General features: G+C 38.5%; 9 protein-coding genes across 24 annotated transcripts in view; 5 read left to right on the top strand and 4 right to left on the bottom strand.

Moving 5' to 3' along the window:
- znf280d (zinc finger protein 280D) overlaps positions 1-15,342 on the top strand; it is a 21,891-nt gene extending 6,549 nt beyond the window's left edge. The window contains exons 4-20 of one of the 2 annotated variants that reach the window (XM_047820239.1): positions 511-616; positions 823-1,074; positions 1,192-1,266; positions 1,355-1,437; positions 1,545-1,771; positions 7,278-7,435; positions 7,644-7,744; positions 7,828-7,974; positions 9,594-9,728; positions 10,861-11,063; positions 11,164-11,304; positions 11,415-11,477; positions 11,932-12,047; positions 12,139-12,160; positions 13,972-13,996; positions 14,094-14,137; positions 14,215-15,342. In XM_047820239.1, coding sequence (XP_047676195.1) covers positions 511-616; positions 823-1,074; positions 1,192-1,266; positions 1,355-1,437; positions 1,545-1,771; positions 7,278-7,435; positions 7,644-7,744; positions 7,828-7,974; positions 9,594-9,728; positions 10,861-11,063; positions 11,164-11,304; positions 11,415-11,477; positions 11,932-12,047; positions 12,139-12,160; positions 13,972-13,996; positions 14,094-14,137; positions 14,215-14,701 — 2,385 coding nt within the window. In that variant the 3' untranslated portion in view covers positions 14,702-15,342. Of the gene's footprint in view, positions 1-510; positions 617-822; positions 1,075-1,191; positions 1,267-1,354; positions 1,438-1,544; positions 1,772-7,277; positions 7,436-7,643; positions 7,745-7,827; positions 7,975-9,593; positions 9,729-10,860; positions 11,064-11,163; positions 11,305-11,414; positions 11,478-11,928; positions 12,048-12,138; positions 12,161-13,971; positions 13,997-14,093; positions 14,138-14,214 lie in introns of both variants that reach the window. The other variant, XM_027137113.2, reaches the window with a different exon arrangement.
- Positions 15,343-17,046: 1,704 nt separating this feature from the next.
- mtfmt (mitochondrial methionyl-tRNA formyltransferase) lies at positions 17,047-21,473 on the top strand. Its single transcript, XM_027136936.2, is given in 10 exon segments — positions 17,047-17,328; positions 17,331-17,581; positions 18,225-18,425; positions 18,924-19,046; positions 19,198-19,300; positions 19,903-19,978; positions 20,070-20,161; positions 20,268-20,346; positions 20,733-20,809; positions 20,962-21,473. Coding segments are annotated over 10 exon segments (1,236 nt in total). The 5' UTR covers positions 17,047-17,283; the 3' UTR covers positions 21,151-21,473.
- Positions 21,474-22,628: 1,155 nt separating this feature from the next.
- ppip5k1a (diphosphoinositol pentakisphosphate kinase 1a) lies at positions 22,629-56,504 on the top strand. Of its 11 annotated transcripts, XM_047815594.1 has the most exons (33): positions 22,633-22,893; positions 24,114-24,173; positions 25,413-25,863; positions 26,404-26,599; positions 26,870-26,960; positions 27,590-27,675; positions 31,143-31,297; positions 32,058-32,159; positions 32,582-32,743; positions 32,847-32,968; positions 34,035-34,136; positions 34,296-34,382; positions 34,486-34,561; positions 34,711-34,820; positions 37,518-37,603; positions 37,690-37,818; positions 40,222-40,343; positions 40,420-40,602; positions 41,153-41,294; positions 41,724-41,947; positions 42,080-42,207; positions 42,342-42,456; positions 42,546-42,653; positions 44,429-44,542; positions 44,714-44,854; positions 45,311-45,404; positions 46,178-46,303; positions 47,882-47,944; positions 50,845-51,024; positions 52,775-52,912; positions 52,994-53,107; positions 53,788-54,338; positions 54,870-56,504. In XM_047815594.1, exons 3-33 carry the CDS (start codon positions 25,714-25,716, stop codon positions 54,954-54,956), a joined length of 4,284 nt encoding a protein of 1,427 aa, XP_047671550.1. In that variant the 5' UTR covers positions 22,633-22,893; positions 24,114-24,173; positions 25,413-25,713; the 3' UTR covers positions 54,957-56,504. The 11 variants fall into 11 exon arrangements, with proteins under 11 accessions (XP_047671555.1, XP_047671551.1, XP_047671553.1 ...); XM_047815595.1 differs by lacking the exon at positions 24,114-24,173 and having other exon boundaries at positions 22,632-22,893; positions 37,693-37,818; XM_047815593.1 differs by lacking the exon at positions 24,114-24,173.
- A 2,337-nt stretch (positions 56,505-58,841) lies between these two features.
- map1aa (microtubule-associated protein 1Aa) lies at positions 58,842-85,185 on the bottom strand. 2 transcript variants are annotated; one of them, XM_027137110.2, is made up of 7 exons: positions 84,987-85,185; positions 83,381-83,482; positions 69,294-69,376; positions 69,070-69,210; positions 62,080-68,914; positions 61,683-61,915; positions 58,842-61,388 (listed from the first exon to the last, which is right to left on the bottom strand). In XM_027137110.2, exons 1-7 carry the CDS (start codon positions 85,174-85,176, stop codon positions 61,233-61,235), a joined length of 7,740 nt encoding a protein of 2,579 aa, XP_026992911.2. In that variant the 5' UTR covers positions 85,177-85,185; the 3' UTR covers positions 58,842-61,232. The 2 variants fall into 2 exon arrangements, with proteins under 2 accessions (XP_026992911.2, XP_047674463.1); XM_047818507.1 differs by lacking the exons at positions 83,381-83,482; positions 84,987-85,185 and adding an exon at positions 74,494-74,514.
- A 3,334-nt stretch (positions 85,186-88,519) lies between these two features.
- Positions 88,520-107,853, top strand: tp53bp1 (tumor protein p53 binding protein, 1). 4 transcript variants are annotated; one of them, XM_027137010.2, is made up of 29 exons: positions 88,520-88,670; positions 91,913-92,118; positions 92,198-92,279; positions 92,374-92,455; positions 92,555-92,616; positions 92,768-92,914; positions 93,003-93,057; positions 93,146-93,306; positions 93,794-93,923; positions 94,041-94,135; positions 94,224-94,417; positions 94,586-95,804; positions 96,798-96,914; positions 97,070-97,270; positions 97,457-97,523; positions 97,850-97,939; positions 100,086-100,365; positions 100,450-100,509; positions 100,750-100,899; positions 101,002-101,222; positions 101,790-101,921; positions 102,537-102,904; positions 103,025-103,216; positions 103,357-103,530; positions 104,654-104,842; positions 104,926-105,020; positions 105,110-105,306; positions 106,245-106,381; positions 107,556-107,853. In XM_027137010.2, the coding sequence occupies exons 2-29, from the start codon at positions 91,939-91,941 to the stop codon at positions 107,738-107,740; spliced, it is 5,262 nt and encodes a 1,753-aa protein (XP_026992811.2). In that variant the 5' UTR covers positions 88,520-88,670; positions 91,913-91,938; the 3' UTR covers positions 107,741-107,853. The 4 variants fall into 4 exon arrangements, with proteins under 4 accessions (XP_026992811.2, XP_047667135.1, XP_047667123.1 ...); XM_047811179.1 differs by lacking the exon at positions 88,520-88,670 and adding an exon at positions 89,153-89,250; XM_047811167.1 differs by lacking the exon at positions 88,520-88,670 and adding an exon at positions 91,231-91,387.
- A 50-nt stretch (positions 107,854-107,903) lies between these two features.
- tubgcp4 (tubulin, gamma complex associated protein 4) lies at positions 107,904-115,986 on the bottom strand. The gene is made up of 18 exons (XM_027137011.2): positions 115,851-115,986; positions 114,317-114,445; positions 113,881-114,003; positions 113,714-113,767; positions 113,573-113,629; positions 113,212-113,291; positions 112,787-112,988; positions 112,083-112,248; positions 111,877-112,001; positions 111,715-111,765; positions 111,337-111,442; positions 110,974-111,081; positions 110,156-110,300; positions 109,768-109,945; positions 109,553-109,687; positions 109,259-109,375; positions 108,184-108,323; positions 107,904-108,104 (listed from the first exon to the last, which is right to left on the bottom strand). The coding sequence occupies exons 1-18, from the start codon at positions 115,926-115,928 to the stop codon at positions 108,092-108,094; spliced, it is 2,007 nt and encodes a 668-aa protein (XP_026992812.1). The 5' UTR covers positions 115,929-115,986; the 3' UTR covers positions 107,904-108,091.
- Positions 115,987-116,012: 26 nt separating this feature from the next.
- Positions 116,013-118,875, top strand: LOC113636734 (CDKN2A interacting protein). Its single transcript, XM_027137012.2, has 4 exons — positions 116,013-116,151; positions 116,570-116,816; positions 116,908-117,029; positions 117,400-118,875. Exons 2-4 carry the CDS (start codon positions 116,572-116,574, stop codon positions 117,963-117,965), a joined length of 933 nt encoding a protein of 310 aa, XP_026992813.1. The 5' UTR covers positions 116,013-116,151; positions 116,570-116,571; the 3' UTR covers positions 117,966-118,875.
- A 3,273-nt stretch (positions 118,876-122,148) lies between these two features.
- LOC113636697 (cocaine- and amphetamine-regulated transcript protein) lies at positions 122,149-123,619 on the bottom strand. Its single transcript, XM_027136944.2, has 3 exons — positions 123,365-123,619; positions 123,165-123,248; positions 122,149-122,412 (listed from the first exon to the last, which is right to left on the bottom strand). The coding sequence occupies exons 1-3, from the start codon at positions 123,527-123,529 to the stop codon at positions 122,305-122,307; spliced, it is 357 nt and encodes a 118-aa protein (XP_026992745.1). The 5' UTR covers positions 123,530-123,619; the 3' UTR covers positions 122,149-122,304.
- Positions 123,620-135,900: 12,281 nt separating this feature from the next.
- cartl (cocaine- and amphetamine-regulated transcript-like) lies at positions 135,901-140,491 on the bottom strand. The gene is made up of 3 exons (XM_027136921.2): positions 137,912-140,491; positions 137,502-137,576; positions 135,901-136,831 (listed from the first exon to the last, which is right to left on the bottom strand). The coding sequence occupies exons 1-3, from the start codon at positions 138,041-138,043 to the stop codon at positions 136,724-136,726; spliced, it is 315 nt and encodes a 104-aa protein (XP_026992722.1). The 5' UTR covers positions 138,044-140,491; the 3' UTR covers positions 135,901-136,723.
- Between the last annotated feature and the right edge of the window lie 2,621 nt (positions 140,492-143,112).

The raw sequence follows: 143,112 nt of genomic DNA, 5'->3' as shown, positions 1-143,112 counted from the left end.
AATAGACTTGGACTTGACCACTATTTGGGTTTGGACACAGATGTTATATGTAACTTGAGTCATACGCTGTTAAAACGACTGCTTAGATGATATGTAAAAATGGATGATATGTGCAAAGAAACATGTCACATTTTTCATTTTTTTCTCATTAATCTCCATAGATCTTGTTTTGTATAAAGCAATATCAAATATACAGTTTTTTTTGTATTACTGAGAACGCTTTGTCATTTCATTTCGGGGTTGTATTTGGGCTAAGCATTGTTTTTTGAGTTGTACCAGGGGTCAGAGGAATTTAAAACAACCACCAGAACCTTATATTAAAGCCTCCTAAATCCACAGCACTGACATACAGTATCATGTTCGTATTAGTATAATTGCTTCTTTTGTTTAAAATCTGAACGAACGGAGCGCCGCAGTGATTTGACACGGACTGAACCGTACGGCTTTCTGTTCAAGCTCAGTGCTGAGTTTTGTTGGATGTGTTGTCTGAGTGTTTTGTATTCTTTTCAGGGTTATATAGTGGCGTCACCACAAAACCTCAACAATAATAACTCGTCGTTCTTCACATCCATTGGCTCTCCGTATCCTCAAGGAACATCGTTCACTGTTGTGGCAGGTATGCGTCATTTCTGATCTCTGCTTCAACGTAACTGAAACCGTGTCTGTTATATTTCTTTATTTAAAATGCACCTAGGATATGAAAGACTTGCTTTTTTGTTTTTGATTAAATTTGATTATTAGTTCCATTAGAAAATCTTGTATTCAGTTTTATTCAACTCACAGTGTTTTCTTCCTCGTTCTGATCCTTGTAAAAAAACACAGCCGGTCAACCGACGGTGCAGCCGACTTCCGCACCTCCTAAACCAGTGCCAGGTGTCATCCACCGGCCCCAAGTGCAGTTAATCCACAACAACGTGGTGACGCTGTCTAACGTCCAGGGCCCTGCTGACATCTCCACCCAGTCTCACTCCAACACCAGTCCACACTCTATCCAGCAAAGCCTTCAAAGCAAATCCAGCTCTCTGATCTCTTCCAAACACATCCAACCCACCCTACAAGCTGTGAACAACCGGGGTGTGTGAATTTGCATGAAAGATTATTTATGACATGATATGATTTATGTTAATGGTGCTAATCTAATCTAATCTAATCGTCTGTCTCTCCCCTCTCCTACTTTATCTTGGACCATAGATAACGGGAAAATGAAACGTAGCACCCTGCCCGAGTTGAACAACGGCACGTCTAAAAGAACTAAAATCGACATGGGTTTGTTTTCATTCGCTGTATTTTTTGACACATTTACTTTGTTTTCCACTAATTATTTTATTCAGCAAGAGAATTTTGTTTGCAACAGAGAACGAGAGCCCCTTGCCTAGGAAGTGTCCTAAATGTCATGTTCACTTTAACTTGATGGACCCATTAAAATCTCACATGCAGGTGAGTTTATCGGTCTCATTATGAACGTGTTTTTTTTTTTTTTTTCAATCCTGGTAAAGGGAGACTTTGGCATTCCTACTTGATATTCCTCTTATTTCATGTTTCAGATCTGCTGCCCAGAATTAATGGACACGATCCTCCCGTCAACCTCAAAGATGGACCGAGCCGCAATGCCGATGCGTCTGTGTGATGCAGAGCGAGGGAAGTTGATCATGCTGGTGTCAGAGTTTTACTACGGAAATTGCGAAGGCGATCAGTCTGCTGCACGCGAGCAGAAGTCCAACACGACATTCAAGTGCAACAGCTGTTTGAAAATCCTCAAGAACAATATTAGGTACGGCTTTCCACACCGAGCGGTGGCGTTCACAGGAATTTTGTGTAAATTTCACGTAAATGTTACGAATGGTCTATGGTAGAAAATGAGGTGCCAGTTGATCTGACACATTTTGAGTAAAACATGCTGCCAATAGTAGTTAGAGTTTTGCAGCGATGTAATCTAATTCTCTAAAATATGACACTACTGGGTCATGTAAAATCAGTCTGAGTGACATTAGTGTCATTATGTAGCGCATTAACCAGTGAAGTAAAGGAGAGCTGGTTATTATGTGAAATCGTAAGCTTTACATCACGCATAAAGAAGTAATAAACGTCTAAAGTCGAGCTGAAATGCGCATGAGAGATGTCAGGTTCTCAGATCATTGGTTGGGATTTTTATGGGCATAATGTAGGAAGATGGAGAGCATTACAGAGGGGAAAAAAATGCTTAAAGCTTTTAAAGCTGGTCTTGGAACTGGTTATTGGTTCAATATTATACTCATTTAATCATACTTGTATTTGTGGGGAAAAAAAACTTTGGATATTAAACGATATCATATGATTACATGAAATGATGTATTTCATGATTAATGATGGCACTCAAAAGCAAAGCAAACCGTGCTTAGTAAAAATATCAAAAGAGACCTATTGCATGCTCCTACAATATGTAGAAGTAGCATGCGTGTGGTTGACTTGAGCAGCGCACTCGGTCGATAAAATGAGCACAAGGTGAGATTGTGCACACAAACAGATTCCTATAGATGTAGCAGTGCAGCAAAGATTCAGAGCATTGACACGTTGCACACTGCAGTGTTACATTGTGAGTGCAAGATAGATTCTGCCCCTTTAATGCTCTAAATCTCTGTTAGAGATACTGTTTAAAACGGTTTTACCAGAGGACAAAACATGGAATTTGCGAGTGTTTCGGTTATGTCTAAGTTCAGCTGTGAAGTGTTTGCATGTCACAATCCTCAGTTGTGATGAAAAACTCAGACACTCATTGAGTATTTCTTTTTTCCCTAGACTACTAGAGACAGCATACTCATAGAAAAGTACCAACAAACCCCTAAACAATTAGTATTCTTTATACAAATATTTATATTTTCAAAGTAAATGGTGAAATCACACCAATCTCCGTGATGCACCAAGTGCTTGTTTATAAATATATATAGTAAAGTAACGTATGCCAATATTATCCTAGATTTTGTGTATTATGATGCTACAATTAGCCTGAAAAATGGAGGCAGGTAGTAAAGGAAGGGAATGACTGAGAGGAAGAGAGGGACTACTGCCTCCATCACAGCTCTGCCCCCTGTAGATGGATGAGATGTTATCAGCCTTCATGCTCCCCTCCTGGGTCCAGAGATGAATAATGGCCGCTAGTTTGGCTGGTGTAAGAAGTGTTGGTGTGATTAAATAACTTCACTCTGCCACGGCATGAGAAAAGCCTCGCTAAGCTCCTTTTAATGGGGAGACACGTTTGCAGTGTACCCCAAGTTCCAGCAGTCAGGGTCATGGTTCGCCCGCGAAAAGAAAAAAAACCCTATTAGGGGAGCTGAGGTAGCAGAACACGACGTCTGAAAAATAGGCCGGTGTACATCAGGGCAAGATGGCAAGCCGAGAGAGAGGGGGCTATAGGCAGCGTGAAGAGCAGCTCATCATTAAATGAAACAAAAAAGCCTGCTGTAATTGCCGGTATTATAATGGCTATTATGCATGCTTAGAAAGTGAGGCGTGAGGAGAATGAGTGCTAATTTATCTTTAGGAAAACCTTTGGGAGTCCAAATAGTGCTTTGATGCACATACAGGCCACATGCTGTTAAAAAGTCCCTTTTTAAACTAGCGACTTTGTAATTTGGTTTGTTATATTTAACAGTGCGTGGCCTTTATTCCCAAATGGCTGTGACGGCCAGTTGGCTCCTGCTGTTCGCTCTATTTGTGGTGCTTTTGTTCTGGTGGACAGATTTGATTTATAGAAGATTAAAGTAGGTGTCTGTTTTAATATGTTTAAACGATCTGTAGTGGTATATCGTCGTGTATCGCGTAAATAGGGCATGTTGCTTTTGAACATTTTGAAGTTCGGTAATTCTCAAGCCGCAGCGTGTCTATTTTAAGCAGCTCTTTTTTGCGGAGGAAAACAAAGCTTATGTTTTGAAAGAGTAGCCGCTTTGTAGTGGTTTACCTGTGTGAACTACGCTCATCTGCATAACACTGATTTCCGCTTGAATCAAAGCCTCTCCTGTGTAGGTTTGCACGCTGTAGTCAGCGGCATCCCCTCACTTCAGTTTCCCACACAGCAGCTCGCTCACGTTTAACTCTAATGTTGACATGAATGTCACACAGCACACGTCTCCCTGATACAGTCTCTGTGATGGGGTTTTTCCTCCATCTTCTTCCCTCATTTCTTACTCTTTTCCATCTCTTTCTGGTTTGATGTCTTGTTTTACTTTTGTTTCTTTTTCTCCTTTCTCTCTGTGTGTTGTGTATTTGCTTTTCTATTTGTTTCATCCTTTAGACATTTTTTGACTGTCTCTGTTTTTAGACTGTTTATTCTTTCATTTCCTGTCTTTTTATCTTTTTGTTTTTTCCTGTCTTCCTCTCTGTCTTTTTACTTGCAGATGCAGTTCATTTGAATAATTCTCTCTATCTGTCTGTCTGTTTATTTATACACACACACACACACACACACACATTCATCTATCTATCTATCTATCTATCTATCTATCTATCTATCTATCTATCTATCTATCTATCTATCTATCTATCTATCTATCTATCTATCTATCTATCTATATATGAGAGAGAGAGAGAGAGAGAGAGAGAGAGTAGAATTTGTGGAAAGGTTTATTTATCAGAATCAGGAAGAGCTTTATTGCCAGGCATGTTTTCACATGCGGGGAATTTGTTTCAGTGACAGAAGCTCCACAGTGTAACAGAAAGGCATATACAGTGTAGACGAAATTGTATGTACACATTTACAGGTGTGAATTGTGCAGTTTAAATATACATATCCAATATAGGCAATAAATTGTATGTACAATTTGCAAGTGTGAGAAATGTGCAATTGAAGTATACAATATATACAATTTGTATGTACACGTGCAGTTTTGAATGTGCAACTGAAGTAAACAGTAAACAGTATAGACAATATGGAAAGGTGTGCAAGTATGAAATGTGCAAATTGAGGTATACATGGTACAAATGTGCAAGTGTGGAACATGCAATTAGGTGTTGTGTGTTCCATGGTGTTAATTGTTCATCAGATGGATTGCTTGAGGGAAGAAACTGTTCCTATGTCTGGTCATTCTGGTGCTCGGGGTTCTGTAGCGTCGACCAGATGGCAACAGTTCAAAGAGGGAGTGAGCTGGATGTGAGGGGTCCAGAGTGATTGACTTTGCCCTTTTGCTCACCCTGGAGAAATACAGGTCTTGGAGAGTGGGGAGAGTTGTGCCAATGATTCGCTCAGCAGTCCGGACTACCCTCTGTATTCTCCTGAGGTCGGATTGGGTAGCTGAGCTGAACCAAACAATCACTGAGGTGCAGAGGATGCATTCAATGATTGCAGTGTAGAACTGTTTCAGCAGAGATCCTGTGGCAGGTTGAACTTCCTCAGCTGATGAAGGAAGTACAACCTCTGCTGAGCCTTTTTCACAACGGAGTCAATGTGAATGTCCCACTTCAGGTCCTGGGAGATTGTGGTTCCCAGGAATCTGAATGACTCCATTGCTGTCACAATACTGTCCATGATGGTGAGTGGGGGGAGAGCAGGGGGGTTTCTCCTGAAGTCCACCATCATCTCCACTGTCTTGAGCGTGTTCAGCTCCAGGTTAAGGCTGCACCAGACAGCCATCCGTTCAGCTTCCAATCTGTAGGCAGACTCGTCACCGTCCTGGATGAGGCCGATCAGTGTGGTGTCGTCTGCAAACTGCAGGAGCTTGACAGAGGGGTCATTAGAGGTTTTATTTATTTTTATTTCAGTAATTGAACTCAAATAATGAAACTCGTGTATTATGTAAATTCAGTACACGCAGACTGAAGTACTTTAAGTCTTTTGTACTTTTAATTGTGATTATTTTTGTCTCACATTTAACAAAAATCCACCAATTCACTATCTCAAAAATTAGAATATGGTGACATGACAATCAGCTAATCAACTCAAAACACCTGCAAAGGTTTCCTGAGCCATCAAAATGGTCTCTCAATTTGGTTCACTAGACTACACATCATGGGGAAGACTGCTGATCTGACAGTTGTCCAGAAGACAATCGTTGACGCCCTTCTCAAGGTGGGTAAGCCACAAACATGTATTGCTGAAGAAGCTGTTCAGAGTGCTGAATCCAAGCATGTTCACAGAAAGTTGAGTGGAAGGAAAAAGTGTGGAAGAAAAAGATGCACAACTAACCGAGAGAATGGAAGCATTGAGAAGCTTGTCAAGCAAAATCCATTCAAGAATTTGGGTAAACTTCACAAGGAATGGACTGAGACTGGGGTCAAGGCATCAAGAGCTACCACACACAGACATGTCGAGGAATTTGACTACAATTGTTGTATTCCTCTTTTTAAGCCACTCCTGAACCCCAGACAACATCAGAGGTGTCTTAGCTGGGATAAGGAGAAGAACTGGACTGTTGCCCAGTGGTCCAAAGTTCTCTTTTCAGAGAAAGTTTTGTATTTCATTTGGAAACCAAGGTCCTAGGAAAGGTGGAGAAGCTCATAGCCCAAGCTGCTTGAAGTCTGGTGTTAAGTTTCCACAGTCTGTGATGATTTGGGGGTGGAATGTCATCTGTTGGTCCAGAAAACTCACCAGACCTGAACCCCACAGAGAATCTATGGGGTATTGTCAAGAGGGAAAGGAGAAACAAGAGACCAAAAAATGCAGATGAACTGAAGGCCACTGTCCAAGAAACCTGGGCTTCCATCCCACCTCAGCAGTGCCACAGACTGATCACCTCCATGCCATGCCGAACCGAGGCAGTAATTAAAGCAAAAGGAGCCCCAACATGTGTTAAGCTCATATACAGTAAATGAACATACTTTCCAGAAAGCAAACAATTTACAAAAAAAGATTTTTTTTATTGGTCTTATGAAGTATTTTAATTCTTTGAGAGAGTGAATTGGTGTGTTTTTGTTAAATGTGAGCCAAAATCATCACAATTAAAAGAACCAAAGAATTCAACTACTTCATTCTGAGTGTACTGAATTTATATAATACATGAGTTTCACTATTTGAATTGAATTACTGAAATAACCAAAACTTTTCCATGACATTCTAATTTATTTAGATGCACCTATATTTGAGACAATGTCTATTGTAAAAAGCACTATACAAATAAACTTGAATTGAATTGTATGTGTATGTATACATATAGTTTTAATTAGTTATTCTCATATCTATTATTTCACTATTTTTCCTTTTCTTATTTCACTATAAAGTGTCCTTGTACTGTTTGTGTCCTTTGTAGCCACACAAGATTTTGTTGTATTGTATTCCATATAATATAGTATCTTATTTCTGTCTCTTTCAGGTTCATGAATCATATGAAGCATCATCTGGAGCTGGAGAAACAGAACAGTGAGAGTTGGGAGAGTCACACAACATGTCAGCACTGCTACCGGCAGTATTCCACCCCGTTCCAGCTGCAGTGCCACATAGAGAGCGCTCACAGCCCCTACGAGTCCACCAGTACGTCAGCACAAACCACCAGCACCATCTCATGTATCCACAACTATAATCTATAACTAGCTATAACACTCAAACCCACTAATATACTCCAGGAGACAGGATTAAGCAGCCAGATTTATTTTCAATACAAACCCTGCAATTAACTCTTAATTAATTCTTTTATTCTTGTGTGTTTTTTTATTTATTTATTTATTTTATTCCATTTTAGCTAATTGTAAGATTTGTGAACTGGCCTTTGAGACGGAACAAGTGCTGTTGGAACACATGAAGGACAATCACAAGCCAGGAGAGATGCCGTACAGCTGTCAGGTACAACGGATCTCTCCGCATCGCCATCGTTCAACGTTTCTCGTCACGTCCTGTTTATCTCACCGCTGCATTTCTGCTCACAGGTCTGCAACTACCGATCGTCATTCTTCTCTGACGTCGAGAACCATTTCCGCACCGTCCATGAAAACACTAAAGACCTTCTCTGTCCTTTCTGCCTTAAAGTCCTGCGCAGTGCCCACATGTATATGCAGCATTACATGAAACACCAGGTGTGGAAGCTGTGGGTTTGGGTTTATGACACTGTTTGGGGTTTAACCATGGAGGGAAGCATCCTCTTAATAATGCTGTTATGTTAGCAACTCATTTTTTAACAGGATTTTTGCAAACCAGGTTTAATGTGTGTCAATCATCGATTTAAGCAGGTGAAGGACGAATAGTCACTTACCAAAGAGCAAATAAGATAATCCTAAATGGTATATTTTATTTCTTAATGTGACACTTTCCTAGTGGAAATTCTTACGCTAAACCAGAGCTGCATCTCAAATGTATAAGTATAAGGCGTTAAAAGCATGTAATGTGACTCTGCTTGCTTTAGCAGAATACGGTGAATGTTGAAAAGTAAATCTTTTTTAAAACGTATTGGAATTTTCAGCATGAACACACTACCTACACTATTTATACTACAAGATGCCATAGAATAGTGCATGAGTACTTGATTTAGGACACAGATTTACTAAAGTTAATGATTATAATAACCTTCAGATTTGGAATAATTCTGTATCAGTTAAAACCTTGGGCTATGGGATTTTTGTGTGGAATCAGATAAAAAATGCAGTTGGTGAATATGCTGTTCAGATTATTTACAATTAACGTTTGTGGGAATGACAACCGGTGCAAATTAGGGGTGATGGTGTCTAACGGAGGTCTAACCGAGATTAGAGGTGGTGAGATACGATAAACTAAAACCATGAAGACGTGAGCGTTCATCGTGCTAATAAGGTCAACGTGAATAAACATTTTTTCACAGGCTATGTTTAAATTCTGTTTTACTCTTAAAACACCGAGCCATAATATTATAGGAAAGTTCAAATGGTAAAACTTTCCGATCGCTTCGTGACACTAAGACATAATAGTGCGTACGCTTATTTAGACCAATTCAACCAATCGAATGGTGTCGTATTGAAAAAACCTTTGAACAAAACAGGCATTCGCATGTTTAATTCCTGCCAAGACATGCTTTTTTTTTGCTCACGTGAATGACGCAAATCCTCCAGAAATCTTGCTACTTAATCAGCTTACAAATTGGTCTGCTAAGTTTGCATGTGATTTTTATATATATATATATATACACACACACACACACACACACACACACAAATCTTTCATGAATCTGGGCTTTGGAGGTGTTTAATTTTGTAGGTCAGACTCCGCTGTAAGAGAGTTCTGGTCTTCGAGAGGTGAAAGCCCTCGTTTCTCATTTCTGGGTTTGGGGGCTTGAGGCTACACACGTCTGAAGTCAGCAAAATGTGGAACTCGCTTGTGAGTGGCCCTGTTGGTACAATCTCAGAGCTTGGATTGATTTGCTTGTCTGTCGAACAACTTGGTGCAATACATAACCGTCTGACAGTGGAGACTACTTTCCTATACAAGACTTTAAAGGGATTTTTCCCCCCAGCAACAGGAACCGAGACTAACTGAGTAACATTTTAAATGAGAGGGGAAAAAACACCCAAAACAATCAACAGTTATATGATGTGGTGTCAGAGACGGAGTGAAGATGTTAAAGTAACCCGTTATATAGAGCAGGACATTTACTCTGACTGTAATTGTTACTAAGCTGTGAGTGAAACTGTGCATGTGATCACAATTTGTAATCTTTACTTCACAGAAAAAAGGAATTCAACGCTGCGGAAAGTGCAGACTGAATTTTCTCACCTACAAGGAGAAAGTGGAACACAAAGCGCTTCATCATCGGACTTATAAAAAACCAAAAAGCCTTGAAGGACTTCCTCCAGGAACGAAGGTTTGGATGAAGTACAAGTTATTAATAGTAGTAATTGCATTATCGGTTTCTGCGGTGGCGTTTGATATCACACAAGTCTGCTATATGTATCTATATATATATATATATATATATATATATATATTCACATGAATCAGACCGTGATATTTATTGTGCTCTGCATTCTGACCTCTCTGATATTCCTAGTACGTTTTGTATTGGTGATTTGGATTCAGCGCTCTGAAATGGCACAGTCGAATTGTGGCTTGTATCATACAGCAATAAACTCACCGGTCAATTTAATAGGTGTATATCTGCTTGTTTACGCAGTTATCCATTCAGCCAATCACGTGGCAGCAGCTTAGTGCATAAAATCATACAGATACAGCTCGAGAGCATCGATTAATATTCACATCAAACATCAGAATGAATTAAAATTAGGATCTCTCCGACTGATGGTGCCCGATTGTCTGGTTTGAGTATTTCAGACTGGAATATGATATTTTTTCTTTCTTTTACTGTCCGGTTTGGTTAAATCAGTGCCCATGATAGCCTCAGATCTATGATGCCGGCTGAGAGCCGTGGATCCCGGGGTTGTACTCTGCTTTTGTAGCTCATCCACTTCGAGGTTTGATGCTTTGTTCATGCTGAGATGATCTTCTGCTCACCACAGTTGTACCGAGTTACTATAGCCTTCCAGGCAGCTTGAACACGTCTGACATCTCGTCAGCCACCTTGATCTGTGATACTCGGTATCGGATAAGTTCATCTCCGGCCGTCTGTGCGTGTTTTAATTGAAGGCATGTGTCATCCCCCGGTCCCTGCAAGCTTAAGCATAATGCTGAGAATAAAAAGAAAATTACCCGGACATTTCTTCATAGCAGGTGTAAAATGGAATGGACATGTTTTGCTGATTTATTTGTTGTAACAGATGGTTCTTTTTTATAGAACTGTTTTTTTTTTTTTTAAATGTGTCACAGGATTTTATTGGCACAGGGTTTTGCTTTGGCTTGCACTACCCTACATGATTTGGCCCACTTTTTAGTTACGTGGTTCTGACTTTAACATATGAATTATTGTTGCTGGGGTGTTTTTTATTTTTTTATTTTATTTTATTCCTTTCACTGCACTATTGTTTTTTTTTTTCCCCCAGGTGACAATTCGAGCTTCATTCAGTGGAGGATCTACGATGTGTCCCTCCACTCCTGGCAAGTCGTACGTCAACCTCATCCCCACGAGCCTAGAGACGGTGAAACCGACTGCTCACAAGTCCAACTCCAACATGGGAAAGATGAAGACAACCCAGAGCAATAAGAACCGCACCTCCTTACACAACACTGAGCTCAGAGGCTTAAAGTGAGTCCTTAACTTACACGCTCGCAAAGCTAACCTCTTTTTGTGTGTTCTATGTTATGTGAGGATTCTACATAAAGGATTCTACATTCTTTACCCACAGACTTGTCCCTGGAGTACACAAATGCATCGAGTGTCAGAATGAAGTTACAGAACCATACAGCCATTACCCTGTTTCACTGAAATGTTTTGTATGCAAGTATCGGACGAGCTGTCAGAAAGCTTTCAGACGACATCGGCTGAGGTAAAGACGGGCGTGTTTAAATTTGAGCCCAAAGTATGTCAAGATACAGTATATGTTGTAGGTGTGTCTCTATCCAGCGCCATTACACTTGTGTGTCTTATCTCATTAAGGTTTCACATCAGCTCCTCAAAACTACGATTAAACAAGGTGAATAGGCCTCTGCCAGGCGTACGGTAAGTTTTCAGTCCTGAATGAACTTTCACTAGTTCACAGGAATTTATTTGATATGAAGAAAAGCAATCGATGAATCTCTGAACAAAGCTACGAATATAACTTGAGCTTGAATGGATAGTTTGCAGAAGTAGCCCAAGATCCTCTTTAACTTCAATGGACATTACAGGAAGAGATTCTGTGCAGTTATTGTTGTATTTAGTAAATATTAATAGTGCAGGTGCCAGTACGTGGAAGTCGGGGGCCTAATAGTTAGAGTTTGACTTCTAACCCTAAGGTTGTGGGTTCGAGTCTCAGGCCGGCAATATGGGTCAATATGGGTCACCGTACTTAGCCGTCTGTCACGTCACGTACTTTTAGAACCAGTGTGTAGTCACTTTGCAGATATTCAGAGTTGATATTATGTATTACGTATTAAAAAAGTGTCTGATCTCATAACGATCTGATTTGCAGTAGTCTGACTCTGGTGTGTTTGAACTGTGAGTTCCTGGCCGACGCGTCTGACGCCAACCGCATGTGCGAGCACCTAATCAGCAGACCTAACCACAGCTGCCAGGTCATTTTAGAGACAGGTAAAATATAATCTCTCACACAAGACATCTCTGCTTTGTTTTCCCTGCTTGAATACTCAGACTTAGCATGATTCTCTTCTACACTTTGCAGATGCAGATTCGACAGCGGAGAGGTGAGCAGTTTGATTAGCGTGGCACTAATTCCACATTACAGTGTTTTACGCTATAGCAGAACGTAACCTGGAGCACAGAAGTGATTAGTGAGCATAAAGGGAAAGGTTCTGGCTTATTGGTTGGAGGATCAGGTTCAAGTCCAAGCGCTGCCACTGTTTGGCCCTTAACCCTGTCTGCTCCAGGGGCTCTGTATCACGGCTGACCTCGTGCTCTGACTCCATCCTCCAAAGTTAGGATATGTGAAGAAAGAATTTCACTGTGCTGTAATGTATAAAGACAAAAAGCATAAAACCAAACAGGGTCCGATCGTAAAGGGTTTTCAGTTTTGTTGGAGTTTTTTAATTCAAATATATCGCATTTTTATATTAATGAGCCTATAATTTCATATAGAAAAAAAGACAACAACAAAAGTTTTGCACGACATAAATCACGCTAGGTACGGTTTGATTAAACTTATCAGGAGACTGATGTTTAACAGTAAATTAAGCTAAAACTCAAAAGTCTGACTATTCTCTCTATATGCACAATACTTGGGTAGTCGTGCAGTTTGAAACCAACCTAATGCACACCTTTAGAGATACAGCAACAAAACAAGTGAAATTCTGATCTTACTCCATAACATCTATTTCTCATCTACTTTTTACTGCATGTTTACTTTAAATAATGATAAGACAATATAGTATCCTATAAATGCCATGTCTTTGGAACCTTTTCCTGCATCAGGCAGCCAGAACAATAATCTTCAGACACTGAAATACATATCGTATAATGTGTGTGTGTGTGTGTGTGTGTGTGTGTGTGTGTGTGTGTGTGTGTGTGTGTGTGTGTGTGTGTGCGCGCGTGCAGTATTCCTGCAGTGACAGTATTTGTGTCAGGGCTAGAAGAATGTGGACAGTGTGTCATTAAGCAGGGTTACTGCTCAGGGGAAGAAACTGTCTCTATATCTTGAGGATCTTATTTTGATTTCTATTTATCGTAATTTGGTCACTCGCTATTGTTGCTCAGGATTGTTAAGCATTACCTCTGAGGATTGTCTCTGCCATATCTTCGCTCTCAGCGGAACGCCATGATGTATTGGGAGACAGTGACACCAGACGTCTGGTGCTTTTGTTAAACGTAGAGGGCAGAGTTGTAAGGAGAAAAGGATAAAAATAGAGCGAGCGATTCACCTCCACTGATTTAGATAAATTGCCCTTTGTGATGAAATACGTGTGCAATTTCCAACTCTCCGACCCTCGAATTCTATGTAAATATCATTCTTTGTGGAAAAGCCATCACTTATTTTGTTAGTCTAATTTGGTCGCACGTTAAATGGTGTGCAGGAGACACGGTGTAAATGAGGAGCGAGCTCTGGCCTTAATTAGCGCAAAAAGGAAAACAACGTAACTAATGTGCAGCAGAGAGAAAGGTCCTTAAGAGTCAAAGTGAAGTATTGCAGGATCGAGGTGTAAGAAAATGCTCACCACTTTTTTTTTTGTTATCCCACAAGAACTGACACTCCCCAAGAGAGTCTTTCACTAATCCACCAGAGAGCTATTGTTCTGTACTTCAGACTTAAAATAGATGTTCGTCCTCGGTTTACTTTATCCAGTTAATCTCTTTGCATTGCTTTTTCCTTAACTGTTGATGTACTGTAATGCTGGATAATTAATGCGGTGGTCACTCAATTACTTTAGTCTTGGCTTTCTCAGGTAATTAGCATAAGATCGATATAAGCAGCTCTAACGGTGCTTATATCTTGTGTATCGGTTTTATTGTCTTAAATCGAGTTCCATTATATAACGAGCATGATTCTTGTCTCTTTACCTAGGTTGACTCTTTCTGACACTGATAAGGTGAGTGAAGATGTTACTTCCTGCTTGAAATACTTTTCCTTTGCCTTCTCATGTGTGCATCACATGTACCATTTTGTTCCCTAATGTTTCCTAACAGGTCGAGGACCAAAGTCCGAAAGCAGAAGCGAGCAGTTCTGACAGGTAATGAGGTTTCTTTATATTACCATTCATATGTACAGTATAATCATCCATATGAATTCCATCCCTCTCATCTTCAGTTCCAAGGTTTCCTCTTCACAAGTATCCACCGTGAAACCAGGGCTGAACGAAACGGAATCTCTGAGCATTGCTAATGTGTGGAGCGAAGTATGTGTCACTGAGCCAATTAGAAATGAAGTTACGCCAACGCAGACCGTCCACCAAGACGCAGAAGAGAAGGCGGGACCTGAAAGTGTGGAGCCTACAGCCGAGAGTGACTCGGTGAGGACAGAACCTCAGGATTCTGATGCTCCCAACAACCCTTGCAGCCCAATCGAAAACGGAGGCGGTGTAACAGCAGATGACTTCCTGAATAAAGGTGATAAGGTGGCGTCTATAAGTGTGCACTCCCTGCTAGAGCCTCTCACTCCATCCAAGGTCCTCGAAGGCGATGAAGCTGAGAACGTGCCAGAACCGACGAAAGGCATTTCACCTACCTGTAAAAGAGACTTGGAGGAGAAGGAGGAGGAGGAGGAGGAAGAGACCTCAGGCCTGATAAGCACCTAGACAACTTTAGCTTCAGGGTAGCATAGGACAAGAACACATCCATTTTTACTTTTACATCTTTTTTAATCTAGATATAAAACTTACTTAACGGTTGTTACTTAATGTAAGACTTTTAACGATTATGGAGTGTTCATCTCTTGGAACTGACAAGAAAAAATGCTGTTTGTGACGAAACTTGAATTGAGATTGATTGTGTTACTGTGCTCCAGTACAAAGTATTGCCTTTTATAAAGAACCATTGTCCATTTCAGAAACAAACTGAGAGACTGTGAAGTGAACTCTTACCATAATCAGCATTGCTTTTTTCCCCCCACCTAATTTAATACCAGGAACTGGCACACAAGGAACCTTGAATTATCTTGGACTTTAGGTGAGACTGTGTCTCAGTGCACTGAATGATATCACAGTGTACCCAGCTGATAAAAACAGCCTTCTCCACATACACACACAAAAAAAGCTTTAATGTTTTAATGTAAGATATTCTTTTATATACTTTTTTTATTTGGAAAAGGAGGTTCTATCATTCAGTTACACTGTTCTAGTCACGCTGGACAAAAGCACAATGGGTTTTAGAGGTAAGGCTCCATCAAATGTCCTCGCTCTAATTAAAACGAATAAAGCTGAACTTCTCTTTTATTACACACCTTGTGTTACTGTGCTGCTTGATGACTCGTGGGTTTCTTCTCACCATTTCATTAATAAGACAGTTTCAGAGTCAAGCTACACGCGATCCAGACGTGTGCACGTGGGACGTCAAACAAATCTTTTATTTGAACAAAAAGACACTTGATGGCTGAGCACTTTAAAATAACACGTTTCAGTCAGGGTTCAGGTGGAGGATTTTTTGTAAAATTATTTCTATATTTGCCTTAATTATCGCTATTGCCAGTGTTACACCTCTTTGTAGCCTTAAAGTAAAGGTATGTAAGTTTCTGCACAGGACCGTATTGTTTTTAATGTATCTTGTGATACATTCAATTATAATATTTACAAATTTAGCAAACCATTTAAACATTAAAATCTTCACCACTTAAGCCCATAAGCACAAAACTGATTTCACTATACACGCAAAATTGTCGATGTGTTAAAATGTGCTAACATCGAGAGTTTGCGTTCCTTCTCCAGAACATCATGCATCTTTGGATATGTTATTACAGCCAGTGAAAAGTGGGTCTCCGTTTGCTTTCTTTCTGTATACATAGTAAGATCGTTGTGGACGTCATGTTTCTTTAGTGTAAATCCAGCATAGAGAGTTCGGGGACAGAAGATGGAACTCATCTAATTAAATTAAAATAAAATTTAATTGAACTAGTTCTACATCTTCGGTACATTGGTTGTTATAAATAAATAAATTCATCAGGAAAACAAATCTCAGTGTTTTCACTGGCCTAAAACCTTTTATTTATGTTATTTAGCTATTTTCCCTTACATTTTCTACTGTCATTCATCTTGACCTTGATCTAAATCCACATGATTTAATGAAAACACCGGTGAGAACAGCGTGAACCGGATCGTGTGCGGTGTGTAATAAAGTACGGTATCTTTGTGTTACGTGTTTTCCCCCATATGCTTAATATAATACTCTGGTATTTCAGGTTCCATCTAAGAAGAATTGTTGAAGGATTATTTTTCATCTCCTTCTGATTTCTGTTACAGTATCTCCCTTTAGAATGTTGAAGTAAAGGGCGCCATCTGGTGGTCGTCTTTAAAAACGCAAACTATTAAGCAGCATCAGTGAAGCAGAAGTTTTATATTTACATTTATGGCATTTAGCAGACACCCTTTTCCAGAGTAACTTACAACTGAGCAACTGAGGGTTAAGGGCCTTACTCAGGGCCTTACTGATAAATATATATATTAAAAAAAGTATGAATGTATAGTCTTGCAAAAGTAAAGGTGTTTCTAAAACAAAATGCATTCAGGATATACATATATAATTATATCTCTGTTGCAGACATGAAAAGGCAAGAATTAATGTATGTAATAGTCATAGTATATATTAACTTTCAAACAAAAAAGATTTTAAAAAAATGTTTATGATGTTTTCATATTTAATAATTGCGTCTAATTTAATTTATTTTAAATGAATAATGTTGTTTTTTGCCCTATGGGGTGCCAATACTTTAAGACGTTGGAATGCTTGAGAGCCACCATTTACATAAACAGTAACACCGGTGACTCATTTTCATTAAAGATGTATCTTATATTATAGATGTATTATATAACGTCAACAAAAAAATAGTAATATTCTAATAATAAAAACATATAAGCGTATTTTTTATTTAACTCGTGCAGTACCATCATGCTCCACTGGGGGCGCAAGGGAAATATCTGTTTGAACCTCTGCAGCCTAGCCGTTCACCAGGAAGTGACGTTCAACAAAGATGGCGGCGCACACACGCTAGCTAAGATATGAAAACTTAGTATGTTGATGTCATATAACTTTTGATTCTGATGTACACCGCGGTTATATGGATACAGAAAGGGTTGGGAAATGTAGACGGAAATATTACAACTTAAAAAATGTTTAAACCGGTTTGTTTGTTAACGTTAATAAGTAAAACATAGCATTTAGCTGTTAAATGCTAATAGGTCATCACCAGCTGCAGGCTGTTTATAATTATAACCTTTAAGGATGTGGAATCAAAAGGGTTTGACAGTGATCCACAATGCTACTAAATTGGTGCACGGATTTTGTCGGAGATGCTGTAAAGAAAAGTTTGTATCAGGTGTTGATGAAAGTCACAGATATCACAGGAGATCTTTTTTCATATCCTGTAACATACAAAGCTGCTGTGTGTCTAATCCACCGTGGAGAGTGTTGTTCTTCGGAAGTGATGATTTCGCTGTAGAGTCTCTGAAACGGCTTCATGCATCTCGGTAAGAAAGTCTAAAATATCTTAAATATAAAACCTGCTTCCTTTTTGTCTTTACTGTTTTTCTGCACACTTTTTTGCACTGTCACTTTAACTCTGGACTGTCTCTCTAACGCTTGACTGTCTCTCTAACGCTTGACTGTCTCTCTAACGCTGGACTGTCTCTCTAACGCTTGACTGTCTCTCTAACGCTGGACTGTCTCTCTAACTCTGGACTGTCTCTCTAACGCTGGACTGTCTCTCTAACGCTGGACTGTCTCTCTAACGCTGGACTGTCTCTCTAACGCTGGACTGTCTCTCTAACGCTGGACTGTCTCTCTAACGCTGGACTGTCTCGCAAACGCTTGTCTCTCTAACTCTGGACCGTCTCTCCAACTCTGGACCGTCTCTCCAACTCTGGACCGTCTCTCCAACTCTGGACCGTCTCTCCAACTCTGGACCGTCTCTCCAACTCTGGACCGTCTCTCCAACTCTGGACCGTCTCTCCAACTCATGACTGTCTAACTCTGGACCGTCACTTTAACTCTGGACAGTCACTTTAACTCTGGACCGTCGTACTTTGTATATATGTGTATGTAACAAATAAAATTTGATTTGATTTGTCTTTAATGGGTTTGCATTGTGACTTGTGTCTGTGTATGTTTCAGAGGAGATGGAGCTGATTCTGTGGTGGACTCGCTTGAGGTTGTCACTTTGTCCAATAATGTCCCTGTGAGGAAGTTTGCAGAGCAGCAGAAGCTCAGGGTTCATGAGTGGCCCGAGGTGCAAGCCAGAGGGCGGTTTGATGTTGGAGTGGTGGTGTCGTTTGGCTGCCTGCTTCAGGAGAGCCTCATCAACACATTTCCTTAGTACGGCAATTTATCCTGCTGTGGTTAAAGAAAAAAACATCTTTTATCTACTGTGATAGCTTAGTGGTTAAGGCGTTGGACTACTGATCAGAAGGTCATGAGTTTGAATCCCAGGTCCACCAAGCTGCCACTGCTGGGGCTTTGAGCAAGGCCCTTAACCCTCAATTGCTCAGTTTTATAAATTGAAATAAATTGTAAGGCACTCTGGATTAGTGTGTCTGCTAAATGACAGAAATGTAAATGTAGTGTATCTGTAAAGTGTATTTACATTAGTATTATTGCAGGTTCTCATTTTCCTGAACTGAACAGAAAACACAGTTACCTTCAAATCAATTATAATAGAACGGCAAGCATAGTATTATTGCAAAAGCGCATTCAAGTGGTGTATAGTAAGAAAAACTATATACATTTTTAACATTTTAAATCTAAACATATTATATAATGCATCTCTAATTATTTTTCTCTCTGTGGTGTTCACCACTTCTTGTTTTATTTCAGTGGGATCCTCAACGTGCACCCTAGCCTCCTGCCTCGGTGGCGTGGACCTGCACCTGTTTTTCACACAATATTGCATGGAGACAAAGTCACTGGAGTCACCATCATGCAGATTAGGCCGAGGAGGTTCGTGTTTACTCCCTGCGTAAAAAACATTGAAGATGAATGAGAACCATAAGACGCTTCAGATTTCCTGGCTCCAGGCTTCATGATAAATAAAGTACCTTCTCTGTGATGCTTATCCTTAATTAATTAATTCATTACGGCTTTGTTGCAGGTTTGACGTTGGTCCCATACTCAGTCAGAAGCTTTATGAGGTCCCTGAAAATAGCACGGCCGATGAGCTTGGAGGCTCGCTAGCTGTTCTGGGAGCCCAGCTGGTAAATACTGAATTGCTGATATGACATGAGCCTAATTCAAATCGTTATTACTTTTACAGGTCACACACTGCTTTCTTTAAAAAAAAGATCTAGGGACTGAGATGCTCACAGCAAAGCTATTTTTAAATTTTGCCTTATTGTTTGCATTGTTGTTTAGCAGGATACATCCAAGTTTCATTTGAATTTCACAAAAACTTTCACAATTTTTTGAAAATAAATTCAAATATATAAAGATCATCTGAGTGGCAGGAAACAGGTATTTGCCTTTAGAGTCTCTTACTCCTGTCAGTCAGAGCAATGCCAATCAATCGTGGGTGTATGTGAGCTCATTCATATAGAAGAGGGCTGATGGCGTTTCCTCCAAATGATGTTCACTTAATTTGCTTGACTTTCTTAAATAAGTGAGCTATGCTTGTCTGTTGTCACAGTTGCTTAAATGTTGAATCATGTCAAGCATTTCTAGTGTGTGCAAGTGAGTGTGCGAGTGAGAGCGTGCGCTCCTGTGCGTACGAGTGTGTGTGTGTGTGCGAGTGGTAAGGGGAACACCTTAATGTAATATTAGGCAAATGTAAACATTTTGTCTAATGTTTATCTGTTAACAGTTAATAGACACACTAAGAAACCTACCAGAACGAATAGCAGATGGGACAGAGCAGGCCAGAGAGGGGGCAACATTTGGTAAGAGGATGGAGCTTCATAATCACAGCACTTATATTTTGTCTTATAACCTCTTATTTAAGAAGAGAACTGATGTGTGTTTTATTTTCAGCTCCTAAAATCAACTCTTCTTTGAGTTGGCTCGTGTGGGAAGATCAGACGTGTGACGAGATCGATCGACTCTATCGCGCTATAGGATCTCGGGTAAGGTTCAGGGAGCGATTTTTAAGCAGCTGTTAGAAACTCTACCATGTTATTTATCATAATAATTGAGGGTCAGTTCTGAATCACTTCATTTCTACGTGCTCAGGTTCATTTGAGAACAATCTGGATGGGCCGTGCCATCAAACTTCTCGACTTTGTTGGAAAATGCAACGTGCCGTTAGCAGGTAAATTGTGTTGAGGTTTGACCAAATCCTGGGTTTTAAAGACCGACATTTTTCCAAAATAAAATATTTATTTGCAAATGAAATGCAGCTACACCAATTTAAGCTTAAAATCTAAATCTCATCTAACGTATTCCCAGTAGCATATTACGTCTGTGTCTATTACTGCATGCCAGTCAGCTCCAGAATTATTGGCTCTAATGCTAAAGATGGGGAAAAAAGTGGATTTTCTGTTTATCTTAATCTCACCCAGAATATTCAGTGTGTAACATTTAATTGAAGGTGAAGTATTTAAACAAACAAACAAAAAAAAGCTTTTGTGAAACAGCATCTAGAATACAAGGAATTCTCTGTAATAAACAATTATTTTTTTTCCCTTCTTTTTCCAGAAATTTCAAATTTCTCTGCAATCCCCGGGTCCATTTATTATCAAAAGGAATCCAACACATTGTCGGTCTGCTGCAAGGTAAAGTACATTTGCATGTTTATCTGCATGGACAGTCTAAATATATATATTTGTCATTATTTAATCGTTTATACTTTTATACATCTGCAGGCCTACTGTACATTTGAATAGTGTAAGGATTCAAGCTTAATGTTTTTATGTTCACCTTTCAGGATGGATGGGTTGGATTCAAAACTGTAATGCTAAAGAAAAGATTATCAGCAGCAGATTTCTTTAATGGCTATCTTCACCAGAGTGTTTTCAAGAAATCACAGTCCCAGAACGGCTGCCATTTTCAGAGCTACAGAGAGAAAAACCAACAGAATTCTACATCATTACTCCGGAATAAAACATGTCGTTAATGCCTATCTGTGAACGCACAAGAGACGTTATTTAACATATTACAGTGTTAATAATAATAGTGGAAAAATTGTCTGTTTTAAGACAGTGACCGAGTTCTAAGACATGACTGTGACACTGTATTATTGTAAAAATGTGGTGTGTGTGTGTATATACTGATGAATGTGTTTATTTTAATGAAAAACCTGGCTTTGAACTGACTTGTGTGATTGTAGCTCAAACAGTTTGAGGAAGAATCTTGTTAAAGCTGGCCCAAGGAAAAAAGGAAACGTAAATAAAAAAACATCAACTTTACTGAAAAATAAACTTGCATTATACATTTTAAGCCGTCTTTGGCATTGCTATTCAAGATGATGGGATAAAAATCATAAAATAAAAAATAAAAGGGTGGGTTTGGGTGGGGAATATGACCATGTATGGCTAAAGGATTGTGGACACCTGACCATCATACCCAGATGTGGTTCTTGGCCAAAGTGTTAAAAATTTGAAGCATTCAATTGTATAAGATGTTTATATGCTGTATCATTACAATTTTCTTTCACTGGAGCTAAGAGTCCTAAACCTGTTCCAGCATGACAGTGTACCGGTACATAATGCAAGCTACATGGACATGACTGAGTGTGGAAGAACTTAGTTAACCTGCAAAAAACCCTCATCAGCCGGACAGGACAACACAAATGTCATCCAGATACAGATACATGTAAAGAGATGTTTGCATCAAACCTCAACCTAAGAATATGGAAAAAATGATTGTTTCCGAGGATAATAAAAAAAACGACTTGCTGTTTTTGTTTTGTTTTTTCTTTTTTCCTTTTAATATGTTTGTGTGTGTGTGTGTGTGTAGTAAGGACGCGCCCTCTAGTGGCGAAACAAAATAGAAATAAAAAATGTACTGGGTTTACAGACACACTTAAACCCACATTAAAGGTATTTCTAGCTGTACATGTGTGGTAGTGCAAGTTCTATCTTAATTTTATGTTACGTATTGTTTTTCAGAAACTATAATCAACCTGCACAGAAATATCTATTGAGTTTGTTCTAACACACAAAGCCGTCTCCGTCTCTCTCTCTCTCTCTCTCTCTCTCTCTCTCTCTCTCTCTCTCTCTCTCGATAAACGGACATTAACTAAATTCCAGGGGTTTCGTTACCACGACGTAAAGTGGGTGTGTTTCCGGAGGGCTTTGAAAAACACCCTCTTTCAAAAAAACCCCCAGCATATTACGAAGGACAAAAGAGTCATACAGGAAGATTTATTTTAGAAATCAAATAAACAACCAAAAACTACGGTTATGGTTATGGTTAGATTTACAAATAGGCCACGCCTACCCAATGACGCAATATCTGTTACACTGTTCTGAAATCCCTGAAAATAAGTGCCGGACACACACACACAATACCCGGATGAGACGCCAGGCTTTTATTTGTCCAGACAATTTGTGGTGCTTTGTGGGAAATGTAGTTTACTGATCGGACTACAAACAAACAAACAACGACATATTTCAAGTTCCACAAAAACACTTGGAATACTTAAGTACATCCTAAACACCTAAAATGATCATCTTTGATCCAGTTCAGCAAACAAATCAGGCTTCGATTTAACGGAATAGTTCAGTAATGACGCAACGTCCAGGTCGCGTTCCTATTGGCTGAAACGTTTGTTTATTTTTACCCCGTTGACTAGTTTGGTTTCACTCACAACCTGTCAAACCTCTAAGACGGACCAGTGAGAGGATAAAAACGCTCTGTAAGTAACAAGCGGTCCTCTTTTTAAACAAATAACGTTCCTGACGTTCTACTCCACACCAATATGGAGCTCCTTTAACCTTGAATATGTGTTTTGTACAAAGAAAGCTAACAGAATTAGCCGTTAGCTTCATAAGTAACGTTCTGTCAATAAACAAACCTCACCGTCGGTTTTACAGAAGTTTAGTCTTAGACTGAATCCTCAGTGTTTAATTTAGCTCGTTTACACGATTAGCTTAGTCGCTATAATGTTATAAGCTTTAAACGTGGTCTAACGTTCACATTGAGTTTATACGTGTATATATTTGCATTTGCAAGTGATAATGAGTGAGTGGAAGCAAAAAAAAAAGCTACACGAGGGAATAAAGTGAATAAAGCACCTGTGGATTAATAATAATATTCATCCTGTGTGTTATTATGGAGTCATGAAGAAACACTCCTCATGGGTGCAGTGATACAAGGGCTCTAAACTTTCTCACTAAATAATTCAACACCTGTAGCCTGTTTATTGGTGTTGCTTTAAATGTTAATGAAATGTTCACCTGAATGTTTATGCAGATATGTTCGCCTGGATGTTTATGCAGATATGTTCGCCTGGATGTTTATGCAGATATGTTCGCCTGGATGTTTATGAAAATATGTTCATCTGAATGTTTATGCATATATATTCACCTGGATGTTTATGCAAATACATTCACCTGGATGTTTATGCAAATATATTATTCTGAATGTTTATGCAAATACATTCACCTGGATTTTTATGCAAATATATTATTCTGAATGTTTATGCAAATATGTTTACCTGAATGTTTATGGAATACCTGGATGTTTATGCAAATATGTTCACCTGAATGTTTATGCAAATATATTTACCTGGATGTTTATGCAAATTCAAAATAAGTCCAAATTAATTTGTTGTTTTGTTTAATGGTGTCAATTAGCCTTTATTATTATTATTATTATTATTATTATTATTATTATTATTATTATATGAAGCAATTAATTCAAATAATATATGTTAGATATGTTACATTAATGCTGAGGTTGATTTGTGTTAACCGATGAGGTGTAAACTTAAAACCTGACCAAATGTAGGCTCATTTATTCCAAGATTATTCAGCGTGCTGGGTTTTACAGATCTTTCTTCATGACCACAAGTAACAGGAAAGGTCAGATGTTAATATATTAATATTGAACTTTTGTTTTCCAACATAAAAACAGTGTGTGCATCCAAAAGTAATGCAGGCAAACTGGAGGTCCAATTACACACCTTAAGTGAAGGTACATTACATCCTCTTTGTCCTCTAGGGGATGAAGTGGAGCTCTCTCTTTCTCCTTCTACCTCTCTCCCTCACTCCCTCTCTCTCTCTCTCTCTCTCTCTCTCTCTCTCTCTCTCTCTCTCTCTCTCTGTCCTGAGAGAGGATTTCCAGTCCATACTCTGTGTGAGTGAAGGCTAATCTTGTTATGTATGGTATCAGCTTTACCTAAATTAAAACATGTACCAAATTCCCTAACATATTTACAAGGATATTATTAGAGGTAACCATATCATGTATATGTTATGCAGCCTTTTTAGGACCAAGATAGATTTAATGCACTTAAAGCACACCATTTAGTGTCTTAAATCACATTCTTTCTTGTACATTATATATTGCAAATGGAGAGCATTGAATCCACTGTTGTTGTTTTTTCAGCACAATATATCTATTTTTTCCAGCTTTATAGAAACACAATTATTCTAATGTAATTAATTTAGTTATAATTATAATTACACATTATATTTATAGTTATAATACACACACATATCTGTAGCCAATAAACCATAGCTAAGCTTATTGATCTTTTTAAGTCTCTTTTGACTTGGATGTTGAAATGTGTGGTGTCTTTTTTTTTTTTTTTTTTTTTTTTTTTTTTTTTTTTTGTCACCTGATGTAATTTGTTTGCTTATAGAGATTAATGAGGAACACCAATTTGTTATTTGGCCCTGATGAATAATGACAATGAATAAATGAAGGGTGTACTTTCTTTACCTATGACTCTATGCTTACAGGACTCTTTATACTAATGACAATAAAACCTGGGTTTAGAAATATTTACTAAAAGTAAAAACGAAACTTATCGCATGCTCTATCCCTATCGCAACATCTTTTGAATTTGCCTCAGGTTCTTTTGGGAAATTAAAATCTTTTATATCATATTATTAAATCCTATTATTATTTGCATTAATGAAAAACAATTCAAATGTTTCAAAGCAGAAGATATCTCAAACTGTTCTAAAGTATGAAATGTTGCTGTGGCATAGACTAAAGCTGTAGTGTGGGTTTTATGTTGCCTCAGCAAACGCTACACATTCTAGTGTTTGCTGATGCAACAGTGATAAGAGTGACAGAAATATAATTATGGTGGATAATTAAAATGACTCCTTTTACAAACCGCTGAACCAACCCCTGTCAGGCATAAGTGTGTACTGTTATTATATGAGCTTCCTCATAATCTCTGACGCTGTTTCTTGTTCACAGGCACTAAATTATTGCTGTGTTCTGGGAGCACTGGTATGGTTCATCGTGTTGTTTGTTTGAGGAAAATCCAAAAATATTTGAAAGAAATTTGAAAGATCCAGTACAAATCCTTTAGTTTGCCGGACTCATCATCTTCACCTGCATCTAGAAGTGCACATTTCTCAAACAAACTCCAGGTCATCCAGGTTGGCTAGAGTCTTGCCCGTGGCGCGAGACCCCACCACGCCCCGGTGGTGGCCCACGCTGAGTGTTGGCCTGCAATGGCGCGGCGGGACACCGATAGTTGCCGCCGTGGACTGTGATGTCAAAGCCCAGCAGCCCGGGCGAGAGCCAACGTGGCGCTCCCAAATTCTTCGTGGGCTGCGACGAGGATGAGAGCGAGGGCTTGGACAGCTACGGCAGCATGAGGACTGACATGGAGCTGTACGAAGACGACCTGGAGGCAGACTCGGTGAGGATCGCTTGTTCGCAGTATCTTTGCACTTTATTTAGAAATAAATGCTACAGTGTATAGCAATGCATAACCTCATGAGGTCTCGTTAAACGTATATAATAAGAATAATGTGAGTCTGTGAAGCACACAGATAACAAGCTTCATTCGTACAGAGTCTCCAACTCAACAGAGGGCTTTGTATTTTTTGTAACGTATCAAACAGCAAGTTTTTATTTTTTATAAAGAGAGGCTGGTCAAGTGTTTAATAACTTTATTTTGAGAGATAACAGGAACTCACTTTTGTGCAATTAAACACATTGTGCAATTAAACACAATCACACCTGATTTTCTATAACAGCATTTTTTTCAAGGGCTTCTATTTAACTTCGCATGTTAAGACCTAGGCTTTAAATGACTAAGTCTAAAAGTTAGCAGTGTCAGCATCTCTGTCAGTACAGGAATGATGTAATGTGGTAATAATTGGTCGTGGTTGTAGTCATGCTGAGCTTTTGTGTGCTCCACCCCTTTCACCGTTTGTCACTGATTTGCTCTTTCCAGCCTCCAGAGCGTCAGATTGTGGTGGGGATCTGCTGCATGATGAAGAAATCCAAGTCTAAGCCCATGACACAGATACTAGAGCGTTTGTGCAAGTTTGAGTACATCACTGTGGTCATCTTTCCTGAGGACGTCATACTCAACGAGCCGGTGGAGAAATGGCCCCTCTGCGACTGCCTCATCTCCTTTCACTCAAAAGGTGACTGTTCTTGTCTGAAGTAGTGCCAGCGTGACCTTCCTAAACCTTTTTTTATTTCATCTTTAAGATATCGCGCTGTTATTCGTTCAGTGCTGTTCTTCATATAGCCTCATGACTCACTTTATAAATGTAAATATGTAGAAAGATGCAGTTTTAACCCTTTTTGTAAAAGCCATGATTGCCAAAAATCGGTCTCATGCACAATTTATCTTTTTTCCCCTATTTGCTTTTATTTATTTACCAAAGTTGTTTTTTTCTATACATCAAAAGGTTTCCCCTTGGATAAGGCTGTGTGTTACGCCAAACTTCGTAATCCTCTGCTGATCAATGACCTTAATATGCAGTACTACATACAGGACAGGTATGACTGAACCACCTCCCTCCCTATAAGTAGTATGTTCACTTACTATAGAAAGAAATTCATACCTTTTGAAAAAAAAAAAAAAGCAAAAAAAAAAAGCAGGGTACACTATGGCCCTGAATCAGTCAAGTGCTAGTCTGTGATTACAAGCCAAACTGCCCATACTATCTGTCCATCTATCCATCTGTCTGTCTGTATGTCTGTCTGTCTGTCTGTCAGTCTGTCTCCTTCTCCCCTGTCAGTCCCTGTCATTGGCTGACTTTACGTGTTCAGAGGAAGTACGTATTAGCTGTCATATAATCTGGAGAGCTGGTTGGCAGCTGGGAAATGACAAAAGACCAAATTGTTAAGATGCTGGTGGTCAGAACTGTATTGAGCATATGTGAACCCTAATCCATGGTGAAATGATGGTGTTGATACTGTAGCTAGCCAACTGCTTATACCTGCCCTTACATTACTCAGAATAAACATGCCTGCATCCTGTATAGATGTTTTTGTGGTCCATAAAATCTGCTTTTCCTGTACATGACCAAGGCCTTATTAACCCACTTCGAATCTCCTAGTCTGTTTATACTGCTGTAATGAAGACTGAAAGTGTGGCAGCTGTCTTATGTAACGTCTGATCATAGGAGAGAGGTGTATCGCATCCTACAGGAAGAGGGAATTGACCTACCACGCTACGCTGTTCTGAACAGAGACCCGGACAAACCTGATGGTACGTCAACGCCTTTCTGTGTTTCTGGAATTGATTAAAATATGTTATTAAACATTCATGACAGCGGAAGGGCTAATAAATAACAAAACGTCTTGGCAGAGGAACATCCTGTTCTCTGTCTCAGTTATTTTAGTTCTTGTTCTATAAATAGCTACTAATGTAGAGCAGTCAGACCCAGGACACATAAATTACTTTGTGTAATAATGTGGCTGTCAGGCATCCATTAACCCCACAGGTGTGTTTCCCAACTATTGGAAATACTAAATATTGTAAAACCATGTATGCTGTTCCACATTTAGGTCTGCGTCATTGATACGCAGTGAAATCACATCCATAAATGCTATATAACTAATATGAATTGCCCACAGTCCAGATAGTAATATGCAACATAGTCAGAATAAACGGATGATCAAGTACGTAGTATTACCATGCTGTGGTGAGGTGGGTTTTGTTACACAGGCTTCAATTTAGCAGAAGGCTACACAATAATTGATGGTTTGCATTATTATTATTATTATTATTATTATTATTATTATTATTATTATTATTATCATTATTATTATTCTTATAATTACTATTATTTTATCTGGTGGTAAAAAGTAAAGCTTTTCTCTAGCTACTTTAGGCAGATGATTAGTTTGAACGATGCCAGTCTTTATTGCAGCTGCCGTTTTACTGACATATTTAAATCAATGATTGTAATATGTATATTTATAGGAATGCATAGTAAATGTATAGGAATTATAGTAAACAGGACAACAGAAAGGTCTGGACGCACAATTACAGTAATCTGTGATGCTTTATCTATAGATATAAGAAATCTAGATGCCACATGTTTAACTAGATTTGCTAAACCTGTGCAGATTTGCGTAAAATCCCTGGACCTCACACCTACCAGAACCCCTACAGCTCCATTGTTCTCCTGCCTTTGTTGTGCAAATGCCCCCATCACCTGTGAGGCCTGGCTCATTTGCATTTGTTCACTCAGAGTAGCTCAGATCCAAGGCAGGCCAAACCTATGTCTGTGACGGAAACTTTCACGGCCTATCTATACAAAATAGTCTTTTTAATAGTTTAATTTATATAAAAAAAATTTGTGCTAAGGTTTGTCATTGCCATAGTACATATCATATTTATACAACCCTTGTGCAGACCTGGGGTCTATTTGACTCATCTGGAAAGTTTAATATGTCATAACTTGGGTTTCCTTCCACATATTTGCCTGAAATTTACCAGGATTCTTCCAAATTATGAACTTTGCAAGTAAAATTAATCTTGTTGTCCTCCCGGGTCAATTTGACCCGGCCATATTTAGTGGGGCAATAGGCCACACTTTTGCCCTTTTTAGCGCAATGAACATACATACAGACACAAAAATGCACACATAAAATGTCCACTAACACACGCACCCAAAACACACGCACCCAAAACACACACTCACTCACACACACACACACACACACACACACACACACACACACACACACACACACACACACACACACACACACAAATTGGGCATTGCATCTCATTAGGCCTCCAGAAAAAAAAAGCTACACATTTGTAAATATTTCACACTTTTGAAATGCCTTTGCCAAGCAGAGGGCAAAATATGATCTACCGAAACACACACACACACACACACACACACACACAGATGTTGTGTTTTCATATTCAAATCATATTTGTTTTCTCTCTTTTATTCATGAATTTAGTTGCTTCAGTCAGCTTTGACCTGGGGATGTTTGACATACGCCAGCCAGTGGTTATCCAAAATAATATTTAATAATTTTTGCTTATTTTACTTAAAATCATGGCATACTATCATGAGGGTTATTGTTTATAAATTAAATATAATAAAAAGCATAAGAGGTGTAAAGTAAGTTTTATTCACAATAAATTATGTCAATTTGACCTGGAAAAAACAGGTTTTATTATTTACTGACATTATAAATGGTCAGAATGGTTTCAAAACAATCTCCTGGCTTTCAAAGAGACAATGCCAAGAAATAGATTCATTTCAATTATGCAACACCTTCTAACAGACAAACTTGCTGCGGTCTTCGACATCTGGACATGCTTCAACAAGAACTGTGCTGAGAGGTTCACTCCAGGAAAACACATGACCATAGATGAACAGCTGTTCCCTACCATGGTTTGTTGTCCATTCACACAGTATATCGCAACCAAGCCAGATAAACTTGGGATCAAGTTCTCGATGGCCAATTTGGAGACCAAATATGTCTGCAGTGCATCTCCTTACTTGGGAAAGTACCCCGGTCGCCCAGGGTCCAGCTTGCGCAGTGAAGCACAAGCGATTTGCTACTGCACTGGGCATTCCAATGTCCTCCTCTACCCACACAGTGCCGTCTTTTGTCGTCTGGCTCAGACAGGGCTTCCCAGTACCACGGTGCATCTTCTGTGGAGGCATGTTAGGTTCTTGTTCCGTCTCAAAATTCACTTTTGGTGTTATAATTCACTGATGGCCAATGAAAATGAAATTACATCATTTTATTCTGTATGTGTAAGAACATGTCAAAAGCCATGGACCATAACTTCACTCAGCTTATGACATTTGTCTACAAACATACATTCGAGACTGAAGTGTTAGCAACTTTTCATTCTTTCCCAAGTAAGGGATGTCTCATACACACTCCTCTTCATGTCTCATACACACTCTTACTGTTCCAAACACACTCCTCATGTCTCATACACACTCCTCTGCTAGGCAAAGGCATATCAAAAGTGTATCAAAAGGCATAATGAAATGCAATGCCCAATTTGTGTGTGTGTGTGTGTCTGTGGTGTGTGGGTGTGTGTTTTGGGTGCGTGTGTTAGTGGACATTTTATGTGTGCATTTTTGTGTCTGTATGTATGTTCATTGTGCTGAAAAGGGCAAAAGTGTGACCTATTGCCCCACTAAATGTGGCCGGGTCAAGGACTTGCAATTTTACTTGCAAAGTTCATAATTTGGAAGAATCCTGGTAAATTTCAGGCAAATATGTGGAAGGAAACCCAAGTTATGATATTAAACTTTCCAGATGAGTCAAATAGACCCCAGGTCTGCACAAGGGTTGTATAAATATGATATGTACTATGGCAATGACAAACCTTAGCACAAATTTTTTTTATATAAATTAAACTATTAAAAAGACTATTTTGTATAGATAGGCCGTGAAAGTTTCCGTCACAGACATAAGTTTGGCCTGCCTTGGATCTGAGCTACTCTGAGTGAACAAATGCAAATGAGCCAGGCCTCACAGGTGATGGGGGCATTTGCACAACAAAAGCAGGGTTGAAGAACTGTGAAAATCTCAACAGGGGGGAATCACACCTCGAGACCTGCACCAGAAAATAAAAAATCCAGTAAATCTAATGTTAACAAAATGCCTGAATAATCGAATAGGTTTCAATCCCTGACTAAAAAAGTTGTGCAGAACATGAACGCAGTGTTTCTTTTCTTTTAGAGTGTAACCTGGTTGAAGGGGAGGACCACGTGGAGGTGAACGGTGAGATCTTCCCCAAACCCTTTGTAGAGAAGCCAGTCTCAGCAGAAGATCACAATGTGTATATCTACTATCCGACCTCAGCTGGTGGAGGCAGCCAGCGCCTCTTCAGGAAGGTTTGTTTTTGTACCAATCCCCAGTCCACTCCCAAATGTTTAACTCCATAGAGTTAGAGTAATAGGCACCAGGAGAATATCGCTTATTCAGAAACGGAGCCGTCTTTACTTTGTCTGAAGCTATGAAATCCAGAAGAACAGGCTGATAGGTGGATGTTCCAGACCCGCTCCTTCACCGCCACCTATTATGTCACATGTTGTTCCTTTTGAAATGTTTTATCAAATAGAATCGCCCTAATATTATTGAAAGTTGATCAAGTGTATTACCAAGTCTAATTCTTTTTACATCGTAATGCACATTACATTTTATTGCTAGTTATTGGTAAGCCCAGCTGAGAGCGATATATCCTCCATAGTTTTTTTTTCTCCTCAAATCTTTGATATTAAGCACTACGCTCTTTGTGCTATGAACAAAGCAAATGTGAACATTTGCTTTGATTCACTTTAATGAAATATACTTTAATGAAGGATGTACCATAGATTAGATTGTTTGCCTCACACCTCCTAGTAGGGTCAGCAGTACAGAAAATTGTTGGATGGATGCTTTAATGTCATAATATTAAGAAACTTAGCCTTCATGAGAATCAGTAGTTCGGAGCTCTGTAATGCAAAACTAGTAGATTTCAGCAAAGAAGAAAAGCCCAGTGGTCATTTCACCAGTCATCTGAAGTAAAGCTATTAGAAATAATAATTTTCTACATTCTACAATCTACATTTAAAGAGGAAAAGTTGTGGAATATGATTAGGATTCCTTCTGCAGATCGGGAGCCGGAGCAGTGTCTATTCCCCTGAGAGCAGCGTCAGAAAGACCGGCTCCTACATCTATGAAGAATTCATGCCTACAGATGGAACGGATGTGAAGGTAATGTTCAACAAATTCATTGAAAACTATTTTAATTCATAAATAAGACAAAAGCAAAAAACAGGGATTCCTTTTAACTATTAAAAAACCTCCACTTCCTTATTTTATGAGGGCATTCACCTATTTACATATTCAACTCGGTATAATATTTTATTGTTAATTAGAGCCACAGAGTTTAGTGTTCTTGAAATTTTCACTTCAATTTTGTTAAAATAGTACAACTACAGGAACTAAATAAATAAAATAATTTTGATTATGATGGATAGGGATTACTATTATTATTACAAATTATTAAAAAAATTGCTGAAGCCTTTTCTATACTTCACCTGCATGTGGGAGTCCCAGGACCTTTAAACTTTGGAGCATTTGATAATATACTTTTGGTAAGATTATTTATAAATGTGTGTGTTTGCATCTCTCAGGTGTATACAGTAGGGCCTGATTATGCTCATGCTGAGGCTCGCAAGTCTCCTGCCCTGGATGGCAAAGTTGAACGAGACAGTGAAGGAAAAGAAGTACGCTATCCTGTTATGCTCACTGCTATGGAAAAACTGGTGGCTCGCAAAGTGTGTCTGGCTTTCAAGGTCAGACACTTTACTTTTTCTTTACTCATTCTAAAGTCCTCTGTGCTCTGGTTGCAGAATATAAACACGGAATAAAAATCGTATCTGATTAAAATTTCTGCAGCAAACAGTGTGTGGGTTTGACCTGCTCCGGGCCAACGGACACTCGTACGTGTGTGACGTCAACGGCTTCAGCTTTGTGAAGAATTCTATGAAATATTATGACGATTGTGCCAAGATACTTGGGTGAGCCTGTGTTTTCTCATTCGTGTTGATATTTCAGTTGTGATTATACACAGGACTCACAGTATAATGTGATAAGGAAATATGTATTAGTTGCAACCTCACATCTCCAGGATTCCTAGTTTGATCCTGAGCATCGTTTGCTGCATGTTCTTTCTGTGTACTTATAAGTTTTCTCTTGTTATCTGGAGAAAAACATGTTAGGAGATCAAACTGAGTGTGTAATTGAGTATTTGATGATCTGGCATCTCATCCTGTGTGTGTTCCAGTATTTCTGGAATAAGCACAGTATCCATATTGGCCCTGACCAGCATGAAGCTGTTACTAAAGATGCATTAAGGAACATACCATTACATTTTATTTTATATTTTGTAAAACTATAAGAGCACACACAATATTTTCCAGCTGCTTGTAAATTATTTGCACTGCAATATGTTCAAAGGCCTACATCCTAGAGGCCAGGCATGATAAATAAAAATAACTAAAGAGCTATGTTCTTAGAAATACTGCTTCATAATAAATGATCACTTAGACAATAAAATGTAATTTAATACGCTGTCACCACATTCTGGTTTAATATCTATATAATATATATTAAATCTGTACTTCATTCATTCTTGTACAGTTAATACGTTGGAGGAAATTGGAAAACCTGGTGGAAACTCACACAGACACTGAGAGAACATAGAGCTGTGAGGTGGCAACACTGCCCACACTGCCAACTTGGTGCCACCTGCCAGTTTAGGAGAGCTTCGTTTTTTTTCTCAGTGGATAACATCACTAAACTGCAATATTATATTTCAACAAACATAGAGCTCGTACAGAAATCAGCATGTGTTCCATGTAACTATCAAATTTCATAATGGTGACCTGCACTGAAATTCAAGTCCGCAGCAGTTAGCCTACTATCCTGAACCAGCCATGTGAAAAATACTTTTACTTAAAGTGAATTTAAGCTTCGTTATTCACTTCCTAGCTGAAAAGCTTCCAACCCCATGGTATGCATGATATGTTTCCCACTAGTGTAAGAGAGGTTAGTGAGAGTTTTTGTTGTGTTCTTTGTCCATAGGAACATTGTGATGAGGGAGCTGGCTCCCCAGTTCCATATTCCCTGGTCAATTCCCACTGAGGCAGAGGACATTCCCATAGTCCCTACCACATCCGGCACCATGTGAGTCCATCATGTTGATTTTTGCTCAGAATTCATTTCCTTTTTCAATGTTTTTTCTTCATTGAATAAACCCTTTCCAGATGCCTACTCTTATAATTTGTGGATTATACACATGGAAATGGTTTGGTATAATGATTGAAGCATCTCTGATTTACGTAGGATGGAGCTGCGTTGCGTGATCGCGGTGATCCGCCATGGAGACCGAACACCAAAACAGAAGATGAAAATGGAAGTCAGAAATCCCATGTGAGAACCCATGAGTCACTGTTAGTGAAACCCTGTAAGATCCATAGAGACACACATGCTGAGGGATTTGTCCTTGTGCTTGTTTGTTTGTTTTTTCCCCCAGGTTTTTTGAGCTGTTTGAAAAGTATGGTGGTTACAAAACCGGCAAGCTAAAGCTTAAGAAACCCAAACAGCTGCAGGTATCAGGCAGCATTTACTTAATTAAAACACTCACTGGTGTATATATTTTCACATATAAACGATATACCGTATAGAGACTAGAAAAGACATCTGTTTCTTTTTTTTTTTTTTAAATCCTGCTGTTCTTAGTTACTGTTTTCCCCTTCAGGAAGTGCTGGACATCAGCAGGCTGTTGCTATCAGATCTGGGGCAGCACAGTGACTGTGAGATCGAGGAGAAGAAGTCAAAACTGGAGCAGCTTAAGACTGTTCTGGAAATGTGAGTGAGAAACTGTTTAGAATTGGGCCACTTAAATAGAAACATTCAGTCTCGCTGAAGAATACCTTCCAATACCTCGCTGAAGTGTTTTTATAAAATCTTTTACCTTATGCCACTAGAGAGCAAGTAAATGGCAGTTGTATAAATATTTACATACAGTGAGGCATGTAATATGAGGTAGATTCATACTAGTATTCATAATATTTTGGAACAATTTTTGAATTTTTTACATTTATGTTCAATTTTATTTAAAAAAAAAAAACCTTTTGCCTGTTTTATATACTTGAGCCAGAGTGATGATTTAGGTGTAGTTGTGAAAGCCACACCACAGTCCGTCAGAGAGGGTCGGATATAGCAGCTGTTGACGCAGCACAAATAAATCTTCTTACTAACAGGAGGAACTTAGCCTGGATGTTTTTTATGATATAGTCAGTCTGCAACTTGTTCAAGGCCTTAATGTAAGTTTCAGGGAGTTCAAACATTTAATTGAATTCTTACATGGTTAAAATCTATGAATTAATGAATAAAAATGTCCTATTTAGAAAACATCACAAAATTGTAAGCTATAATATAATAGTGAAGTTGTTTCAATTATAAAATAACTGACAGATCTTTTGCTAGTTGGCATCGACTACTGAAATGATTGTTATTTTTAAGTCAAGTCAAGAAACTCTTATTGTCAGTTCAACACTATATAGCTGTTGCAGTACACAGTGAAATAAGACAATGTTTTTTTCCAGGATCATGATGCTACATATAACAAAGACAGAGCTAAGGACTTAGTAAATAGTCCTAGATACATAAAGTGCATCTGTGCAACCTGGTGCAAACAGTGCAGGACAAGACAGACAAGACAGTGCAGGACAAAAGACAGTGCAAGCAAACAATACAAGACATTACACAAAAGATAATACACAAAAACAGCACCGACCAGTGTAAATACTGTATGTTCAAACAATATTACATGTGCAGAAATACTGGAATGAACACATTAGTATTATAGCAGCAGTCACATGAGGTAATGTAAAGTACTGTGCAAAACAGCAATCGACTGAAATGTGAGACAGCATGTGCAAAGAGCAAAAACAGTGCGCAAAACAGCATGTAAACAGTTTGATATGATGGTGCTGTAGACATGGATGTAAAATTGGAAAAAGTGTTGATTGTGCGTGTGTGTGTGTGTGTGTATGTGTGTGTGTGTGTGTATATTGTGCTTGGTATAGTTAGGTTTAGTTATTGAGGAGTCTGATATCTTGTGGAAAGAAACTGTTACACAGTCTGGTCGTGAGGGCCCGAATGCTTCTGTACTCTTTTTCCAGATGGCTCTAGGGTGAAGAGTGTGTGTGAGGGGTGTGTGGGGTCAATCACAATGCTGTTGGCCTTGCGGATGCAGTGTGTAGTGTAAATGTCCATGATAGCAGGTAGAGAGACTCCAATGATCTTCTCAGCTGTCCTCACTATCTGCTGCAGGGTCTTGTGATCCGAGACGGTGCAGTTCCCAAACCAGACAGTGATGCAGCTGCTCAGAATGCTCTCAATGGTCCCTCTGTAAAACATTTGGGGGAATTGGGGAGGGAGATCAGCTTTTCTCAGCCTTCGTAAAATTAGAGACGCTGCTGGGCTTTCCTGGTGATGGAGCTGGTGTTGAGGTGAAGTTCTCCGCTAGATGAACACCAAGAAATTTAGTACTCTTGACGATCTCTACAGGTGATGTGTCGATGTTCAGCGGAGAGTGGTCACTCTGTGCTCTCCGGAAGTAAACAACCAGCTCTTTGGTTTTATCAACATTCAGGGAAAGGTTGTTGGCTCTATACCAGGCAGTTAGCTGTTGCACCTTCTCTCTATATGCTGACTCGTCGTTCTTGCTGATGAAACCCACCACGGTCGTGTCATCGGCGAACTGGCTGATATGGTTCGATCTGTGCATTGCTGCACAGTCGTGAGTCAGCAAGGTGAAGAGCAGTGGACTGAGTACACAGCCCTGAGGGGCTCCAGTGCTCAGAGTGGTGGTGCTGGAGATGTTGTTCCTGATCCGGACTGACTGAGGTCTCCCAGTTAGGAGGTCCAGGCTCCAGTTGCAGAGGGAGGTGTTTAGTCCCAGCAGGCTCAGCTTCCCAATCAGGTGCTGAAAAATGATTGTATTGAATGCTGAACAAAAGTCTATAAACAGCATTTGAACGCAAGTGTCTTTATTGTCCAGGTGGGTGAGGGCCAAATGAAGGGCCGTGGCAATGTCATTGTCCGTGGATTGGTTTGGACGATATGCAAACTGTAGTGGGTCCAGTGAGGGTGTTAACTGGGACTTGATGTGCCTCATGATGAGATTCTCGAAGCACTTTGTTACAATGGGTGTGAGTGCGGTGGGATGATAGTCAATGAGGCAGGACACTGTAGACTTTTTTGGTACAGGGAAAATGGTGGGTGTCTTGAGGCTGTAGGCAAGGATATTTATTTATTCTGGATATTTGGCATTCATTTCACAGAAATTCACAGATTCCCAACAAAAAATATTCACACAGACAATTATTTTTTTAATAATTCTACAGGCTAGGTGTTTGTGGCAATGTGTTTTGGCTGCCTTTTTTCACGTTTTTTTTTTTTTTAGTGTCAAAAAAGATGTACAGGTGAGATTGTGTCTGGACTTCCTAACCCATCTTGTGTCTGTTTTTTTCACCTCCACTAATCTTATGTATGTAGGTATGGCCATTTCTCTGGGATAAACAGGAAAGTGCAGCTGACTTACCTTCCCCATGGACAGCCCAAGACTTCCAGTGAGGAGGAAGGTACAGGAGAACCCAACTTTTTCACCTTTTTTTGCATTCCTAAATTGATTACTGTGACATTATGCTTTTGGTGTTCGTCTTACCAGCAGACACGCGGAATGAAGGTTCGTCCTTGCTGCTGGTGTTAAAGTGGGGAGGGGAGTTAACTCCAGCGGGACGCGTACAGGCAGAGGAGCTGGGTCGAGCCTTCCGCTGCATGTACCCTGGGGGACAAGGTACACCTTTCTTTCAGCTTTTCTTTTTCTTTTTTTCATGCAGGTCTGTTTTATCTCTACATTTCCTTTTTTATGACCTTTCTCTTTCTTTCTTTCTTTCTTCCTTTCTTTCTTTCTTTCTTCCTTTCTTCCTTTCTTTCTTTCTTCCTTTCTTTCTTTCTTTCTTTCTTCTTTTTTCTCTTTCTGTTGCTCCCTTTTTTCCCCATTTTGGGCTAACATTACATTAATTATCATGTTTTTCACACAGCATAATTATAGGCATAATGATGCTGTTAATATTCATGTGCATTTTTCTAATCCTACTCATATTCATTCATTCATTCATTTTCTACCGCTTTTATCCGAACTACCTTGGGTCACGGGGAGCCTGTGCCTGTCTCAGGCGTCATCGGGCATCAAGGCAGGATACATCCTGGACGGAGTGCCAACCCATCGCAGGGCACACACACACTCTCAATCACTCACGCAATCACATACTACGGGCAATTTTTCCAGAGATGCCAATCAACCTACCATGCATGTCTTTGGACCGGGGGAGGAAACCGGAGTACCCGGAGGAAACCCCCGAGGCACGGGGAGAACATGCAAACTCCACACACACAAGGCGGAGGCGGGAATCGAACCCCCAACCCTGGAGGTGTGAGGCGAACATGCTAACCACTAAGCCACCGTGCCCCCATCCTACTCATATCACACATAATAATAAAAAATGTAATCTTCAATTCCATTTAATTTGTTTAGCAGCTTTACAGGAATATATAAATTCAGGATATAAACGATAAATTATAAATTGACATTTATTCCTAATGAGAAAGCCAGAAGTCAGTGTACCAAGGGAAAAACTCCATAAAAAGTTTGTAAAAATTGTTTTTAGTTTATTAGTGTATTTGCTTGTAAAATATACCTTATGAAATACCACTTTTGGGGATTTCTAAAACTTTAAATCCAGTACATAGATGTAATAAAATTAAGTTATATTTTCTGTTTATTTATTCTTTTTTTACTATTCACTTTGTATCTCTGGATTGTTAGACAGTAGGCACAGGTCTGTAGGATGTGAAGCCCCTCTGGCTATGGTAAGAAGGGCTTGGAGCACTTTGGACCCTGGAATGATTAACCAGTCTGCTGCAATGTTCCCTGTATTTCCTTATTAAACCATCTAACATCTCCATTTACTGTCAATTTACTGAGCAGTAATTTATTTACTAAAGTGCACATCAATGCAATGTCTTTGGCATTATTTAAAGGTGCCCTTCACACAAAACCGTTTTTACTTGTATTTTTTGCTACGTGTTAGGTCCATATGTGTTTGTGTTGTGTTGGGAATGTGAAAATGAACTGCTACCTCCCCTGTCAGTTCTAGCCACTTAAAAGAAATAAGGTGAGAAATCAGGTCAGTTAGAAAAGCTGCTCAGAGTGATGTAGAAATGATGGAGCTCATTACTATTCATGAGCTCTCCCACTTGAGACCGTGCCCACAGAATTCCTGTAGCTCAGTGAGTTTCCTATACAGCAAGGATGGCTGAACGTCAATATACCTGAAGAAGCCATTTAAACAAAGTTCCTCTCTCCTAGGCTACTTATTGCACTGGGTGAATGAATAGTCATGCTCTCATGTCCTAGCGGTTAGCCAATCTGAGCCAAGCAGCATAGCTCATTGAATATTAATGAGAACTGGCTCAAATCGAGCTGAGTCTTCCTGCAGGCTTTCTATACCACACTAGAATGGCTTGAAACAAGGTAACCAAGGCATTTTTTCCAGTGTCCATGGTAAACGTCAGACATTACCACAAAAGTAATGAAATACATGTGGCAGGGCATCTTTTTTTAAAAAAAAGAAGTTTTCTAAAGGAAGTATTCACCCCGTTTATCGATCTAAATTAGGACTAGTATTTAGTTTTCGAGAGCTCATTCTAAATCTGCTAATCTGGATATGCCTGTGCTCATTTTAAACCCATACTATAGAGGAACTAGTGCATACAGCTTATTTTTTAATATTACATATGATGTGAATTGGTTCTTCGGTATTGATTAAATATTAAACAGTGCGGATTAAAAGATTTTCACTTGCTTGTTCTGGCATAAAATATTATCCTGTAGTAAGAAACTGGCATTAAAATACAAAATCTTTAATGTCCAAATATTTCTTTTTATCATGGGTAGTAATACTGACCTAATATTCAGTAAAGTTTCTACATATTTACTTGTAGCTGTTCTTATCGTGTGAGTTAACATCTCTGTGCAGAAGCCATTTTCACTCTTCTTGTGTTTATAATCTGGGATGAGTTTGTGTAATAAATCCTTTTGTGGTCTAGGTGATATAGTAATGCATGTATATTTTCTGTTTGTAGCGGTCTTACCAGCCGATAAAGTCTGATATGTTTTTGTGTGTGCCGTGCGTAGGGGATTATGCTGGCTTTCCTGGCTGCGGCCTACTTCGACTCCACAGCACCTACCGCCATGATCTGAAGATCTATGCCTCAGATGAAGGCAGGGTTCAGATGACTGCAGCTGCCTTTGCTAAGGTAGTAACCTGCAATTCGGGTAAAGCAACTTGTGTGTTCTGTCTGCAGAACTAATTTTTTATAACATGCCTGGCAGGGGTTGTTGGCGCTGGAAGGAGAGCTGACACCAATTTTGGTACAGATGGTGAAGAGTGCTAACATGAATGGCCTGCTGGATAATGACCTAGACTCACTGAGCAGCTGTCAGCAACGTGTCAAAGCCAGGCTTCACGAGATCATGCAAAAAGATGAAGACTTCACTGAAGAAGATTTTGACCAGGTGAAACCTTTTTCGTCATCTGCAATATGCTCTGGTTTGGAGCTGTCTGTTTGCCATGCCAGATTATCAGTGTGTTAAAAAGCATTTATTTACATAGCTTTTGCATGTTTTCAAGTGTTATAGATAAAATGCTGATTGTAGTATTGTTGTATGGAATAAATGTAAGGAATAAAACCCATCAGGATGTGCTGTTAAAAATAATAATAATAATAAACACGGCTTGATAGATACAGAATCCTTTCTCATGACTCTGTAACTCCATGACGGCAATTAAAAAAGTACTAACACTTCTTCCAAATGAACATCTCAAGCAGAAAGCTTCACCATATTGTTGATTTTACATTTGCCATTATAAGGTAGCTGTTAATTAGATGTTGCTATAAAATGATTGCATATTAGAATGAGCACATTAATTGTCAAAGCTACTATTACAGAAAACAAGCCTCTTCTGTCCAATGGGATTTGAGCATTCAATAGCACTGTGGATTCAATTGATATACAGCGTACACACGTACACTGGTACCCATTATTCTTGATTTTCCCCACACAGCTGGTTCCAACTGGAAGCCCCTCAATGGTGAATTCAATGAAATCTGTTGAAAATCCAGTGACAACATGCAACAAAGTCTACAGCCTCATCCAGAGCCTCATTTCCCAAATCCAAAAAAAACTTGAAGATCCCAAATCTGCAGGTTAGTCACTTCACTGAATACATCGGTGTATTCATTATGACATTATAATATAATATATAATAATTTAACAATTGATATTGCACACTAGTTGTACATGCTTTTAAAATGCTTGATTAATATGGACTCCTATATGGTCTCCTAGATAAAAAAAAAAAATACACTTTCATAGTGATTCATTCATTATTCTTTTGGATGTTAGAAAAGTACATTGTGTTGTGTAAACATTTTTGGTTCAAATAAAATGCAATAATCATATTGTGGACTGTGAAACTGAACAGAGAGTTTCATATTTCATTTAGATATTTATATTCATTTCCACCTTTCAATTCTCAAATAAGTTACAGTTAAAGCAGCCAACAAGCAGAGGCCACAAGCACAGAGAACGTTCTGGATCAGTATTAATGACAAGGGTGTTTTAATTTCCATCAGATCTGCAGTTGTACCACAGCGAGACTTTGGAAATGATGCTGCAGCGCTGGTCTAAACTGGAGAGGGACTTCTTCATGAAGAGTGGACGCTACGACATCAGCAAGATCCCAGATATCTATGACTGTGTGAAGTATGATGTTCAGCACAACAGTTCCCTGGGCCTTCAGGATACCGTGGAACTGTTCAGCCTGTCACGAGCGCTGGCAGATCTTGTCATACCACAGGTAAACCCTTCATAGTCTCTGGTATCATTGCTGCTTCATTTTAAGTTGACAGGAGTTTTTTTTTTTTTTTTTTTTAATGAGCAGGTGTTCAAATAAAAAATCATATGCTCTTTTTGCTTGATGTCTGTTTAGGAATATGGCATTAACAAGTTAGAGAAGTTGGAGATAGCATATGGCTACTGTCTGCCTCTGATCAAGAAGATCCGGCTGGACCTTCAGAGGACTCACGAGGACGAGTCTGTCAACAAGCTCCATCCGCTGTAAGTTTGTTTTCTGCATTTTATGCACAGTTTTGTAGGCACCCTGAAAATTAAATCAAATATAGAAAGGGAAGGTTGTTTTTCTATACTGAGCCATTTACTGTCTGTATTTTCTTTGTGTTCTTTTACCCTAGGTATTCCCGTGGTGTGTTGTCACCAGGCAGGCGTGTACGAACACGACTGTATTTTACCAGTGAGAGTCACGTCCATTCGCTGCTTACCATTTTCCGCTACGGAGGCCTTCTGGATGTAAGTTACCATGTTGTATATCCACTGTGGTTCTTGTAAATCTGATATAGAGCCTGCATGCACTAACATAAGCTTCTGATTTGTTGTAGGAAGACAATGACCAGCAGTGGAAAAGGGCCATGGACTATCTAAGTGCTGTGCCTGAGCTCAACTATATGACCCAGATTGTTATCATGCTGTATGAGGACAACAACAAGGTATTTTCTGGTCTTCCAAGCTACTGAAGAAACTCCACAGACTCGGGGTTATTTTATCTGCTGTTCCAAATTGTGTACGAGTATGTTATGCATGAGTATTTCTTACACAGTGGTTCAAACACGTACACATATGGACAAATTTGTTGGTACCCTTCGGTCAATGAAAGAAAAACTTACAATGGTCACAGAAAAAACTTAAATCTATCAAAATCTAAAAAAAAAAATTCTATGCATGTTAACCAATGAAAGTCAGACATTGCTTTTCAACCATGCTTCCACAGAATTATTTAAAAACAGGCCTAGACAAAAATGATGGTACCCCTAGAAAAGTCTGAAAATAATGTGACCAAAGGGACATGTTAATTCAAGGTGTGTCCACTAATTAGCATTACAAGTGTCTACAATCTTGTAATCAGTCAGTGGGTCTATATATACGGCTCCAGGTAGTCACTGTGTTGTCTGGTGACATGGCGTGTTCCTCACTCAACATGGACCAGAAGAAGTGAAGGAAAGAGTTGTCTCAGGAGATTAAAAAAGAAAATTATAGACAAGCATGATAAAGGTAAAGGCTATAAGACCATCTCCAAGCAGCTAGATGTTCCTGTGACTACAGTTGCACATATTATTCAGAAATTTAAGATCCATGGGACTGTAGCCAACCTCCCTGGACTTAGCCGCAGGAGGAAAATTGATGACAAATCAAAGAGACGGATAATCCGAATGGTAACAAAAGAGCCCAGAAAGACTTCTAAAGAGATCCAAGGTGAACTTCATGCTCAAGGAACATCAGTGTCAGATCGCACCATCTGTCTTTGTTTTAGCCAAAGTGGAATACAAGGGAGATGACCAAGGAGGACACCATTGTTGAAAACAAATCATAAAAAAGCTAGACTGGAATATGCCAAACTACATGTTGACAAGCCACAAAGCTTCTGGGAGAATGTCCTATGGACAGATGAGACAAAAATGGAACTTTTTGCCAAGGCACATCAGCTATATGTTCACAGATGGAAAAATGAAGCATATCAAGAAAAGAACACTGTCCCTACTGTGAAACATGGAGGAGGCTCTGTTATGTTCTGGGGTTGCTTTGCTGCAACTGGCACAGGGGGTCTTGAATCTGTGCAGGGTACAATGAAATCTGAAGACTATCAAGGGATTCTAGAGAGAAATGTGCTGGCCAGTGTCAGAAAGCTTGGTCTCAGTCGTAGGTCATGGGTCTTACAACAGGACAATGACCCAAAGCACAGCTAAAAACACCCAAGAATGGCTAAGAGGAAAACAGTGGACTATTCTAAAGTGGCCTTCTATGAGCCCTGACCTCAATCCTATTGAGCATCTTTTGGAAGCACCTTGCATGGATGAAAAGTAATGTCTGACTTTCATTGGTTAACATTCACATAATTTTTTTTTTTTTTTTTTAGATTTTGTCAGATTAAAGTTTTTTCTGTGACCATTGTGAGTTTTTCTTTCATTGACCGAAGGGTAGCAACAATTTTGTCCACGTGTGTATCTTCTGGCTACTTGGAACTCACTTGTGATATAAGAGCAGTACTTATGATGATTACAAAATATATTTGATTACAGTGCCCCAAAAGCTAAACTGAATGGAACCCCTAGGCTTCTGTTATAGCTGGGGTTTGTTAGAAAATTGTTCTTTTTAATTTAAATATTATTGCCCACATGTGGTAAACAAATAACAGTGTTTATTTGCATAAATAATCCCAATGTTTGTTTTTTACAGTTCTGTTAAAAAGATCTTTATTGTTTTGCAGGACCCCACCTCAGAAGAGCGCTTTCATGTTGAGCTGCATTTCAGCCCTGGGGTTAAAGTGTGTGAAGAGGAGAACACACCGATGGGCTTTGGCTTCCGTCCTGCTTCTTCTGAGGTAAGCTGAGTTACTTTAAATTTGAATATCTTTCTGACAGGTTCTGGTTATGAATCTGTGATCAGGCTCTGTATGTTGAATGATAAGATTTTGGTGTAACAGATTTTATTATTTTGTCTTTGTGTGTGGTTTTGTTTGTCATTGTGTATGGGTGATTATTATTTTCTTTAGAATGACCAAAAGCAGACAGATCCTGGAAGTTTAGAGAACCTTGTGCGGGATGAACCAGATCGAGCATTACCTCTGTCTGAATCTGTAGGCATTCAGCGTCGATCACCACTGATTCAAAACCGCAAGACTAGCTCCATGGAGGTACAATATTCTCAACATCCTCCATACAGTTTTCTTTGCACATCCACTCTCATCTCCGCTTTTTAGACGTACTTCGTAATACAATGCCTGATCACATACTCTTTCTGGCTTCTGCATTGGACTGCATGGATCGAAGCCTCTTAAATCGTATCCTATTTGCGATATTTCCATTTTTAGAGGTTTATGCGATTGACGTGTGAAGTATGTGCTACTGTGAATGACTACATTCTGCTGCAATAAATTCTTTGACATTCTTTGACAGAAACTACATTTTCATAAACTTCAAGTGTGATATTGGAACATGGCAAAAGAAAATGATATAACATGCAAGATTGAGATACAGGACAATTACTGTATGCATATTATATATTGTATATTAATACTATTGGTTATACATTTTGACTCATAAATGACGTAATTAATTCTGAACTATTTTTTTATTTGATTCTTGTCCAGGTCCTCTCAGAGAGTTCATCCTGTAAAGCAGCTAACTATCGCCTTTTCCCCTCATGCTCACGCCAGTCTCCAGAGATGAAGCAGAGTGGATTAGGTTGGTATCATGTGTCTGTTGGTCTCAGTTGTCCCGGCCTCTCTCTCCCTTTCTGTCTAAAGAGTTGTGTCTAGATTAAGCTTCTGACTCACCACCCCTTAACGACCTGTACATTTAGATCAGAAAAGTCATGTCAGTTCACTGAACCGTATACACAGCTAATAGACCACTTTAGTCTGACGTGCTGGGAAATGGCTGTCATTTAATCCTCCATGTAATTGATATGTCATGGGTTCAGCTGTTTTTTTTTCTCATTGGTAGTGTTTTCACATCAAGGTTAGAATAGTGTTAATTGAGGTTTATTAGCTTTGATATAAACAGCTGATTGCAAAAGACATTCACACCTCAGGGCTTTATGTGCTTTATCAGTGCAGTGTTTTAACATTTTAGCCATGAAATGATATAAATTTGTTTATCCTATAGGTTTAAAAATACCATTAAGGGCCTGCCGGACTGATTTAGATATTGACACTGTGTGACATCTAGTATTTTCAACCCAGTTAACAAAATAATAGCATGTAGTGTAGAATGAATAACTGTATGCAAGTATTAGTATGTTTATAAATGATTAATTGTAATGATTATTAATACAAATGATGCCTTCAGGTTCATATTGACTTAATATCGGTGATAGTTTATTAAACCCAACATAAGCCTAACAATTACAGTTTGACTGATGTGGTATTTCACATATGCATTTTGTCTAAATCTGAATAACAGCATGTGTGTGTTGTGATGACTAACTGACATGGTTCTCTAACCCTCCTCTACAGGCTCTCAGTGTGCAGGCCTCTTCAGCACCACTGTTCTTGGGGGGTCTTCTAGTGCCCCCAATCTGCAGGATTATGCCCGCACACATCGCAAAAAAATCTCCTCTGGCAGTTTGACCTATAAAGATGGTATGTGCTTATCCAAGCTGTTCTGATTTTAGCCAAATTTCTGTCCAGATAGAGATTTTTCAGAGATCGCATATTTCAGGGCCCATGCTGAAAGGTTCTTAGAAACAGAAATGTTTCAGCATTTGTAGATCAAGATCAAGTATTTTTGTAGATCATTCAGGTTCATTCATCCATCAATTTTAACACTGTCCTATTTTAATATTGTGTAGCTCAGTTGCCAATCATTTTCTTTCATGTTCTGTGTTTTGTCTTTCCTTCACTCAGCATTGATTTTTTATTTTTTTTTAGCTTCACGCTCTTTGAGTAAGTGGAATATTCCACTCAGTGTCATTAGTCAATTCATCAGTGCAAATTTCGTACCCCATATTGAGAAAAGAACAGAAAATGATTGTGCCCAAACGTACTAGAAGACTCGAATAAAGAATTAGGTTTGGTTAAATATAAATACGACTTATGTGAATAATTAGATTATATGACGATATACCTTACAAGCTAATTTATATCTAACACCGAGCGGTTATATTAAAATATATTATTACCTTGTGTGACACGTTTACTTTAGTATGGGTCTATAGATAAAATTGATGATAATTGTTTGCTCTGTTTACAGCTTTTCTTTTTATACTTTAGACAGAGAGAGTCCTTTATAGAGCAGCAACAATTTTAAAACCCTTCCAGAACATTCCTATATGTGTAGAACATTTTTTGTCCACAAGATGGCAATGTGACATGAGACGCTGTTCTCTCCAGTGCCATTTTTTTAATTGTTTATTTTGCCAGGTTTTAAACATGTTCTAATATTATTCTATAATGTGTGAGTTCATCTGTCCCACTGTGATCATTTAAATGTTAACCTCTGTGCGATGTGGTGTCTGTGTATAAGATCTTTGTCTTCTTGTTTACACTGTAATCTATAACGGTATTCTCTGAAGGTTGTGTGTGTGCGTGTGCGTGTGCGTGTGCGTGTGCGTGTGCGTGTGCGTGTGCGTGTGCGTGTGCGTGTGCGTGTGTGTGTGTGTGTGTGTGTGTGTGTGTGTGTGTGAGAGAAGGTTAAAAATGACCTCAGGCTTGTTCATCATTTTAACAAGTGAGCCATGGGGGGCTCAGGGCTTCACAGGCGACCTTAGACTTCAAATTTTATGACGTGTAAACAGCTAAAATGCTTTAAAGGTGAATGAAGTTTAGCCATGCTAAAAGATCCACAGAATGTTTCTTTTCTTATTTTTCGTCTCTCTAATGTGGGATGGAATTGCTGCAGTCTTTGGATTCGTTTATTTGCACTTATTATATATACATGAATAATAAAATGAAATGGACTGTAGTGTTTAGCTTTTGTGACGAATCCTACAGAACACCGTACTAATAGCTGCTTTTCTTGCTTACCCTCAGTGGCTCTCTAACCGTGTCTTGCTGTAAGATTTACAGTAGCATAGAACCTCTTGGTGAATTCCAGCTCTATTCTTCTCTGTCCTCTGAATGTCTCACACCTTCAGCACTATTTAACCAAGAAAGCTCCCTTATCCTCTACAGGTTCACTACAAAAGATGGTAACATCAGTGACCTTTTTTATTTCCTCAGAGTTGTTGTCTATGCCGGCAGTAAAGCGATTTTCTGTGTCGTTTGCAAAGCATCCGACTAATGGTACGTCTGCTTCTCTTCAAGTATATTTCACCTTTCTCTACCTTCCTTGTCTTGCATGCCTTTGGGAAAAAAAGACTCTTAATCTCTTTAGTGTTTCTTTCAGTTTAACATGGTCACTGTTGTATCCTTTCCATCTCCACGAATTTCTCAGTCTCGGTCCACCCATTCATCTGGACGCACCACTGTCACATTCTGTTTATAACACCATGCATAACAGTGCCACTCTTACCCAATTATCTCAGTGATGATACATTTCTGTTTTATTTCTTTATTTATACAACAGTATGATTGGTTTCTTGAAATATGCTGGAGTGCTGGAGGTGTGTGTGTATGTGTGTGTATGTGTGTATGTGTGTGTGTGTGTGTGTGTGTGTGTGTGTGTGTGTGCGTGTGTGTGCGTGTGTGTGCGTGTGTGTGCGTGTGTGTGCGTGTGTGTGTGTGTGTGTGTGTGTGTGTGTGTGTGTGTGTGTGTGTGTGTGTGTGTGTGTGTGTGCGTGTGCGTGTGTGTGCGTGCGTGCGTGTGCGTGCGTGCGTGTGCGTGCGTGCGTGTGTGTGTGTGTGTGTGTGTGTGTGCGTGTGTGTGTGTGTGTGTGTGTGTGTGTGTGTGTGTGTGACATTAATGAACCCCATGACCTATGCCTATGATCTCATGAACCTTTACCCTATTAGTGCATTTAGTTTCTCACAGATTAAGCTTTATTTTGTCCAGTATGTGTATTAGCCACTGTATAAGCTGAGTTTGAAGTTTGACCTGTATGTCATGTTTTTCACATTGGGTTCTAAATGTGAAAGTTGCGTATCTTTATCTGACGTTTTACAGCCCTGTCCACAGAGTACTCATGATTACAGGTGATTCAGATCACTGTTTATTCAGGTTACTGTTGATTTTGATGTATTAATTAATATCATGCAACTGAATTGATTAATAATGCTGAACAGTTTGGGCTTGGAGTTTATCCGCCTTCCTCTTTTTTATTATTCAAACAATAACCATTTATAAAGACAATGTGAATTCTTAAAACCTTTTTAAAAAGAAAGCTCCGTTATGTTGGCTATATTTGATTATAGACATGGCCAAACGTATAGCTTTTCTGATGGGCGGGTGTGGATTAAATCCTTAACTATGGCTTAATGTATCCATGGCAACAGGCATAAATGGCCGTTCAGGATATCTGTACAATTCTGCTTCTCTTTTGCTCTGATGCAAAATAAAAATGTTAAAAAAAATATCAGTTTTAGTTTGGATAACACATAATATGGAAAAATGGAGGTTTAATATGTGCTATAAGCATATATATATATATATATATATATATATATAAAATCTATTTCCCATGAATTGTCTATATGTAGGTTTTATATACAGTATAATCCCTTATGCTCCCAGCATATTTTGGCTTCATAATGGCATTGTGAATCCAAAATATAGATCAACAATTAAATATTCTATTGGATTGTTGATTTGGGGGAAATAAAATCAGAAAAATCCACTTAGAGAAATGATTTAACAATGTGAATGTGAACAATACGAGTGTGATTCAATGCTGCATTGGATCTTCTATTGCTACAGTACAGGAGCCATACAGTGCTTTGTAATCATAGCACATATTAGGATTTGATTATAGCTGCTGCGTATTACTCTTCCCTTTCGCTCTCACTCGCACCCACACACACACACACACACACGCACCATAAGCCACACACTTCCTCTGAAGTAGGTTGTGATTTTATCTACCCAATACTGTGTAACAGTCCAATAGATATTTAAATTCAGGCCAGAAACGTTGGATTGATGTCAGTTCAGGTTTGAAAGATTTTCTGATTTAATCCTCTAATTCTTTGAATGCATCCTAACTTGCGATATGATTGCAAGACAACTTGTCTTGTATCATGTTTTTGTCTCTGACGACAGTAACAGAAGCTTTCACAAAGGTCAGGATGTGTTTCCTGAATCAGTATAATCTGACCAGCTGATATTCACAGCTTTGACATCAGTACCATATTAAGCTTCTGTGGTGTGTCTGACGGTGTTTTTGTTAGTCTTGCATTTTTGTCTGGTGAAATGTTGGCAGTTAGTTACAAATGAAGACACATACTTTTAGTTTTGTGTCACTTTTCAAGTTCTGCAAATGCTCTGTTCAAATGCTGCACAAGAGCATGGTGGAAAGTTTCAGCCAGGAACATTTATTAAAAGTTAATTTATTAGGGTTATGTCTTGCACTGGCACAGAATTATCCAGCATCTTAATCAAAGTTTATTTATTCACTTTTTCAGGAATTTTCAACCTCTTTAAGCAGACCTTTTCTTTTGTTTTTACTGCTGCATTTGCATTACCCAAGACACTCTTTTAGTACAGCAAGATCAGCAAGGCTGAGCAAGATTACAGAGAAATTAAATCCATTTCCATATTAAATTGGTGTAATATGTTTTTGGTTTCTTAAAACTGAGATATCAGAATACGATGTAAGCAGGGAAAATCTATATTGTCTAAAATCAGATTTTAGACTTTCCCAACCACTATCTGACACACAGGACAAAAACTTTTTGAACAATTATTTCAGGTTGCATTGATTCCTTGTGGTCTGTTCCCATATCGGGTCAATCCAAAGACTCCAGCATACGTCTAATGTCTTTTCCCTCCATATCGAGTCATTCTGCTGGTAAATAAAAGCAGTTGACTCCAACAGACTACATCTCTGTTATATAGTCTGCTTTGTTATGCCTTTAGTGGTTACGGCTCATTATGTGAAGGTTTATGGGGATGAACCTGGCTTCATACCACATGGCCCTTTTTAAATAGATGCAGTTTTAAAACCAGCCCCTCCTCCAGATTTATGTTTTATTATAACCCACTCCCATCCTCCTTCCTGTTCTTCCACGCTCTGCCTCTTCTTCCTCAGAGCTGCTGGAGGGACAGCAGGTAGCCCAGCTGCTCCGGCGCTTCTCCACAGACCCAAATATCCTCCACTCGCTCTTTCTGGACAGCACACTGGCCCACCACCTCCACCAGTGCTACTACCACCTGCGCCTCTTCCGAAACTGGCTAATCTCCGGCCAAGACCCCTTAGAGTACCTATACGGTTAGCTCTGCTGCAACATAACGCGCCCTGGCCTGCCTTGCACAGTGCTGCACTTAAACTAGCGTGTCATAATTGCCCCATCTTTGCATTCCATACTGCTTGTCTTGAGCATGTGTAATGCTTGCTGGTTTTTTGCTGTCGTTTTGCTTATGCAGCAAACAAGTAATGTGTCCTAATACAGTTTTAAAAGCAGCAGTAATTTGTGGTCCTGCTTTCAGACCTGGATGGTGTCATTCTTCTGAGTGTTGACTGTACAAAGTTTGCTGCATGTTGGTGGAGGTGAAACTCAGCTGCACTGAGCGCTTTGCCAGTGTGTGTTTAAATATTTGAGCAGGATCAAATGAGGACCAGGAATTAAACGCTGTATCTCGTACACCTGCCCGACTATACTGACTGAAGTGAAGGTGGGAGACCAATTCACATGGTTCAGGTCTGCAATTATAGAGGCATTTATTCTAATGGGTTAAAGAATTGGTTCAGTTCAATATCCACAGTTCAGACTGTGATTATCTTATACAGCACAGACCAAAAGTTTGGACACACCTTCTCATTCAAAGAGTTTTATTTATTTTCAAGACTATGAAAATTGTAGATTCACACCGAAGGCATCAAAACTATGAATTAACACATGTGGAATTATATATGTACATGACAAAAAAAAGTGTGAAACAACTGAAAATATGTCAAATTCTAGGTCCTTCAAGTCACCTGAAATGGTCTTCCAACAGAGATGCTTAGCACTTGTTAGCTCTTTTGCCTTCACTCTGTGGTCCAGCTCACCCCAAGCCATCTCGATTGGGTTCAGGTCCGGTGACTGTGGAGGCCAGGTCATCTGGCGCAGCACCCCATCACTCTCCTTCACGGTCAAATAGCCCTTACACAGCCTGGAGGTGTGTTTGGGGTCATTGTCCTGTTGAAAAGGTGGTGTGTCCAAACTTTTGGAAGGTGTGTCCAAACTTTTGGTCTGTACTGTATATACTTCTTATTAGATTTGCACTTGAGCTACAGGCTCTTTTTTTTTTTTTCATCAAAAAAACCTTCCATTTTAGCAGGGTTGTATAGACTTCTCATGTTCATTGTACATTTAGGGGTTAGCCAAAATGATCATAACATGCTGCTTGCAAATTATATAATTAGGCCACAAACTAAAATTTTGAGTAAACTTTATTTTCTTGAACAATTTTCTGCCATAATTCTGTCTTAATATTTTATGTAATCTTTAATCTTAGGAAGAGTGATAAAATTGCTGTAAATATTGGTTAATATGGATTATCCCAAGCTGGTCTTTTTTTGTCTGTTTTGATGTATAAATTTATAGAAAAGATTTTGGACTTCCATTATGTGTTTGTGTGATTTGTTTTAACCTTGCTATTAATTCTCACTTTGTTTACTTAAGCGTCTAAATAGACTAAAGGACTCCTAATAGAGTTTATTTTGCCCTTTTGGTTGATTTTGTATCATTCGGTAGCAGCAGTTGCAGCTTCTACTACATGTAGTGAATTTTAATAGATATAACATGCTTGAACGTGTGTGATTAGTTAACACTATCTCTTTTTGAAAGTATTGAAATTAAGTTTTTTTTGTGTGTGTGTTTGTGTGGGGCAGATGTACCTGTGATCCTTGTACTAACCCTATGGGGCGGAATGTAATGGTGTGTGTGCAGTTTATGTTCCTCACACACTGCTGTTTTGTAACTCACACAGACTGCATTATTGGTACACTGTGTTCTCTTGTCTCTACTACTCTGTAGGATTTGAAGGCTGCTCCATGGTGCCCTCTATCTACCCACTAGAGACGCTGCACAACTCGCTCTCACTCAAACAGGTGGACGGGTTCCTGACAGCAGTGTGTGAGAACGCAGGAGATTCACACACCAGAACCACTAGAGGTCGTAGCTAATATCAACACTATAAGCAATATTCACGTAGGTCGGCTCTGTATGTTTAAACTTCTCTGCTGTTCTCTGCAGCTCTCTCAGCTATGTTTGACTCACAGAACCAGCCCTCGGTGGACTCGTATATTCCCCAGAGAGTGCTGTCCTCCTCTGCATCTCTACGCCAACGCTCTGAGCGTCCTCCCTGGTGTGAGTATTGCACCGCTCAAGTCTCTAAAAATTCAAATGCACCCATAGTCTTCTCACAAACAGCTGTTTCTTTTGCACGTAAAGCCCCGGTCATCATTTTCCTCAGTTCAATAATTAATTTTTTGGGTGGACTATTGGCTGAAAAAGAAATGGCAAATAAACACACGCAATGAGTCATGATATTAAAAGAAATATTAGGATAATTATCAAAATACTGAATCCGTTCCTGTTGCATAGTGTGCATTACAGCAGCCATCATAGCCACTGTATACTTTCTTGAAGGTAATAAGACAAAAATGGGATGTTACTTGTCATTCGTATTACTGAAGAAAGTAATATGACTATGAAAAATCAATAGTATAAAGATGAATAAATTAAGATAATATTTTTAATCTACACTTTAAGTGCGTTATATGTTTTTCTGTTAAACCCCCACTCCATTTGGTGTTAAGCAAAGATTTTGAGTTGTTTTACTAGAAAGTAAGGATTTTTTCAAACAAAAATGCATTATGATGTCCATGTCACTTTGTTAGAAGTCTGTTTTTTGTTTTTTTTACTAATTGCAGCATGTGGTCTGTGTTTGTATTGTTAAATGCAGCGTGTGGTTTGTATGTGTTACTGAGGCTTATAGTTTTGATGTATTAGACTCCTCCACATCATTGTGTGTGTTTTCTGTGCAGACAGCAGCGGTCCTTCCAGCACGGTGTCCAGCGCAGGTCCCTCGTCCCCCAACACAGCAGACACTTCTCCTCGTTTCAGCTTCAGTGAGAAAGCAGCTCTTACCCCGCAGAGCAGTGAGGAGATTCACTCGTCCTCCCATGTTGCCAGCCAGCCTGCTCCTCCGCACTCCTGTCTTCCTGAAAGCCCTCCTTCTGACCCACGCTCTGTCAATGACCCCCAACCCCAAAGTCCAGACAGACCTAGTGACCTAATAATGGACAGCACATCATCTTCAGACTCCCCACTTCCAGAGTGCGAACAGGTTGCTGAGGCTTATAGTATCACTGAAGCCAAAACAGACCCCAGTCCTCTCTGTTCTCCTCAAGTTGACCTCAGCATGGCCATGGAGTCCTTCTCTACCCTGCCTGAATCTGTGACCATGTCTGTACCAGGTTCTTTGCCCGTGCTCTTGGAGCTGCGTGAGAGCAGTTCAGAGGCTGGTTCCAGTACACAGACACCCCTGAGCCCTGACGAGCCTGAAGAATTCTTCAACGCCCAGGAGACAGTGGAGGTAGGCTTGACATCAATGCCATTCGAGGCATAAGTTGGTAGAAATGGTTTAAATAAACTGTGTATTCTTCAACATTATGTGGTCGCTTCCATCTCATATTGTCACATTATTGTTTAATCCAATGAGATGCAAAACTATACAGTATATTTCATTTATAGTTAAAATGACCATGCTGCCAGTGTCTGGTGTAAAGACTTAATTCTTATGATATTATGTCAGAGTTTGTTATTAAATTACCTTAAGAGAAAAAAATCTATTTTTCATTGTTATTTTTAATAAAGTCATTTAATCATGTTTAGGTAAGTAGAACTACAATATAATGTATAGTATAAGGGATTTATTTTATTCACCACTCTCTTACAGCCTCATCTACAACTTCTCAGCTGAGAACCAGTCAGTGCCATAGTGGATAAAAAAGCCGACTGAAACTATACTGAGCAGTTAAAAAACTAAAAGTTCAGTGTCCTTTTTTGCTGTGTTGATAATTTCTCTACAGAATAACATCATATTTATGTTTTATGCCATCCTCAGGTGGATGTGTGGAGGAACGGCACACAGAGTCTCTCTCACCCCGGCACTCCGTTAGAGGTCGGCGCTCCACATGCCTCTGAGTCCTGAGGACGACCGGCCTCTCCACACACAGCTTGCATGCTAATCCATGCTTATCCTTTATGGTGCCTGGGTGACTTCATGTTAAGTGCTGTACACCTGCTGAAGGTCCTGGAGGTAAAACGGCTTCCTGCTCAGACATTGTGGAATTAGAGGCTTGCGTTGCCTCCTTTAGCCTTCTACTGAAATCCTGCATGTCATTCGTTTCAGCGTGAAGCCGTATTGCTCCTTTTAGAATTAACCGTACCACAGATTTCCCCGTCAGCTTGGTGTCACATTGAGAACTTGTTTGTGAACCTGCCTGTGGCTTCCTGTTAATGTGGCTATACGTGCAATAGAAACAGACAGCGACCAGGTGATCAACACTTTAAGGTGCACTGAATCCACGCTGTTTGTATTTTTTTGAGCATCTTGCCATTTCATACAGTAAACACTCCTCATTTTTCTATTGGATATTGTTCCCATATTACATCAGCAGCCAGTACTTTATTGATTAATCTGTATTTATACAGTTGGCTGCTATTTCCATACATTTCACAGGCAAATTTACTTATCTTACAGTACTTATATAATACAAAGTGTGGACAAGGACAGGAGATTGATGTTGTAGCCTACTGATGATCTTTTATTTATTTAATCTGCCAAAGCTTTCAACACGACAGTCATAACTTATTAAATTGCAAGGAGCTACATATCTGTGTACGATACATTATACTATATTTATCAGCTAATGCAAAGCATATTTTTAATATAGAAACTTAACAAATGAATAAATTGTCTCATCTTTTATCGATTTTTATATTTTTCTAAAAACATACAGTACCACAGTTTGGATTAAGGGGTAAGTTCTTATCACAGCGAAATTCAGGTTCATTTCCCTCTAGCTTTGTAGCTGTCAGCTCTTAAGGAAAAATAAAAAACAAACAAACAAAACGCTCATTTTCTACCATAGACGCCTGTGCCTGCTTAACTCAGCTGACGTTTCTGACATTTTATTTTGTTATATTTACTGTACAGTACAGAGCTTACCAATGAAACAATATTATTTAATGTCACCCAGTTAATATGCTGCTGCTCACAAGTTTGCACTGTAAACTGTTAGATCGACAAAAGCGGACGAGTAATCGACGTAAAAGGAGGACGAGCGATCGAGTGCGTTTTTTTTTGTTGACTGTAGATGGTGCACATGAATGGTGTGTGTAGAGTTAAATGTCTGACTAGAGCTTTTCTACTTTGACTGACCTGTATGTTTGTCTAATACTACTATTACTATTACACAATAGTATACACTATCAGCTGGGGGGAAAAAAACTTTATTTGCTCTTTTGACATTTCATTGTAATTTTCACAGAGATTATGTATTATAAAGATTATTTAGAAGATTATTTTGAGTTAATTACTGACACATTAAACCATTTTAATTACATTGTGTTGTAATTTAGGTGTAGTGCTGCTGGTGCTGTTTGCAGTCAGTGTAGTCTTTATAAAAAAAAGTGGCATTTTCAGTGTTCTAGTACATGTCCTTAAAACGATCTGAATAAAAGTTGATGTATGCTGCTCTGTGTGTTTTTACTGAGTACTTACTGAGTGTCTTTTTGTATGAAGACTGATGTATAATACTGTGTGGTTGTGTGAAATAATGAGCTTTTTACAGGCTACAACCTGGAAAGACTGGAGTAATAATCTACTAATTCATCCTGTATACTTGCTTTGAATTATCAACTGTGTCAAATCGACCGTGTGATTTCTGTAACGAGGCCGGCAACCTCATCTCAGCGTTCCATCCTGATGCCCCGCTCGCTTCTGGTTAGAGTCTCCTCACTCGGAGGCCGCTCGCTGCTGAGAATAAACCCACACGGACGGTGCGGAAACGTGGGATCGCTATGAAAGGTACTACATGTCTTCATCAGTGAACAGCTGATAACGTCAACAAGACAGACTTCATGTTATAACTAGAATGAATTTCCTGATTACACAGTTGTACTCTTTGAGCATATAGGGAAATGATTTATAATCTTACTCCCCGCTGTCACCTAGATGAGGATGGGTTTCGTTTTTCTGTTTTTCCTTACCTCCGGCTTGCTTATTCACTCTCACTCATTTTCTACCGCTTATCCGAACTTCTCGGGTCACGGGGAGCCTGTGCCTATCTCGGGTGTCGTCGGGCATCAAGGCAGGATACATCCTGGATGGAGTGCCAACCCATCGCAGGGTACATACACACTCTCATTCACTCACACACTACGGACAATTTTCCAGAGATGCCAATCAACCTACCATGCATGTCTTTGGACCAGGGGGAGGAAACCGGAGTACCTGGAGGAAACCCCTGAGGCACGGGGAGAACATGCAAACTCCACACACACAAGGCGGAGGCGGGAATCGAACCCCCAACCCTGGAGGTGTGAGGCAAACTTGCTAACCACTAAGCCACTGTGCTCCCCCTTTGCTTATTAAGTTATATTGTGACGTTTAACTGATGCTACAAAATTAAAACTGAAGGCTGAGGCTCAGACTAGTTAACATGTGGAGAGGTTCTTAAAGTAGCAGTATGTAATCTGTAGAGGTTAAAGGTTTTCAATTTAAAATCTCTTTAGTGACTTATTTCCACTAGAATATTTCTACTAAAGAGATTTCTAAATTGAAAACCTTTAACCTCTACAGATTACATAATGCTACTTTAAGCTACTCCACACGTTAACTAGTCTGAGCCTCAGCCTTCTTTTTTAATGTTGCTGTCATTCTTGTGTTTTGTTGCTGAATTCACTGTTGTGTTTTTGGTTTGTTGTTGTGTTTCACATTTACTTTCACTGTACATAATAATACTCTATGCACTTTCATTTGATCTCATTAGGACCATGTTAAAGACAATTTCCAGGCTGATTTTTTGTTTCCCAGTTCACCCCTGATTCTAATCCCATCTCAGTGTTTTATGTTATCAGCTGCCAACGAAAACAGCAAGGCTCTGTTGTTTATTGTTACAGCTCTTGTACCCAGCACTGGTTTTTTACCCAAACACAAGGGCTTTGTTCCTCCCCATTCATCTCTGAGTAAAAAAAAAAAAAAAAAAAAAAGAACAGCCATGTAGGATTGGGGTGTGATGGGCTCGGATGAATAATAGTGATCCAGTGACCCAGACTGTGATATCGTAGTCTTTTGTATTCAGTCTTTGCCAAGACTGCCAACATTTTCATTGTATTAACAATGTGTAGCTTGTTTAAATAATCGTCATGTGTTTGGGGTGTGAAAATATTCTCTGTCTAGAGAGAATGTTCCCGGTTAATAGGTGCAGAATAACAGCGTAACACCGTGTACCACGAGGATCGACAGTACACAGGAGAAGCTGCACAGTTTTGTATAAAAGACTGAAGAAAATATTGTTTTGTATCTGACACAGCTTTTTATTTCCTTCTTTCTTTTTTTAACACTGTGATCTTGTAACCATGACATAACTGATGTTCCTGAATAAAAATGAAGAAGTTGCCTATTCATCTAACTAAATTTAAGCGTATTTGCTTTACACAGATATAACAGTTTCCTGTCATCTCTTTTATAAAAACACGATTTGTCTCCAGAATTTGATTTAGTATTCCAGTCATACAAAAGCGAATTTCCTTCCAGTTTTGTCTCCTCCTTTACCAGTCTTCTCGTCTAACTATTTATTTCGCAGTATTGCTTTCCCCAAATCCCACAAAGCAAAGAGCTCACAACTCTCCAAATATCTCCAACCTTTTAGGTCTCCTTTAATCTCTCTGACTGACTGACTGACTTATCAGCACTGATTCTTTTCTCTAAGGGATTTGACCTTGCTCTAATTATTATAGAGTCTAATACAAGAAACTGAGCGATTTCAATAGCAGCGATTCTACCTTGTCGATGTCACAGACGCTGTGAAACATTTCAACGACTGTATTTTATTGGTGATCACCAGGTTTACCCTTTTACAACAAATCTGTAGATTCTACATTTAGAGAAACTTCAAAGATAGATACAGCATATTGCACAGAAAATAAAAAAGACCAAAAGAGAAACAGAGCTAAAGGAACTTTGAAAAGAAGACATAAATTTACTGGGAGAAATAATAATAATAATAATAATAATAAAAAACCCAGTATGTTCTTTTAAACACCGCACAGAGTTAAATTAAAGCGTGGCCTGGTTACATGTGCTATTGAGACATTTAGCATTTAAATATATATCTTTAAAATAGTACAGTATTTAATATCATTATTAACTAGAACACACACGTTCAAATTTAAAGTCACATGCAGAAACTAGCCAGGCTGAATGGAAAGCAGGATTTGAATGATTTGTTACTGTCAAGATGTGGATAATTAAAAAAACTGCAACTAAAGGAGGCTTTATTTGCACAGCACATTAATGAGTTTGGTTTTTGTAACTTTTCTGTTATTGAGTTGTTCTTTTGCTCACGAAAAATGGATGCTTTACTTACATACCTTGAAAATAAAATACGATCAGTGATCTGGTCACACGATCTGGCAGTCAGGTACACGAAAGCATTTTGCTTGCTTAACTATTTATTTTCCTTGTACTGAATCGTTTTAAACCCATGTTGACACCGTTAGTGAGGACGTGTCTTTTTAGCACTTAGAAATAACCAGCAGCTAAAAAGTTACCGTTTGTTGTAAACATTAACGTGACCTATCCCAGCTGGCCACGCAAACTGTACTATTCAGAATCAAATAATATTTTGTCTTTTCCAAAATAAAACAATGCATATTTACTATAATTTAATTTTAAAAAGAGTGCATAAATGGTAACGTGTTGAATTGAATCCCAATTATTTTTACTGTATTAGGCAGACAATTAACATATATCTTCAAAACGTGTTTATCGGCCATTTTTATTTTTTTCTATTGACTCTAAATTCTTAAACATTTAAATGTTAATGTTAAACATTTGGGCTATGTATGAGGAAATCATTATTCTAATAACAATGGTTTTATTCCTAGTAGAGGCCACAATGTGCTTATTAATATCCCGAACTAAATGCAATCCTGGATCTGAGGAAAAGATACCGCTTATTCATAGTCATTAATTCCTCCCACACTTGTGCAGCAAACATGTAACCTTATCCAAGTTTATACCATCCAAACCTTCCATCAACTACAGCGCTCCTAAGATTTAACATTCACAATCGTTTCCTATTGCTAGTTCCTTTGGCTTTTCCCATCTCAGTCAGCATTTCTATATACACAAAGCATTAAAATAAGTACAAATAAAAGTAAAATAATTATAAAGTGCTGATACATTTCATGATATCAATCTGCAAATCTGGAAATGTAATAACAATTACAGGTCTTTTATAGCAACTTAAAATGATGAATTTATGGACATTGACAGCATAAAATAACCAGTTCAGCAGTTGACACTGACTTATCCTACACCTAATCCTAATTCTTCACAGAGAACATCAGCCATCTTGTCTCGTTTTATGTAATTCCGTCATGGTTCGTGAGGTTTGTCCTCTCTGTCTGTCTAAAGGCATGTTTACATTGGAGCTTTACACTGTAATAGGCTGGTACATTGTGGTGCTATTCATTTAAAACCCTTAGCTGTTTTCTACTTCTCACCAAGGCGACAGAATAAACATTTATCCGGTAAATATTCTGCAAACTGTATGTACGGTTACCAGCATGTAATTAGGTTCTGAAGAACAGATTACGTGATTAATACATGATATTTTGTGGAGTATGTGTGAGAGAACAGAGAGCATACAGTATATGTAGGTCTGAAATTGTGTGCAGAAGAATAATACATGCATAAATAATATAAGAATAAATTAAAGGTAAAGTAACAAACTCCAAATGAGCTCTGATTGACGTGTGCCTTATAAAACTGGGATGTTTTAACCGTTTAACCTTTTATTCTGAATGATGTAACTGCATCATTCAATAATACAAAAAAATTAAAGTGAAAATGAGAATTGTAAAAATAATAATAATAAAAAAAAAATTAAAAAAACATTAAAAAAAAATCAAACAATTACCAACTGAAAAGAAAATTCTTTCTTCATCAAAGTGAGAAAGTAAACTGAAAATCCTAAAGTTAAAGGCACATCCTGCTAAAGTCTTTCTAGATAATACCATCCTCATTCGGGATTGGGAATGTTATAAGGACCAAAACCATTTTTGGAGAGATAGAGACTACTGAGTAACTATGGACAATGATATCAAAGGAAGTTTGTTACCCTGAAGAAATGACAAATAAGGCGATAAAGGATTGTTTAAGTGTAAAAGTGTGAACCTGGGAGCCATGCCAGACTTAGAACTCAATTTTACAAGCAGGGAATGATTCATCCTGCATCACAACTGTGCTGCTGCTGGCCAGAACCATGATATTCAGCTCCTGTTGCTTCTCATGGGTCTGCTGGTACCACTCCCTCATCACTTCTGTATCATGGGTAGGGATCAATGTCACCTAAAGCAGAACAGAGGAACACATTTCAGCACTATCAGCTGTTGATCCAGTGGTGTTAATTTCTGCATGAATAATTCATTACCCTCCAAGAACCTGAATGAATTAGCATAATTGATCGTGCATGTTTTCTCAAATGAGATTAAAATTAAACACCAGTTTCAATGGGCATGTAACCAGTTAAAAGACAGGAATCGGCAATATGTTCCTCACGGTTATGGCCGTTTTATTGTTAGATGCTATTTTACTGTTAGCCTTTACAAATTAAGACCTGTAAAGACGTATGAGAATTTGTACCTGTAGATTAGAGCCCCACTGTGCTTTTCCCTCCAGCAATGCATCCAGGACAACATGACTAGGCTCTTCACTGCTGGAGTCATTCCCACTCACTACATAATAGGCTGAGCGCACACGTTTGAAGAACTCCTGGTCGACATTTTTAGCACTGCAGTGGTTTGGAATGTAGGCCAAGTCCACAAAGATTGGAGAACCAGAGGGTGCAGCAGAACTGGATTTTGTACTGTTTGATCCTGTCGAAAACAAGTGTATGAACAGTGAAGAATCATGTAGAAGAATCCTTAATTAAAGTGTTACATTTGAACAAAACTTTCTGTTATAATTGAATGCTTCCCTCATGTATCATGTTGTTGTGAATCGTACTGCAGGTAAAAGTGTGATATATGCAAATACATACCTGAAATAGATTTAACTCCATTGACAAGGCCCTTGCCAGTGTTGTGACTTGACTTGTATAAATCGTCCTCTAAGTCCTTCTTTTTCAGAGAGGTGGAACGAGGAGAGGAATCCTTTGATGGAGACCTCTTATGAATGGCGTCAGCTTTCCTGGCTGGTGACCTTGACTTACTTGATTTGCGAAAGCTCTTTGTTTTTGGGTCTTTCTTTAAAGGTTTGTCAGTAAGGCTGGATAGAGCATCTGGGTCTACCATGCAGACATCAGGATGAGGTGGGTAAGGGGCCGGATCCATCATTGGTGAGGGCAGTGGATCATGATTTTTATCTGACCGGGATGAAAAATGCTTTCCACCATAGGCTCCAGATGTTTTGTCCACAGGGAGATAATCTGCATCCTCATCAGATTCTGCATTTGCTTCTGCTGTGATGGAGGGGCACTCCTCTGTTCCAGGTGGAACATCAGAATCTGTCTGTGAGGGTAGAGATTCACTGACAGAGGTTGGAGGTGTGTCATCTCCAGCTAGGCCAGTCCCTGCTGCCATGGCTCCTGACAGGTGCTGTGATTCACTGTCTCCTCTGCAGGAACCATGCTGCGGCTGGCTGTGGGAGCGGTTCTTGCCTGATGGCTGCTGCTGATCTGCATCCTGGCTTCTTTGCTCCTCATCTTCCTCATCACTGGACAGCTGGCAAATGCTGGGGTTGATAAATGATGGGGACGTGTCTCCCTTTCTCTGTTTATACTCAGAAGAAGAGTACCCTGGGGAAGAGGAGAAGGACCCGACACCCGTATATGCATCAGAAGCATGGTCAGGCTTGCTTGGATCTTCTTTATAGTAGGAGGATGGGAAAGACTGATCTGCAGATGAAAGAGAAAGAGGACGAGGTGGCTGCACAGGCTCCCTTTCCTCTTCTTCCTCATATTCATCCTCATGACGATAATGAGGTGGCGATTCTCCTGGGTAAACACCTCTTTGCTGCTGCATCTCCCATTCAAATGGGTTCCTGATTTTGCATGCTTCAAATTTTTCACCTTTCAGTTCAGTTTTTTGTAGGCTGGATGTAACCCTGCTGGTGTCCGCAAAGGCCTCTGGTGCTGCCATATTGACCTCTGAAGGTCCGTTTGTAGTCTGTGGTATTGAAGAAGTGTATGTAAGCATGTCTGGAAATGTGTCTACTTTACTGGCAGAAGACAGTTTCTCAGTCATGGAAAACATATCATCTTTCTTATCTGCATCAGCTGTAAATGGAGAACTATGATAGTGCAGTTTGTCCTGTTCAGACTCACAAATGTAATCTTCCTCCTCTTCGCTACTCTCAGTATCTTCATAATATTGTTTCTCGGGTAAATCAGCATGAGGTATTGAGGAAGCACCAAACACATCTTTTTTCATAGTGTCTTTCTCAGAACACCTGGAGAGAAGATTGTAAGGTCCAGTGGCACCATATTCACCCTGCAAACCTGTATTTGCCTCCCATTCTGGCTTGTAAAAGCATGCACCCTGGGGGCCTTTCTCAAAAGCACTACCTGCACTGCTGGCAAGCTCTTCTCTTTTATCCACTGCAGAGGTAAGTGGATGAGAAGGTAAGGGTTTGATCTCCTCAAAAGATGATATTGGTGAAACCTTTGCTACGCTGGGAATGGGCTCAGCTGTGGTGGTGATGGGAGTCATCTTCTCTGACACTTCCAAATACTCATCTTTAACCATCCCAACAGAACTGGAGAATGGTGAATCTACCACAGGAGAGTGCTCATCTTTAAAGGGTGAATACTCATATCCAACACTCGCTGGAGTTTCTACCTCATCTCCAAACTGGCGACTAGTGGAGAGAGAGGCGGAGGCAGAGGAGGAGTGACTGTAGGAGGAAGAGGAGGAGTATGCCGTGGCTGATGTAGTTGTATAGCTGAAGCCGAGTGAAACAGAGTCAGCAGGTTTTTTTGGTAAAATGTCTGGTGTCTTTTGCTTTTCAAACTCAAAGTCTTTGTCATCATGGTAATATTTGTCTTCACTTGGTTTTGTGGATAAGGATAAGAAAGACTGACCATAGCTATCATCTTTGGCTAAATGACTGGATGGGACAGACTTTTTCACCTCGCCATAAGAATATTCATATCCAGAATATTCTGTCATGTAGCTGCCAGAGAGTGGTGATGACACTTCATTTTTACCTGTTTCAGACGGTTTCTCTGTGTTTTTATGACTCATTGTTTCTTTAAAAGGGGATGTGTCATAGTTGACAGAGCCAAAACTATAATCCTGTGAGGTCTCCTTCTTTTCCTCCTTGAAATCAGGTGGCACTTTGCTAGTGGTACCACATAACACGCTTAAATCTTTTGTTATTCCGTATTTAGCATCTTTTTCCGTATCACTGTCACCGACACGCCTCTTGTAAACATCATCATCTTCTTCTTCCTCGGTATCTTCGTCATCGTCATCATCATCATCCTCTCCATGTGCTAACATCTTCATCTCTAGTGCACTTGCTCTTGATTCCACACCGAAAGACTGAGCTGTCAAAGAAAAGTCCTCTTTATAATCGCTTGATGGTTTATCACCTACTTCCGTCTTTCCGCTAACGACAGGCTTGTCGAACTGAACAGAAAATATGTCTTTTTCTGGTGAGAATGAATGTGATGATTTTTTGGCCTCAGTTAACATGTCTGTAGATTTGTCATCTAAAACATGTCCAGATGTTTTGGTTTCACTGTATGATGGTGATGACACATCCTTTATGTAAGATTCCTCCAAATTTGACATCTTTGAAGGTTCCACGAAGGTATATATGGAATCTTTTTTCTCTGCTTCCTTCAGGGTGTCATTACGATCATCAGACTTATCGGTGTCTTTCGGTAAGTTAGGAGAGTATGAATCCACAGAACTAGATTTACTGTCATATACATCAGAATATGTAAAACTCTTTCCTACGTAAGGGGTATCCTGCCTTATTTCCCTCATACGGTCTTCTTTAACATCCTTTTCAGACTGAGGGGAAGAGTACAAGTTGAAGTGTACACTTTTATCTCCATTTTTGGAGTTCACGGTTGAGTCATCTCTCTCTGAGAATGACACATCTTTATTGGTATAGGCTGCTGACACCGAATCAAACTTGTCCTGGTGACCCTTTATGCTTGAGTAAGTGCACTCTTCATCTTCACTCTCTTCCTCTTCTTCAGAGCTCAGCATCTGGGACTTCTGTTCCTTCTCCAAGTATGTGGTCATGTCTTGTGGTTTATCTTTTTGATCTGCTTCCTCTTTCTCCTTTTTAATTAGCTTTTCCTCTTTTAAAGCTTGGGGCTCAGAAATGTCATCTTCATCAAGGAATGTACACTCCCTTTCTTCTTTGTATTTTGTTTTAGCACAGGTCGTAATCTCTCCCTTTCCAAAATAATCTTGTACTTCCTCTTCATCAACATCATCTTCTTCTTCACCCGAATCGTCAAATGTTGCCCTTGTGCTTGAGAAGCCACCAATGAATGGATCCCCTCCATCCTCCATCATAGTCTTTTTGTTTGCATTAGTGTCTACAACCGTCTCAGGTTTAGTTAACATTTGAACATTGTATATGTCCTTGTCCAATCTGTCCTCTTTCTCCATAACTAAAGACTTTGGTGCCTTTTCCTCAGTAGGTGAATAGCCAATGCTAGTAGGGCCTGACTGTGTAGGTGAAGCCATTCTCATGGTGCTATCATCTGGACTTGCACATCTCTCTGATGGTTCGGAAGCACCACTTGCTTCCGGTGTGCTGGAGACACAGGGTGCACCAGATAGTGGTTTCTCAGCACTTTCTATTTTGGGTTCATCTGGAGAAAAGTCATTTTCATTCTTTTCTTGTGAGACAGAAAGTGTTCCAGGAGATAAAAGAGGTCCCATTGAGGAAGGGCATTTATCAAGATGTTCCTGCAGTGTGGCAGATGCATATCCCTCATGGAGTTTTCCAAGAGGCATGTCAACATTGGGTGTCTGGTCATCTTCCTCTTCTTCATCTTCATCATCATCTTCATGTGTCTGAGTGCTGGGTTTTCTGGCAGTTTCCATTTCTGGAACAGTGGGTTGGTATTCTTCTGATGGCGGTGACTTGAAGCATTTGTCTTCTTCTAAAGATGATGTTGGAGAGATTGTGCCAGCTGAATGTAGGTATTCTTTTCCTTCTGTACGATTGGATGACTGCATACTGTTCACATTGTCCAGGAGTAAAGAGCTTTTTCCGAGTTCCTCGGTCGGAGGTGCTGTCACAGAGGCAATAGACTGATCTTCAGTAACGGATGCAGCAAAAGAGGATAATTTGTCATACTCTGTAATGGAGGTAGCTGAGGATATATGTTCTTCCTCGGCTAATGGTGCTGCAATGATATTCATGGAATATGTTGATAAAGGTGGCTCTTGGACCTCACTGTTTATCTTTGTTGTTAACTCGGGTGCAACAGATGTGGTTTGGGGTTTTATGTCCTTCATGCCTTGGAAGAAAAAGTCAGGTTGATCGGGGACAGAGACGTCATCATAGCGGAGATGAGGGATCCTTTCTTCTGTCTCTTCATGGATCTCCTCATCAGAAATGGTCTGTTCGGTCTCTGAATATCCAGGAATGGTTTCATCTTGGATGAAGGAGATGTGTTCAGTGGCACCAGCAGGTTTGATCGTTTTAGTGTCAATTTGTTTGATGTCTGAGTCTTTGCTAATAGTTTCTTTTTTCACCTGCTCACTCTTATATTTCAACTCTTCCTCATGAACGATATCCTCTGCTTCCTCCAGCTCAGCTTTTTCAATAACATCCTCTTCCTCCTCACTGTCACTCTTTTTATGTTTCTTTTCAAGATCTTCATTCTTCTTGAAGTCTGGCTTCTCTGTGAGACCTGAAGTTTTAGATATTTTGGTCTCAGTGTTGTATTCTTCCTCATAGTCATCTTCTGTTGCAGCACCCTCATCCTCAAATTTGTCTGCTGTTTTTGTTAGGGGTTTCATTGTCTTTTCTCCATGCACCTGTTTTTCCTCATGAGGGGATTCCGTCTCATTGTCAGTAGTGGGGATTCCTTCATCCGGCGACACAATACGTGTGTCAGGTAAAGTTGTGGATTCGAGATTTGAAAGCACTTTGCTCTCTGCAAGCATAGAAAGTTCTTCTTGTCTCAGTGCTTCAAAATCCTTGGTAAGGTCTTCTGGTGAGGAGACCAGGGATCTGTCATTTTCCTGTATCTCTTTTGAAACCTTTTGTGCAGCAGGTCTGTTCTCTCGCTCCTTGGTTGCTTTTGTTTTTTCTGTCTTCGGCTTGGTTTGAACCTTTGCTTTGTTAAGAGTCTTTTTGACCTCAGGGGTGAAGGGTTTTGAGTCAGTTTTGGTGATCTTCCTTAATTCTGGCTTACTTGAATCTGCCTTCAGTTTGGATTCCTTGTTGTCATCTTTCTTAACAGAGTCTTGCTTTTTTATTTCTTTCTTTTCTTTCTTAATCTGTTTCTTTTCTTTATCCTTCTTTTCCTCCATTTTTGATGTTTTGGCATGTTTCTTAGGGGATTTCTCTCTTAACAACTTCTTCTTCTCTTGTTTCGCTGTATCAGTGATTTCTGTACTGGCTTTCACTGGTTTGGAACGTTTAACACTCTCTTGCATTTTATGTGGTTTCTTTTCCATTTTAGTCTCTTTTACTGAGTCGCTTTTTGATTCAATGTCCTCATTTGCCTCTTTCTTGCTCGCTTTAGTAGTGGCAAGTATTTTGGGTGAAGACTTGAGGCTTTCCTTGCTGTCAGTCCTTGGCTTAAGTTTTGTTTGTTTGATGACTGAAGGTGGGCCACCAGATGATATGTCTTTTTGAGTAGCAACTGGATAACGTAAAAAGTCAAGATGCCTTAGCTTTTCCAGGCCCTCAAAAATTTTGTTCTGTGGTGCATTTCCAGGAAACAATACCCTCACTATCTTTTCAGTAATGCTCGCTGGAACCCAGACAACAAGTGCCGTTACTGATGTTAGGTACGGAACAGATATTTCTCCCTCTTTTCCATTGGCCAAGGTAATGCCAGTCTTAGCCTTACTGTTACCTGCCCATTTTTGTAGAAAAAACTGCATTTCTTTGCTGTCCTTTACTGGATTTAGAATATACATATCTAACCTCCCAACACCCAATTTGTGAAAAAGGGTGACAGGCTCGATTGTGTTGCTAACAACTCGATAGAGGGGCTCAGGTTTGATACCTAGTTTGCTGAGGTACTGCAACGTAAGAGATGCCTCCTCAATGCTCCTTTTAACTTTCAAAGTTGATTCTGACATCTTTAGCTTCTCTGGAACGTTGAAGAAAACCACACCAAGCTCAGGTGAAATCAGGTTTTTCATCCATTCTCCATAGGCATTTGAGCCTTGAGAATGGTCCTCTTCTTGTTCTGCAATTTTCCTCCTCAACAGTCCATTTATCCCAGGAAGATTGTCGGCTCCAATGTGGGTAAGCAGAACAGAATCAATCCGATCCAAATGTCGCACCAGTTTCCAAAAGCAAGACTTTTGGTCTGAACCACCATCAATTAGTATGTTAAAGCCGTTAACAGCGAACAGGGCTGAGTCTCCTCTGCCTCCAGGGAAGATGTAGCAGCATGGCTTGGACAACTTCAGGAATCCCCCTGAGCTGGGTGGCTCCAGAAGCTCAAAGGGGGAAGTAATATCCACAGTCTCAGAGACATAATCTGTAAATTCTGTAATACCCTCCATCTCAGGGAGCACAGGGTCAGGGTTATATCGGTACTCCAACAGGTTCTGTTCTTGGTTGAGAGGTAGGGAGCTCCAGGCCCCCTCTCCGTCACAACACACAGTCAGACACGCTCGCTCACCTGGACCGGACTGGTTCAGGAAATTCTTAATCTAAAAAAGGTGAAATAGCAAAATTATGAATTAAATTAATTCATTACAATTTGATTTCTTCTCTATATTGTCCAATATTCCCCATGTGTGCTGACTGTCTGGAGTAATTAATCCTTACTGAAATTACAGTTTCCTGCAGAACAATAAATGCTTACTCTTTGAATTTTGATGATGTCCGAGAAATTCTTCCAGTCAAATACTCCACCGTTCAGGATGATGTCACCACCTTGTTCAGTGCTCTGACCGCTCAGGACCAATAACTTGTGTTTAGCTGAATCACAGAGGAGTGTTCTGATCTGGATGAGAGAAAAAAATATTATGTAGCAGAGATATAAAATTAAATTCAGGCTGTAAAGACTTTAGTCTAAACCAGCATTACCTCTATAGCAATATTGTTCAAAGATGGATTCACCAATACAACTGTCTCAAGGACATCACTCTTGTATTGCAGAATTCTTTGTCCTGCAAAAGAAGACGGAAAAAACAGGGATTTATTTACTAATACAAAAGAAAATGCTTAAAAACCAAGAAGAGACATGTTCTTAAACATGTGATTAGCAAGTAGTAAGGATGTAGTATATACTTTGGGAAGGTAAGATAGATTTAAAAAGTTAAAATTTAAAAAGAGATATTATTATTATATTTCATTATTATTATTATTATTATTATTATTATTATTATTATTATATTTTTATTGTTATTGTTATTATTATTATTATTATTATTATCATTATAATGATAATAATAATATAAATACTACTACTACTAGAAATAGTAATAATAACAATAAAAATATAATAATAATCATAATAATATTATATTTTTTATTGTTATTATTACTATTTCTAGTAGTAGTAGTAGTATTTATATTATTCTTATTATTATTGTTATTGTTACTGTCATTTATTAATGACTAAATGTATAGTTTTACCACTTAAATTTTATAATTCTAAAATTTTTAATGCTTCACTAATCACTGAAAAGCTGAATTTTCTAATTAAATGTGAAATAAAAACAACATCGCATAGCTCCTGTAAACCATTCTACTGGCTGTTGCCATGGGGATGGTGAGCTGGCGGCTGCCGCCGTTACACTGACCCAGTCCTGGAGCCGTCCGACGCATTGCAGCATTTCTGTGAGAGGGAGTGAAAAAGCCCTCGCATCTAATGCATATAAAGAGGTGTGGCATCGAAACAGATCAGCAGCCTCACGCAGAGACCCCTCCAGGTGGCACGTCATGATATGTTAAACATGAGCCTTTCATTGGCTGTCTAAAACCTACAGAAGTATAACAGCTTGTTCCATAGGGTGCGGATAACGTTTGTTGCAGTGGAGGAGGGGTGAGCATGATAGCATTCATGTAATATAGATATGAGTGCTGGGGCTTTCCTTATTTTCTTTTACTATATTTATCTAAAGAATGTAAGCCCTACATCTCCAGCGACCACAGCTAAGAATCAAGATGTAATGTACAGTATGTAAACCTGAATAAACATACTATAAACCATAGTCTGAAAATTTTGTACAAATATGTCTTAAGCAATATTTACTAAGCCAGTGACAACTTTCTATAAATCTATAAATCTATAAATCACTGAAGATGGACACCAGCATCTGAACCTTTCATTATACATTATATGATATAATTGAAAGGTATCATCTTCACCAAACTGGTCAAAATGGTCTATTTAAAATTTTAAAATAGGAACCAATTAAAAAAAAAATTAACTCAGCTCATTTTCCCTACTGAAAAAAGAACATTTTCCCTTTCCAGTGATTCTGCTATACTCAATTCATATTTATATACATATTTAAGGTTTTACACACTAGGTTTGGATTATTTTCTAAATCCAAAAATGAAATAGATTTGCAAAGATTGTAATATCAGTTGACACCAACGGCATTTTGTATAAATAAAAAGGTGAATTCAATAAAAAGGCATTGACTATGTCTTACAAAATAGTTTATTAAGCTGAAGTGTATGATGTTCTGTGTAGTCATTGAATTGTGAAAATATGACCTTCAAATGTGCTTCCAGAAGGAAAACAGAGACTAGATAATGGTATGAGCAAGAAAAAAACACAGCAAAGTCCCTAGTGACATTGCACATTTAGACAGGCCGGGGCCTTAAGCCAACAAAGTCACATTGCAGCTGAATTGAAACCAACAATACAACAGATTATTTAGAGTGAAAACATGAATAAAGCACAGAATCTGCCCAAAAAACTATTTAACATGTATGTTATAGGTATAAAATATAGTACATCTGCATCCAGAGTGACCATACAGTCATGAAAAATACACATTTAGAATACAGCGCACTGTAAAAATATAATGCACGAGCTTCGATTGATTTCAATTAAATAAGAACATTGTATGTAAACAGGGAGAAAAGATCTTTGGGCCTTCTGAAATAAAGGTTGTATAAAAATCATTACAATGGAATTACGCATATGTTTCCCCCTAAGGACCAGGTTTTTATTAAGTTTTATTAAACTCTATTAAATACAAACAATAGCCAGCTGAGATTGAGGGTTGGCTAACAAATAGGATCAAGGATAAATTCATCATGTTTTTAGAAAGAACAATATCCAAAAGCTTTCAGCAAGAGGCAACCTGAGATGTCTGACAGTTACGGTCTATCCAAAATGAAATCAGAGTAGATACGTAATTGTACTGTAAGCTTGCACTGCTTTATTTAAATGTTGTTTTTGATCTTGTTTGTCAAAAAACCGTAGAGTTGAATTAACACTCGATAAACAGTAAATTCTGAGTTCTTTCTCAGAGTGCAGTCTAGAACACATAAAATAAATAATAAAAGTCATAGATTAAAAAATAAATTCACGGACACTTAAAAATATTGGTAATTATTTGTGTAGGGAAAATAAGAAAGAGATCACTACAGTGTAGTATAGTATAGTATAGTATAGTATAGTATTGTATAGTATAGTATACTGTAGTATAGTATAGTATTGTATAGTATAGTATACTGTAGTATAGTATAGTATAGTATAGTATAGTATAGTATAGTATAGTATAGTATAATGTTTTATGTGACTTTTTAAAGGAGTACAACTTTTTCCCCAAGCAGATGTAAGATATTTCCATTAGGGTAGAGACAAAAATCAAAACAACTCATAAATAAAATGATTTACTATTTTTAGCATTACATATGCGTAACACATGTGGTATTGATAGAACACTTTTATATAGTATTACATATATAATATACATACTACTATGCTATACAACTCCTGATGTACAGCAACATACTAATTAGTATCATTTCCCAAATCAGTAAATTTATATCGAATTCACAAAAAAAAAAACCCTGTAATTTACACATTTACATTTTTTTGCATCATTTTTTACCATGGCACAACAGCTAACATCAGTATATGAATACAATTAAATTCTGCTTTAGAGAATAATCTGATTTAGGGGATTTGTGCAAACACCATCAACCTAAAAGGTGAATATAAGATTTTACATATTTTATGTTTGATCAAAATGCTGAATTAATGTGGAAATCAAGTGTGCCACAATCTTAAAGAAGCGTTTCTTCTTTTATTTCTTTATAGGCATTTGCTTCGACTATTGTAATGTTAGCACAGCATGCAAACCTAAAGGTATAATATTGCTAAGGTATGAATTCAATCTTGAAAGTTTCTCTATTTTTTCATGAGTAATTCATTAGCATCATTAAACACCCTATACTACATATTTATTTGGTTTTCCCTTAAATATGAGTTGTTGCTATGATGGCACTTGGAAAGGCCCTGAATAGAACAGACTTAAGCTGCTTTAAACTAAAAGATCTCTCTTAATGCCTGATATTACATTATGACGAGGCCCTTTTATATCAGTTCATCTGCTTCCTGTCCATCACTACAACCCTTCTATTAATGGAGTTATGAGAGAGATGGTTCATGCATAGAGAAGACAAAAGAGGAAGAGAACAACAAGGAGAAAGTGTGTGTATCCCAGTTAATCTATGCTTGGTGATTTAGTATGCAGTGCAAGCTTCGTCTTTTAAGCCCGTTAAGCTTTTTTAATCACATCAATAAAATCAATAGAATTCTGTCTACTATTCAGGAGCCAGCATTTGGATGTCTTGTAAACCATGATAATCGGTTTAGGTCAGTTGAAAGACCTTTACGTGAAGGTAGGGTTTGCTGGTATAAGAATCATTATATAAAAAAGGACAGAGAGCTGTTACTGCTTCTGTTCATTTTTTTAGGACATTGCACAGTGATACACTAAATATAAAAATACTGACTGTTGGCTTATATTCAGCTAATGGACTGTTAAAACATGATAAATAACTACAGAGAATCAGTGACCTCAAGTACAAGGGACACTAAGTGGCACATAAGATCACCCCCCACCCCCCATTGTCATACTGTCTGACTGATACTCATACTATTCTTGGAACTCATATATAGAGATTAATAACAGATTAGATTTGCTATTCACAGGTTAAGATCTATAATTCAGCTAAAATAAGAGTATAAGTGTGTCATGTTAACACCTAGTGTGTTAACACCAGCAGTATCAATATAGAGTGCTCATAATTAAAGCACCCAGTTCAGCAGACTGACTTTCTTTTATACTGTGCATCTTAACCAGCTGAGCTAAACCAGAACAGACAGTAGTTAAGTCTTTGACAGATTCAGCCATTCTGGAGGAATCTTTTATTGCTTATAATGATCAATAAATACTAAAACTGTACTTAAAAAACAGTTTTTTTGGTGAAGGACGGTATAGTTTCATCAGCTAAGAGGACGTAATGCATATAACAGTTTCAGCCTCATAACAGGACATTTCTGTCGAACAACTAGGCCTCATGGTTATGTATATAAAAAATTTCATGCTCCAATTGCAGATGAAGGGCTGTGTATATTTGCATCCATGATATATTTTAATAGACTGTTTTGCATCTTATCCATATGTGGGCACAGCTGGATTTTCATATCAAGCCCTGTAGTCCATATCAAAGCTAGGATAATAAGTAGGTCAGCTAAGCAACACATATCATAAGTTAAAAAATGTTGAGAGAAGCTTTCTTGTGTTAACAGGTAGACAGGAAGGCTGCTGAGACTCTGCAACCTTCAACTGGCTCAAGGACCTAGTGTTTACAACAACAATTCAGTCTGACATCAAAATAATTATAAGCTCATACATATATATATATATATATATATATATATATATATATATATATATATATATATATATATATATATGAGCTTATGAATTAACCAATCTGCCATCACGCGCTGTCACTATAGCAACTGATTGACATTCCAGACACTGTGACGTTCCCTTTAAGCCACTAATTGATCTCTATTGAAACAGCAAATAAATAATAGAAACAATCTATCAGTAATATAATATTAAATAAATAAATAAATAAATATAGATCGAAACAGAATCAGCGTAACAGCAAATATGAATCAGGAGCATCACGTTTACCAACATGGACTGGTTAATTAGTAATAGTATAAGATTATTCAAGCGGTCTGGCAAAAAAATGCGTTCTGTTGCATTTAAATTCTGAAAATAATAAACAGACTTACCGAAAAATGATGATGGAGAGTCGCGCGCGTGTGTGTCTGGAGCTAAGCGCGTTCACGGACACATGAGCGTGCACGGGACAGCGTGTGGGCGGGGCAGGAGCGCGAGGACACACAGAGGCTGTTTTGTTTAAAATTAACATCTAAATGACGACGACGGTGCCCGTCCTTATATACCACAAATATGAACAAAGACAAAAGCGAAAAAACTTCCTGGATGCGGAGTCATCCCTGAATACTTAATATGATATATAACTTAATTGAGGTCAAAGATGCGATTTAAAAACTGGCCAGTGGGCGAAGCTTGTGAGTCAGGACAAACTGACCAGTGGGCGGAGCTTGTGAGTCAGGACAAACTAATAGATAGATAGATGCATGGATGGATGGATGGATGGATGGATGGATGGATGGATGGATAGATAGATAGATAGATAGATAGATAGATAGATAGATAGATAGATAGATAGATAGATAGATAGATAGATAAAACTTTTGCACCGTTGCATAGTAGACAAGTGCAGATAAACATGTAGCATATGTACAGTATGTAATATATATATAGGTATATATGTAAACATATGTACTGTGAATAAATCAATAATAAGTCTATAGCAGTGCAGAGATGTGTGGACAAGTATAGATTATTATATACTGTACACATGTGTAATGAATACACATCATTCACAATTCATACCCTCAAAACCCCTGGCACTGCCTTGTCAAATTAATGTATAAGAATGTCTTTCAGTGTTTTTCATTACTGTCTTACCACACAGTGTTACTACATTACTTTCTAGGTAAAATCTAGACTATCTAGGCAAAAAATATGCATGGAACATCTGTACAGGTTTTCATCTCTGTTTACATCACTGTGGTTTGCCTTTGAGTTTTTAGTTCATCTCCAAGAAAACACATAATTCTCAAAGCAACCATGGCAACAATTTTACTGTGACAGGAACTGATAGATTTTTATGTCTTGACTCAATGAGATGTCTTTGAAAATCCCTGTTCATAGCCAATAACATTAGATAGATTGACCTAAAATAAGAAGCAGCTGGTTTCTTGGTTGTCATGCAGATCAAGAAGCTCTTAAGCAAGCCTGTTGGGAAAAAGTATGCCACGTTTGAAAGAGATGAATACCTCAGGCTCCATCTCTTTCATCCACTCTGTCTGCTGGTTCTTTTTTTTTTTTAATGTGTAACCTTATCCTAGAGCCCTGTTGGCGAAACCTCATGCCTTATATCGATTGACTTAAGTCGGTAGAGGCGCGGCAAGGACCTGCAACTGAACATATTCTCCTCCACTAATAAATACTTTCTTATCAATATCTCAAAGTATATACACAAAGCAAATATGTGTACTACATAAGTATTGTGTATATGTGACTATACTAAGAGCTGTGATTCACTGTTCGACTTCGTTGATATTATGGACTGTGATCCATCAAGCATGTCATTATATTCTGCAACTATATAACCAGGAGAAGGTTAGGGAGGGCAGTGCTGGGATTTTCATGCATCTCATGTCTAGCACAGCAGCTGCAGGGTGGGACTGTCTGAATTTGTCCCCCGTAACCAGACTCCATCAGTGTTTTTTCTCAACCACATTTCTTGAACGGACAGGCGTGCGGACCATAACATGTATGATATCTACTGGTACTTTATTGTACTGGGGAAGTTTTCAGTATTTCAGCAATGCAGTCATTCAGTTCTAAAAATCTCAGAATTCTCATGAAATACTCAGAGAGTGGGTCATCAAATTAGCCTGAACACTGAGCTTTAAATTTATCATGGATGAAAATCCACCTAGTATTTTGTGAACCGTTCTCAAGTTGTTGCTTGTGTTAGATGTCACCTAAAATGGTATTATTACAGGATTATAAATAGCATCCCAGCCAAATAGCAGACAAGTGTTTGAACAGCAGTCTCGCTGCCACACCCAAGCTGTCAGACAAGCTGTATCCCTGTACTGACTTCTGTTGTCCATGTCATCATCTAATCACAAGGCTTAGGGTTATGACTGCATTAATCTGATATATTTACAAGGTATTCTTATTATTCTATTACTATATATGTAAGAATTTCATGTTTAGATACAAAAAAAATAGCCTTTCTCTTATTTCCTCCAAACCTGATATGCTCTGAGATTTGTGTGTGAAGTGTCAGACTTGCTTGCCCTTGACAGTCAGTGAGACCCTGTTTTCTGCACAATACAGCAAACTCTCCAGTGGGTTAGCATTGTGAACAGTGTGATCTCAGGTTTCTCTATGTGTGTGTAGCTGATGTGGTGGATGATGATCAATAGCAGTCTGGTGATGCCACAGCCTTGTGCTGATGCTCTGTGTTCACGTGAAAGCAGAAGAGATATAAAGGACTGGGATCAATAACCTTCCCTGAATTATTGATGACCTCTTAAAACACAGGCACATCCCTTTCATGGATTACAGCATTATGGCTACACCATGCCTGGCGTCTCAGTCAGAGATTTGGATTTAATGCAAATTCTGTGTAAGGTGAGATGTTCGCAGATTTGCATCTTGTCAAATAACTTCGCTTTATTTACACATCCCTGTTTTTCATTATTGCAAAGTTTTAAGGTGTGGAGAAGAACTAAACGCTGGAAACATTTACAGCAACTCTCCCAACACTATAGCAATAAATATACTGGCTGTACTCATCAATGCTTTGAGCTTTACAGTATTGCCATTACAACCTGGGGCTAAATGTGTGGCTAAAATCCGTTTTCATTTATAATAAAATACAACAGGTCACAAAGGTCTGTAAATTGCACACCTGCCTAATGTTCAGAGCAGCTCCTTTTTGTCTTACATATGTATTTGCAAGCTGTAGAGGTCATTACTTCTTTCCTTGCCTAGTCCTCCTGCTGATTTTATGACCACCAGACCACACCATTACCAGCCTATATGACTGCTGTGTGTCAGCAATAAAGAACCAAGGCTGTGGTCAGTAACGTCAGCATCGTCACGAGAGTGTGTGTTCCAGTGAGTAATAGTGGCAGACATTAAGCTGTGTCAAGGTGCTGAAAGAATGTAATTAAGTGAACAGCAGTACATGCAGCTGAGCCCATGGTCAATATTACAGCTTTTGCCTCTGAATCCCAGCGGAGGTAATGAGATGTTGATGGTCCTCCAAAGGCCATATTGTAAATTGCAAGCTGATGGTGCTACTATGAGAAAACTGAGCAGTAGTTAACACATAAAGCATTTTACACCACAGATGTAAACAGTAAACCCGTGTAACTATTCTGCAATTGACAACACTAGAGAATACTGAAACTGGACTAGGTAAAACAGTTCACATGTAAGACTTCCAAAAATGTTGAATCAATGGCTAATTACAAGCATCAGATTAACAGAGGTATCAGATCACGAGGAAGACTTAAATATCCCTAAAGCAGAAGGAATGGAACAAACTGAACGAGTTATAAGACATCAGCATCCATTTCAAACCACTGTAAATGTATCTGCATGCATTTGATTTTGGCATGAAACTGAAAAGAATGATTTCAAACACATTTTCAAAATTATATTGTACATATGCACACACATTTCCTCTGGTGTCTCCAACATATATTCTGATGATATGTATTCTTTTGATTTTTTAGTCACAGAATGGTGAAGCTACTTTTTTTTATTATTATTTTTGTTCTTTAATCATACTAAAAAAAAAAAGTCAATATCTGTCAGAGCATTTGATTGTAGCTCAAAGAGTTTATTTTCTGACTATGTTCTACTCCCTGTCCTAAGCTGTTGGCAGCTTTTCAGTACAAACTCAATTGACCTATCAGAATAGCATTAACTCTCACTTCCTCTCTGGGCGCAGCTCTATTCTGCTCCTAATATCCAGACATTGACGCCGCTCAACCATGAGAAGATGCCGTCTCCCTTTCAGAACATCAGCTATGTGTGAAGGTTTATAATAATAACAGGCTTCCTTATTATTAAAGTTCAATCTTTTAAATCTAGGCTAAGCCTTGTTTGTTTGTCTATTCATGTTCAATAATACCAAATATACACAGCAAGGATAAAATTTCATTTTAAATACAACAATGATCATATTTGAATTTCAGATATTAATGCACAAAGATATAGTTATTTATAAAACAAACACTAAGACCTAGTTACACATTTGCCAATGCTAGACATGCTATGATGACTTTGCATTCCAGAAAGCGTGATTAGTATTCTGGGCACGGCATCAGGAAAAATGGGCGAGTCACACTGAGCATGCTCTGTGCTCCTCCTCCTTCATCTTCCTCATCCAACTGAGACATGAAAGGGAAATTTCTTAAATTGCAGCAGAATCTCTACAATCCTAGGGCAGAGGATGGACAAACAAACCTTCCCTGGTTGAGCTCAGATGATAAAGGAGTGAGAGACAGCTGAAAGCCTCAGTGAAAAGATGCAGGGTGTGTTCGCTATCCCTCTTACTCCCCCGTACTCTCCCCTTCCCTGTGGACTCTACAGTACAGTAACAGCCTGGAGATCTACATGCATGATGTTTTTATTACTTAAGCTGAATGGCATATGTCCCAGCTGCCAAAAACACATAACTAATAAAGTCTGTCTTTACTATTTGAATTTCCATTGCTGTCTGAGACTGAGCTGGGATAATAAAATATCTATTTCTGTGTAAATAAAAGTAAACACACTGAACACGAAACGACTTACGATCATTTTCTCAGTAGACTTAATAATGACTATGACTATAACTTTAACGACTATGAAAGGTGCTGCCAATATCTACTGTACTTCTGTACTGTACTGTAGCTTTGCTATATAAATATGTTGAGGTCAGTAATCACCTGTTCCAATTGCACGACTGCTGCATTTAAGCAAACACATTATAACTGCTACTTAGAAATGTTCTAGAGTGTCTAGTAAAATGATTTGTGGGAATAAAAAGCTTTATGTTTCATAACCAGTAAGTGACCCTGTGCAGTCCACCCTGCCAGGAGGTTAATTATTTTAAATAGCAGGATATACAGAAGCATATCTGTGCTTTTGAACCTGTTCTCTGAAATGTAGTGATGACTTGTACTCAGGGAGTTATTTGAGATAACTGCAAACTTTCTAGTAATCAGTTTATTTCAGTTTTCCGCTATTGTGCAAGTAAATCAGAGCACATTGTCAAACTCAATAAAAGGGATTCAATTAGATGTGATGTTGTATGCCACTAAAAGTGTGTTAAAGGACTCTTAACTCTCAGGCAGATTCACTTCTATGGTTTCTGACAGTGCATAATGTCTGTAAATTCATTAGCTATTAAAAATCTACCACTGCAGAGCTAGAAATGTTTCTTATCAGCCATAATCACTTTCATCGTCAGCACAAAGGTATCTTTCACTATCTTTCCCTGCAATCATCTGGATTGAGGCAATTCAAAGACAGAATGAATTTGAAATTATGTGATAATACTGAGTTGAAGTTATAATACTGATTTATTGTGATATTTAATAAAAGTCTATGTAAATTTTTTTGTATGCAATTACTAAACTTATGTGATAATCAGTATGTAATTATTTTAACAAGATGTTTGTTCACTGCTGAATTTTGTTAGTTGTTCATCATTATGTGTTCTCTACAATAGATTTATTGTCTACGATTACAATTTAAAAATATTCCTTTAATATCAGGATTGTAACTTTGTGCAAAGATCTGACTTATCAAACATGTTCACAGCTGAGATCACCATTTATTCAGAATATGAACACACACTTCATTTAACCAAGATCAAATAAGTGTTGTAGGCTGATTGTCACCTCTAAATTGTCTGATTGTCTATAGTGTGTGTGTGTGTGTGTGTGTGTGTGTGTGTGTGTGTGTGTGTGTGTGTGTGTGTGTGTGTGTGTGTGCGTGCGTGTGTGCGTGCGTGCGTTCGGGCGTGTGTGTGTGTGTGTGAATGTGCCCTGCAATGGGTTGTCACCCAGTCCAGGGTGTTCCTTGATTTGTGTCTAGAGTCCAGGCTTCATGTGACCTTGCATAAGGTAAGCGGTATGGAAAATGGATGGATATTGTGTGGATGAACACACTCACTCAACTGTTTTGTCCTGTCAGAGTCGCAAAGCATCTGGAACCGGAAAGGCACAAGGACAATGACTTTGCAAAGATATCCACCCAAGTTCAGGATCTATCCGTGAACCTTATAAACTGTGCGATGGCAATGTTATAACAACATTGTGTGCCTCCTATGTTAATTATGACCTCTTAAAGTTTTTCACTAAATACTCTCCACACTCTTCGTTTCCTCAGTGCCACTCATTCACACATATTCTTCATTTTTTTAGGTTCAGTCAGCTTGTAAATAAATTCTGAAGCAAATCAATTGAAGTCTGGTTTGTAGCAACAAAGACCAACTGAGACATCAAGGCCTCATTGCAGTGAGTGGTGGTGATGGTGCATTTTGCCTCTGTATTTCTCAATGTACATCTCCTGGTCTGCTCATTAACTGCTTTCTTTACTCAAGTGCATTCCACAGAGCAGAGTTATCGCACCCAGCCTCTGAGCAGCACAAAGCGTTGCTATGACAGTTAGTAGTTGTTACTCATAACCTTCCTCTGTTCGCACTATTTCCTTTGAGACCACCCACACACTAGAATTGTGGTTTGTTTACTGCTATTGCTTAAAGGTGATCACCTCTTTATGAAGTATGTTTATTAAAATACATTGTACGTACTTAAAAACTGTTGACTTTAAAAGACAGACAACTGAAAAAGATCCCAATCCCTGCTGTCTGGAACAGAGCTTTCCTCTGGGGAGTATGATTGATTCCTGCTCCAACACCCTTGATGTCCTTACACTCTCTACTAAATATTGATAGAGGCTCACACGGACTGCATTAATGCAGGGAAAGGGGAGAGAGGAAGAGAGAGTTTCAGGGTTGGAATCTGTTGGAAGCAGGCTACTGCTGTTTTTATTTATAGGAAAAGAATAGGAGGTGGAAAGGATGTATAATTCATCAGGGTGAAGCCAAGATGGAGTCGGTGTCAGCAGTCATAAGAGAGATTGATAGGACTGCATCATAAATATTGCACAAGAAATAAGGGTGTTGGGGGGTTGGGGAGCTTACATGCATGTGTGAACATTGGTGTTGGTGTTACTTTACCATACTGAGACGAGAGTAAATTCAGATATTAAAGGATTAAGCCTCATATCTGCTGAGCTGATGGATAAAGTGCTCAGAGCTGCATGGTGTTATTCATTTTTGCAGAGTCATGAATACATGGGAACTAATTGGGTTAAAAATCTCATAGTGACAGTTTAAATATAGCACAGCTACAAAATAAGAGGGAATATTAATGAAACCATATGAATATTAATGAAATACTGTGAACTCAGCTCAAAAGAGAAAATAGAAGGTGAAAATACCTCTGCTCCATGTATAACATATACAGTGTGTTTGGAACACCACATGTACCACGGTTAAGTCATTCAATTGTTCGGTCATCTAGCAGCAGGTCAATGTAAAAAAATCACATCAAACATCATAACTGGGAAAAATCTCTGTGATTTCTGTGATTTTGACTTTGTTGTTTGTGCTAAATGGGCCGGTTTGAGTATTTCAGATTAACCTGCTGATCTCCTGTGGCTTTCACACACAACAGACTTTTGTAAAATACACTTTTAAAAGACTTTTAAAATCCAATGCAACATTTATGCCTACGGAAATTACTTGTTGATGAAATCAGTGACCAGAATGATTTGAGCAGACAGGAAGGCTATATGTACTACTGTTCACAATCATGCTGAGCAGAAAAGCATCCCAGAATAATCAAAATGTCAAACCATGTAGTGAAATGCACTACAACAGCCACTTCGGCCCAACTCCTGTCCACGAGGACAGGAATCTGAGGCTACAGTGGACACAGGCTCATAGAAAGCAGGTAGTTGAAGGTCAGAAATATGAGTAGGTGATGTTTTCCATATGTATATTTGGGCTGTTTAATTTATGAAAATTCTCAGAAGAGTCATATAAGCTACTTGATGAAGAAACATTACACGATACTCGCTAGCGTTCACCTACGGTAGCAAGCGGAACAATACATCAGCATTTCTGAGCATCCAGATCAAAATACACTGCAGATAAAACAAGCAGATAAATACAGTAAGTCATGTGATATACAATTCTAGGCACTTCCTAGGCACTGATGCTTCTCTAGATGGAGAGAGGTCTATGATTCAGAAATAGCCTTTTGTAAGATAATCAGATGTTTCCCTTCTGCCCTTCAGGAGTAACGGCTTTACAGACACCCTACAAACAAAATCCATTAGCTGACAAGGCTGAGTTCTGTGCTATAAAACACTTCTACTGAAGATGGCTTCAGAATGAAATTAGATCATGAATCAAAGAGTGTATTAAACATATATTTACTAAGCTCTTTTAATGGATCGGTATGACTATACAGTAAAAATCCCAAACCTTAATAAATAGCACGTCTGAAAAATAGAATATAAATAATCTGTAGTGAACATATTATTACTGAATTATTTTAATGGAAAATTTAACACTGGCATTTTTAGGGGACAGAAATAAATTCTCTCAAGAGTTTACAAAAACAATTTATTTAAGAAAACAAATTCCATGCAGATGTTACAACTCAAAGTACTTAACAGGAGGCAACTAAAAATAACAGTGACAAAAATAGCATTAAATAAAAAATAATAATAATAATTAAAAAAATCATGTGATTTCAATGCAAATGTAAACAAAAATATATTAATAAAATAACACAATTCAAGATGGAGAACACAAAAACAATTAATTAATTAAAAAAATAATCAATTAAAAAAAATAAATAAATGTAATTTAATGTGTGTATATATACGTAATCTTTATGTTATTTCCATAAGCAGATCTCACATGTGACTGACCTTTCACCTCTGAAGAGAACTGAGCTGAATGCTTGTCTCTAAAGAGCTGGAGCTCATTGTCCAAATCACACACTGTCTGATCAATCTCCCATGACCGGAGCCCTGTGTAAAAAAACACACAAAACACATCACATTATGGGTTCAACATAATAGTATTTATGTATTATTTCAGGTATCTGCCAATTATCTGTCATGTATATCTGTTATGCAGATGCATGCAACACACACACACTCACACACTTTAGATAAACATATTTTCCTGGCAGTATTTCTATTGCAAACTCGTTCTTAAGTCGGTTTTCACAGAATGCTTGCATAAGTATTCAACCCCATAGCTTTAGTTGAAAGATAATGTTCTAACGAGGATACAACAGATTTATATTTGGTTTTCACGAGTGAAATATTAAAACTGCTTCCATTTTATGAACATAAACTACCCCAGCTGAAATATCAGCAAAAGGAATGAAAGCTAATGAGCAATTTATGTAAGTTAAATAAAAGGTTACAGAATTTGATAACTTAGAAATAGGGTGTAAAATTATATCTGAGGATGGGAATCCCAAAATGCACTGCTGGATCCTTCGTAAAGGAAGTGGAATCGGGCAACATACTGCACAGCATTTCGCACGCTAATCCAGAGTGACTTACATTTTTATTTCAACTTATACAACTGAGTGTTAAGGGCCTTGATCAGGAGCCCAGCAGTGGCAACTTCGTGGGCTTGGTATTTGAACTCATGACTTTCCGATCAGTAGTCCAACACCTTTACCACTAAGCTACGATGTCCCGGCACATGGAAGGTCTGAAGGTGTTACAGAGTACAGTCTCTGAGAGTGGAGCGAAGGTGCACCAGATTACCATTTCAAGAGCTCTGCATAATTTAGTACTGTGTAACTAGAAAGAAACCGTTGCTCATAAAGAGCCAAGTGAAAGCACGAGAGAAACCCAGTAAAGCTGTGAATGTTTAATTTTTTTTCTGTGATGAGACCAACATGTCTCATCTTGTCTCATCAAGGGAGAAAGAATAAAGCAGGAGGATGTTAAGAGAACCTGTTTGAAGATTCAGTGCAACACGAGAATGGTTAACACAGGAGAGATTGTTCTACAATGGCCAAGTTAACATCTGAATCCCACTGAGAATCTGTTGCAACGGTTGAAAATTGCAGTCAACAAACAACACTCCACCTGAAGAGACTGGAGCAAATTTGCCAGGAAGAATGGACAAACATCATGGTGCAAAAACAGTGTGCAAAGCTGGTAGTACCTACAGTATGCTCAATAAACTTAAAACTGTTGCAGTCTAAAGCGGATATTCACAGCAGGGCGTATATATGTTATGTATATATAAAGAAGAAGCAATGATTGCACTATAGCTACTTCAGTAAAATAAAGACATGACGTATCTTCCAACATCTGCTGTTCTGCAGCACACAGTATCTATGATGTCAAATTGCTCTTGGCTGAAATTAGTCTTGATTGAAATCAGTTTACATACACATCAGTTTATTCTACCTATGCTGATAGCCTGCACATGCTAACTGCTAACCTGTAGCCTGCACATGCTAACACCCTGTTTAAAATCTCCTGAAGGTATCAGAAAATTCACCTTGTTTTATTTGTTCTTTCACTTTGTGCAGCTGATGATCCGTTCCAATGTCCCCAATCACTATAAGCAGATAATATCGCGTGGAGCAGAAAGTCTGAGCAACACACAGCTCCTTACTGTCTACTGCGGCACGAGCGGCTCCAACATCCATCTCCATGGCAACCCCACCATCATCCCCTGCCATTACCATGACAACTACATGCCCGATCCGACCGAGATAAGGGCGGGGCTGTTTAGAGACGGACCAACAGGAGAGGCCTCGACAAAATGACGCTCTCTGATTGGTGCACTGACTGTATGGCTATTTGACGTCGACAAACTAATCAGAATACATAAATATGTATCAAGAATATGCATCTTTAAGTATATACATCTTTAAGTGTATAATATAATTATGATTTAATTAATAATTAAGTATAATTATTAAGTATATACATCTGTACCTCATTGTATGTGACACTAGTTTGACTCACTAGGCTACTGGGTATGATAACACCACCCAAATAATAAAAATATGAATAAAATACACTATAAAGTAAATGAAAATAAATCACAGTATGTGGTCTAAAAAGATAAAATATGCATATTATTATCTTCTATTTTTTTTTAAATAATTCTTGTAAAATTCTGAATGAAAATAAAAAGAAAGGCAGAATAATTATTACAAATGTTTTCTGTGTAGGCGGCTGTGTCAGGAGGTGCTCTGTGCCAACTAAAGCCTCAATGGCTTTCCATGGTTTAATTATCATATTTTGTTATTTAAAACTTGCATTTTAAAAGGATTCATATCTCAGGCTTTGTATTGGCTTTCCTCTTTTGTAAAAGACAGCGCTTCATTTATCATCAAGCATTAAGTATATCTGGGAAAAAGTGTCTGAAAACCCCAAGTTCATTATTAATATAAATATCAATTTGTACATGTTTTAATTTTGCATGTTTATCAGGCAAAAAATTAGCCCTTTGTTTGGTGTTTTAAGATAGAGCGAAACAAATCACAAGACATTCAGTCGGACACTGTTTTTTATGCTATAAGCAGTCTTATTTTTCAAGTAATTAAACATAATAGTTTGTTAATTTTAACATACATCAATATCATGTTCTTGCATACTGCAAAAAATACATATTATTTGCAGTTCAAATTGTCACACACTACCAACACCAGGCTACATTACCTGCAACCATTTCCAACTCTGTTTTTGTAGCAGATTTAATGATGGATATATAGAATTTGGACACTAGCAAGAATTTCTAAAGCTATATTTCTGTCTTTCTTTGACTGTATGCTCTGGCATTGGAAGTCTGGACCAGTTGCAATTTATGTAGGCAATTATTTAAGGTATATATTTCATATCAAGAAAGGTACAATTAGGCTGTAAGATACGTTAGATTTAAGATGGCTTACTTCTATACAAGTAGTCCAAACCATGCTTGAAGGTGCACTGAAGGAACATAAGCTACTCCTGCCCTCTACTGGTCTATTTGAGATGCAACCAAAATTATAGTGTATTATTGTGGTTATAAATTACACACACTTAATATATATTCATATGCATATCGTGACTCAGGGGTTAAGTGCCTCTTAATGTAATTTAACACTTTAATAAAAAACATAAAAGCCACCTGAGAATCTCAACCTATTTGACAGGCATCTTATAGCTATAGACAGACATTCAAACACTAACTAACTATCTCATCAGTTTTATAATTGTTTGTTTATTTATTTGTACGTTGATCTTTGGTGAAAGAAGTCGCCAATTGGAAGTCTCACAAGATAGTTTGGTTTAGAGCTTTCAAGCATTCATTCCAAGTGACAGTCCTTTCTGATCTAACTATAGAAATATAAATTGGTCTACATGCATGTAACCTTGAAAGTGTATTACATGACCATATTTCTATAGAACAAATAAACCACTTAACACGGCACCTTATTTTGCATATGAACATTAGCTTAGGATTTACTTTCAGAAATATTTACAAAGCATTCAAAAACTTTTACTACTGTTTTTATTACTGTTTCCCTTTACTGTTGATGTCGATGACTCACAAACAAGGAGAAACCCTAGAGGTTCTGCTTAGAATAAGTATTCTCCAGTACCACAAACTGAGTGCAATTATGATCAAGAGAACAGAGAACTCTTTGCTGTAAAGCCACACTTGGAAAAATGATGCCAAGGCATGATTCACAATCTATGGATTCCACAATCTTGTATTAGCCAGAATCTAAGAATACAGCAGCAATGCTTGTTCATGCATATACACTGATCTCTTCCAGAAGATCTCTTCCAGAGTCCATACTTCCTGAATCACACTTTATTGGGGCCATGACAAGAGACGCAAACTCCAAAATAGTCCAACAACAGAGAGTTATTCCACACTTCTGCATTTCACAGCCATAGAAACCTATGTGCCATAATGACAGACAGACTCATAACCAGTGTGCATACACAGAGCCACATGCAAAGGAACATATTTAAGTCCTAATACTTAGTCTGCAAGGTTGCTAGTATACTTCTTCCTCTGCCCAAATCCCAACATTTAAGGTCACACATAACAATGGATTTTTCTCTCGATCTGACATATTTTCATAGTAGTACTACAATCCTTTTTATTGATATATAGTTATTATTGATCAATTGTCAACTGTATACTGATCTAAATCAAATCGTAGCCTAATGGTTAGAGAGTCTGACTTGTAATCCAAAGGTTGTGGGTACGAGTCTCGGGCCGGCCACTACTGAGGTGCCCTTGAGCAAGGCACCGAACCCCCCAACTGCTCCCCGGGCGCCGCAGCATAAATGGCTGCCCACTGCTCCGGGGGTGTGTTCACTGCTGTGTGTGTGTGCACTTTGGATGGGTCAAAATGCAGAGAACAAATTCTGAGTATGGGTCACCGTACTTAGTCGTATGTCACTTCACTAAATGTCCATCCTGTTATCCTTAAGTATGCTTTTAAGGGATTTTGTGACATTTTTCAGGAAATGGGATGAATTCGAGAAGCTAAATGAATTAATATAAATAACACCTTAAAAAACACTAGATTTACTATCAAATAATTGTATTTGTTGTATTTGTCGTATTTGTAATTGTAATAATTAAATTCAAAGCTTTGACCAAAAAAGTGCCCAAGACCTGGATTATGTGTTTAACTCATAAAGGTGGAAAAAAAAAAGGGTGGGGAAAAAAAGGATAACTAAGTCTTAAATAAGTCACACAAAAGCAGCTCGTTGATTCTTTGTCTTGAACACCTTCACAATAGAACCGAATCCTTGGCGAATCAGTTGCGCTCATTCACTAAAGAACCGATTCGTTGAAGAATCACTCATCAGTGCACAAGGAGTGAGAAAAAATGTCCACCGTTGGTTGATGTTGATAAAGTCTTTGTTTTACAAACCTCACTGACATTCCCTATTACACGAGTCTTTATTTTACTGCAATATAGAAAACTATGTTTGTATTATATATCTTATACCAGACTATAGTAGTTTGTCTCTATACGGAATAAAGGCATTAAAGCTCCGCCTGTGTTCTGCGTCTTTAAGTGACACCGGTGAAACCATTAACACACCCCATTATCTGCTAGGGAAAAGAGGGCACATCTGAGCACATCAATGCAATTTCGTCCTCATCGTTTAAGCAAACGAAGAGCCTACGTTGTGTGTAGGTTTGAAGGATTTCAACACTCAGGTGTGTATTTGTGCGTCTTTATCATGAGCCCCATAAATTAGGTTTATTTAGGCTCGAGACTTGATGACAGATTGTTGTTTTATTCGGGTGAATTATAGTCTATTTCTATTTATTTAAAAATAACAATATATTTATTATTATTATTATTATTATTATTATTATTATTATTATTATTATTATTATTAAATAATATGTATTATTTTTTTCCCTATGTGGCATGTTTATTATCCTGACAGGCTAGGTATGAGATTGTGGGTACGAATCTGTTGTCTTTTGGTTAACATGCAATAGAATAGAAACGAAAAGAAGCTGCAGGTTCATTTCTACACTGCACTAACCGCATGGTAGGTGTGTGATATTTCTATAAAAATATGTCGATCATGATGTCAGATCCATGGAATATGACACATGGTTGCGGACCGAGAAAGGGCAGCCAATAGAAATTCTGGTTCGTGTGTTGTCGTCATAATCTTTGACGTCATCTTGACTGTAGAGATAGTTGCATGTTAGTTACACAATATAAATAAAGTTCCAGTTTTGTGTCAACGGTTATACTGATAGCTAAAGTGATACGTACAGTGTAAGTAAAGATAAGAAGGAATGCAGCACTGTAGGTGTTCAATTTATGAAAATTTGATTTTGCTGTGTATTAATTCTATTGTTAGAATGAACAATTCTTGTGTTTCGAGGTGTTGTTCTACGTGCACTTAGACCGAGCTGTACTCTGACTGTAACTCTGCTATTTCTGATGTCTGATTCTAGGGTTGATTTGAAAATCTACTGGACATCAGTCATTAGACTTGAAGCTCATTTTGAAACTCATAAAACTATTAGACATAGCAAAGGGTTTTCAAAAAATGCATGCATTTTCTGTCAGTATTTTGATGATGAGTCTACCGAGTTTGAAAACTGTCCAAATTCGAATCTGTAGGCTATTACACAATAACAGATAACATGCAAAAAAGTCAGTCTGAATTCAGTTCATATTCCATGGAGTTGAATAGTATTCTGTATTCTTAAAGCATCTAAAAGGGAACAAAACAGGAATGTGAAGTTAAAAAAACATGCTCAATTTTTGTCTCAAGGCTCTGTTCTTGACTCATAAGCGATCATATCAAAAGCTCAATCTTCTGTTGCATAAGGTTTATAATGAGACTAAATACACAAAATTAAAAACTAATCTTTATTTTCTTAAACGTTTTATATAATCTGATACTGCCATTATATTAAACAATGCCTCCAGAAAGTATAAGAAAATAGAGAATAAATCTCTCGATCTCTAGAATAATCTCTAGCTGGTGTAGACCAATGGTGCTGAAGAGCTATAATTGACCTCAGTGTGTTGGTTTCCACTTCTCTATAATTATTTAACAGATTTAAAGGTGTGTAAAGTATTTTGTACATGTTGTATTGTTCTACTGATTGCAGGTGCCACGTCTGTAGATTTATTTTACTTCACACGAATCAAAAAGAACAGACTTTTGGGTACAACGCTCAAGCTTGTGTTCAGCCTGCACTGTTTACTGATGATTTTGTGTAGTCCTTCTAAGTCCTATTATTGTTCTTTTGTGATAATAGTAGCAGATTTGTTTGTTTATTGTTTATTTGTTTCCATGGAATATGACACATGGTTGTGGACAAAGAAAGGGCAGCCAGTGGAAATACAGTTTCTTATGCTGTCCTCATAATTCTATCTTAAGTCTCAAAAATTCTCTCAAATACAGGTGCAGGACGGATGTATTGACTGTAGAGATAGTTTCATGTTGGGTTCAGCCTGCACAGTGTACTGATGATTTTGTGTAGTCCTTCTAAGCCCTGTTATTGTTCTTTTGTGATAATAGTAGCAGATTTGTTTGTTACTGGCTTTAAAATGAAGACAGTAGCAAACAGGATATGAGCAAAAGCAATGGTAACATTAAAATGAATGACTTCCTAGAACCAGAAAAGAAATCAAATCGAATCAAATCAAATCAAAGTTTATTTATAGAGCACCTTTTTTAAAACAGCGGGTGTTCACCAAAGTGCTGTACAAACAATATAAAATAAACAATAGAACTAAAAAAGCATAAAATACTACTACTACTACTACTACTACTACTACTACTACTAATAATAATAATAATAAAATTAAAAACAATATAAAATGCAATAAATGCAATAATAATTAGTAACACACACTTAAAGAAAGTGAAATAAATGTGAATAGCCGGATGTCAGGAAAACCTGTGCATTTTAATAAGCTATTTATATAATAGCTATTTATATAAGCATATCATTAAAATGGAATTGTATGCGTTATAACCACTTTTTAAAAAAAGCCTAAAATTACTATCCTGATTGGGAAATATTTCTATAGTGTAGAGATAAAGTATATATAGTTATATATTTCTATGGTATAGTATAAGTAAAACAAACACAACAAAAAAATACCCCATGTATTATATTTAAGCCAATCAACGGTGTAGTTGTTGTTGTTGTAAGGCGGGCTTTTGAGGTTCCTCTCCCAGTTCAGCCAATCACCGGTCTTGCTCTGCTTTTTCCTATATGGATTTCATCCAATCAGCGGTCTCCTTTGCTGGCCTTTTGCTGCTGAACTGCAGAGGGGTGAAAGCTGGCCAGAAAAAAGCACGCATTAGTTTATGTTTTGTTCTGCACTAATATTTATACATATATGTGGATTCAGTTCAGGATGGCTAAAAGTAGCAAACATAGCAAAGGTATAGTTTTTTGGATTATTTATTGAATAGATGGAGGAGTTTTGTTTAGCATTGAGTCTCTGCGTGGATTGTTAGCATTAGCTGGTTAGCTGAGTTTATTCTGTAGTAGCAGGTATTTTATTATATGAACTATTTTTATGATGCCCTTATCTGGTTAAATAAGAACCATGGGCGTTGTACCGATGATACTGTATTTATTTATTTATTTATTCTGGAAGAGAAACTTCAGTCTTGCCTGAATGAATAATTCATTGTGTTGGGTTTTGAATTGCTGTTTATTTTTAAGGGTTATATATTTTTTTATTATTATGAAGATATTTATGATTTATTTTATTTTTTTCAAGAAGCTGATGTGCTTAAATGTATTTATTAATTTATTTGTTTGTTTATTTATTTTGGGGGTGCTTCTAGACCCTATAGCCCTAGGTCTTAATACACCACGTGACTTAATACACCACGTGTCTGAAAAACATGGTGCCCCGCCCACTTTCCCCATAACCACTTCTTTTACATCTCTACATGCAGTTGCCTGCTGACCCTGATGCCGCCACATGGATCCAGGTGGAAGTGATCTGGAGTCAAGTCTGCCTCAGACTGAGAACCCCTGCCTTATTGTCGAAGACTCTCAGCCTGAAAGTGTGGCCTTGGAAGACGACCCTGACAGCAGTTACCGTGCCCTGCTCTCCCGCCGCCTTTCCAACCTCCAGCCAACTTCCCACAGCCCGGTGCTGGTGAGATCTCCCACATCACCCATTCATTCATTACTACCAATTGTTGTTTGTTTAAGAGATTCTGTTTTTTTTTGTCCAGGAACTGATTGCCTCTCCTTCTAAAGGCAGATGCACTGAAAGTGACTGCCAGACTGAAAAGAGTAACAGTGTACCAGAGGCTGGTATGCGATTATAATTCTGTCTTTATAATTGCCACATCAGATTGACACAGTTTACACAGTCATTTATTTATTTATTTATTTATTTATTTATTAGACCGTTGTCCATCTAATCCGAGTTCAGCAGCTGAAGAGCAGAGTCAAGTATTTGAAGTTTGCTCCCTTCCTAATACAAAAAGGTATTTCCAGATAAATGCTTGTAATGAAACTTTAAGGCTGTAACACTGAAGCAGAAAAAATTAATGTTTATTTTATTTTTATTGTTGTTCTTTGTTCAGAAGTAACCAAGAGGCCATGGAGTCTGGGGCTGATTCCACCACTCACTGTGTACAATCTGACGGTGAGTTAAAAATATGTTGTCATTATTATTATTACATTTTTTTTATGTTTAATATTTTAATGTTATTTTTATAATGATTGGTGGGTCCCCCTTTCCATTCTTTCTTCTTTTGACCAAGCTAAAGTCTGTTATTTTCTGTGTGTGTGTTCAGAGGGAATGTCTCAGTTTGGCCTCCTGGAGCTGTCGGAGAGTCAGGGAGGAAATATCGAGAGAGAGAACATAGAGAGTGATGATGAGGATGTAGAGGAGACACCTGTCAACCTCCAACCATCAAACAGCCAGAAAACAGCCAACCAAAGTACACCAAATCTTCAATACTTTCATGTACACCACTTTATCCTTTAACCTCACTGACTTTCTCAAATTTCTTCTTTTGTGCTTATCAGCTGGATTGAAAAGCTCTTCTAGGGCATCTGATAGTCAAGATGACAACTTTAGAAAGTAAGCTGTGGATCAAAAACACACAGAATTAATGATTTGGTCCCATATCTGGTTTGTTGTGTTAAGGTATTTCTTTCTCTCTCTTTAGGCCAGAGGTGAGCTCCAGCAGTGCCTCGGTGCCTCAGAGGAGAGAAGGCAGAGAGCTGAGTGTCCATGCCATACTCCACTCTCGGGTCTCTGAGGCTGAAGAGGCTGAAGACGAGGAACTTATGTCATCCCAGGATGATCTTTTTGATGGAGAGAAAAATGGTGAGAGTCAGTAAGATATCTTTTGAGACAACCTTGATAATGTGGGATTTTATTAAAAAAACTTTTTGTAAATTTTTAAATCAAATTAAAAGAACAAAAAATCTTTATTATATAATATTCACTATTCTGCACATTTAACTAATTAGTATAAATCATGATGTAATTTTAAATGAAAATTGTTGTATTTAGTTAGACACAAAATGGAAGCATTTTCATTCGTGCTCTCAGACTTTTTTTTCGTGCTCACCAGTTTTTATTTATTTATTTTATATTATTTTACAATTTATATTCTATAGGTGATTTGAAATCCTTCACTACGCTTTTTTTCTCAGAAGGATATCGATTGATTTTTTTTTAATTTAAGCTTTGCGTTCTACAGCAACCAGCAAGTGAAATTTAAGGGACCTAGTATACATCTTCATCAATATGTGTGTTTTATATTTTACACTCTCTTTAATTCATAATGTCTCCCCCCCTCCCCCCCCAGGCTCTAAGGTTGACAGCACAGTAGCAGTGATTGAGAATCAGCAGCAGCAGGACCCTACATGCACGCCTGCTGACCTTTGTCTGCTGCATCTGTCTGCTCAGGCATCACTGGTGCAGGAGAGCCTTTCCCAGTAAGCTAAACTTAATCTAGTGCTGGTCATGGTCTTCTAGTGCCTTTCATACATTCTCATGAACAAAAATGATTTATACTAACTTTACATTTATTTATTTTTTTTTGTGTGCAACAGGCAGTCTGTTGATTTTGTGGCAGCCACACAAGAGGACCCGACTCAACCAGCGCTTATTGTCCCTGATTCACCCACAGGACAGGAAAATGAGCAAGGTAAGACGTCAGATATGGAGACCGAGATACAAGATTTAAGAAAGAAACCCTGATCTCTTAATGACTGTCTTTCTAAATCTTATGTCAGATTTTAACGAGGCCACTGAACCAGCAAAGGAAACATCTGGGATGCAAAATGACCAAGCACAAAAAGGGCAGGAAGAAATAATGGATGTGGATCCTGCCCCAAAGCCCACAGAGTCCAATGTAGTATCTCAGAATTCCCCAAATTTTGCCTTTGAGAAAAGCCTGTCCTTGCCAACACAGCCTGAACTTTCACATGTAAGAATGATCATTTAATCAATTATTTGTAATATTTTTCTTAATTACATACATGACTTTCAGAGCTGCTGAGAATTAAAAACAACCAGAAATAAACTTTTAAATGTCGTGGTATAACATCTGTTAGCTTTTTTTCAGTCACTAACACACGCTATTAATCCCAAATAGGATGTTTTTGTGCCTACACCATCTTTGGAATCTGGTGTCTGCAGTCCAGGTCCAGAGGCTTTGAAGAAAAAGGAAGCACCAAAAGAAAGTCTGTCTACAATCATCGACGCAGAAGCGTTAAAACAACCTGCTGGCAGCTCGTCTTCTCAAGTGTCTACAGGTTTCCAGTTGGAGCTGGACACTGAAAATAGCGTTTTCGATAAGAAAACTCAAGCTTTCCCTGTGGATGATGACAGTCAGGCCACACAGATTGAGGAAATTCAAGGGTCTGTAGGAGAGGGTGAGGAGGACTGTGGTGTCCCTGTGCAGCACGATGAGAAAACGGACAAAAGCAGCATGGATTGTGGCCTTAATAATGCTGCTAATGTACAAGGAATTTCCCAGGGGCCTGACCTGAAAACCACAGAAAATGAAGAATGTTCCTCTCAAAAGTTGTCCTCACAGTCTTCAAAGGGGCAGAACAGGCAAATAAATGATAGTGTGGCTAAATCTCAGGAGATTTCCAACACTCTAGCCTCTCAGAAGATGAATGAAATGGATTTGGGGAAAGATCTGACGTTGAGTAGTTGCTCACAAAGCAAAGAACAGTCAGAGAAACCAACTAGCACATCTCCTGTTCCATCTCAGTCCCAATCCCAATCCGTCATATTTTCTCACAGGAGTCCTCCAGGTGAAGGAGAACAGGAAGCTGATGGTGACCAAAGACCGAGCCAATCCTTCTCTCAAAGTCACCAACCTAACTTGAGTATCAGCAACACTAAGAATGTTGATGAGGAAGATGATGACAAAATGGATGAAGGGGCGGTACAGAGCACTAGCAGGAACGAAGGCCCTGGATTCGACCTGACGCATTCTCGGAGCCAGATCGGTTCTCCGGAGCCGATGGAGGACGAAGGGGAAGTCTCCCAACATGCAGGCAGCAAGGACGAGGAGAGCCTCAGTGTCATAGTCCTAGAGGAGAGTGAGAGAGTCTCTCAGGAGCGACAGAGTATTGAGAGGTCACCGGTGTTCAGAAGTTCCTCACAGCCTCTCGTTGTCTCCCCGAAGGAGAAATTTAAGCCTGGCAAAAAGCCAGGCTCCCAGCCAAACAGCTCAGGCCAGAGTTTGCAGGTGGCCACAAAAACTGGTGCCAATAACACACAAGCTAGTGATGGAGCACCCAGTGGAGGATCACAAGTCCTGAATACAGCCAACAAAAGCCTGAGTGACAGCTCTGGAGGTAGGGTAATAAATACAGATTTACTGAGGCTAAAATCGTTATTCATTATAACAGGATCCACAAGCAAAATGTTAGGGATCAACAATGCAAACAAAATGTAGCAAACTGTAAGAGAGAATTCAAATGTTACTGATTTTGTCCTTTCGCTTTTTATGCCTTCTGCCAGTAGATGATGGCGACGTTGTGTTTCGTCTGTCTACGATTCTCATTAGAGCTATATGATTAGTGGGTGAATGTTAAGCGGATTATGATTGAATGTTTTATTAAGATTTGCTGTTTACGAATTAATATCGTAAACAGCAGACGATAGATTTTTGGATTGATCCAGACAATGACGTCGTCGAGTAGCTGGAAGTTTTGATTCGGTATTTTCCTCCATGTTTGCAGTGCATTCGAAGGATATTTACAAATGAATAACTAGAAGGACAGCAGAGGTCTGCTGAAGACAACACTGGCATCAGCTTCTACCTGTTTGTGGATATTATGGGATGGATTTTGTATCGTGGCCATAGATATCACTCCAATTTCTTGTTGATTAGACATTTAACCCATTTTCTAGCCTTCTCTCTAAGACTAACCTTAAAAAAGGGCCAGAAATAAGTTGAAGGTTAAAAGTTAAAATGTATTAACCTTTTAAATCGATTTAAAGATTTAGTTCTCACAGTTTATACAGTTGAGATGATCCACATGCTGTGTAATAAATACAAAAGCCATATGTGGATGTGCAGGTTATTAGTGTATTTATTAATATATACATGCTGACATTTTTGGGCCCCTGAGCAAGGCCCTTAACACTTAATTGCTCAGCTATATAAATGCAATTATAAATGAGAACTGTATTTTTAGATTTAAATACTTCCTATGATGCTGAAGTTCTTAATTCTTTTAATCTGTATTGATTAAGTTGTATATGATTGAAGTAGATGCTCTGATTCTGCCTCGTTTTCCATTAAGGTTTTTCAATAAATCTTACTTGCTTGTTTTGCTCTTCAGATCTTCCATTCCACTTCACACTTCCCAGAGAAGGAGAGCTGATTGGGCCTTCAGCGAGCGCAACTCCTCCACACGTCAGGCAGCTAAAGAACACACCGCTCCACAGCACACCTATCGGTGGGCGTCCCTGTTGTATGACTTGTAACAGCTGTTTGAACACCATATATATATATATATATATAAATTCTGTAGGGAAACTCAGGAAGGGTTGTTTCTTCACGACCCTTTCTGTAATTTTCCATATTACTGATTGACATTTTGGAATGTTACAGAAACTAGTATATTCCGTGAGAGGACCAAGGCCGACGCCACCCGCGAGACGACAATGGCTGCCAGCGAGATCTCTGTCGAGGAGAGTGGTGAAGGAGAGGAGCTGGCAGCACAGGGGGGTGATGGGAAACTAAGTCTCCGAATGAAGGTGGTGACTCCCGTAGAAGATGGCAGCTCAGGGTCTGAGCGTTTCAGCCTACAAAGTAAGAACTTGGAATCTCCTCTGTCTCCATTACCAAGTGTATCAGTTTCTAAATATTACACCTCGATATAAATAAATACTCATTATGAATGTAGGAATGTTTGCCTCCTTTCTTTAAGGATGAGAAGAATTGGCTTTATTGTCGCTACTGTTTAAAATTCGCTGACTTTTGGAAATGTCTCCACAGAACCGTCCTTATCAGACGAGGAAGGCACAGTTTCCAAGGCTACCGCTGTTGCCAAGGCTGTAACCAGGTAACGTCTGGTGGTTGCTATGTGAGAAAGAGCGTGCGTGCATGTCTGTGTGTATTTGTGTCAGAGAGATTGGATGCCAGATTTCCAGTCTCATTGCTGCTGATTCATCGTCACTTACATTTATGGCACATTTTTAGATAAAGCTCTACATTATTCATACACAGCCTGTGAGGTTCTCTATTGGGAAGATTCATGATTGAAAAATATGTAAATAAAATAAAAAATAATACTTGGAAAATATTTTAATCGAATTGAAAATATACTAAAGGATTAAAGTAAAGGATATTTTCTAATGAACCCTACCCTTGTTTGCTCCATCACCTCAGCCCTCAATCCATCTTTACTCGTGTCCGTGAGGTTCACAAGCAGCTACAGGTGGAGGATGAAGAGAAGGAGCCCAGTGATCTGTCAGTCAGGTGCTGCTACACATAATGCACACACATTTTACCTGTTCAACCTTCCTTTGCTTTATTTTATCACCTCAGCACATGAACTTACATTCTTGCTGCATTAATGTTGCTTATGTGCCGATGGTGGGTTGTGCTGTATAAGACATGTGGATATGAAAAGCTACAGGTTTTCTTTGTGATACTCATCCTGCTGTCTGGAGTCTGCCTGACCTTGGCAGTTTTTTGGAGGTGTTATAAATAGAGCTCCCTTGGTATAGGGTATTTCTGGAGACCAGTAAATTGGTTTCACAGTGCCCTGTTTGCTTAGAATGATGGTGCGTGCCCTACTTACACTACCTCGTGGGGGGGCATACTCTGAATTCTGAGCCTGTAGACAAACGTGGAAAAGGGATTTGATTCTAGTTTTTGGGCTATTAATAGTTTTCAACAATCTCGCATCATTTGAGCTGCTTCTCAAGTATGTGACAAATATTAAGAAGGTACCTACGGAATATACATTTCCTCTAAAAGATTACATCAGGGGTATTCAATTAAAATTCAAAGAGGTCCAGTTACTAAAATTTCCTCCCAGCAAAGGTCTGAATCTTATATTGTCACTTAAAATAGTGTACCCTCATGTTAATATAATCAATAACGTACATACATTTCTATATAATTTATTGTTAAATTTCAAGTGTTTTCCAAGTCTGAACTTGTCTGGCACTTGAATGGGAAACAATCCTGTAGTTGTCTTTACTACATGTCAAGTAACAGACAACAGACACGGAATTTCTTCTGAATAAAATAAATAAAAAGTGCAAACACAGCTTTGTGCAGCCTGAACTTAGGGCCTATATTTCAAGTAATGTAAAACATTCAGAATCTTTTGAATAAAATAAAAGTCCTTTTAATCTTTAAGAAAAAAAAATGAAACAAAAGGCTTTTGAGCTGCCCCTTTTTTTAAACATTAACTACATTAATAACACAGGAACCTTTAGGCAAAAGAACATTTCAGGTAAAATAGAACAGGGCAGAATTTACTGAATAAAAGAAAAGTGCAGAGCTTTGAGCAGCTCCCTTTTTCCTCTCTCCTTTCCACCTCTCCTTACTCCCTTTCCATCTTCCGTTCCTAGTGAGAGAAATGGGCATAAGTGTCCTGCCAGCAGTTTGAATCTTAATTGTCCTGCCAGTGTAATTAGGTGCATTACTGCCACCTTCTGCTCTGGAGTATGGAACTGTTTTTGGCTTGGCTTTTGATGACGCTCCTGTCATAATAACTAGATTAACTGCGCATGAACGAAAGATTTATCTTTTTATTAATATCAAAGAGCTTATATAATCTTATAATATTAGATTATAATAAGGAGACGCTTAATATGATAATATTAGAATATTAACGGGTCCGGGCAGACCCGTCACTCGGTCCGGATCCGGACCGCGGTCCGCCATTTGCTGATGCCCGAGCTACAGTGTTGGTGGACAAACTTTCTTCTTCAGGCTCAGTCAGTTTGAGGTTCAGAGATAGCTAGTGTTGTGTTTTCCTGGTCTGGCCTCTTGTCATTTTGTAATAACTAATAATAACTTGTGTAATCAGAGAAGTTTGGGGTAATTAAAAAAAAGGGAGGGTTTGGATTAGTAATAAGCTTTAGTAATAAACTTCGCAATCCTTTAAACTTGCTGTCCATTTTATTAAATCTGTTGTAGGATCTGACCTAAAGATCTAAAACCTACAATCAGTGCTAAGCCAGCTACCAGGCTTTAATCAGGCAAATGGGTGTTTTTAGTATGATGTGTGGTCTTCTGTTATGATTATACGACAAGCTTATCCCGTTGTAAAGACACAAAGTTTGATTGAAATGAATGAATCAAATAAATGACATGATTGTGTGAGGACATTTTCAATTAGCGTATTTATAGGTATTTGGATTCTTTATAAGGTTGAACATAGAGATGTGGAGATGTTCTTGTTCCGTCTTAGTACTGTAGATGCACCAGCATTTAGAAAATATTTCACTATGTGATTCAGCAGATTGTGTTTTATAGTGTAAAACTCTATGTTCAGTATTTATATTGTGAATACTTCAACTCTAGTTTAAACTCACCACACGCCTATTGAAGCAGTTTAACTACTTTTACTCTTACACGTATGCCTTTTATCTTTTTCTGTTCCCAGAGCTACTAGACCACGGAGTCAAACTGACCTCCTGAACAGCGAGAACCCCGATTCCGCTCCTGGGCCAGTAGGTAATGGTACACCAGGGCAGTCGTTACAGCAGACCAACGGCACTGCCATGCACTCAGAGCCTCTGGCTGCGGTACAGTCCTCCACAGCTAAAGAGCATGAAGCTCCTAGCACTTCTGGGCAGTCACCTCACAAGTCACTCATAAGCCAGAGAGCTGTGTCTCAGCAATCCATCATGGACTTGTCCTCGAAAGCAAGTCCTCTCAGCAAAGTAAGCTTTTCACATAGAATAAGAGTTATTAGGAAAGAAATAAAGAACAGGGTAAAAACAGTGTATTCCTGTGTTCCTGTTCAGAGAGCCGTATCCCAGCAGACCAGCTTTGATGCGTCTGGACCACAGCTCCCATCAGGCAGGGTGAGTACTTTACTACATACACGATAATCAGATAATAGGCTCTTCTCAAAGAATTCTGCTGATTATAACGATTAATTATGTTCTGTGTTTCCTGTGCAAAATGATATAAATAACCATACAGTTTATTGCTTTTAATAAAGAAAACAATTAAAGATGCTTGATTAAGCATTGTGGCCAAAAAAAGAAAACACAGTTATATGGCAATACTAATGCGCTCTCTTGTATTTCTTCTATTTTTAGGGCGAGCCAGTCACTCCGAGCCGCTCACAATCGGGTCCTTCTCACCGCAGACACGTCCGCACCATTCAAGAAGTGCGCACTACTATCACTCGCATTATTACTGACGTGTATTACGAAGATGGCAGGGAGGTGGACCGTAAGGTTGTTGAGGTGAGTTCACTCTTTACTTCGTTCTATAGAGAGAACATGTCTGGGGCTGATGGAAAGTCAGAACGATGCTCTAAAATCATAATGTATCCATTTCTTCTCCAGGAGACTGAGGAGCCAGTGGTGGATCGCTGTGTCATGGACAGCGACATTTCTCCCTCACGTACCGGAAGCTCCATGACCTCAGGAGACCTGGCTGATGTGAGCTCGCTTTCGTCCAAGGCCGCGTCTCACTTCAGCTCCAGCGGGACCAGCAGTGGAGGTCCAGCTCCCAGCAGGTTGACCGACTTCATCATGCCTTCCAACCGAGGAGCGAAGCCTGGCAGGTGAGTCACTGTGGAGTCTGTTTTGTGGCCTCTGCATGACCCTCCTTTTTAATTATAATACTATTCATTAATACTATTACTTTCTAATGAAAGTTGCGTACATGCACTGGTGGCTGCCGCTGTTGGGCCCCTGAGCAAGGCCCTTAACCCTCAATTGCTCAGCTATTTAAAAATGAGGTAATGTAAGTCGCTCTAGATAAGGGCGTCTGCCAAATGCTATAAATGTAAAATGTAATTAGGAATAATATATACATCTACTCAAGTTCTTGTTTGCATGTGAATTAATCTCTTCTCAGTGGCAATGTGGCACATTCGTGTCTCACTATCAGAATTACATCAGTTTCTTTTTTCAGTTTGAAATGTTTATGGTAATCCCAAAGCATGTACACCACTTTCAGTACCACTTAATTCTTCCAGTCTCTCTCTCTCTCACACACACACATACACACCATTTCAAGAGAACACTCATGGCCTGTACAGCTATTTCCCCACTGCTGCTGCTACACACTTGCTGGCTGAGGGCGTGTCGTTTGACCGCTTCGTCTGTGTGTGTGTGTATGTTCTCAGCCCCAGGCGAGGGGGTAGACAGGTAGTGGGGTCAGAGCTAACAGGTGTTTGGGGTTCTCTGTCCACTGCCCCGCTGAGCCCCAGAGGCCACGGGCGTCGAGGAAGACCCCCCTCACGTGGTCCACTGTCCAGGTGAGGGCTCACAGACTCCATGTACATAATTCTGTATGTAAACTCCTCTAAAACCTGATGGCAATGGTAAAATTTCATCCAAATGTTAAGAGAAAACAAAGAAACTGCTGATATTCTTAAATACAATAATTTTTGTAATTCCATCCGTTTATTAATATCAAATGGAATACCAAAATCAGAAGGTCTTAGTATAGTTTGCAAATATAATTTGCTGTAAAAAAAATTCTAATAATGAATCTAGCACTTCAGGAATAATTTATTTTTCACCCCAAAAAAATTTAAGCAAATAAAACATCCCAAAATAAAATTTGTCATGCATTTTAATTAGCAATGAAAAAGATCATAAGGGTCTTTTTTCCTTCGATATTTTTTTTAAAGACATATTTTTTCAGATATCTTTGGTTGTTTCTTTTATACTTTTTTTCTGTATAATCAAAAAGTGAAAACATTTGGATGAAAACTCCTACTCTTAACATCCTTTGGAGTTAGTTCCCTTTTATTCAAATTCTTACTAACCCTTCTGCCTGCAAAAACTCTTGGTAGTAAGTCTAACGTATTTATGATACGTGTTCATGACTTTGTATCTCGCTGATTGTTGCTGCTGCTCTCACTCAGAGGTGGAAGGTCAGCTCAGAGAGGAGGTGCTCACGGCCCAACCGTGTCTTCGTCAGAAGACGAGCATCTCGCTCGTACAAATGCCCGCGTCCCCTCTAGTCGTTTGGATGCACTGAACACCACGTCCCCTGAGAACAGTGCAGGGAGCGGCAGCAGCTTCGTTGGACTGCGTGTGATGGCCAAGTGGTCATCCAATTCATTTTTCTACTCTGGGACCATTACTCGGGACCTGGGAGAGAACCGCTTTCGCCTACTGTTTGACGACAATCAGGAGTGTGAGGCACAGGGGAAGGACATCCTGCTGTGTGATCCCATTCCGCTGGAGGCCGAGGTCACGGCCCTGACTGAGGAGGAGTACTTTAACACAGGTAAGAGACTGGAGTACATGGATAAAACCTTTTATTCATGTTACTCAGTGTGTTGCCCTGAGCCCCATTAAATAAGCAGTAAAAGATAAATGTTTCTGTGTGTATGCATTTTGCTGACAGGTATAGTGAAGGCACACAAACGCCAAGGTGCCGAGTTGCTGTACTGCGTAGAGAAAGATGGACAGAGCACATGGTACTGCAGGACTGCAGTGATCCTCACCATGGAGCAGGGAAGCCGCCTGAGGGAACAATATGGCCTCGGGCCTTACGAACCTTCTACGCCTCAGAACATGGCATCCGATATCAGCCTCGGTGGGTCCCTCCGTTCATCCTCATAGTTCTTTTGAAGATGAGCGGTTAATAGATAAAAAAAATAATTGCATGTATTACTGCTGTTAACATTGTTCAGTTAAGGAGCCCATGTGTCCTAAAAGTTCATGATCTCCATGTAGATAACCTTGTAGAAGGAAAACGGCGGCGTCGCGGAAATGGGACTGGGCCGGGAACACCAAACAGCAGCTCCACAAACAGCCCAAAAACCCCAGCCAAAAGGAAACTTACAAGCTCCACAGAGGACGAGAAGACACCAGCGAAGAGAGGGCGCAGAGTGGGTGGGGCCAGATTGGGTACGGATGGCATCTGGACAGAGATTAATGACATGCAGCACGAGCAGCGAAGCCTGAACTAAAGACGTTTTTAGAGCTATTTAATAATGGCTGCATTTTTTTTTTTACATTTAAAAAAAAAATGTTATGAATTGCATTGATCTTACTGTGTATAGCATTATACATTTTAAACTCTTTTTCATAATATGCATTTTAATTACCTTTTTTTTAAATGATTTTAAAAACACTGGTTTGGTATCTTGGTGTTTTAACAAACCTCAGATATTTTACATAAATTTGTCATTTACAAGCGTGAATCAAGATCCCCTTTATTGAGTTTGAATGAGCAGCAGATCCAGGATGTTGGTATGTAGATTTTGGGTGCTGTTGGAAAGGCAGGTGGAAAGGTGGTGTGTGTGTGTGTGTGTGTGTGTGTGCGTGTGCTCACGGTGGTGGCTCATTTTATTTTGCATGCTTCAATGCAATGGAATAATTCTAAATATGGTGTATGGGTTTGTAGTGTTCATTAGAAAGAAATGGCTCGCTAATTTACACAATTTTCTACTTAAAAACCTAAGTAGGTTGGTGTTTGATGTTTTTGCTTCTTTGTGTACAATCGCTTTGAAACTAATTTGGCTAACTAGTAAAGGATGTCTGTCTCACCCAAAATCTATTCCTTAAGTACATTCTCAAATCTTTATATACAACACTGTTTTTAATGAAGCATTATTGCCCCATTACATGACCATATAACGTCAGGAAGAAAGGTATATGGTCATGTAATGGGGCAATAATGCTTCATTAAAAACTTAGTGTTGTATATAAAGATTTGAGAATGTACTTATGGAATACACTTAAGCTTAGCAAACTGATTTCTGCTAAATTATTTGTTACAAAATTATATTTTAAAGCTTCCATAGTGGTGTTTGAAACAAGTGTATGAAGACTTGGGCATGGATTCATTCAAAAATGTTCATTGAGAGAGACTTGTGAGAGATTGCTTGTTACACTCGCTTTGAAACTAGACAAAAAGTAAGCACGTGAAAGTCAGACACCTTTTAAGTTAAGAAGAAAATTGTGTAATTAGATTTTTCTCTGGACCAATCACACAATGTATATAACACATATTAATATGTGGGTTTAGGTTTGAAAATGGCTCCATGTGACACCTCTGGGAGTGGAGCTGAGCTGCCTTCTGACCCCAGTGACCACCTGGTGATGCACGGCCCTCTTCCTGAGAGCACGTCCCTCTTTATGGGCTTTGTCTTCATGCTCACTGCATCCTCTGACAACGACATGAAGTCTAACCAGACTACCAGCGATGGAGAAGAAGGTGAGAAAAGAGACCTGAACTTTATTTATTCCTTCAAACTGTGGACAGTTTGTCAGACTCTCTTGTTTCCTTTTTGTCATCAGAATATGTACCGACAGCTCCATATAACAAGCAGTACACTAAGAGGCAGTTGGAGGCTGGTGGAGGAATGATTCTGCCTGAATTCAATGAAGAACAAGTAAGACCTCATTTTGTGATTTCTAGTAGTTATTTCTGCAGTATGTGAACTCTACTAAGTCGAAATGTTCCTGTGGGTTCTGTGTTCAGTGTAAAGCAGCGTACCAGAGCCTGTTGATTGCTGATAAGCATTGCCGTACGGAGACGTACCTGCTGTGTGTGGCAGGTGGAGTTCCCTGTGTGTCTCAGATCTGGGTGCGAGACTGCTGTCAAGAGAAGAAGCTGATGAACTACAGGAACTACCTGCTCCCTGCTGGAGTGGGGCCTGAGCAACGAATTATAGAATGGTATTTCAGGGCTTCCTTGTTCTGAAAATCTACTCACTATTTTAAAAAAGAAAAATTTGAATTTGGGTAGGTGATGTGACAGATATGATTGTTGATATACTGACAGTTTAACATTTTCTGTATGTGAAGCAAGATTAAAATCAAAAGACAAATGTGAACAGGGCCATGTGAGCGTGTTGTAATGCAGCTCTCTCTACCTCAAAAATTTACATTTATAGTATTCGGCAGACTCATTATCCAGAGCGACTTACATTTATCTCATTGAGCAATTGGGGGTTAAGGACCTTGCTCAGGGGCCCAGGAGTGGCAGGTTGGTGGCCCCTGGGATTTGAACCTTCCGGTTAGAAGACCAACACCTTAATCACTTGGCTACTTCATTCCCTAACACATCCTTTTTTCCAAACATATCGTGCCATTTATTTGATTTCAGTCTGTAAGAATGAACATTCAATCAAGGTGATTGATTTCATTAGATTTATTTAGCCAATGTTGGGCTCCTGAGCAAGGCCCTCTGACCCTGACCCCCAAAAGCTGGGATGTGTGTTAAAGAATTCTCCTGTGCTGTAATTTGTGGCAATAATAAAGGCAGCTTATTTACATGTACTGTAAGTCTTTGCCAATTTTACCTCACCAATGTAACGCCACATAATTGAGAGAGAGAGGAGCTTTAATAAAGCCGCTAGATCTAAAAAGGTTCATTAATTCAGTAAAACCGATGAAATGATCATGTGAGAAACATTGTACAATGTGTGAGATCTGTTTTATTCAGTCTCAGAAGTGTTTGTGTTGTCTAATGATGTCACAGACATGATGTCATAGTTCATGTCCTTCCTTGAGCAACTACTGTCATGTATGGAATTAATGTAATAGAAAGCTTATAATATCAAACATTATCATACAAAACAGTACAGATTTTTAACAATGTTCTTTTCCCACAGGCATGTGCGCTGTACCCCTTTCAAAGCGTTGAAGGTCCTGCTGGTTTCAGAAGAACGTGTGGATTTGTGGACTTCCTTGCTCACCATGTGTGGCTCCGCAAAGGTTCAGCAGCATAAAATAAGCAACAACAGTTCTGGTATGTTCTGACTGGTCCACTTAAAGGTGCTGTCTCCGTTGTTTGAGAAATGCTTCAGAAAACTGCTTTGGCCGCCCAAAAAAACAAAACTAACGTGTAGCCAATAAGCAGAAAGGGGCGTGTCTTGTCAATATGGGGGAGAGTGTGTTCAGTGCGCATGTGTGACATTAGCAGAAAGCGGTTTTAACATCGACATGGAGGATAAAAACAAAGAAAGAAAGCGAAGAAAGGCTTACGATAAGGCAAGAAGTAGGACCGTGTTAATATACGATCAGCTTTCCAGCACTGGAGAGAACTGAACGCCTTCCGTGTGAAACGAAGATAAACCTTTCACGGTACAACACACAGTACTACAAAAACACATTTGTATTACCATAGTATTACTCAGAGTTCATTTATTGATAAAAATATCCCCTCGGTCAGCTGCCCCAACAGGTTCCGCCATAATACTAGTCTGGGTTATACTTGGGTTATACTTGTCTTGTGTATGTGTGGGTGGAGCTATCAAAACAGGGGTGGGACCCATTTGGGTTAGGGGCGTGTTTGTTTTGGTGATTTCAACATTGTCAACATTGGCTTTCAAACAACGGAGACCCCACCTTTAAAGATGTTCCACCTGAATTATTTTTCTTCCCCCACAATGTTTTGCATTCCAGACTCTTAACTATACAAATTGTATTTCTGTTAAACATAAATCAAGGGTCTGGTGCGGTCCGTCAATTATATTCCACACTTCATCTTACCACAGAATTGGGCTGGGATATGTAGAGTAATCCTAACGAAATAAGAAGAAAGCTGTGATTGTGTTTCTATGCATGTTCTTACACACGAGCACACACAATGCAAATACTGTGCAAGTAAGTTCACAAAATTTTGGACAAGCTCCAGAAAATCAAGCATTTTTGGCTGCAACAATCACAAAAAACTCCTGGAGTGACTGTTCTGGTGTAGATCTGAAAGGACTTGGATTAGGCCACATGAATGTATTTTGTATGTGGGGCTGGGGGTGGATATTAAGTTCAAAACCACATAATACACATATTTCTGTTCAATTACTTTCACTAGAATTGTAGCCTTGTTCCAAATTACTGATTTATTTTTTTTCAAGGTCAGTGAAAGTATTTAACTTGTAAGGCTTTACAACTAAAGCCATTTCCTTTGTCCTGGTTTGTAGATACTTCAGTAGAGGGATTTGACTTGGTGGTGTCTGCGTCTCCGTGTCCTGAAGAGGTGCTGAAGTGTGTGATGGCCACAAACACTCCGGTGGTGTCTCTGGAGTGGCTGGTTCAGTGTGTGATCTGTGGAGAACGTCTGGCTTACAGCAGTCAGCCTGAGTATAATCATGATTACTCTTCTTAGGCTCTGTCACTTCTGTGTTTTTTTAACGTCCTGTACTGTTTTAGCACCTGCCTGCTTTTACTGTATATAGTTTTAAAACTGTTTTTGACATAATAAACTGTGTGTCTCCTTTTTTTCCCCCTTGGGATTATTATTTTTTTTTAAATAATTTCAGGGTGCGGTATTTACAAGGTATACAAGTATAACTTTAATTTTAAAAAAAAAGTGATACACGCAGACAGACAACAAGCCAACATAAATATTAACCATATGTGCATTAATACAAAAGTAAATTCCTATTACATCTGACGATATGACTTCAGGATATATTTACACAGTGCACAATGAGAAAATGGATCTTCGGCCGCTGTTTTAGAGCCCAAAACTGCCAGAAGAAAAGAAATACAAGTTATAATATTGCTATAATTAACAGTGTGACATTATTCAAGCTTTACCACACATACCTTCCCAGCATGCCTCCTGACTGAGTGTAGTATTTGTTATAGTCCAGACGCAGCAGTAGCTGAGCAAGGTCGGAATTGATTTGGTGGTTACGCACACTGGAGAGGATTTTGAAGAGCAGGAACGACTGGCGGCTAAAACCCTATTGGAGCAGAAGAGTGCTTAATGTTACAAAATTCAGACACACACACACACACACAAAGTTCTCACAAACATGCTTCAATTTAAACACCAATCTCTAAACCTCCATTAAGCATCTCTCACTGTCTCAAGGATTACATACTTTGCTCAGCTTCTATTTATATACACAGGATCTGTAATTAGGAACAAAGATTTGTGGATAAGTGATGTGTATTTGCTCAGTCATACATCTAAAGGAAAATCAAGCAAAGAGCTTGTACAGTTGCAAATGATTATCATATAAAAGAAATTAGGCAAGCATGATGTTGCTGGACTCATCTTTAAAGCAATGCTATTTAGTTTTTTAATTAGAACAGTACATTATAACGGGGTATTAAATCTACAGTGGGAAGACCTGTTCATGTATACAGGTATTTAATCAGATAAAAACACTTTCCTCATTCTGGTGTAAAAATGAACTGAAGCTCTTGACTGGTATCTATATGTTTTTTTTCTGCACTGTTCTGCTGCCACGTGATTAGCTGATTGCATAACTGCATGTGTGACCAGTGTTCCTACTGAAGTGATGGTGAGTACATGTATATTTTTAGTTACAGGATAAAAATATTCTATAATACACGATATGCGAGTAGCCCTGACAGTCCTGCATCCAGACAACACCAGCTGTTCATAATCTTGCAGAATGAACTGGTCAGCAATGCATAGGAGCTGCTGCGAGCTAAACGGCTAAAAATCAAACTCTTCTGCTTTTATTTAGTACTCAGACACAATGATGTGAACAATAAATCATTCCGTTCTCATAACACTTCCACAATTCTGTGAAATCACAAGTTGCAAACAGTATAGTAGGTTTTTTTTTACTAACTTTAAATGAAATGATGTTATATTTACTAACACTTTTGGCTAAGGTTTTCCATTGACCGCTGGTGTACTGACCTTCACCATAATGTCCAGCTGAGCTGCTCCTCTCTCATCCAGTGGCCCCAGGTTCTGACTCACCAGCAAGCAGAAATTGTGACAGAGATCCAGAATCTCATTCAAACAATGAAACACCTAGAAAAGTCAGTTTTGGGTGTTAGAATGCATACGAATGGGGATAAGCTCTCTGAAGAGGTGTCAGGTTGAGACTGATATTTCTCACACTCGTAATCAGTTTTCACTGTAGTAATTAAATAGTAAACTGGATATTTTTGAGGGCAATGATAAATATGAGAGGCTTATCAGACTTACTGGCTTGAGGAGGATAAAGGACTGGGCTAGGAGATTACTAAGAAAATGATCATGAGCCAGGCGAATGCTCTCAAAGTCTCGTGTTGAGTTGATCTGCTGCAAAAGCTGTGAAAACTGAGACTCCAAGACATCCACCTGAGTGGGAAATGAATTGCACAAATGATGGTCAGTGTTAAAAACCAGTTAAAAATCATTTCACTTGGGCAGCACTGTACCTGTAAATAATACTGCAGGTTATCAACAAGGAAAGCCATGTGGTTGCGCAGCCTCCATTTGACTGCATCAGTCTTGTTAGACTTTAAGTGTTTGCGCTGCATCTGCAGAGCCCAGCAGTGCTGCAGCTCTGACTGCACGCGGCGCACGCTGAGCAGGTATCGAAACACTACATTGTACCTAAAGAGCAGAAGAAACAATCAAATGTACAGATAAAATGAAATTCTAATCACCTCAGAAACATCTATCTTCATGGCTACACTTCCTGCCAGATTCAGTCTGAATTCAGTTAAAATCAGAGCTACTGTGTGGGGAAATTCACCAAACTGTCCAATGTTCTGGACATGACAGAACAATGCCATGTACTCTACACATTTCTGCATGATTTACTTTTCTAGCACAGCAGGAGTGAAGAGAATGTGCAGAGGCCACTGGACTTTGTAGGCCAGTCCCAGTGCAGCCCAGCCTGTGGAAGGAGCCTCTCGAGGAGAAGTGTCCTGAGGAGGTGTGGTGCCTTCTCGAGTCCCGGGCGCCTCTGTTAAAAACGGATGTAACATCTGTTACAAGGAAGGCACTTTATACTGATCAGCTTTGTGGTTTCTCTCTAGACAAGAAGCATGTGGGTCCTCAAAGAGTTCATCTGTCTAGCTATTAAATAAATGTCAAATGTTGTAGTACATAACAGAGAGAATAGTGTAAATCAGCAAGCAAACAAGCTTGTTAGGTTAACTTCCCTAATAATAATAATAATAATAATAATAATAATAATAATAATAATAATAAAGCAGCTATATTAGACATCACATTATACTAAGTCATCTGAACATGGCAGGGGCATCTGGTAGACTAACAATGACTTCACTTTTATTTTTATATTATTAATTAAATACCATGCTGGCGGCTTACATCTCTGATATACCTATATCTTATACCAGCAATTAAAAAACTAGAGCTTCCATTTATACTTGATGACAATTTTTCATAAAGATAAGCACTTCTCTTTAATGATTAAAAGAGTCTCCAGCGCTAAGAATTCATATCTGACTGCCACCACTAAGTGGTGCTACATGCCTTTAAATAAACATCTACATCTGTGATTAAGACAGATCCTTGCAAGAGATTAAATATTTAAAGGAGCTACTTCTAAGCCAGCAGCTGTTGCACATAATGAATACACAATAAAATCGTCCCACTGTGGTGAAGAGTACCTTTGGTGTCTTTCCCTTGATAGTCAATAGTGAGATGCAAGAGGGGCAACAGGTTGTCATCATCAAGCAGAACTTTGTGAGCGGCTTGCTGAAAGGCCACGTTGACATCTGGAAATGTGTTGGGATGACAAATAAATCACAGCAATAATTAAATGGCATTATTACAATGAGAGTTTATTTTTAAATCACAAGTTGGGTGCAGGTATAACTGAGGTGCTGACACACACACACACAGACACACACACAGACACACACACACAGACACACACACACAGACACACACACACAGACACACACACAGACACACACACAGACACACACACAGACACACACACAGACACACACACAGACACACACACACACCGTGCTCTGTCACAGCTGACGGTGGGGTCTTCAGCATGTGCTGGGCGAGGTCAATGAAGACCTGATAGAGTTCACCACGTCCCAGCAAATAAAAATCTTTTATGATCTATGGGGGGAAAAAGAAACAATTGTGTGCAGCAATTAAAGGTGAATATGATTAAAAAAAGACACAAAGTTGGTGACAATATACAAGAAATGTATATATACAATAAACTATTAATAACCTGCTTATTAATAACCTAATAAAACATGCATATTTTTGCATTAAAGAATATTCAAGCTAAATTTATCATTATATCAATTCTTTATCTGTATCATCGTCATCATCATCATCCTCGCTGCTTAACATAACTGTTTGTAACATGTTGACCTGTTTACCTTGAGTTGACCCAAAAGATCAGATTCTTCCACCATCAAAGTCCAGAGATGCTATAAGATGAAAAACAGAAGATTATTAAAGAAAAAGCTACTATTTGGTTTCGAGAGTGTTAAAAACAAACAAACAAACAAACAAATAAAATCGTGTACTTTATAACCAACCTCAGCAACCGTGCTTCGAATTCCATCTATTACATTCTCAAAGTCCACCAGGCTGAAAAGTGGCTGCTGTTTGAGTCTGTGCAGCTCTGTTGCAAATGTGTCCTCTTGGTGTTTCAGTATGGACCCTGAATTAGACAGAATACAACAGGTCAAGGATTATCATTTACAGAAGCAAACATAAAACCATGCATCTAATGTAGTCTCACCAGCTCTGGAGGGACTCTGGTTGTGGTTCTCAAACATTTGGACCGATTCCCCAACAAAGAGGATTTTTTCTGCTACTCGGACAGGAATGTAGGAAGGAAGCATCTCGACCCTCAGGGAGAACTGCTGCAGGGACGGAGCGAGCATGTTCTCCTCCTCGATCAGTCTCTACAGAGGAAAACGTTCAGAAAAGCTCAGTATCAGAATTTTGTTGTGTCGCAAGCCAAAATACACAAAAAAGATGTTGTGGTCAATGCAGAGCCTGGAGTGCGTATACACTCACTGACCTTTCAAAATGAGACAGTTCATCTCAGGCAGGGATTTTAAAAGGTTAAAAAAGTTAGAACAGTACTCTGTGATAAGTTAAGGATTAAAAACAATGATACAACCAGGAAATTCTGAGACACAAGAATGTACATAATTAAACTAATGGAGTAATTTTCCCACACATGAACACCCTGAGCATCCTGATTGTGGCCTCTGTGCTGCTCAGATCTAATAAAAAAGGAACTTTGCCTCCATAATTCTGGAAGTCTTTGTGGTGTGCACAATAATGACTCGCACTATATCTTCTTATGTTGTGCTCATTTTCATACATTTGATTGATATGATGCACATCTACGTGTGTAGATGTGCATCATATCTTCCTGGAGACACAGATATGCGGTCCTCTTTCATTTGAAGTGAAGAAGAGCAAATTTCTCACCAAGTCCTGCAGTTCTCTAAGTTGCTTCCCACTCAGACCTCCAATGCCAAGGTCTTCCTCTTCCTCCTCCTGTGCTGCTGCAGCTCCTCCCACACTGGGGCCTTGCCTCACGAAGAACTCTTCACTCTGGTCCAAAAGCAGACCATGCAGCATCCATGCAGCTAACTGCTTATACATCACTCCATGGCACACTGCAAGAATCCTGCTCAAGCCAAATGTTTGTCAGAAGAAAACATGTTGAGCTAAACTAGAATCAACTAAAGATAATTTACACAAATTCATAATGCTCGTGCTTTATTCTTTTGACACCATCCACACAAATCCAAAAGAGCTTCAGAAGTACATTCAGAAGTACATAACTGTTACTACAGTGTCCCACGTCTGACTGAAGGCAGAGGTTATTAGTTTTTTTGTACGACACTCACTTTTCTAAGGCCATCCGTACAGGTGGTAGCCCTCCACAGCTGTGCTTGTAAACAGTCTCCAGAATCTGACAGCCATGGATCTAATGCAAGCAAACATATTTAACACATTTAACATTTTTCGTCGACAGACCCTTGTTTATTTAACTTTGTCAGGAGTGTCCGATATCCGAAAAGGACGCTGTAGGTTCTGTTTTTTCATTCCAACCAAGCTGAAGCTACACCTGAATCTGTTTAGAGCCAAAATTAGCTTAATCAGGTGAAATCACATGGTTGAGTGGATCGAAAACTTGCTCCTACTCCAGCCTTTTGAGGATAAGCTTGGATTATCCTGATTTATATCAATGTGTAAAAAACAACTAACCTTTTGAGATTTGATGGTCTCCACCACGACCATTACAGAAGGGAACAGCAACTGAAACTGATTAGGACCACAGCATACAGAATGTGTGAACAAGTTTGTTATTTAGTTTAACTCAAAGAGCTCAAATGTTATGTTAACTACCTGTTCCAGCTTGTAGTTGACATGAGAAATGGAGAGATGTGGATCACCAAGAAACTGCAAAAAGATTCAAAAGACCGATTTCGGTCTTAGTTGTTATACTCATTTGAAAGACGAGTGACATTTGAACGGTATGAAATAATTTCCTGCCATATCATGTCATGTCACACCTCTTGTTCAAGATCTAGTATTGCTTGTCTGTAAGGCTGCAACATGGAGTGTAAGCCAGTGCAGAAAGCCCTCAGGTATATTCCATGTAACCCACTTTGGCTCTGCTGGCTCGGGTGGTGCTCCTGGAGACAAATTAGAAATCAGAGACTAGGAAAAGGCTTCATATAATTCTCAGATGTAGAAAAGTTCACATCAGTATTGGTGTATATGACTTAATCCAATCTAAACATACTTGTATACTGTTAACCCATGTAACAACATGTATTTCATGCTATGCATAATTTAACAAGAAGATGGTACAGAGCTGGTACAGTGGCTATATGTATCCATATAGGTTTAAAAATCAGTTCTCTGAAATTAGTACTGAACTGAAAATATACAAATATAATATATTCTGTACAACCCCAGATGTAATAATGCGTTAATAAGATTTACTTGTTGGTGAACATGGCCCGTGTGTTGCTCTATGAACTCTGTGAACCGCACATAGTCTGTTCCCATCTTACACAGCCGGTTCAGGACACTGGTTTCACTGGGATGGAGAAAGGGCAGATCCTGGGATACCTGAAACATGCAGGGATTCAACTCCAAATGACTCCAGATTAGAAATATAGAGTATTTACATCATTTATCAGATGCCCTTATATCCAGAGTGACTTACATTATATTATTTTTTATACAGCTGAGCAATTGAGGGTTAAGGGCCTTGTTCAGGGGCCCCAACAGTGTCAGCTTTGTGGAGATGCTGGGATTTAAACCCACAACCTTCTGATTTGTAGCTCAACACTTTAACCACTTATACTGGGAACAGCTGAGATTTCAGCTAAAACATCCATTACCATCACCATGCATGTCGACCGTTATAAAAAACATTATTATACAAATGTTTACATTGTTTACAACTTGTTAATGAGCTAATTACAAGTCAAGAAGCTTTTATTGTCATTTCAACCCTATACAGCTGTTGCAGTACACAGTGAAATGAGACAACGTTTCTCCAGGATTGTGGTGCTACATAAAACAAAGACTGGGCTAAGGACTTAGTAGTTCTAGATACATAAAGTGCAACTGTGCAAACAGTGTTGTACAGAAACAGTGTTGTACAGAAACAGTGTTGTACAGAAACAGTGTAAATACTGTATGTTCAGACAATATTGCGTGAATTAATACTAGAGTGAATACTGAGATAATGTTAGGATTTGTGCAAAAACAGCAAACGACTGAAATATTTTACTGTATATGCATAACGACAGAAATGTGTGCAAAGAGCAAAAAAGTTAAAAAAAATTGCAAAACAGCATGTAAACAGTTTGATGGATGTAAACAGTATGTAAACAGTTTGACGGACGTAAACAGCATGTAAACAGTTTGACGGACGTAAACAGCATGTAAACAGGTTGATAGATGTATATTGGAAGTGTGTGTATTTGATGTAGGTCTGTGCAGTCCATACAGATTATGTGCGTGTGTGTACGTTGTGCTCAGTACAGTTCAGTTCAGTTATTGAGGAGTCTGTTGGCTTGTGGAAAGAAACTTTTACACAGTCTGGTCGTGAGGACGGGAGTGTGTGTGTGGGGGGTGAAGAGTGTGTGTGAGGAGTGTGTAGGGTGAAGAGTGTGTGTGAGCGCTGTGTGGGGTGAAGAGTGTATGTGTGTGTGTGAGGAGTGTGTGGGGTGAAGAGTGTGTGTGTGTGAGGAGTGTGTGGGGTGAAGAGTGTGTGTGTGAGGAGTGTGTAGGGTGAAGAGTGTGTGTGTGTGTGTGTGTGTGTGAGGAGTGTGTGGGGTGAAGAGTGTGTGTGAGGAGTGTGTGGGGTGAAGAGTGTGTGTGAGGAGTGTGTGGGGTGAAGAGTGTGTGTGTGAGGAGTGTGTGGGGTGAAGAGTGTGTGTGAGGAGTGTGTGGGGTGAAGAGTGTGTGTGAGGAGTGTGTGGGGTCACTTTTTACAGCAGACCATACAGTATAGAATAAATACCTGTAAACCATTTCTTTTATTCCATGTAACTACGGTTCCAGGATATCCGCTTAAAGCAAGCAGCAACTCGTGGATCATCGTTACAGGCAGCCTTCAGTCCAACAGATAAATAATCACTATACGCTTCTAAAACAACACAACATCCATTAGCGTCTAGCATAAACACCGTCGCGTTGTAGTGACGCAGGCGCACTGGATTGACGTCCACGGAAGTGGCTTTGCATAGCCTGATATTCTGTTGATGTTGCTGCTAGCTAATGTTACCTGGTTATGTAGAAACGGTGAAAGGAACCTTTTAAAGGTTGGTGTTTTACGCGTTGCTTTTTTAAATATGTGTTTTAAGTGTTTTAGTTTAGTTTTATTGGCTTTTGTTTGTATCCACAATATGATGCAAATGAAACGTGCTAAAGCTAAAAACACACTAATCAACATGTTAAGTGACTCATTATCGAATATATCGAGTGATTATTATGATATTTATGCATAAGGGCATCGAGTTTGGATTGATGGTAGGTGTTATAATGTTAGTTTAATGGTTGCTGTGTTCTACAAAACATCCTGGAAAGCTAAATTACTTTGATGTGTTTATGTAAACATTCACCAAAGAGCTAAATATTGCTGACAGTATTTTATTGCAGACGTAAACATGTGTCTGGGAAAAATGAATGAATGAATTACCAAGCTCTTTTTTTTATTTTTATTGTTTGGTTGTATTTTAGTGATGGCAGAGAGGAGTGGAGATGATGTCGTGTCTGAGTTCCTTCAGCAAAACCCTCACCTGGCACAATGGGTGGAATCCCTAAGAGAGCTTTCTGAGACAAATAAGCACTGGCACGCCAGGCGAGAGTTTGTTCTGCGCAATATGGAGACCTTTCCTACCATCCAACCAGGGGTTAGAACTCCCAGTCTGGACAGGCTTCTTTCTCTGTCCAAGGTTTGGGCCAACCAAACGTTCTTAGGCTGTCGGTATGTGCTCCGTCCTAACGTTTACTTACATACCGTTGTTTTTCATAGCTACAAGTCAGTTTTTGACTTCCATGGTGTTCTTTTATTGTAGCTATCCCCAACCTGTGATGGACAAGGTGAAAGAGATGGCAGAAGGGATCGGTGTGAGCAAAAGTCCTGTTCAAAAGACTAAAGATGAGATCATAGGAAAAGGAAAGAGACCGTCTGTTTCAGGTGTGAGACCTCAGTAAATAATCTTATAGGTCATCGTCTCCAACTTGAGAGCAGTGTTATTAGTTCACCTGAAATCAGAAATTTTATCTGGAGTCATTTTGGATAAATTTTTTAATTCTGAATTTGGATTTTTTTTTAAATACAAATTGTTTGGCATAACATAATATAGGTAAATAAAATAAAAATATAATAATAAATGAATATAGTCTAGAATTTTTATTTTGGCCAAAAAATGAGCATTTACTCACTCGCCTTTAGTTTAATACACCTTCACAGCCCTTTAGGACCTTTTAAATTTAACTTAATATAATAACAACATTAACAGTCACTGATTGAGTCCTTTTCACTTCTATTTCCAACTTATGTGCAGCCACGGATGCTGAGAGCTGTGCTAAGAAAAACAAAACAGTTCTTAACGACTCTGACATTAAAGGCGGAGAACACAATACTGTCTATCCGAACGCTGCTGCTGTCAAATCAGGTCCCCTGCCCGAGGCCCCTGCAGAACATCAGCCCTTCTTTAATCGTCTTTATAAAACCGTGGCCTGGAAACTGGTGTCTGCAGGAGGCTTTGGACCCAACCTGGATCACTTTGAGATCTTGCGCACCTGTGTGGAGTCATGCAAGGCCAGCCTTAGTTGTGTATTTGTGCCTCTCAAAGACATTCCTGACCTGCCTGCCGGCTGCACCCAAAGAGAGGGCCAGGTGTGTGAACTGCGCTGCCACACAGTCTACATGGGTACAGGATACGGCCGTGATGAATGTGCAGCAAGGGCCATGGCCTCGAAAGAGGCCCTTAAAATTTTTCAGGGGCGGAAGGTGACGGTGAAGACCTCCCGTCGCAGGTTCCGTGGTCGAGATCTAGAGGATTTGGTCCTGTTAGACGAACAGCCGAGAAGCTCAGTTTTGCCTCCTGCTCTTAGCTATCCTTTTTAAGTAATTTGAGCAAATCTTTGCTCCTTTGTGCCCTAAAAAATCTTCTCATTTTGTTTGTTACTGGCATTTCAGTTGCTGTTATAAGGTCATGTTGACGACGGAAGGTTCAGGGTTGTAGTGATCAAAGTACACAAACGCTTTTATTGCTGTGCATTTAAAACTGATCAGAATTTTTTGACACGACAGTTCAGAGTGCAAGCATCAGTGTGTAGGATTGTTTAGAGTCTGAGCCAAACTTTTGTCAAGCAGTCTATTGGTAGTAATATAAAATTTTATGCTAACTTGTAAATGTTTTTGGCTGTATATAAGCTAACGTTGAATTAATAAGCAAACTGCACTTGACCTCTTTACATTCTAAAATCTTTCACATTTCGGTTGGTTTATGATATGTAATCCGATCATTTATAAAAAGTTATAAGGTTTATCCCAATCATTGAAGTCCTAATATGTTCCTATAAATCCTATCGAGTTTGTCATGTCCTTTACGGAAGTGTTTAAGGTTTGAACGGATTAAGTCTGAATCTGTGTGTGTTTTTTTTAGTGCAACTTGTACTGTACCTTGAATTTGACATTAATATCATTTCCTAGTTCCAGGTTTTTTGTTACCGGAGCAATGGCTGAATATTTTCGAAAATCATTACTTTTCCCTGTTTTGACAACAGATATAAAAACAGTTCTGCTACATTGGTTTAGTTTCTCTTACTTAAATTCACAAGTAAAAAATACTCTGGGAGATTTTTGGTAATAATACTAAAGAAGTGTGACTTTTTCATGCATAAATTGTTTTTACTCATAAATGTCTTTTCGATTCCGTTTAAATTTTACTTATTCAAAACAGTACGCCTGAAATCATACAAATCCGTCCAAAAATCGTATCATTCGGGTCTTAAATACACAAATGTTGACTTTTTTTTGTTGTTGTTAAATTGTAATACTCACTTCCAGAGTCCCAATTCGGACTTTTTCCTGACGGCAGTGTACGAAATCTCTTTAACATTCATTCATTCATTCATTCATTCATTCATTCATTTTCTACCGCTTATCCGAACTTCTCGGGTCATGGGGAGCCTGTGCCTTTCTCAGGCGTCATCGGGCATCAAGGCAGATCTCTTTAACAGATATTTTCAAAATAAATGGACAAAGATTAATCAAGTAACCCAAATTCTGTTTAGAAGGTGTTCACTATAATAAAGGGTATGAAAGTAAGGACTTGGTGTACCGGTTTGTACTAAATATTTATATCACAATCAGAAAAAAGAACAATGATTTATTTTTCCATCTTGTCTTAAGGATGTGCAAACTTTCACATCTAAGCACGTGGACAAAATTGTTGGAACCCTTCCATTAAAGAAAGAAACACCTTTAACATGTTTGTTTATAGATTTTCTAATCTCTTGAGACAACTCTCTTCTCTCTTCTTAGCTTTCTGTGGTCTATGTTCAGTTCATGTTACAGTGACGACTTTTCACTCTTTAAATAGTCAGACTGACTGATTACCTGTTTGAAGACACGTGAGATGCTAATTCAGGACACACAATTTACTTTAACGTGTCCAGTGTTGTAATGTAACGGAGTAAATATACTTCGTTACTGTACTTAAGTAGAAATGTCACGTATCTGTACTTTACTTCGCTGTTTAAATTTGTCAACTTTCACTTTTACACCACTACATTTCCTAGATAAAATGTATACTTTTTCTCCGTTATATTTCCAATAAGCATCTTCGTTACTCGTTACTACAAAATAAAATCAGAAGAAATGTGTGCGACTGCAATAAGGGAGGTTTGGCGAATCACTGCTCCTAGATTGTATTCCGCACGTCCGCACGCTCTATTTCAGCGTAACGTTGCTAAAGCAGGCGGAAGCGCAACTGAAACCGCCATGGAAGCATCTACTGGACCTCCCGTTATCGTAGACCAGGGGTGGCCAAACAGTCAGAGACCAAGAGCCACACTTTTTACTGTGTTACCGCAAAGAGCCGCATCATACACACGGACACACATGATCATCGCCTTTTTCCCTGCCATTTTGAGAGCGAACTTGACACAAATTGTTTACTCAAATGATCTTGCTCCTACTGGGAAACTTCGAGGTATTTTCATCCCACTCACATGTGAATTTGACATACGCAAGTGAAGCGAACATGCACATTAAAAAGACACAAATGCAAACTTCGATATGAACATAAGAGCCGCATGCAGCCCTTTAGCCGTGGGTTGGCCGCCCCGTCGTAGACAACCACCCCGACGATAGTGGTGAACAGGGTGCAAGAAGATAACGTTATACACCCGTGGCCATATTTGCAAGAAATTTCTGTACATTTGAATGAAAGATTCTTCCTACCGGATGAAGTACAAATACAACAAACTTAAGTGCATTAAATATCAGAAAATGACTTTTGATAGCCTACTTAAGTACAGTATCAGATACTTGAGTAATATTCTAAGGCAACTTTCACTTCTACCAAAGTCTTTTTCTAGTACGATACTTGTACTTTTACTGAAGTATTGCTTTCTAGTACTTTATACAACACTGAACGTGTCCCAAAGGTCAACTTATTTACAGCTGTTTCTAAGGGTACCACCGTTTTTGTCCAGTTTCATTAGTTTCATTGTGGGTTTTTCTTTTCTTTCTTTAATATATGGGTGCCAACAAATTTGTCCATGTGTGTATATGTAGTGTTCAGTGTTGATCAGACCCAGTTGTGGTTCTGTTTTGAATATTTGATTTCAATATAAAGAATCTTTTATTAACATAGAAAATAGTTTAGGACTTAGGACTTTGTTAGTTACTAGGAGCAAGGAAGAAAAAATATATATATCTTTCCAGAAACAAGACAAGTTTAAGGGACTTTTTACTTCGTTACTTTGTTTCTTCTTCTTCTTCTTCTTCTTCTTCTTCTTCTTCTTCTTCAATCTTCATCATCATCTTCATTTTCTTGGGAGCTTCATAAGTTCACATGAATGCATAATAACGATCTTACATTTTTCTAGAATATTTGAAATCTTTTAATTTTGATGAACACCCATGATTTTTTCTGCACACATCTCAGTTAGTTGACTCACTTTAAGTACGCATAAGATATGAGTGAATTGAGAAATATTAGTGACTTATTTTATTGAAGCAATCAAAGGCACAGGTCTTTATTAGAGAGTTTTTCAGGCCGATTGCGATGGTAGTGATGTATATTTTCGTCATTAATAACCAAATGTGATGACGATTCACTTCTCTTTAATGACACAATGCTCTCAACATTTACAGCTTCTGTTGCTTGATTAATACTCCCTGTTTCATCACCTTTTATTCTCATAATTTCTCATATCTTCTTCTATAAGGCATCATCTTTAGTGGTCAGTATGACATTTTCAATGCAGGGTAAAAAGTTTGAGATCTTGGTCACGTCATGTTTTGTCCTTACTCTGGGATTCAAAACCTTTGTGAAATTGTAACACATCATTAAAACCCCACCACCTGTAAACACGCACACAGCTTTAGGTCACCGCTAAGAAGATTGTTATGCATTAAAATCAAACTTGAGATCTATCTGACGTGCGCACACTCATGCCCTACGGATTCCACCGTGACGCTGCTATATATTAATAAACACAAGTGAAACTAATATGAAGTGAAAGCGCACAGTCAGTGGCCTGTGTTGATGGACAGTTGGCGCAATTTAGACGTACGTGATGAAGGCTGGTTTTGTGCTGACCTTCATAAATGACTAGCCTCTGAGGGACACTTGATTTATGTGGGAACAGACTGTGAAACTTCTGTGCCTTTCTCTTCTGTTCTCTCATCTGGGATGCAAACTTATGATTGTGGAAGTAAATCGAAACTCGTATCATTTATGGTGACTGGACAAAAAAGGTCTCTCCTTACATAAGACTAAGGGATCAGCTCTAGACATGACACATCAATCAAAATGTCCCAGATGTGTTATGACCGTGTGTCTCATTCGCTGCTCGTGTCCCTTTTCATGCTTTGTGTTTTGTAATCAGCTGCTGCTCTAAAGTCTAAAGCTATACCATCATATTTCATTCATGTGATGTGCTTTGTGAATCAGTATCATATCAACGTAACATCTGAACTATTAAGAAGAAACATTGCACAAGTATTTGCAACTCGACCCCACTCGAATAACTTTATTCTATTATTATATTATGAAATAAAGTATTTCATTGGGTGTTTTTTTTCTTCAAAACGACAACCACAGAAATAGTGTAGTAGAAAACTAAAGACAAAATGTACATATGTACATAAAAAGCAGCACGTAGTTTAACTCGAATAGACGGAAAACTTAAATACACAAATCTTTTTTGGAGCAGATATGACGTAATGATTATAAGCACTTGAGCAGGTAGGTGTTACAAGCCGCTCCGAGTGGACAGTCGCACATCCTGCCGATACGGGAGCCTTTCCGTACGGCACACTGCTGTCCGACCCCACACTGTAATTACACAGTGAAAAACATCATCACCAGACATCGGCATCACATCACAGCTGAGAGCAAATTTTTACATCCCTTCTGTTTTGTAAATGAAAAAATCCAGCCTTATTATACAGCCTACCTTTATGTTATAACATAAGGGATGTGACTTATTCCAAATGTGTACAAAACTGTATGCAACAATTCAATAAAAATAATTCTCCATTGCTGACCTTTTTACCTTGAATGCACTGTATAAAATCTGAAGTTATAAGAGTTATATTTAAAACAAAACTAGCAAGATGACCAAGTGACCCAAATGCTGTTTAAAAGACTGAATGTAGACTATTTGCAGACATTTTTTACACATTTTTTGCAGATTGTTTTTACCCCCACATTTCTCATTTCTTCATCTTGTCTGTTTCTGTTGCTCAACAGTTTACTGGAACAGACTAAATATTTGCCCAGTTCCAGGGTCTAAAGCACTAGACTGAGAATGATATAATAATAATTAATAAGTACGTACACAACAAAATGTCCATCATTTCATTAATATCTACAGATGTGAATTAACACCCACTGTGTAACAGCTGGACATCGACACTACAGATAAACATTCAACACTTTCTTTTATAGTGCGTTATATCATGAACAATATTATACATATTTGTATCATTCTTTAAAATTAAACCAGTCATTAAACAAAGCTGTATGATTCATGTGTCTATGTGAATATTAGTTTATATCTGAGAGCCTTTAATGGTGTAACTCACCGTGGGAACTCGGCTAAACTTCTTTTCCCAGAGTGAGATCCGTTTGTTCTGCAGTTTTTCCAAAACATCATGCAGAGCCCCAAGCTGTGGACATGATGCAATAATTTCATTAAATTCAATACAAAACCAGGTCATTTTTAAACACACACAAAAAAGAGACACCAGTGTATTTTTCTGCATTATTCAGGAGCAGAGCTTACGAGCTCTTTCTGGCTGGTTAAATTAGGCTCTTTAGGGTAGAAGTTCCTCAAGGCTCTCCTGTCTACATCCACCGTCTCCTCGGCATCCAGATGGTAAATTTCATTGCCAGAGGCGCAGGAGAGCAGCGCGGCGCACACCATCACACAGACTCTGCAGCTCTCCATGCTCTTCAGCTTCTCATGTGCTTCCCAACGATGCCATCAGTTTATATCTAGCTCTGTCGGTGGTTCCTTTTGCTCCACCTTTCACCATCAGTGGAGTTCATGCGTAAAGGAAACGCCTGATGTGAGTCATTTTGCAAAGTTGCCGGGGAGGGCTGTAGCATCTCAGTGGTAAAACATTTACTCTGCTGCAATTGATTGCATTCATAACAAAGTATTCATAAAAAAAATAAAATAAGCAAACTTAAATGATATTGTTATAATTCTGATTAAACAATAGATGAATCAGACATTCTCTATTAAGGATGCTGTATTAAAAGATTTGGCTAGAAATAAGACCTGATTCCATTTTTTTAGGCATATTTTCTTTCATATAGATTCATATCATATACACTGTATGCTGTATTTAATGATCTTCTCAATCAAATGTTATTTTATGACCTGTCCTGTTTTACCCACTCTGTACAAAGCACCCATTTCAGATTGTTAGACATATCTGAGTTCAATTAAAAGCATTGCTCTAAATCATAACGTGTTGTTATTATTCATTCCAAACACATAATGTTGTTTTGTTGTTAGAAACGACTTTTAAAGCAGTGCTGAATACATTTGCAGCATTTTTCAGCTAAAGACAAGCAAGTCTGTTTGCAAAACTCACTTTAGCTCATGAGTCATCCAGTTCCAATTATTTCCTGAACCATTACACATACAGCAACTTCTTCCTGAGCACTGTGTAAGCTCATTACAGCCACTGTGTTAATAAACCGTGGTTGGTTTACCTTATTCATTGAGGTTTTTCTTAACTACCTGCTAAATGTTCAGGGTTAAAAATAAATTAATCACACACACATCACGCTGAAGTAGATTTGAAAGATTTTACACCGCAGAGTGACATGAAATGAAGCACCACAGGATGCTCAGACACACAAAAACAAGTATATTGGTAAATTAAGGATTTGTTGAAACAGATTGGTCCCCAAGGAGTCGATCGATTTTCTACAAAAGTCACTCTGACAGTAGTTCTGGCTGTAAATGTGCCACATAAAAATACACATCTGAAAAATGTATAACAATCAATATGATTAAATTCTGTATGTACAGTAGATGTTGCTTTATTATTTATGTAAGGATTCTCGAGTGTCAGTGATTTGTAATAGTCCGGAAGTTTTCCAGAAGAGGGAAATCTCTTTGGCAGAGGAGTTTTCTGATGATTTTTGGTATTAAACGCTGTGGGTTTTTTGATTTGCTTTTAATAAACATCATTATTTTATTGAATTCAATTAAATTTTATTTGTATGGTGCTTTTTACAGTGGATATTGTGACAAACCAGCTTTTGAGAAATATATGAAATTATATATAATACGTTTTTAATTGAGCCGTAATAAGCAAGCTAGAGGTGATGGTGAGGAGATCTGAGAGGATAGTGTGGAGATATTCCCTGAGAAGTTAAGAGGAAGAAACCTTGAGAGAAAGCAGACTCAGAAGGAAATTCATCATCATAACAGGAATAACATGAGTTAACAAGATTCATGATAAGAGGAATTAATTTGTCACATAAAATTTCCGCTACAGGGAACTCAGGAATAAAACATTACAGGACATGCTGTTATCGGAAATTTATGAACTTTGGAATAACGGTGACTCCACACTTATTAATTATTTTCCTCATGGTGTTTTATTCAATACTTAAATCATTACCTCCTCATTTGACTATTTCTAAATTCAGCTCACACTTTAAAGCGCTACATCTAACTTTTGAGGACTTAGATTGGACTGACTTGTTTTGCAGGCATCAGCTGAAGCATGTTTATGTTGTGAATTGTGCTTGCTTCACTTCCTCACCGTGATTAATATGATGGCTGCGAGTCAATATATATACACACTCAAGGAGTATTGTCTAAGGTTGCAGCATCAAACTGCGATTAGATATGATGTATGAGTCAGAAAAACTTCAGAAGAACGTGGACTAAATGAATAATTCAGGCTTTTGAGGGTGAGTCACAGCAGTGAGAGAAAGAGCAGATAATTTTAGAATATTTTCTCCACTGATTTTTATAGTAAAGGTACTTCATTATTATTTTAAGCAGAGAAAATTATGGATGCAGCATTAATATTCTATTCAGTTTCAGGAACTTTAAAGATGATGAGAAACACAGATGGATTTCACTTCCATTTCTTACCCAAATCTCTACAATAACAGACGACACAGCTTTGAGTTTTAAGCTCCGTAATAAATCTTCTGTATAAATTTCACGGCCCTGAACACCAGGGATTCCCAGGAAACTTGTTAGCATGACCATGTCTGTTTGCCTTTTTTGCAAGTAATATAGTGACAGTAAATGAAGATCTGTGTTTGTCTTTCTGGTTCTTAACTGAGATGCAGTGATCCTACATGGGAAAGATTGAGAATTCATTATCTCCTAGAATGACTTCTTTCTTCCCTTCATCTTCCTTAACACGTGTGCAGGGTTTGTTAATTTTGATTTTCAGATGGTCTGGACCCATGTGCCAACAGACACACACACACACACACACACACACACACACACACACACACACACACACACACACACACACACACACACACAAAGGAAGTCCAATTAAAGGAACTGACAGAAGCTTGGCTTAGAATTGATTCTTGTGGGTTTGTAATTATATTTGTCTCTTGTCTCTTTTCAGATGGAACCAACACACAGAAAATACTTGTTGTGACCTATGTAATCCTGCTCATTGGATTATTTCGTTGAGGGGCTTGTTGATTTACTCCGAGTCGCCAGGTTACTAGTTACATCTATATTACCTACTCACTCAGTGTATGTTGCTGTCTTCCATTTTGTTATTTTTCTGGAAGCTCATTTGCTTTGATTTACTGACTTAACAGTGTGCCATAAATGAAGAAGGCTACATTTCTAACCACAATTTGGCATATAATCTAGTATAAAGACTACAGACAGTCAGTGTGCCATACAAACATCTTTACTGACCTAGAGGTTTAATTTTAACTGCCAACTGAGATTACATTATACTGAAACCCTGCTGGCGATTGCATAGAGGTGACTTATTTTCCTACAACAGCAAAAGTTAATATAAAGTCACATCTGAATTTGTGTTGTGGCTCTGATACAAATTCTGTTATTAGTTCAACCATTTGTAGACTCATTGGGACAGTAATCAAGTGACAATATACAAACTGCTTAATTTGTTTGAAAGGAAAACAGAAACGCAGAGAGAGGCACAACTAGGGTTTAAGGAGAGATGAAAGCACATGAGAGTTGAGCTCCACCATCAGAGATGAACTCTATAATTAGATGGAAATCATAGCATTGCATAACAAGGTTGTTGATATAATACTGCTTTATCCTGTTTAATGCAAACATGCCTTCATTTCAAAATTGGTAAATGGTTTCATGTGTTTATAGTAGGTGTGTTATTAAGTTCAGGTGTCAATCCATTTGATTTAAATGATAGTTCATAGAAGTTAAATGTATTGAAAGATATCGTGATGGAAAAACTGACTCAAATCTAGTCACTCATGCTGAATAAACTGATCACAGAAACAGATCATATTCTGGATCAGATGCACTGATACTAAGACGTCATAATAAAACTTTAGAACACTCCTTTAGTGTGAACATAGCAATCAGTAGCCAGTATGATAACATTATCAAGTGAACTGGCACTGCAATTTAAATTCATTCATTCATTCATTTTCTACCGTTTATCCGAACTTCTCGGGTCACGGGGAGCCTGTGCCTATCTCAGGCGTCATCGGGCATCAAGGCAGGATACACCCTGGATGGAGTGCCAACCCATCACAGGGCACACACACACTCTCATTCACTCACGCAATCACACACTACAGACAATTTTTCAGAGATGCCAATCAACCTACCATGCATGTCTTTGGACCGGGGGAGGAAACCGGAGTACCCGGAGGAAACCCCCGAGGCACAGGGAGAACATGCAAACTCCACACACACAAGGCAGAGGTTGGAATCAAACCCCCAACCGTGGAGGTGTGAGGCGAACGTGCTAACCACTAAGCCACCGTGATCCCCAATCTAATGTTATACTTTCATTTTATTTCTGTATTCTCCTATGTTTAGTTTATTTTTATACATTTACACTTTGATACTGTAGTGTAATGTATCAGATGTACCACAGTTTGATAGAGTTTTCCCCAAGCCTGTGTGACTGCAGTGGAGAGATTGTGCGTCAGTGTGAGGTGAGTGACATGCTGGGCTTTAATTACACAGACAAGAGTTTGAAACCAGCATTTATTCCAGTTCCATCATGTTGATGCCAGACTATTTAGGCGAATACACTTAATCCATGATGAAACCTGGTGGATAGAATAATCATAATACACTATACATTGCAATTATTTAGCTTCAATATACAAATTTGATAATCAATTAATTCGATTGAATGGAATAAATTTTTTTTTATATAGTGCATTTAACATCGTACGGTAGGGTGCAGATCTGAGTGCTTTTTACCTTGGTGCATATACAGTATATAGCAGTTACAGAGTGGCCTGTGCTTCAGTTGGTAAATGTCACCTCATAAAAACTGGCAGAGAAACAACTAGATAGTATTGCATTTGTCATTTTAAACTTTCAGGAGCTGCTTGTCTTGTTATACCAGAAAGTGGGACGTTTTACCTGTGGCTTAACAAAGACAAAGCCAGGTAAGAATTAACAATACATAAAAGACATTTTAAATATGTGGTATAAGAAAATACATCACTGAATTTGGTTTGAACAAACTTTTTAGAAAAACATTATACTGTATATGCTGTGTTTCTGTAAGTGCTACATGCTCATATTGTATATTACACAATACATGCATACAGAGATGTTGTGTATGTTTTGTATAATAAGTGGAGCTTAAGAGCCTAAAATTAACTTGACAATATGACTAATAAGAGCAAAAGCGTTTGAGTCGTACCTCTGCTCTTTCCTTTTAAGTTATGACTTGAGGCAACTGCCATGACTTTTGTTTTGTTTTCATCTACATTGCAGTGTAGCGATGTCAGGGTCTTCAGAAGTCGACCCTTTGTGCGTCACTGTGAGGTAATTAAAGGTCTTTTAAAACATCGTCTTCAGTCCTGAGGCATTCGCCCTGCCTACACAGCTGTACTTGCAGTAATGAGACACATGCTTATTTTATAACTACAACTTCTTCTAAGATATTCCTAAAAGTCTCCACCTACGCGCCACCCCTATATTCCTTTTTTAGTCATGTAGTCTTCTGTGTCATCATTCCGGCCAGGGTTGAGGAAGAATTACATGTATTAATGATAGATATCAGGACAGGATTTGTAATCTTGTGGAGCATGTAGATGTTTTTCAAATATTTTTGTATTATAAGATTAGAGCTGGAATGAGTCCAGGCAGTCAGAAGAAATTACATTTTCATTTTGTGCAGTGACAAATATTTATTTCAGGAGCTGTTTAAATGTGGCAGTTACTATTTAGAGGTATCCTTAGGATTAGGTTATACAAACATCGTAAAACAGATTTTGATACACCCCTGCTTGAGAAAAGTCTAATTACTGAGAGTTCAAGCAGCGATTTTAGAAATTTCGAACCTGTGCTCCTTTTTAAGTTACCTTAGCATTAGTTTTACTGGACACAAGGTCACGATGGTACAATTGACATGGAGACAGAATGATCAATTCAGTTTGGTCAGTAAATGGACAGCACAGGTTGTTTATGTCGACTCTCAGACGCTGTTAATTAACCCACAAAACAAATTTTGGAATTTGGTGCTTCACATTTTATATTTAGTGTTTTTATGGAAACTGTGTTGATCTCCGGTTCTATCTGGAAAGGCCATTAAAACACATGCCATCCTTCTCCGGCAACAACACAATGAATTACAAGTGAACAAGATAAATAATGAAGGAAACGATGTTTACTGCAGTCAAGTTAATGATTTGCATTACTCACCTATTGACTTACCCCTTGAGGATTTGGAGTGCTATTGAGCCTGATGTCTAATTTTACTGGCAATAGAGAATAACAAATCATTCACAATTACTCAGTAATGTTTTTTGATAGAATTGAAACGAATCAGTTAATGTTGAGGATGGTGTCAACATTGCATTTTATAAGAGTCTGATTAATTGTTTCTTCCTCCTAAATCCAATTTAAAGCCAATGATAACCTTATTAGAGCTCCAGATGGGGTTCCTTCAACCTCCCAGGCACAGTAAGACTGCTGTAACACTTTTGTTGTACACACTCAATAACTGCATGCACAGTAAGTCTAGTAGAAACAGTAATTCAACTATAAAAACATTCTATTATGCAAATATCATTCAAATTTGTTGCTACATGATAAATACATTTGTCAGTTCAATGTTCATAATAAATAAATACAATTTATGTATTAATATCAGAGTTTTCCAACAGTGAATGTTTTTTTTTGGGGTGTGGGTGGGGGTGTTCATTATCTTGAATATTTTAAATATTAAAAAATATTTAATGAATATATGGTCAGGATGTGGCTGCTTATGCATTCGAGAGCATCATGAATTTGAGTGTGAGCTTGATGTTTGATATTTTTTCAGAAATTTTTCATGTTCATCATGTTGGATGCACAAAAGCTAACTATGTTAATGTCCCTCAATTCAATCATGTTAATTGAATTATAGTGTGATCGTCAAATAGGCAGTGAAAACAAAGTTGTTGTTGTTTTTTTGTTTAATTTGCATACACAATGAATGCATAAGATAAAATGTTCTCCATGTTAGAAAAACACTTAGAATCTGACTTTTGACGATAAAGTTGAGGATGCTACTGTGCATGTACAGAGTGAGTGCCAACACTCTAGCTGTTTTGCTCACCAATGCACTTATCTTGTGCATGTCCTCAGGAATTAAAGTGGGTGTCTGCATGGTACAAGACAAACACCTAAGTGAAGGCATTATAGGTTTATGTGACACAGTATCTACCACTGAATAATCAAACTAACGCCATAATGTCCGTTTTTTGTACCGATCTTCTGAATTTTCTAGATGGGTAAATATTTCTGAATTTACAGTGAGGATTTTACACTAAGTTTGACTAATCCACCGGATGCACAAAATATACAACCAAGTATGTGAAATAGTACACATGGTTAAGTGAAGCATATTTATGCCTTTTAGTGTTACAGTGAATCCTGTTACAGCTGTTCTCTCTCTATGTGCTATAGTAATGCAATATCCAGACTTGAATGGATCAATGATCTATTAAGGTGAATTAGAGTTAAACAAAATATATAAAAATAAAAATATATATATGTTAGCATATTAATATTGAATATTCCTTAACTTTAAAAAAGTTCTTAAACCACTTGCCTGTTTGGATGTTTTATTATAATTTTTTTATCTTATGGTCTTTACTTTTATATTTTCATTGCTGGTAATTGTGTTCCTAAACACTTTTACACTATTTACAAGAGCTGCCTAAGGTCTGTTCCTGTTGTTATTTGTTTGTTTGTGAAGGTTTCTGTACTGGTCACATCGACTCCTGCATAATTTGAATGCTCCTGGCAAGCCTTAAATAAAAGGTGTTGCCTGTTTTAAAGTCAATACACATCTCAGAGGGGCATGTTCATTGCTCATGAAGGAAACTGCTGTCTTACTCTCAACTGCTGTAATATTTAGGCTGTGATGTACAACATTATTGACTAGCTCTAAAATTCCTTAGGACTGATAAAATTTTGACTTGAAAAATTTTTTTTTTACAGTTGACCTGGACAGTTTTTTTTACACCATATTAAATGAAATATAAATATTAAACCTTCAAGAGCTTTAATATTAAACCATAAATATAAGAATATAACGTATCATCAGTGTATCAGCTTGTGTTTTAGCTCCTCTGTGTTATTTATTGCAACTGATATCTATGTCAGTGTGATACTATGAAAACATGTTTGTGAACAGATCCTGATTTAAGTGTTTGTGAAAGATTACCAGCTCACAAGTTGTTAAATGAATAAACAGTTCAGGTGAATTGAGTTTTAATATATGCATCACATATTAATGGCCACAAAGTGGCAGCATAGTGTAATACCATTCAGCTCTGGAATTAATTAAAGGAAATATAATGTTGATGTCATAAGCTAAAGTGCTAAAGAGTCAAGTCTAAACCATGTCTAAACTATTACTATATAATATTCTATTCTAATATATATTCTATCGATGCATCTATTCATTTCCTGTGGCGCTTATCCACACAGGGTCACAGGTCCAAGGGGACACTTAAAGGAAGTGTTATGTTTAGGCCACAATATAGCTGGATGAAAGAGTTAAATGAATAGCTTTTGTTGAGGTAATGAGGGTTTTGCAATAAACTCTAAAATTGATGTTTTGATTTGTGAACATATTATGAATTTATGTAGGTCGTTTTTGTATTTAGCTCCCAAACTTTGGAATAGTCTTCCTGATTATTAGGGCTCAGACACACTTTCCCACTTTAAATATAGATTAAAAATGATTACAAAAATTACAAGGGCTTTACAACGATTTAAAAAAAAAATACAAATAATACTTCCCATAACCTTGTGCTCTAATACATGCACATTATCATCAAATCCAATCACTCACTCACTCTCACTCATTTTCTACCGCTTTATCCGAACTACTCGGGTCACGGGGAGCCTGTGCCTATCCCAGGCGTCATCGGGCATCAAGGCAGGATACACCCTGGACGGAGTGCCAACCCATCGCAGGGCACACACACACTCTCATTCACACACACATTCACACACTACGGACAATTTTCCAGAGATGCCAATCAACCTACCATGCATGTCTTTGGACCGGGGGAGGAAACCGGAGTACCCGGAGGAAACCCCCGAGGCACGGGGAGAACATGCAAACTCCACACACACAAGGCGGAGGCGGGAATCGAACCCCGACCCTGGAGGTGTGAGGCGAACGTGCTACCCACTAAGCCACCGTGCCCCCCCAAATCCAATCAATTAAATAAAATTTTATTTGTCACATTCACATACATACAGAGTACGACATGCAGTGAAATGCTTTTTACGTCTGTCCGGTATTCAAGCATAAAAAGGAATGGAATTAAGTCTTGCGGACTTTCAGGAGACGATTGTTCTCCTGGCACCATCTCTCCAGGATTTAGTCTCCTGTAGGTAGGCTGTCTCGTCGTTGTTGGAGATCAGGCCAACCACAACAGTTTTCGTCAGCAAACTTGATGATGGTGGTGGAGTTGGAAGTGGCCACACAGTCATATGTGTACAGTGAGTACAGCAGGGGGCTCAGAACACAACTGGTAGTGATTCAGTGAAGTCTCTGACCAGTCTTTCGAAGCACTTCATCACTACTGAGGTCAGGGCTACAAGGCGGTAATCGTTGAGGCAGGCAGGCTGGGTTTCTTTGGGACAGGAACAATGGTGGACTGTTTGAAGCATGAGGGGACAACAGACTGTTCCAGTGAGAGGTTGAATATCTCAGTGAACACCGGTGCTAACTGGTCAGCGCAGGCTTTCAGAACCCGACCTGTGATGCCGTCTGGTCCTGGTGCCTTCCTGGTATTCACTCTCCTGAATGCCCTCCTCACGTCATGCTCCAAGATGGTGAACGTGTTTACCTCTCCAGCTCTCTCAGCGTGCATGCTGTTTGTGCCGCTAGTGCCGCTAGCATGGTTAGCTGAAGCTTTGAAGCGAGCATAAAGGATGTTTAGTTCGTCAGCTCAAGTGTCTTCATTCCCCATTCTAGAACTACTTCAACAGTATTAGAAAGTCATCTATTGCTTGGTAATCATCTAATGCTTGCTAATATTATGAAGAGCAGCTACGTTAATCTCTCTTCATTGCTTCTCTCTTTCTACCCATCCCAAGGCATCCAGAAATCGTACCAGCTCAGATTGCCGACTCTGTGAGGATCCTGAGGCATCTAGAGATTTACCAGCTCCAGTTGGACTCATGAAGTATTTAGACATACTGTACTAAGAGGAGATGCCATGTGGACTTTGAGGACAGACTGTATATTTTCACACCTTCAGTGTCACCCATATGAGGATGAGGTTCTCCTTAGAGTCTGGTTCCTCTCAAGGTTTCTTCCTTTGCCATCCAAGGGAGTTTTTCCTCCCCACAGTCACCTGAGTCACCTCAGACTTGCTCATTGGATAAATACAAATACATTTAAATATATTTAACCTCCTAAGACCCGTCTTTTGGTTTGGCCTTGCATTTTAGATGCAGTGATGTTCACGTATGTGGACACCTGGGCGTAGGAGGTTAATATTAATCTTAAATTTTTTTATTATATTAATCTTTATATAAACATTTTGTTTTATGTTATGATCTGTAAAGCTGCTTTGAGACAATGTCAGTGGTTAAAAGCGCTATACAAATAAATTTGAATTTGACACTTCATCACTGTGCTTAATAAAATTCTGTTTTTTCATTACTTATATATTCTTTATGTAATATTATCTTCAATAAGTAACATTCCCTGAATATTCACAATGTGTTTGTAGCCCCAGTGTTTCACCGTTTGTTCACCAAGCTTTAATTTATTGAACTTTTTCTACTTCTGTTTTTAATTCTTTGCAGCATTACTCATTTCTTTTCTTCCACTTCAGTTATTGCCCTCCACATCATCATTTATGGGATGTTCGAATGCCTGTTTATTCACACTTGTGAAATGATGGATGATTTTCATATAAAGCAAAGTAGGAAGTGGTGAACGCTTCTAAAATATTGATTAGTAAGGCCACAGGGAACATGATCTAATCCCAGTGATAGCTTCTGGAGCCGATCTTTCCAAGCATCTGGAGGAACAAATCAAACAATTTATTTCCATCATTTTGTTTATCAAATGAATGTTTATGCAAATTAGTTTTTTTCTCTCAGTGCTTTATTGGGAATATACTTTAACCTCTTTCTTTCCTCTGTCACTATAGATTAAACATGGAAGTTTGCCTTGCCTTAATGTATTTATTAATTATACTGAATATTAACAATGCAGAGTTTAATTATTTTCATTATACTGTAATTATGGAATATTTAATAGAGAAGGCAATACAGACTCAATCATGAACTGCTGAACACTGCAAACTAGTTTCAGACCCTGAGGCCCCGGATTTATTAACTTTTTTTTTTGGTCACTTTTCACCCACCAGACAGCTCTTCACTATCACAGACCAGTTACCAGTTACTAATGCCAATGCTACATTCACACATACAGCAACTCAATCAGAGATCATTGTTTTGCTGAGCAATTAGATGCGGGGATGTCCAGAGACAGTTTAGAAGTTTAGAAAAGTTTAACTTTGTGCAAATATCAAGTGACCTGGTGCACAGTGATCCATAATAAAAAGCACTCACTGCTTCTCTTTGTGCCACACACTGATAAATGCTATTACTATGGCTTCTGTGACTTTATAGCACAGTGATTGGAGATTCACAGCGATAAAATCACTGTATGTGTGAACATAGCATTACGCTTGCTTCATCTGATACAGCTTTAATATTATTTCGCATATTTGATGCAGTTCTCCAAAGACCCTGTAAGTTTCGAATTACATAATACATCAAATTACATTTTTGTTTATAATGTCACTGATGTGCAAACTGCAAATCATGCCATGTTTAGACTCATTATAAGTGTCAGTTCACACATTTTAGTTTGTCTATGATAAACAATATATAAATTCGTCATATATAAAGCAAAAAATATGTACTGTAGATGCCAGAAATGATCAGGTGTTTGATAGTACTGGGATAAAGCCTTTACTTTATCCCAGTACTACTAGAGAGTGAGAGAGAGAGAGAGAGAGAGAGAGAGAGAGAGAGAGAGAGAGAGAGAGAGAGAAGAAGGGGAGAGAGAGAGAGAAGAAGGGGAGAGAGAGAGAGAGAGAGTGAGTGAGAAAACTCCCCACACTAAGAGAGATGTTCATCATGGCATTCAATACACAAAGATTTAGTAAATCTTTACTAAGGTAATACACAAAATCCTCGATCCTTTTTGTTTTGCATCTCAAGACTATCTAAAGTTTGGTAGGGCACAGAGAAATCACAGAAACTCAACTTGCACCCAAACAACACATCAGCAGCCTCTAACATAGCTGATATGAATCTTTTCATTCAAGTACCTGCTACTGTGTGATGTATGGTTTAATTTGGTGCAGATTGCTTGTTTCATCATTAATGTTGCTGATCCTCACTAATTGGTGTGTGGTGAGAAAGTGTACAATTATACACTTTAAATCAATGCCATTGGGGTTCATAGCGATAAACATTAAGGACTGGAAAGAAGCATAAACCTTAACGTCCAACATGCATCATTCTCAGATTCTTCTAGAAAGAGTCAGTACTGTATTGATTAGTTTTTATTGCTCACTGAAGACAAATGAAGAAGTAATTTGTACGTTTATTGACTCATAAAGATTTGCTACACGTACTCAATGGTCAGTGATTAGTAATGTCAAGTTTTTCCCATTCTGAATGCTTATTTTTCATGTTTCTAGATTCCCAAAGCAGCTGTGTAGAGTTAATTGGTCTTGGTCTGCTGATCTTTGGCATCTACAGTATGTACTGCACTATCTGTGCTAACTATGCATTCAGAATATTTCCTGAGGCAAATAATTGTTGTTTCAGCAGCTAATAGTCAATAGTGTCTTTAGGGGAATAATAGGTTTTCCCATGCATTAATAATGATGCAGACAAGCTGGTAGAACATCCTTTTACACATCCAGTAAGAATAAATGGTTAAAAAAAACAAGAACAGATCAACACAGCAAAGCATTAAACACTTACAGAAGTTTGTTCAATAAGAGCATGGGTTAATTGTGCAATTTAATGTACTGCATGAGTCATTACATGTTATGCATCGATTAAGATTGTACAGGAACAACAGCTACACAACTGCAAACATTAAAACACACAACATGCAAGAAATTCAGGTCTTGTCACAAAGTAATATTGTTTATGGTGCATGAAGCTGTAGTGTTAAGATACAGAAAATGTTACTGAAAATATTCACGAACTATTGGGAAGCAATATTTGGTATATAAATTACATGCTTCACTAGCTCGGTAAGGGCATAAATCATACAGAATTACACACTTATTTGCATTTTTTTTTTAAGTAACGCATTTTTGTGTCTGAGTAAGTGGTCATGTTTATGGAAATGTTAAAACAAGAGATCAGGATAGATCTCCTCCTGTTGATGTCTCAGATGCACTTTAGCAGGTACGAGTTGCAATAGGAGCCTCGGCTACATTCACACAGCTGCCCAAAGCGAGGACCAAACCTCATCGCGCAGCGGGAGCCGAATGCACACTAAGAAAATAAAAAAACACATGCAATTCTTTGTTACTACACTCACATATTTCTTAATATGAGTACTTTAAAATAGACACAAAAGGAAACAAGCTTATTTATTCTATACACAAAGAAAATAAGATTAAGATATTATATTGATTATTGTAAAAGCAAATAACAAAAAAGAAAAACAGGATGCAAAATCTATATCTCTTTAAACAGATACATTACATGCAAGACAGGTTTATGTAAAGAAGAAAACAAAAATACAAGTATTAAAATAGTCTAGGTAATGTTTGATAAAATATATATATTTTTTGTAGTACAATAAATTAAATTTTTACTGCATTTGGCAAACACTTTTATCCAGAGAGACTTATATTTATCTTATTTACGCAGCTGAGCAATTGACAGCAATGACCTTCTGATCAGTCCAACGCTTCCCAACTAATTTAAAGCCACATATTTATGAATAATAAGAGCCACAATTAGGTCATTTGACACCACACAGTTATGAATAATAATTAATCTGATGTCTCATTCACTGTAAGAGTCTACTGTACATTGTTCAATGTTTATTGTCTATTTTAGTAAAACATATTTAATAACCTTAAATTTTTATAGTCAAATGCATTACACTAAAGTAAAGATTCTAAGATGAAGGAGGAGAAAAGGAAGAAGAACTTGCTGCTGGAATGCCGCGTTTTTCTGTTGAAAGAATTCTGTTCTGAAGCCTTGACAGGAGTTCCTCCATCTCTTCAACCTGTGCAAAGGAGAAAACATCCCTTCATTTTATTCCCAGTGCAGTCTATTCAGCTCCTCCTAATTAATCTGCGGTGTATCATATCCAGTAAATGAGCGGTGTCTGGGTGAACAAAAACGATCTGAAACTGTAACACTAAAGTAATTAGTTGTTAATGAATGTATTCTAATCTATTAACATAATGTATACTTCTAATCTATTAACATACCATTGCTAATTAATCTGTAATTCTAAGACCCAGACTACCTTATATATAAGCCGCTAATTTATTGATAATTTTAAGCTCTTTTTAAGCATTTTAAGCTGCTGGTGAAATACAAATGATTTGTACATACCATCTCCTTGTCAGGATTGATGTCAGAGTTCTGCAAGTCCTCTGCAGATGTCTCAGGTAAATGTTGTCCCTTGCACATGATGAAAGACAGAGTGATGAGCAGCACTCCGATCACGATCCCTGAGTTCTCCATGGTCCTGAGACAGTGTCTCGATCACACTGCAATACTGACGATTGAGGAACCTGGACAGCAGTTGTGCTCTTACCAAAGCTATCTATATAATCAGATATGTCCTGCCCCCAAGGCTGGGCAATAAACCCACATGCCCCGCCTCTCAGGTTTGTTTAATGGGTTTTTTATAAGTAAAACTATTGCAACAGTTGCTATATGTCACAGATCTGTAGGGGACAAAAATCTGCATCCACTTCACTTATAAACATATTAGTTTTAGGAACTAAGAATGAAATGACAACAATAAACATTGTGTGGAAATTTATTTTTACATGAATACATGAATTACATTTTTGCTCAGTTTAAAATTCTTCATAATACTTAGGTACAAATAAGTATTTTGTACTATGGCATGTGCCAATGAATCTTTTCTCATAGTCTCATGAATCTCTTCAACCTGCTGCTCATGTGACACCAAAGATTGATGAACATGCTTGGAGGAGAGCACTAAGTGCCTATTCTGTATTCATGAGATTGACTTGTGTTGCTCTGATCAAACAGAGACAGTGTTTAATGAATCCTTGGAAAATGGTTTGCTCCCAACTACTATGACCCAAGCTTCGATAGCTCTTCTTTTGAAGAGTGACAAAGATCCGACTTTGTGTGGTTCCTATAGGCCTCTATCTTTGTTAAATGCTGATGTTAAAGTTCTGGCAAAAACTATAGCTCTGTGCTTAGAGAGAGTGTTGCCCAGCATTGTTTCTGAGGAGCAAAATGGTTTTATTAAGCGACGTCATTTATTTTTTAATACTCACACTCTTTTAAATATTATTCATACAGTATATTCCGAGACGGTACCTGAGATTTTGATTTCAATGGATGCCGAAAAAGCATTTGATAGGGTAGAGTGGGAGTATTTATTCGCTGTATTAAAAAATTTGGTTTTGGTAATAAATTTATTAGTTGGGTGAAATTACTTTATACATCGCCTCAAGCCAGCATTCAGACAAACAATGTGCGTTCAGAGTATTTCCCATTAAAACGTGGGACACATCAGGGCTGCCCTTTCTCTCCATCTTTATTTGCCTTGGCCATTGAACCATTGGCCATTTCATTCCGATCCTCTACTTTATTTAAAGGCGTCACTAGGAACGGCATCAAACACAGACTATCGTTGTATGCAGATGATCTGTTGCTCTATGTATCTGACCCTGTATCTGGTCTGCCTGGTATCTTGTCTACTCTTGATACATTCAGCTCCTTTTCTGGATATAAATTAAATTTTCAGAAGAGTGAATGTTATCCAACTTAAGCTCCTGACATGCCCTTCAAAATCAGTCCCGCTGGATTTAGATATCTTGGTATTAATGTGACTCGTAAATTCTCAGGTCTTTTTTCTGCAAACTTTACTCCACTCATAACTAAAATGAAGTCTGACCTTCAGAGATGGAATAGTCTGCCTTTGTCTCTGATTGGGAAGATTAATGATATAAAATGAATGTTCTGCCTAAATTTCTTTTTTTATTTCTAACAATCCCATTGTTCTTACCTAAACATTTCTTTGACTTATTAGATAAAACGATTAATGCTTTCATTTGGTCTGGTGGATGTCCAGTGTAAGTCATTACTCCAGAGATGTAAGTCTAGCGGTGGTCTGGCAATACCAAATTTTCAGTTCTATTACTGGGCAGCACACATCCATAAGATATGGTGCTGGGTTGAGTCACCTCATTTAGCATGGTGTAAGTTAGAAGCCCAGTCATGTTCGTCCTCATCCTCTATACCTGCTCTTATATACTCTTCTCTTCCAATTAAAATTTCTTTGTATGTTAAAAGTTCTCTTGTGTTTAATACTCTAAAAATCTGGTATCAATTTGGGAAACATTTCTAGTTTGTAACTGCTTCTCCTTTAGATCCGTTAAGTATCATCTTTTTCCCCCTTCGTGTCTGGATTCTTTTTTCTCAGTGTGGTATAGCAAAGGTGTACACTGTTTTCTTGACTTATACTCTGAGAAGTTTTTCACAGTTTTGCTAATTTGTCGTCATTATATGGGCTACCTGCCAGCCACCTCTTTAGATATTTTCAAGTTAGGCATTTTTTTCAAAAATGTTTTTCTGGCTTTCCAACAGCGCCACCTCTCCAACACTGGGAAGGTTTGCTGACGTATAAATCACAAGGAAAAGGTGCTGTTTCTGAGATCTATAAACATATTCTGGATTTCTGTGACCAAACTACCTCCAAAACAATGGCGGCTTGGGAGGGAGATCTGGGACTTCAGCCTGGGGACGTGTGGTGGGATAGTGTTGTGAATACAGTTTAAAGTCACAACTGTGCATTTTTCTAAATATAGATTGTCTCAAATTTACCCAGATGTCGAGGACAAATGTGACAGATGCTCTAACGCACAATGCCACCTGAGTTGTTCTTTTCTTTTTCTTTTACTTTCTTTCCATTATTGTTATTGTTGTATTTTCATGTAAAACTAAAATGGGATTCTGTATTGTTATTTGACTTTGTTTGCAATAAAAAGACTTCACAAAAAAAAAAAAAAATAAAATAAAAAACAGAGACTGTGGTAGTGGGGCTGTGTTCAAGAATCAATGAGGTGTGAATGAAAAGAAGGCATACCCTCTAACAGACAAGAGAGAGCTGAGCAGTCCAGAACCATTTTTGTACATGTCTGTGTTAAACTTGCTGAAGGTGAAGGGAAGTAGGTGAAGTTAAAATAAAGAATCCTTTTAATTGTCCCAAAACTTCAATTATTACCATTATACCACAGATGACCATAGAAAACATATGCATGTTTCTCTTCTCTCTCAGCCCCCCCCCCCCCCCCTTGCAGAAAGAGAAAACAAACCTTTAGGAAGCTCCAATTACCATAAACATACTATTACAAATCTGCTGACAGGAACAACCTCCACCAAGTAACATCTGTGAACGTAAGCAACTCCATCAACAAATACTGCTATATGTAGAAAATGTGTCAATATGGTTTCTCATCCTAAAACTAAAGATTTTTTAATTCAGTATCCATTAAACTGCAAATGCAGGATTACTGTTGATTATTGCATAATATTTGAGTAGTTAGTTTATGTTATAGAGGGAGTTAGTTTCCTATTTTAAATTAAATTTCCTATTTTTCCTGTTTTAATAAGTTTGAGAATCATTGAGCTACACCAACAGGATCAAAACCAGCATATAGTTATACTCAGTAGTAAGGTTTGGTATTGTCAGCTAGGATAGCGACTTTACAATGAACAGGTACGTGGAGTGTATTTTCTGTGACTATTAAAGTGACATATCAGGTGTGAAGTAATTTATACTGACATACGTATCCTCTAGTGACACTTGTTTTCGGATTGCGTAGGAAACCCTTCCACAATCCCACTAAAGGATGTGTCCTTGTTTGCACGGGTTATTATTGAAAACACAAGATCAACAATTAGAGTTGCTCTTACCTTGAACGCAGGAGTCCTTCAAGTCCCTCGGTCTTCTAACAAAGGTTCCGCTCCAAGTTCTTCTACCTATTCTATTGATTGAATCTTTAGATGAAGGAGTCAGACTTAAACCTTTTTGTCTTTTCAGGATCCTCACAATGGGAGGCCTTGTTTTTATTAAAAATAGTGTAATACAAATAGATGTGTGTAATATATGTAAGGTAAAGAAAAGAAAATTACAAACAAAAATCTCCTTCAAATAGTCAAACAATTCTAGCGTGAGTAGAAATAAGTAAAATGCAAAGATAAAACAAACCAAGAAACACTCTTCAAGTGTAAGCCTGAGTTTGTTCTCCTGATGCACCCTCTATAAGCAATCACAAAGTATAACACAATGAGCTTGCCTCAAGGTGAATGCACACCGATAACTCGTTCTAAAACCGTATTTATACCATTTATTAGTATGACCTCATAACGTCATTCTGCTTCTTGTCAGCATATTGTCAGGTCTCTCATGATCTCATGCTTCTGCAAAACATTCTCAGAAGTCTCCTAGGCTGCATGGCCTATTGTGTGTTCTTATGCTGCTGACACAAAGCTGCTGACACAAAGCCTTGTGATTTCCTTTTTATGCTTTCACTGTTACTCTTTGTCTTAATATCTAAAACATACCAATGAAAATGATATAATTTCTTAATCACATAATGGTTACATACATTCATATAAAGGTAAATTAAACTTGTCATTATAAAAAATGAAAAAGAAAATTCATATAAAGGTAAAGGAAACTTATCATTATAAAAAATGAAAAAGAAAACATCACAATTCTATAATCTTCTATCGGCAAGATGATGGGTCTTGATCCAACTGTCTAGGTACAGTGTCTGTTCCTCTGTGTGTTGAATCAGGTTCCTTCTACGTCTTTTTCTTTACAGTTTTTTAATCAGATATATTCAATTTCTTTATGTCAAATAACAATTTCCCCATTTCTTTTAGTTTATTTTCCACAGCTTCCTTTTTCCTCGCTCTCTGTCTTTGTTGTCTTTTATTTCTTTTCTCTCTTTTTGCTGCATTATTGTATTGGATGAGATTGTTAGATAAGGATAACCATGTGTATGTTGTATGGCAGTTACATGTGATAGCGCAGTTACTCCACTCCTAACATTTCTATTCACAGGTGATAGGTCATACATACCTGGTGGAGGATTCTGGGATACGTTCAGTACTTGGTGGAGGATTCTGGGAAATGGAGTCAGGATCAACATGACAGTTATATATTCCTCCATTAATATTCAAGTTCATCTGATTGTAACAAGGTTTACAACCCTTAGCTCACAACTCTCTCTGTCAGGCAAGACCAATGTCCTTAAAATAACATGAATCAATTTGTTTGTTTGTTTTTTTTCTGTTTATGCTTCAGTAAGCACTTTATCCTCGTCAGGGTTGTAGTGATTTAAGAGACTATCACAGGAACAACTATCACAGGAACAACTTGGGAGATCAGAGGAAACCCACACTCTACCATGACACACATTAGGGTGACCAATATCAAAATGTAATTATTATAATTACATGTTCTTTCTTTCTGAGAAGCTATGTAAACAGCTGGAACGGTAAACACCTCATACTTACAGTAGCCTTCAGAAAACTGC

The sequence above is a fragment of the Tachysurus fulvidraco genome, chromosome 1, assembly GCF_022655615.1.
Source record: "Tachysurus fulvidraco isolate hzauxx_2018 chromosome 1, HZAU_PFXX_2.0, whole genome shotgun sequence".
Lineage (NCBI taxonomy): Eukaryota > Metazoa > Chordata > Actinopteri > Siluriformes > Bagridae > Tachysurus > Tachysurus fulvidraco.
The sequence above is the reverse complement of the archived record's forward strand: the minus strand, read 5'-3'. Positions and strand labels throughout refer to the sequence as shown.

Excerpts from the sequence above, each read along its gene's own strand:
- ppip5k1a (XM_047815593.1), top strand. The coding sequence starts at position 25,714 with ATGTCAAAGCCCAGCAGCCCGGGCGAGAGCCAACGTGGCGCTCCCAAA. Across the intron at positions 32,969-34,034 it reads GATTGTGCCAAGATACTTGG|GAACATTGTGATGAGGGAGC; the intron begins GTGAGCCTGTGT and ends CTTTGTCCATAG. Across the intron at positions 41,295-41,723 it reads TGAAGATCCCAAATCTGCAG|ATCTGCAGTTGTACCACAGC; the intron begins GTTAGTCACTTC and ends AATTTCCATCAG.
- map1aa (XM_027137110.2), bottom strand. The coding sequence starts at position 85,176 with ATGGTAATGGCAGGGGATGATGGTGGGGTTGCCATGGAGATGGATGTT. Across the intron at positions 61,916-62,079 it reads TGGAGTTAAATCTATTTCAG|GATCAAACAGTACAAAATCC; the intron begins GTATGTATTTGC and ends TGTTTTCGACAG. Across the intron at positions 61,389-61,682 it reads AGTGGGGCTCTAATCTACAG|GTGACATTGATCCCTACCCA; the intron begins GTACAAATTCTC and ends GTTCTGCTTTAG.
- tp53bp1 (XM_027137010.2), top strand. The coding sequence starts at position 91,939 with ATGGATCCAGGTGGAAGTGATCTGGAGTCAAGTCTGCCTCAGACTGAG. Across the intron at positions 92,119-92,197 it reads CTTCCCACAGCCCGGTGCTG|GAACTGATTGCCTCTCCTTC; the intron begins GTGAGATCTCCC and ends TTTTTTGTCCAG. Across the intron at positions 93,058-93,145 it reads CAAGATGACAACTTTAGAAA|GCCAGAGGTGAGCTCCAGCA; the intron begins GTAAGCTGTGGA and ends CTCTCTCTTTAG.
- tubgcp4 (XM_027137011.2), bottom strand. The coding sequence starts at position 115,928 with ATGATCCACGAGTTGCTGCTTGCTTTAAGCGGATATCCTGGAACCGTA. Across the intron at positions 114,004-114,316 it reads CGGGCCATGTTCACCAACAA|GAGCACCACCCGAGCCAGCA; the intron begins GTAAATCTTATT and ends ATTTGTCTCCAG. Across the intron at positions 111,766-111,876 it reads TTCGAAGCACGGTTGCTGAG|CATCTCTGGACTTTGATGGT; the intron begins GTTGGTTATAAA and ends TTCATCTTATAG.
- LOC113636734 (XM_027137012.2), top strand. The coding sequence starts at position 116,572 with ATGGCAGAGAGGAGTGGAGATGATGTCGTGTCTGAGTTCCTTCAGCAA. Across the intron at positions 116,817-116,907 it reads CAAACGTTCTTAGGCTGTCG|CTATCCCCAACCTGTGATGG; the intron begins GTATGTGCTCCG and ends CTTTTATTGTAG. Across the intron at positions 117,030-117,399 it reads AAAGAGACCGTCTGTTTCAG|CCACGGATGCTGAGAGCTGT; the intron begins GTGTGAGACCTC and ends ACTTATGTGCAG.
- LOC113636697 (XM_027136944.2), bottom strand. The coding sequence starts at position 123,529 with ATGGAGAGCTGCAGAGTCTGTGTGATGGTGTGCGCCGCGCTGCTCTCC. Across the intron at positions 123,249-123,364 it reads TAACCAGCCAGAAAGAGCTC|CTTGGGGCTCTGCATGATGT; the intron begins GTAAGCTCTGCT and ends TCATGTCCACAG. Across the intron at positions 122,413-123,164 it reads AGTTTAGCCGAGTTCCCACG|TGTGGGGTCGGACAGCAGTG; the intron begins GTGAGTTACACC and ends GTGTAATTACAG.
- cartl (XM_027136921.2), bottom strand. The coding sequence starts at position 138,043 with ATGGAGAACTCAGGGATCGTGATCGGAGTGCTGCTCATCACTCTGTCT. Across the intron at positions 137,577-137,911 it reads TCAATCCTGACAAGGAGATG|GTTGAAGAGATGGAGGAACT; the intron begins GTATGTACAAAT and ends TCCTTTGCACAG. Across the intron at positions 136,832-137,501 it reads AAAAACGCGGCATTCCAGCA|TGTGCATTCGGCTCCCGCTG; the intron begins GCAAGTTCTTCT and ends TTATTTTCTTAG.